The 144,179-nt window shown below is 36.6% G+C and overlaps 2 protein-coding genes and 2 long non-coding RNA genes across 8 annotated transcripts; 3 read left to right on the forward strand and 1 right to left on the reverse strand.

Annotated features, from left to right (window-relative positions):
* The first annotated feature begins 3,272 nt into the window (after positions 1-3,272).
* LOC149781681 (tRNA pseudouridine synthase-like 1) lies at positions 3,273-55,080 on the forward strand. 5 transcript variants are annotated; one of them, XM_089935767.1, is made up of 8 exons: positions 3,273-3,360; positions 10,257-10,320; positions 16,556-16,683; positions 24,396-24,479; positions 34,005-34,154; positions 36,453-36,687; positions 45,682-45,844; positions 51,391-51,718. In XM_089935767.1, exons 1-8 carry the CDS (start codon positions 3,317-3,319, stop codon positions 51,489-51,491), a joined length of 969 nt encoding a protein of 322 aa, XP_089791893.1. In that variant the 5' UTR covers positions 3,273-3,316; the 3' UTR covers positions 51,492-51,718. The 5 variants fall into 5 exon arrangements, with proteins under 5 accessions (XP_089791893.1, XP_089791897.1, XP_089791894.1 ...); XM_089935771.1 differs by lacking the exon at positions 34,005-34,154 and having other exon boundaries at positions 51,391-55,080; XM_089935768.1 differs by lacking the exon at positions 24,396-24,479 and having other exon boundaries at positions 51,391-51,741.
* A 147-nt stretch (positions 55,081-55,227) lies between these two features.
* On the reverse strand, positions 55,228-86,724 carry LOC149781682 (LIM domain-binding protein 3-like). The gene is made up of 4 exons (XM_089935772.1): positions 86,519-86,724; positions 79,165-79,316; positions 72,978-73,129; positions 55,228-57,302 (listed from the first exon to the last, which is right to left on the reverse strand). The coding sequence occupies exons 1-4, from the start codon at positions 86,621-86,623 to the stop codon at positions 57,199-57,201; spliced, it is 513 nt and encodes a 170-aa protein (XP_089791898.1). The 5' UTR covers positions 86,624-86,724; the 3' UTR covers positions 55,228-57,198.
* On the forward strand, positions 84,339-86,691 carry LOC149781683 (uncharacterized). Its single transcript, XR_016414763.1, has 2 exons — positions 84,339-84,587; positions 86,497-86,691. It is a non-coding gene; the product is annotated as an uncharacterized LOC149781683 (long non-coding RNA).
* Positions 86,725-94,918: 8,194 nt separating the features above from the next.
* Positions 94,919-96,099, forward strand: LOC149781684 (uncharacterized). The gene is made up of 2 exons (XR_016414519.1): positions 94,919-95,436; positions 95,793-96,099. It is a non-coding gene; the product is annotated as an uncharacterized LOC149781684 (long non-coding RNA).
* The last annotated feature ends 48,080 nt before the right edge of the window (positions 96,100-144,179 follow it).

The raw sequence follows: 144,179 nt of genomic DNA on the forward strand, positions 1-144,179 counted from the left end.
TATGGGTCATTTTAACCGTGAGAGCTGACGATCTCGACGTACCCTTGGCTGGAAAATACGATAAAAGGGATGGGTACATATCTGGAAATGTGCACGTGGCTGGCACGTTTTCCATAGCAAGTAAGGTCACGAGCCATCTGGTAATGGTGTGTCCGATTTCTGGAACCACGTCTCAAAATTGCAGACGCCTGGGGGTGTACAGAAGACTCAAAACAAGAGCGACCATGGTCCATCACTTTGGAACTTCGGAGCGTTCCCTCTGGATAGATAAAGAGGCGACTAGAAATTACTCTCCCATCACCGTTCTAATCTTAGAAGGATTTCGTGTCAATAAGTCGACTTACTACTCTTTGGTGGAGATCAATGATAGTCAAATTAGTCTGTTCAGAACGACGTCAGTACAAAACCAAAAGCTGTATGGACTTCCTGACACGTGATTGATAACGGATAACACTCAAGCAATTTCGTATTATCAGCTGTGCTTGTTTGGAAATACTAAATTATCCACGACGGGTGGAACACTCATGGGAACTATCACCGCGGCAGCGGAAACTAAAATGGCAGTGACGGATTATCCAACCACAGCCAACAACGAAGTAACTACAAAAATGTACGTGGACACGCGCCTCGTCAAAAACCATGTGGGATATGTTCCAATTTTCTCTGGAAACACGGATAATCGCTGAGTCATAGTCGTTCAGCGTCGTCCGAAAACTCGTTGTCGTTCAAGGCCTATTTGTTTTTTTCGACAGATCTTGTGCAAGCTTCTGAAACTGGAAACGAGTCGGAGACTAACGGAGTCACTTCTAATTTTTGGATGCAGATACAGCTTACCGAAGCAGTGGCGATATAGAAATTTAGGGTCCGAGGACGAAATTGTGTCAGCGAAAGAATTCTCACATGGAGACTAGACGGTGTCAAATCTGAAAATACCTCGGATGCCTTATGTACCCGTACAACCACGATAGGATCTAGAATGATCGCAATTTCTATTGAGGCCTCAAGAGCCTACATGACAGATTCCACTTTTAAGCTCACGGCACTCACAGCAGCTCCCCCCCCCCCCCCCCCCCGCCATCGAAGTTTGAGTTTTTTTCAGATTTTTACCCAGGAAGATCTTATCAAGATCATCTGCGATCTTATATAGATTATGACAGAAATCGTTCGCATAGCTACGAGGCTGCACCAGTTGATGTTTGACGATACTTATCGATAGTACGAGTCGTACGCTGATAACAGGCAGCATGTGCTTAAGCAAGCCACGGGAGTGCATGCGAGTTAAACGAGGTGACAAACCCAGGTAAAGCATCCTTGGAAGAGGCTCACTAGAGATGGAAACATCACGACGTGAAATTGTCTCATCTGTTTGTGGGAAACATGCGACAACAGCAACTCAGAAAGGCCATCCCTCAATACTGGGCGGTCTTTAAATTTTTCAAACGATCGAGAGTCAGCACGGTTAGTCAAAACCATCGAGGCGATCGTCCACGACATTATTCACGAATTACATCCAGACCTCGTGGATACCATCGTGATAACTGGCTAAGTTTAATGAAGACGGTTTGGTCTAAAGGAAGTCGACGAGGCACACCGAAAAGATCACGACTGTATGGACAATGTGGTGTTACGAAACCTATGTCATGGTAATCGAAGACTCCAAGATGCTATCGACAAGCGAAAAATTGCCAGGACGTCGGACTGTAGTACGAGGACGTGTACACGATCCTGGCAGTGATGGGTCTCGTCGAACGATCTGTCGGTGGAAGTAACGATGGGGTACTGGAACCTGCTAAGACCATAGAAGCCTTATGGTACGTGATCATGTACGGAGACCATGGAAATGTGGATCTTAATCTGGCTGTGAATGAGTACCAATAACTGGAGAGTTTTAAACGGACGAACTCGTGAGTGAGCTGGCCAACTTTCTTAAGGAGGGTGATGCACTCGTCAAGGGCCATTTGTGAATCCTCCTGTAGCCTCTCAGGAGGTAAACTCTTCCAAGTATGAAATTTTCCTGGATGTAGTGGATCTTTCTCGAGAAATAGTAGCTTTACGAAAACGTCAATAGAAACGTGGAGAAAATAGCAAAGCTTGTTATCATCTTTACATATATGACCATAATGATCCATACACTATCACGTTTCGTGTAGCAGTACAGGCTAGTTCTCATGATTACTTGGAGCATATCAATCTACAAGCAGATTCTGACAGGTTAGCGAATCGTGTGAAATTAAACCAAATGACCGACATCAAAAGGAATATGTCGTATTGGATAACGGTGAACCGTGGCATCATCAACGAGTTCGAAGATAGGATTTTCCAGGTGGATCAAACGCACATCACATTCCTCAAAACTTACCTGCCACAACTTGAAAGGCTCATCAAGAGTTTAGGAGCATGAAGTCCATCCTCGACTTCAATCACATCGTCGAAACCTTGTCAATGGAGCAGCGTCGCGAACTAGAATTTTATTAGCATACCTCTATTACAACCGGCGGGTATAAACATACATATCGAAATTACAAACGCATATTGAGAGTCATTTCGATGATACCTCTTGCCGTGACGGCCGGCGAATTGATTGCCTCTGGTGTACTAGCCAACCCGATGATGTTGATTTTGTCTGGGACTGGACTAGTCATGCAGACCATGATGAAATGCCTTGAGCTATGATTTGAGGCACACACACACACACACACACACAATTAACAGCAAGCAGGCTTTGCAGTTGTCTGTGATTCCTGTAACCAGAGACATGTATAACACGTTTTATATGTATCTGGTGTAATTTATGACAACACCTTTTGTGAATCGGGTTAAAATAAACTGCTGACACACGAATTTTGTTCATAATCACAGTTTTCGGCCAATGTGGGTATCTGAGAAAGCTTGCCAGTATCTTTTCGTACGTCGGTGGTTCTTCCCAGGGTTTTACCGGGTTCTTCCTCCCCCATTAATACTGGCCGCCATGCATAGCCTATCGTGTGCTGAAAAATGGCGTTAAACCCAACAAGAAAAACATAATCACAGTTAATTGATCTTTTGTTCAATGAGGAAGGGAGGGAAGGAAAATGTAGAAAAACTACTTTAAAACTTAATTAAAAATTATCCTTTGACCAATCATATTTATAACAATTTGCATTTATTTTATAAATTAATTGATTGTTTCGCTGATATAAAATGTGGACAAACCTAACAATGTACCGATTTCGTTGAACGTCCGTGGACCGATTTTGCTATTGCTATGTACTGTAGTCTCCAAGCAGGTTTTAGTGTGCGGTCCTTATTTCCGGTTGAAGTGATAGAGCAGACAACTATGCGTTATGTTCTCTTTTTCTCCTATGTTGGCACGAGATACAGGTCTTTATAAATAATGCTGTGTTATTATATGGAGTGATGTTTTTACATTTACATTAGCATAATCAGATTTGAAGAGTAATGCAGTATGTCGAAAGTTTAGGCTGCTTGCTTCCATATTTCGACAAGTTGATTTCTTAACTTTGACAGTTATGTATTATATTATTTGCTTACTACCCTGAGTATGTGTAAACACACACACACACCATTCTAAAAAGAAGAAGCATAAAGGATATTACAATATTCACAACACGAAATCTTGTCAATCAATTTATAAATATTTACCTAATTCTGTCTACTTTGGTATAGTTTGACTCTACATCCCCGTTTGTTTGTACCCCCCTACCGATTTCAAAATCGAGAACGTTTAATGTAATAAAAAGTGCACAGAACTAAGTCAATTGAATCATTGATTTATAATTTCTAACCTGACTGTGACCAGAATGGCACTAATGATGGCATCCTCTGTATCATTTCATGCTTAACGGACTTTCCATACTAACACGGCGCCATATTGCCTACACTATTGGCTAGTTTATTTCCATCAGACAACATAATGACATAGTTCATTCTGTTATGCAAATGCTAAATAATTGCATAAATTACATGACGTTGAGAGTTATGAATTATATCCCTCTTCATACATGGACATAGAAATTAAACTGCTTGTTAAATCCACATGAAAAGCGTAGTTGTCATTTTCCTTTGCTTGATTCGACATTGTAAATATTGCAAGCAGACGACTTATGTATGTACATATGTAGTCGTAATACACCCTTTTGCTGAAAATGGACTTGTCCAGAAACTGGAAATGGATCAGAGCATGTCCGTTTATTACACTGAAAACTTCCGTTAAGCATGAAACGCGCATAAGATGATGGTATTAGGGCCACTCTACTCACAGTCAGGTTAGAAACTATAAATCAGTGAATGAATTGACTAAGCTCCTTGCACTTTTTATCACATTAAAGGTTTTATTATCTAAATGTGGGGGGCGGTGTTCAAACAAACTGGTTTGTATTATCAGACTATAGATTTGAAAGCTAAACTTCTGGTATGTCACATGGTGAAAACATGTGAAACATGTTATGTACGTTCAAATCTTATTGGTGGTTCCTGCTTGTTCTGGTCAAGGTTAAATGATAATTAGCAATCATCAATCAGTGTAGCTTATTCCCTGCTTGACAGACAGGAAGTACTAGCAAAGCAACAGAGAAACATCGCTTTAAAGTCATTGATATATAAAGTACTTTAAAAGAGATGCAGTCAGGGTGTGTGATCGCATGAATTGTGCAAAATATGTATGAATTTTCACACTTGGAGAACAGTGATGCACGAGAACTCCCGCAAATTAGTTGAAAATTCCGCATATGAAAATATGCTTGGCGAAGTATACAATTTTTATCTAACCGTTCTTGTTGCAACATGTTTTTTTTTTGGTAGGAAACAGTTTACACACCTGGAGTCTTCAGGCATGACAAAAATGGTTGTTAAACTGAATTCGATTGGCACATTGTGCTCTAGGAATAAGATTTATGGCGTAGTCTGAACCCTCTGTAAAGGAAGTTTTACAAATGCGTGTATAAAATACAGGCCACTTAGAAAACTCAAAATGTCTGATTCCTGGCATGATTCATTATGTTTCCATTCGCCAGATGCTGGCTAGTGATAGATATGATGACAATAATTTTTAAAGTTTTGAAGTATATTGGATTATTGGAGCTGAGATATTGTTAATGGAGATACCAGTGAGTGATTTTGAGCCCCAAAATGATGTTAAATATGAGTCAGACATGCATATTGGATGGATGAAAATAGAGGGCTTGATGGTCAGTCTCCCTTTCAGCGGTATTTCAAAATTAAATGTAGAAAGGGCAGAATACTGAGCCTAATTAAGATACAGATAATTTAAAAGTAGAATGCAATTTTCATTTTTTTATCAGTCAGTTTAGCCCAGTGAATCATATGCTACAAGACCATATTTCCATATCACAGTTAAAATAAACTGAATAAATAAGAATGAAAAAATGAAATTAAGAAATAAAGATATTTATTTGAATACCTCTGTCTGCACAAGCAGGCTACTGAATTGATGGACTAAAAACCCTAAAACAGCATAATGGGACAGATAAGAAATCTGGCATAGTAGTCAGTAAACTACTCATTCAAGAAGTAAGTTTGTGTTAGTGAAAAATCCTGTTTTGGAGTAGATGTATTCAAATTCTGTGAGGTCTGCAAAAATCTAAATAACAGCTGCAAAGATCAGTTTCACAACATCTTCAAGCTGACAGTGCTAGCTATGTATATGTCTGTTCAGAAGGAAGCACAGAAAAATATTCATACACAGATAATTAATAGAGTATGCTCAGAAATAATTAACAGATTAATACCTACCGTATATACTCGCATATAAGCCTGTTCACATATAAGCCGACCCCCCCCCAAACTGAATTGGTAAAACTTATAAAGTGCATGACCCGTGTATAAGCTGACCCATAATTTCTAAACTACCAGTACATCACAAGATGCACAAAGTGAGTTCTGAATACGTTTATTTACGCAAATCACATTATTAAATAAAATGAAAGTAAGAAAGCTAATTTATATGTTGAAATAAAAACAATTCTAAAGTGTTATGTCTTAATGGAAATTTAATTAATCCTCATTCTAAAATCATGAATTATAAAAGTTCTATCACTTTTAGAATCCTTCAAAATCTGGCTCTGTATCAGACTCGCCAAACAGTTCACAAAACTCGGCTTCTGTTACGGGCGTGCTTTCATCATATACGTCATCATTGTCATCATGGTCATCCGATAGTATGTTGTTCTCCTTCTCGCTCTCCTCATCATTGTCGGATTGAAATATAGCATCATCCTCTGTTCCATCCATGGCATTGCTGATACAGCACTTTCTGAATGATTTTGCTTTTCCGCCATTCCCGTACTTGCTTCTCGTTCACAAAACAATTGCGTGCTCAGCACAGTTGTTATTTACTTCTGCATATTCGATAACTTTAAGTTTGAATGCTGCATCATAAGCAGAACGCTTTCTTTTACTTCCAACACTATTCATTTTATCTGATTTAATTGAATATAAACTTCTAGAGATTAAACTGAAATAATTTCTTATAGTGGTAGTATACTATTTATATACCTTATCCTGTAATTATTTCCATGTGTGGTTGGTTATCAGTTTGTATTTGATAATTATTTATCATTGTTGTTTATTTGTGTGGTTTTTTTTAACCACCGGTAGTGTGATTCAGTTGATCAAAATATGATTGGTTTCAGTGTGGACATTATTCAAGTATTGTGACAGTTTATAACTTTGAGCAGAAACCATGTCCACTACCATATCTCATTAAACAATACATCTGAGAGTTGGCATGTATTAGTAAAGTCATTGGCATTGTGCAACAAAACAAACCTATTAATCCCGAGCCATTTACCACAAATTAAGCATATGGTAGCTATTGTACAACAGTCTACCGCTAACAAACCACTTTGCTTTACAAACAACCAAACAACAGTAGTATATAAACTGTGGCTGCCGATTACTTCTAAAACACCTGTCAAAGAAATCTCACAAATTGTTTTACAATTATTCATGCTGACTCGTATATTGCCCTGTTATTTACCTTTCCTAAGCGTGCGTGCAACAAACCCCTATATAGCCTCTCGCTGTTGTTCCTTTAAGACTATTGTACATGTATTTCTACTCTCAATCAAAATGTTCGTCGTATATACCTTCATTATCGTAATTCTTTTATTTTTTTATGTAGATTCTTTTCATATTTACACTGAAATAAGCTAGCATGCATTTGTACAATACTGTAGAGTTTAATGATTACTGATTAGCTGAGGGTTAAATACTTGACTGGAGATTACTAATATGGCGGTTCTTTTGGAAAATACACGTACCACCGTGGCTCAAATAACATGTATGGCTGCATTTTCTGGTGGATGGACATCTGTCAAATAGATGTCAAGTACGTTAAAACATGTTTTTCATTCGTTATCCTACCACTTAAGTTAGAAAAAAAAATATTTGTTTCACTTCACAACAACACAAATCTTATGAGCCATGTGGCATCATTAGGTATGTGATCTCATCTTCGGCGATCGACATAAACAATAAATACTGGAAATCGAGGGAAAAAAGCCTTAAAAATTTCAGACTTGGACCGCAGATAAGCCAACCCCCCTTCTTCCAGGCCTTATTTTTTTCCTAAATTTTTCGGCTTATACGCGAGTATATACAGTATATAACTAGAAGTGACATCTTTTAAAGATTCTGATTTCATTAGAGCTCTAAAAAGGTGAAATATTGAAGTGTTAGGTAAATATTGAACATTGTTTCCTCCTCCTTTTTTTCTACTCTCCCATTCTTTAGGTACAAGGGGTGAAGTCCCCCTTAAGATAAAATCCTGGCAGCATCTCTCATTAAATTGTACACATTTGGAATTTCTCTCGTTATGGAGAGATATTTAACCAGCAAATGAAGGTGCTGCTGGAATAAATAAAATTACCATAGAATCAGCAAGGAGGCAGATTTCAAGTTGAAGTTTATCACCTTGTGTAAAATAATTTGTAAAAAATATAGAATAGGACTAGGTGTTGTCATTAGTTTTCCTTCTTCACAAACAAATACAAGTACCTTTGTCCACATTAGTCTTTTGCATCTACAGGAAGTACAATGTGATACATGTTGTTGGTATTCATCCTCATTCTTATGCCCAGATTTGTTCTAGGTGAGATTTTCTTTGCATGAGTAAACTGCTTTATTTGTTCTGTTTTGAAGATAACATCATTATGTCTTCCTGGTTTAACTTGGACATGAAATTGGTACTAGGATGTTTTCAAAGCATTCATACAGTGAAAACAAAGGACCTGGTGGCTAAAATGAGTTAAATGGAGCCACCATTAAATGGCCTAAAACGATGAATAAGACTCAGTGAAAACCAACAGGTAGTCTGTTTGAAAGTATTTTTGTTTTCTTGTCATCCAACATTTATGTCAATATACATAAAGAGGCACCACCTACCTTTCAAAGATGGAAAGACCATCAAGTGTGTTGATATGAATCATATTGCAGGCAGTGTATTGTGAATCATATCGATACATGGCACATGTCCATCATTTCACCCATACTCATTACACTTTCACAAGCAGATTGTTTAGAGTTGGTAAGATCACAAACTGGCTGACTTGATGTCGGCAAATCATGGACGGATACAAAATATTACCATTAAAATGTAACTCATAGGTTAAATTATAAATATTTGTAACTTATTTATCAGAACATTATCACATCTGTACAAGAAAATGTGACACTGGCCTTGACATCAGTTATGAGATGGAAATGATATATGATAGATGAAATAAACTGTGGCTAATCAGAAGAATGCAGTACATATAAATACTAAATAAAGGTGTTTGTATATGTACTATGGCAAGCTCACAGAACATAATTTGCAGAACATAAAGCATGATGAATGGAACACAGACCCTATCTCTCTCTCTCTCTCTCTTTCTCTCTGTAATCTAAAGTGCATTTATTTTACTTGTGTCTGTGATGCATTGAGGTGTATAGTGCATGCGATTTCAGTTTCTAAAATGACAATGTGTGTTCATTTTACATTTTTATTTGCCAGTTTGTAAAAAGTCACTAATTTCCTTATTATTAAAATTATCTAATGTAACATAAAGATTAGTATATTTAATTCTTACGACAGACCTCCCAAATGGTGGCAGTGGACAATGAAACAGTTGAGATCGAGTCACCTGCTATATTAAACAAAACTGACAGATTACTGATTTGACATTCTGGTCACCATTTAGAAGAAATCTGACTCGTAGCACACACCATTACTAACTGGCTGACTAATTTGTACCTTAATTAAACATCCATTTTTAATCCAGTTTCCAATATATAATGATATTATTAATCAGTGAAGATATCTATCTTCAATTTAGAAAAGCCATGTTTCTTTACCATATTAGATTATAGTAAAAGTTCACCAAGGATCTGTACTGTTCTAACATGGTTTAAATATAACACGCAAATCCAAAAGATGACACTGCTGGAAGAAATGTTGTTTGTCTGTGTTGCAAATTAAATTGGGGCTTTTTAATGCACTTGCCATCAGGCACATGCACAAATTTGCTTCTCCAAGGCATCAGTCAAGTGGATTTGTAAAGCCCTGTATCACATCAAAAATGATATATTTCCATGAGGAGTAATGAAACTTTATTTAACTTACTGTATTGATATATTGCTTTGGAAAATCTACAAAATAACAATGAGGTAGCATATTTGTATTTGTTTAATGTTTTATTAAGAAATAGCTGTACAGTTTGTTCAAATATTTATTGAATTTCTTATGATGTTAAAGTTCCTAACAAACGAACAATACATTTTTGTTTATAGACGTTCTTTATTTGTGACAGGGAAAATGAATCTTGAAGACATGAAGAAAGTGAATATTGTCAAAACTTTACTTAAATTTTCATTTTATTTGTACCATAAAGTTAAGGAATGTTTGGAGGAGGGAAACCCAAAATTAAATCTTACTGGTATTTTCTACTTAAAACTAAATATATTCACTTGATTATTATTGCATTTATGAGTAATAATCTCCATGTGACAACCTATTTCATCTGTTTGTTAGTTAAAGTTCATGAACCTTTGTTGCAAAAGTATGTTGCTCTGAGGCTAAGCATCTCTGCAAGAGGTGGGTGGGGTCATACTTGGCTACAACTTTGGGGTCCCTTGGAGAGGTCAGAAGTAAGATGTACACATAAGAGGAAGGGTCATGCTTGACTTCAGCTTTGGGGTCCCTCAGTTATTGTCAGATTTTTTTTAATTTGATTTTAGTTGAGTTTGTTTCCTTGCAGTGGCCTTCAGATTCAGAAAGGTGCCCAGGTGAAAAATGTTCAGACAATACAAGGTGTGCTAGAGGTATGTTTTTAACAAGATTTGATAATTGGCCATGACTTACCATTTCATCATTTCAGGATTAAAAACTACTACCATTTTAAATTTATGGAATAAAGATATTTCACCACAATGCCTAAAACCTCACCTAAATACAGTAGATGGCAATTCCCTTGCCCAGTTGACCCAGGCAACAAAATGTTATTGTTGGGAAAGTGAAACTTAATGTTTATGTTGGAAAAAGAACTACTATTCAAAATCAGACAATTTTCACTGCATTAAATTTGCCATGTCTTGGTCTGTTAAAAGCAGAACTTAAAATGTAATGACAGATTGATGAAGATATGTAGAAATGGACAAGGGTGACATAGTTTGCCCTAGCCACATTGGGCAGTTAAACCTTAATGTCATCTGGGATTAAAGCTTATCGCAAGTTAACATTACTTTCTGTGAATGACGCTTCAAAATAGAAAAATTGCTGACCATGTCTTTCTGCGACAGGCATACCATTTTTTTTTTATAAGGAGTTGTGGAAGGGAAATTATGACATATATATATAATATAATATACAGTAAGTCAGATCAAATTGCAAACTATATCGATCCATTTTTGCCATTGGATAAGGCACTGGCAGATTTGGGTCTTTACAATGACCCAGATGATTTGCTGGTGCATTGCATTATGCAGTGGTTGATCAGGTTCTGTGTTGTTCGCATATGAACCTGATTTTTATGAAAGTATACACAGTATATTTAATTTTCTAACAAAAAGTTGTTAATTTGTTAACTCAGAACCTTATTCATATATTCTTTGAAAGTAGATTTGGGAACAAACCAAAACCTGACAGGTTTAATCACATCCCATAACCTGACAAGTTTAATTTGAACATTTCCTTAACCTGACATAATGGGCAAGTGTAATTTCAGTCCTACAACTGCTTACTGAAACTAATTACAGGGCTTGTCTGAAACAAAGCAGTTTTTGTAAATGTGAATAAGTCAGACAAATGATGAGTTCTAAATTTGATTCACATAGAGCATGTTAAATAATTTATCGCAGTTTTAAATATGTTACTTTTATGACATAATTACATGCCAGTACTTTTAGTAGAAGCTGTCATTAGGCCTATCTGCTGTCAGGAACACTCAAAAGAACACCTGCCAATACCCTTATGGACAGTGTCACAAATTCTTGGCACCATGTTGTGTATTTCTGTGTCTTGACTTGTATATAGAAACAGACAATTCATTTGGCTTTGAGTATCACTTAGCCGCTAGTTTATTTGTACAAGTAAAATGCATCACTCTTTCTGAGAGAGTGTCAAGATTAACTCCTGATTGTAACGGTACTGCTGCAACTTCTAAAGTCCATAAGAAACTTGAAGTACTGTTGTATGTTAATGTATTAAAGGATGTTCTTTCCACTGTGACAGGCAATGGGCACACACAAACACACACACACACAGCGCTGTCCATTACAGATCATTGCCATTTCACCTCTGGCTGTGTGGGTTCGAGTCTAGGATTTGGCCAATGTGGGTAAGTGAGAAAGCTTGCCAGTAGCTTCTCGTGGGTCGGTGGTTCTTCCTGGGGTTTTCCCAGGTTCTTCCTCCACCATTAATACTGGCCGCCATGCATAGCCTATCGTGTGCTGAAAAATGGCATTAAACCACACAGCAACGACAGCAACAACAATAATTAATGCCACAGTATATTAAAATGACTATATGTATGGAATCAACAACTGTGGACAGGATTTTTCAGACATGAAATATAAATATATAAATTCCTAATATGCAGATGAGATAAGCCTGTGAGTTAATGCACATCTCTAGGGAATTAACCATGGGGTCATAATTTGAAAACTGTTGAGATTCCCATCCAATAATAACCTAGCAAACACATATTCAACTGACATTAATTATTTAATCCTTAGGTCCATCCAGAAGCAACATGTACTTAGTCCCTGGGTCATACATGATAAAGATTGAAAGTGGCCTATATTGGATATACACTGATGACATGGAGTTTGGTCATCAACCATTGTATTGATACCTTCATTGCATAATGCAGTACTCTTCACAGTGAATCTCCATTTCCTTGTATCTATGAAAGGAAAGTAGGCCAATATGAGAACCTCCTCACCACCATCAAAAAGAGAAAGCTGAAATGGTATGGCCATGTCACTAGAGCCAACAGTCTATCCACAACAGTCCTGCAGGGCAGCGTCCAGGGTGGCAGAAGGAGAGATAGACAGAGAAAAAAGTGGACTGACAACATCACAGAATGGACCAGGAAAAGTTTTACAGAGACACAGGCATTGGCACATGATCGAGACAAGTGGAGGGAAATGGTCAGATTTTCAGCACTAGGTCATGAGACTGATGAAGATGATGATGATGAAAGGAAAATCAGAGCTCAACAAAACAAAAAGCCTGCTGCTTCAGGCCCCTCAAAATCTAGAATTTTTCTGATCACACGTTTTGTTGGAGTTGCCGATTAGGTTTGTACAAAATAAAAGTGTCCCCAAATTTGCCTGAAAGAAGGGTACTCGTGAATTATTAATATATTGTCCTCTGCATGGGGCTCCATTTGTCAGACTCTCCACCTTATTAAGATCATCTTTTCAGTTGTAATAAAAGCTTGGTGTACATAGTGAAGCACAAGACCTATGACTGGAAAAACAACTCTTTCTGTTCTTTGTGTTTCATTGGTTGCTTGTAATTTATTCTCATTTGTCTTACATGAATATCAAGATGTCCATTCTCAAGCTGACTTGGTAATGCATCACTGGATTAATATATATTGGGGTACCAAGGGGATTCTTGAAAATAAAGCTAAGCTAGGGGATTAGAGAACCATAAAAGCCTCAAGTACAGTAATACATTCCATTTAGAGGGTTGATACTGCTTGTTCATATAAATAATATAGAGTTGTTTTTCCTACAATTGTGACACAATCACAGTACCATAACATGAAAATTATATCTGCTGTCTTTACTGATTGAGTTGAAATATAAAAACCATTGCCAGTCTGATTTCATTTCTGTTTTCAGCTTTGAGAATTATTGAAAATTTTGCACCATTTAGAAAACAAAGCTAATCCATTGATCCTGAATAATCATCAGATTGGGATGAAATATACTGCTTGTACATCGATCTGAAGGAATAATGGAATGTGTGCAGTCAGAAATTGCAAGAGCAGTGGTCTTTGAAAACAGTTATACATAAATTCCACACCTGAGCATGCATTAATTGTGCAGTGGTCTTTGACCCGATTATACATAAATTCCACACCTGAGTATGCATTAATTGTGCAATGGTCTTTGACACAGTTATACATAAATTCCACACCTGAGCATGCATTAATTGTACAGTGGTCTTTGACCTAATTATACATAAATTCCACACCTGAGCATGCACTAATTGTGAAATTGTAGGAAATCACAATTGTTGTGAGCCCTCTATTGCAGACTGTAAGCAAGGATTAAGTTGTAAACATTATTACAGGTACATGTATATAGGGCCAGCCATTTAATTAGTACAAGTACATGTATATAGGACCAGCCATTTAATTAGTACAAGTACATGTATATGGGACCAGCAATTTCATTATTAAAAGTATATGTTTATGGGACCAGCCATTTCATTATTACACATACATGTATAGGGGACCAGCCATTTCATTATTACAAGTACATGTATATGGGACCAGCCATTTCATTATTACAAGTCCATATATACGGGACCAGCCATTTAATTTTCTGAATGGAGTTGAGCATGTCAAAATAATAGTTAAAATATATCGCCATATGGATTTCAAGTCTGGGAAAGTGATTTATTTTTCAACCTGCTTGGTCTATGTCTAGCTAAAAAAGTTTTGTGAAGTGAAATTTGTATTAATATTTTTAGTTTTATCTTTTAATTAAATTTCATTGTAATCTTGTATGTGATGCCTTCTTGTATTCAGACAAGATGAGATGCACATACAGTGACAAAAATGTTCTGAGTATTACATAACACACCCTCACACATCTTTCTTCACACTGTTGATATCCATTCCATAATATTTCAGACGTCGCTCATTAACTCATGCTCTTGCTTATGCCACATTCTGTGTTGTTTTACTTTTGTGAGCATTTGTTTGAGGGTGCGGTATACATACAATATTGATCCCATGGTTGATTGGAACTCCACCCCATTATAGATGTTCTTGAATTACTATTTGGAAACTATCCTTTCCTATTGATGATATAATATCAAGCTGTAACCCAACCGCACTCGACTGGCATAGTGGTTAGAGCATCTGCCATGGATGTGAGATGTCGCAGGTTCAAACCCTGTCGAAGTCCTACCAAAGACTTTTAAAAATGGTATTGACAGTTGCCAAGTTAGGTGCTCAGCATTAAGAGGTTAGCATTAGGACTGGTTGGCCTGGTATCAGGATTGGGTGACTGTGTGGGGCTTAATGCTGCATGTCTGCAGGATGATGCCCCAGTGATATACATCACTGTAAACAGCCACACTGCAGACATCATAGCAATATGACTGAAAAATTGTTAAAGCTACATTATAAATCCAAAAACATACACACATGTCCTTGCATCACTATTTGGAAACTTTCAGGATCCCACCTATTAATGGTATAACATAAGGCTGATATAAAGGTTCCTGTGTACTACACCTCTATCGATAACTCTTGCACAGTGCGATCCATAAACACTGCATGTTATAATAAGCAAGGGTATGAGGTATTGAGAGACCTCAATAAATCAGAAAAGGAAGGCTATCCCTGCTGGACAGCAATAAAATTGGGTGGGGGTTCGAAATAGTGGTCCTGTTTAATGGCTAATAAATACTTATTTTTTATAATTACATTGGGAATAATTGTCAGTAATGAGTTTTTTCTAATTAAGTTCTTTGATTCTTTTCATAAAGTACCTTTATTTTCAAGATCAGTGACAGCACAGGTTTCAACAACCATCACGCATACACATATTTTTTTTTTATTACATCACTGCTTTTTGTTGTTGTTGATTCCCAACAGCCATCACGTATACACAAAAGAATCATGTAGTACATCACTGCTTTTTGTTGCTGTTGATTCCCAACAGCCATCATGCATACACACAAAAAGTCATGTATAACATCTCTGCTTTTTGTAGTTGTTGATTCACAACAAAACATGATTCGTCTTTTTCAAAAACTAGGGAGATTTATTTCATGAAACAACCATCAGTGTCAAAACTAAATTTTTATTTTATTAGCAAATTATTGATGTCATGATTTCACTGCAGATAATAGTAAAATTCTTATCATTGAGGAAATCTCAAGGGTGCCAATTCAGGAATTTTAAGTTCACTACAAACTCTAGAACTTGCCTCAGCATAATGAACCATATATGTGTATGTGCGTGTGTCATTTGGATTTTTAACATAGCTTTGACAATTTTTCAGTCATGTTGCTACGATGTCTACAGTGTGGTAGTTTATAGTGATGTATAGCACTGGTGCATCGTGCTGCAGACATCTTGCATGATATCCCACCCAGTCACATTATTCTGACACCAGGCCGACCAGTCCTAACACTAACCTCCTAATGCTGAGTCCCTAGCAAGGCAACTGTTAGTAATATTTCGAAGTCTTTGGTATGACTCGGCTGGGGTTCAAAATGATTACATTAAAACTAATTTAAAATACAAATCTTACTTGACAAAATTTTTATTTAATTGGTATTTATTCATTAAAGTGACAGTCATTGATCAAAATTTCATCGAATATTGTTATTTACAGTATACTGAGACTGTTGTTTGGAAAGAAAATTACAAAAACTGTATGACGTCTGAGAATTCAGATTACCTGGTACTAACCATTTTTTCGACAATAAAATAAGCGACTTATTAAGGTTTCATTTACCAACTTTGATTGTGAAAACTTCAACAAATATGGATAAATGTGAGATGGGTATTTTCTAGTTTCAAACATGGTATCCATGCCTGATCACATGTTATAAATGGTTTCGTTAGTTATCAGGATGAAGTTATCAAGAGAGTGGTCTGTAGAATTACTGGATGTAAGGATGTAGGAATGAACATGTGCAACTTATATTGAGCCCCCTTGAGGACTTAAGCATAATGGGGGTAATTATTGGTCAGAATTATGGTATAGATTTTGCAAATGTAACATAGTCTTTCAAAATAAATACTTTCTTTTGATACCAGCATTAATATAAAAGTTATTTTAATATTTCTTTGTTTTACAGTCATTTCTTCATCGACTGTTTTTCCCAAATAAAGTTGTCATGAAAACCTGTAGTAGAACTGACACTGGTGTACATGCATTGATGAACACTGCTAGCTTTGATCCTCAACCATTTGAACACAATAACAGGTAATTATATCAACCATTTGAACACAATAACAGGTAATTATATCAACCATTTGAACACAATAATGGGTATTTATATCAACCATTTGAACATGATGACAGGTAATTATATCAACCGTTTGAACATAATGGCAGGTAGTTATATCAACCATTTGAACACAATAACAGGTAATTATATCAACCATTTGAACACAGTAACAGGTAACCATATTCGGGCGGGGGGGTCTTCTCAAAGACCCTCTCTCAGTAAAAGGATGAGTTTCTTCTTGAGAAAACTAACTTATTTTTTAATTAGAATAACAGCAAACATTTTACAGTCAAGACCATTACCCAGATGCTTATTACTAGGATAACAGCAATTGTACAGTCAAGACCATTACACAGATGCCGATTACCAGGATAACAGCAAGTTAACAGTCAAAGCTATTACCCAGATGCCGATTATCAGGATAACAGCAATTGCACAGTCAAAGCCATTACCAGATGCCGATTATCAGGATAAAGCAATTGCACAGTTAAAACCATTACCCAGATGTTGATTATCAGGATTCACGTGGACATTCACTATGTTTTCTACTGAATACCATGCTAAATGTTTTTTAAATATAATATCAGGACAGAAAATTTTACCATCCTAACAGGTCTGTATAAGCCCAACACTTTTCCTTCAAATTTTAGCGACATGTAGCTGATTGATAATGATCACAATGACACAATTACTCATTATCAATCAAGAGAAAGCAGTGAAGTACTGAATGGGGGATTTTTAAGTTCATTGTGCACAAGTAACAATAATTATCATAGTGGACTCTCAAAAAGCTAATTACAGAAAAAAACTAGTTTCTGTAAAAGGACAGTATCTGATCGTGGTTCATTTAACAGAAATTTCTTGCGTACATTCAGTGTGAAGCTTTTAATTTGTGCACAGATTTCACACTGGAATTTATCAGAACAAAGCTGCAGTGTATGCTGATCGTTGACACTCTTGACAAATGTATGAGAATAAATCTTGTTGGTTTAGATATAAAAGACTTTGATCTGATGCCAGCAGTCAGTGGAGGGAAATGAAAACAGATATCTGTATTAGAAAAACCAGGAGTATTTTTGCCAAACTGATGAAGTTTGAGTGGATTTATTATTGCACCATTATGATTGATGACATGAATACTGTGTAAATATGTTTTGTTTAAAAAAAACAAGCTTGTGTGGAAATCCATATCAAATCATGGTACTGGGATAAACTTTTTATGTTATTAGCACCTGCAGAGGCATGTGGATAAATCAAAAAAGTTTTTTCTTTAAATATGTTACCCAGTCATGCTCTTTACATATAATGGAATGCTTATGCGGATAAACGTGACCCAAGTGTCACCTAGAGACACGTGCATAAGTGAGACACGGCTTAGTAAACCATGTAGGGAAATTTTACCTGCACTTGTCCGACCAGAGTTGAAACAATACAGAAATGTACACAGTTGTCTATATTACACACAAAAGACTTCACATAAAAGGACCTGAGGCACTATTATAGATACAGTGTGACCCCACTATAACACTTAACCTGACCGTGTTATAGACCAAACTATGTTATAACCAACCAAGTCAGTTAACTGATGCAAAATGATGCATTTTCCTAAATTATGGCGGACATGTTGGGTGGGTAGTAAAAGCAGGCACATAAAAATATGTGATTTTGATTAAATGAAGGCAAGCTAGTCTGAAAAACACTTATATATAGAAAATAACATTTGTGTAGTACAATCCATAATCCATTGAATACTGTACTGTCTTGTATTTAATAAATTGATGAATTCAAGTATAGATCACATGTTATAAACTTCATGTATGTCTCATGTCCCATTTGAAAACACAAGTAGCATATATATATATATATATATATATATATATATATATATATATATATATATATATATATATATTACAACAAATGGTAGTCCTCATCCTCATCTTGATCTATATCCAGTTGCCACTTAACAATTCACTACAGTTGTTGCAAGTAGCACATTACTATACTGTTTACATGCTACATGTACATGCACATAAATTGGTCTAGATTTTGGTCAGCTGGAGACAGAAACCTCTTGTCAAGGTTGCCCAGGGTTTGTGGCTGTGGATAGGGAATTGAAAACTTGAACAAATTAAAAAGTTTAACAAACACCTTTGCATGATACCACCCCATCTTCAGTTAACTAGACAACGTTTTATTCTGATGTTGGTAGCTACACTAAGCATACTTTTGTTTCCTGCAGAAATGAACCTTTCATGGTACTGTTATGTATATTTGATTTAATTTATATTTGATTTAATTTGTGTTTGATTTGATTGGTTGCTTGAGGGTTTTGGAATCCTTTTATTTTCTTTACATGTCAATGTAATGTAATTTTGTTTACTAGGAATTTGATATTTTCCAGAAAATTCAGTTTGACCTGACTCTATCCATCAATGCCTAATAATAGAAACACTGTTTCTATTGTTTACTTAGTTCCTGGCCTTAATTGAAGGTTAAGTAAACAACTTTTATTCTCGGAGTAAAATGATTGGTTCTTATCAAAGACGTACAGGGGCTATGTGATTTTTATATGTAAACATGGTCACATGATCATCTGTTTTGCAATTAGGCATATCCAAAATTAGGAAATACTTAGTTTTGGGGTTTTTAAGCACTTGAAGTCAAGTTGTTTTCTTCTGTTGTGACAAGTTTTGAGTTTTTGAGTTTGATTTTAATTTTTCAGATTCTTTAAGATTAATTCATTTCTCTGGAAATATTTTGTGCTCATACAGAATTTTTGAACAAGGATATTTCTTAAAATTTTTATTTGGATTTCCAAAACTGGAGGATTATTTATTGTGTTTCTACAAGTGACTGTAGACTTCAACAGAGTACAGGTTACAGCATACGTCATTGCCTTCCATCTTGGATTTTTCATTGGGACTCAAACTTTAATTCATTAGAACTTTTATTATTAGGACTTCTAAAATTTTATTCATGGATTATTCTTAGATTATTTTTGCATTTGATTCTGGAAGCTTGTTGTTTTCACTCTTTCTTGTGTTGCTGTTTATTCAAGTCTAAACATGTAACATACGAGTACAATAATCGTATTCCTGTCACTTTGGTATATGCAATATTCTATCAGATTCCATTGCATTTATTTAAATTTGGTGCCAACTTTCTTTTGATGAAAGGTTATTTGTTTTTATTGAAGAATGTAGTTGACTTTCTTTGACGAATATTGCATGTATTATTGAAGTTACTGGTAAAGGACAGATTTGGAGGACCAGACAGATGTCTGTTTTTCGTTGCGGCAACAACATCAACTAACTGTAGAACATTGATTGAGTCTGATTTTTTTGCTTCACATTTGCTTAGTATTTATACAGTAAGGGCGATGCTTCAAAGGTGTTCAGTTTCTATTTTTTCTGGGTACATTTTAAAAACAAAAGCAAAAGGAACTAGCTGTCGTTGGTTGGTAGTAGCAGTTACTTTTCCTGCTTTTAAATGTAAGCTGGTCAATTGTACCTAGTCCCAGTAGCAATGATAGACCAATTAGTAGATCTCCATTTTTTATTGGGTATTTTTTTTGTGGGGTTGTTTTGTGACATTTCTGGTCGCAGAATGATACTATCTTTCATGCATGCATCAGAATATTTTTTTTAAAATAAGGCCAACAGATGACAAGTGAAAAGAAGAAAAATTTTACTTACCATCCATACACAGAGGTCAGTCAGAATAAATATATTAATTACAAGCATGCAGCCTAATCCAATAGTATTTCATCCAAAAGATCCATTACGAGATAGTACCTCATCCGGTTGATCTCCACTAACAGAAATGTTTTAAAAAAAGGTAATGCCGAGATCTTACAGCATACAGTACTCAGGCCAGATGTCAGAATAAGCGGATTATGATATAACAATGCACTGTTGAGGTGGTTAGTCAATATGAACAATGTATTTGTTTATCTAACAATAAATAAAATCCAGTACATTTTATATCAAGTTTGCAGCTTCCTTTCATGGTGCCTCTGAATTTCTTCACTCCAAACCCAAGTTATATATACAAGTTTTAACAGCCAACAATTCCAGCGGTGGGGGGATTCGCCAGATGGTATATTTTGTCACCAGTTAGGGAAAGAAATCTCAATTTTTGACATTGGTAAAGCAAAGCATGATCCCCAAATAAACTTTACTCGTTATTTTTTATACTTTTATGAAGACAAACTGTTTTTGTGTATGAGATAAATGTTTAAAATTGCAGGAGTCATGGTATGCTCTTCTTATATTAGGATTCTTTCTTCCCTAGAAATGATAATAAACTTTTTAAATGTTACTTTTTGTACTTTTGAGAAAGAAAGAAAAAAATTTAGTGTATGAGAAAACTACATGTTTATGAAATTTCGGGAGCTATACCTCTACCATGTTATATCCGAATTCGTGTTATAATGGAGCATGCTATAATGGGGTCACACTGTACTTACAAAGTAGGTGCGACAATATCCAAAATGAGGCAATTAACTGTAATGAAATAAGCCCACAGACCTTACACAGTACAAGTAAGAACATGGAAGTTGGTGTCCAAATGCTACAAATGCCTTTGAATAGAAACTCTTCAATATGTACATGTTAGTAATGGCATTACACATATAGTAGGAATTTTTATAAGTGCTAGAAACGTGCACATACATAAAATAAATTTAGCCGGTACTTAATGTGAAAAAGTTGGAAATATAAATGGAGTATACTTTCCTTAGAAGTGAGAGAAAAAACTCCAACTTGTAATGGTATATCTTCCATGTGGATTCTGGCTTTTGTGAGGTCTCTTGTGACGAGAGCATGCTTCATGGCATGTGTGGAAATAGTAAATGATGTATTCTTAGGCTTTGCTGCCAAGTCTTATACCTAAGGAGAGATAACTCTGACTGCCACATATAGTTGGCAGACAACTTTTAGTTCCCCTTAGCTAAAAGTAGTATCTGGGAGGGCTGGATTTGTGAGGTCTCAGTTCTTCTTGGGTATTATGAATGGGTAATTTTTCCTGAAGAAACGTACATGTATTTTGCAAGGAAATTATTTGTTCTGTTTTTTTTTTTTTGTTTTTTTTTTGTTTAATAAAGAAATATTGCAAACAGCAAATCCATGTGTACCCATGAAGTCTTGTTGAACTTGACAACATTTAAGGATCTCTGACACTTGTTTTAGTGAAAACCCTCACAAGCAAAATTCCTTTGGACCAAAACTTTTTTCAGTTTTTTAAAGGTAATTGGTTCGTTGAGATTTTCTCAAATATGAGAAAATATGTAATTTTCAAAGCACTTATGCAATGAGAGAGAGAACATCATTGTCTGAGTTTGCAAGAGTGCACAAAATTAAGAAAACTACATGTATTAGTTTTTTTTTTTTTAGTATACATGTATGTATTGAAACCTTATCTGAACAACTTAATGTTCCTTCTGAAAATCACATGCAGTCATGTGAATAAATACGCTGTTGTTTCATGCCTAAAAACAATCATCTTTGAAAGAAACATTTGCGGTATGAAATGCTTTTATAACTTTACTACATGTTCATTACAATTATGAATGATACTCAGTAATGTTTGGGGGCCTTAGGTTGCTGAGTGGTCTAAAGCACTCACATTTACCAATCACTGCCATCTCACCTCTGTCTGTGTAGGTTCAAGTCTGGCTCGGTCAATGTGGATATGGGGAAAAGCTTGCTAGTAGCTTCTGTTTGTTTGGTGGTTCATATCGGGGGTATTCACAGGTTCTTCCTTTACCAAATAAACTGGCTGCCATGTATAGCCTGTCATGTGCTGAAAAATGACGTTAAAATCAAAACAACAGCATCCATACTGTTTAAATACTCTATATAACTTATAATGTTCATAGTGAAAGACCAATTGATTGAATCTGAATTTCTTTTATACTGCTTTGTCAGCAAAGCATCAAAAATGTGAGACCAAATGCCTGGTTGTTGTTCTAGGGTTTAACGCCATTTTTCAGCACAAGATAGGCTATACATGGCGGCCAGTATAACTGGTGGAGGAAGAACCCTGGAAAACCCAAGGAAGAACCACCGACCCACGAGAAGCTATTGGCAGGCTTTCCCACATACCCATGCTAGCTGAGCCAGAGACTCGAACTCACGCAGACAGAGGTGAGATGGCAGTGATCCGGAACGGTGAGTGCTTTAGACCACTCGGCCACTCGGGGCCCCCCAAATGCCTGGTTCATAAGGTCTGATATTCTATTTATAAAATATCAAAGATATAAATGAATAGCATCAGTCACAATCAGATACTAAATAGATAAACATAATCTTTCTGAAATTGAAAATTGATAAAGCTACACTAAAAATCCAAGTCACAGACACACACATCTTAAACTGCATACCTACAAGTATTTTGACATTAATAATTTACTTTAAAAGCTTGCTCTTTTGTACGGCACAAAGACTTCAGATTTGCCTATTGTCAGCCCCAATCAGTCGGCACATATGTCAAGTACTGTCATATGTCAGCCTCAAATGACCTTGGGACATTTTCCAGTCTTTGTCTCTCATATAAGCCCAACCACTCCAGTGGCCTAGTGGTTAGAGCATCTGCCTCAGATGCAGGAGGGGGTGGGTTCAATCCCTGGGCCAAGTCATACCAAAGACTTATAAAAATGGTACTAACAGCTGCCTCGCTTGGCGCTCAGCATCAAGAGGTTATTGTTAGGACTGGTTGGCCTGGTGTCAGGATGATGTGACTGGGTGGGACATCATGCTACATGTCTGCGACATGATGCCCCAGTGCTAGACATCATTATAAACTGACACACTGCAGACACCATAGCAATATGACTGACAAATTGTTAAAGCTACGATAAAAAGTCCAAATCACACATATGCACTCATAAAAGCCCACTGCAGTATTTGCTATCAGTAATAAATCTGTTCCAGTATGAGTCAGGAATTTAACAGTGAAAATACATCTCCAATTTTGAAAAGAGTTTCAGTTTTATTGGGAGTTTTTAAGTACAAAATTGAAATTTGGGATCAAAATTTGTTTTGGTACTCAGAGTTATGGGGTTTGGGTTTACTGGGGGAAAAAAATTACCATATTAGAGAAGGAAAAATTGGGGTCACAAAATTTAGACCTTGAGGGGATTCTGGTACAGTGGAACCTGTCTTGAAAGACCACCCCTTCTGCCAAAACATAATGGTCTCTCATGACAGGTGGTCTCTCATAACAGGTTATAACACTATATAATCTCTAAATCTGTACATGGAGAACCTGGTCTCTCAAGACAGGTGGTCTCTCATAGCAGTGGTCTCTCAAGACAGGTTTTGCTGTATACTGAAGGTTTGGTTTTGAGGAATATGACTGTGGTTTTGAGGAATATGACTGTATATACATGTATATGTATGTGTGTACTCATGTGAATTTCTAACCAGCATAAATTAACCATGGTCTGTTGGAAATGTTATGTGTTTCAGAAGAAGAAAGAATAACATTTAGCCATGAATTTTGTTACTGCTTAAAAGCTGTATATGCTGAAAAATTTCGCTTCAATAATCAAAATTTGACATAATTAAAAACTATACTGACCTTCTTCTGTTACAACTGAGTTGCAGTGTCTTTTATGGGACTTTTTTTGCAGTTACAATTACTGGCCCCTATTTTAATAGATACTTTCTATTTTCTTTTGCAGAACATATGAACCAAATCAAATCAAGACAGCCACTATTACCAAATCATTAAATTCACAGCTAGCAAAAGCAAATCATCAAATCAGGTACCTTTTTATCCTCCAGAAACTGATATTATTCAGAGTTGTATTTGAGTCAGGGTGAGGGCAAATAGTCCTAATTCCAGTGTAAATGGTACCAAATCCCAAGGTAAAATATTTTAATATAATAAAGATAATGCAGAATTTTCAGTTTCAACAAAATCTTTCTGAACATTTATGGTAAGCTCAACTTGATGGAAGTCCATCTTGCTGATCGTCCACCCACACCTAGATTAACATCACTCTGACATTGATCTGTGTCCACCCATTCTTCCATACCACAACCTAGATAAATATCACTTTTTTATTCTCATCATTGTCCACCGATCTTGTCATGGATCCATCCACACCCAGGATTAACATAACTTTCATGCCCATCTCTGATCATCTGTCTTTATATACATCTATCCTGTTCCATGATAAACTTCACTTTGATGTCCTTCCCTGTCCATACATCCTGACATCCATCCATCCACACCTAAATTAACTTCACTTTAATGTCCATCCGTGTCCATACATCCTGACATCCATCCATCCACACCTAAATTAACATTCTGATATATATTAATTCACACCTTTATTAATGTCACTCTCACATCCATATGAGTCTAGGCATTCTTACATACTTCCAACCACAACCTAGATAAATATCACTCGGATGATATAAGTGTCCATCCATCTTGACATGGTATCATTCAAAACCCTTGATTAACATCATTTTCATTTCCATATCTATCTTTACATACATCCATCCTCAACCATGATCAACATCACTGATGTCCATCTGTGTCCTTCAATCCTAACATGCATCCATCTTCAACCATGATCAACATCACTGATGTCCATCTGTGTCCTTCCATCCTGACATGCATCCATCGTCAACTATGATCAACATCACTATCTCCATCTGTGTCCTTCCATCCTGACATGCATCCATCCTCACCTTAGATTAACATCAGTGTAAAATATTTGTACTTCCCTTGTACTTCACTACCGTTTTATCCAGCACTTCTCACATTTGTTGTATAACTTAGGGGCATTAATAGTCTACTTTATGTCAAATATTGAAGATAATATAGATTTTGTGTCTTAATGTTTTCTTTTTTTTAACTATACTAGGGTATCACCACTTTTAGGATTCATAGAAACTGTACAAATTGGGTAGCCAAAAGCCCAGGACTAGTCAGTGTACTTTTGTATTACCTGTATCAGGGATTACTACCTGGAGATCCTGAATCCTGGAACTGGTCATTGTTCCCTTAGTTATATTAGGGCTGTAAAAATTATATAGACAATAGCCTGGGACTAATCAGTATTTTTGCCTTGTAGAAATTGGACAAACTAAAGCCTGGGACTATCTGATATTTTTTTAGATAAGTTCTTGATGACAAAAGTTGAGACCCAAGGCAGCTGTAGTATTCAGCAGTAATTTCAAGTGAGCTGATGATATGGCCCTGCATTAACAGTGGGTGGTTAATACTCAGAAGTTCAGTAAAGAGAAAGATTTGTGCATATTAATGAGGTGATCTTGCTTCTGATTGGGTGACCTTGTTACCATTCTGAAGGCCATAATTCTGATCCAAGTTTGATCTATATCGGCTATTTAGTGAGCAAGAGCAATGCATGCTAATAAGATAATCTTACCATATTACTATGTTAAAAGCCATATTTCTGATCATTTTTTTTATCAATATATGATTGTATTACCAAGATCTGTTAAATAATTGTATACTGAGCAAGATGCACACATATTAATGACGTGATTTTGCATCTGATTAAGGAGCTTGATGCCACTCAAGAATCCACCATTCTAATCCATAATTCTAATCCAGTTATGATCCGATGTGGTATATGGGCTAATATCTTCACAATTGTGGCTGAGTTCGATAATGAGCAAGATGAATGCACATTAATGAGGTCACGTCTTGCATTTAAGTGGCTGACCTTGTTATCACTCCAAATGCCATATTCTGACTTGATTGTGATCAAACTTTGAATGTATGCTCGTATTATTATGGTCTTGGGCAAGTTCAGTAATGAGTGAGATGTACACATGTTTATGTGGTGATCTTGCATCTGGTTGGCTAAACTTTTTATCATTCTGGGTGTCATAATTCTGATCAGAATTTTATCAAGCTTGCGATATGATCTTGTATCTTTAAAATCTTGGATGAGTTGAGTCATAAGCAAAACCTCTGCATATTATTGCAGTAACCTTGCATTTGATTGGCTGAGTTTGTTACCAACCTGGTAGCCCAAATTCATATCAGAGTTTGATCAAATTTAGAATATGTACTGATATCTCTTTAATAAATATGAACAGAGATTAATTGGTGATTTAGCATCTGATTGGCTGAGCTTGTTACAACTCTAGAAAATGTTCCCTATCCATTTTGATCAAACTTGGTAAATAGGCTTATATGATCAAGATGCATAATTTTTGTAATTATGGGCAAGATATATGCCTATTAATGATGTAATCTTGCATATGACTGGCAGACCTGATGGCCATTCTGAGACTGTATTTCTAACCTGATTTTAATCAGACTTGGTAAATTGGTCTGTACCATTGACATGTCTGAGGAGTTTCATTATTAGCAACACCATTGGTTATTTATGTGATGATTTTGCATCAGATTGAAGTTTTTTTTTACTACTCTAAGGACTCTTGTATTGACAGAATTTTGATCAAACTTTTAAAGAGGCCTATCGATTAAATCTTAATGAAGTATGATTATGTGTGAAATTCATTCATATTAATGAAACGACCTTACGTCCAATCGGCTGCACTAGTCAATGTTCTAACAGTTATATTTCTTATCAGATTTTAATAAAACTTGTTAAATAGTCTTATAAAATAATCAGATGAGATTGGTTATTAGTAATATGTTTGCATAATAATGAAGTAATCATTTATCTGATTCACAAAATTTGTTACCAGTCTGTAGACCAAATTCAAATCAGAATTTGATCTTGTTATGTATACTGATATTGTGTTTAATTTTTTTCCATGACTGTAGGTCATAATGATCATTTATAAGCATGATATTAAATAGCTAATTTTTGTCAGTGAAGGTATATTCTATTTTAAGATAATGTGCTAGATGCAGGTTGTGTATTTGGGTTTGAGGTCTAGAAAATAAACGTGTACAGTTTGTAGTAATTTCCAACTGGATGGTTGAAGTGTTGCAGCATATATCAGGTGGGGATGTACATGTGGCACATGGAGATGTATTGTGAAATAGATCACCTGGGATTAATTGTGAAATAGATCACCTGTGATCATATTTTCAGTTTGCAGAAGTATTTAATGTTATGTTTAGATTTAATTTGAGAGGAATCATTTAAATTATTTATTGGATTTGCAACGTGTTCATGTGACTGTTTGGCTAGGTACTGTTTTGGGATTATTGTGAATTCATTCAAAAGAGTTCTGAGCAATGCCATTGTGATGCATCAAGACTGTTGGCACTTAAGCACATTTAAAAGCTATTGGTATGTCAGCACATTCAAGGCATAAATTTCATTTGGAACAGTCTGTTCTTTTGGACTTGTGATAGAACTTTTAGAATTATTTTGGATTTAATACTTTAAGTTCCTCTCAAATTTTCATTGTATAAATTGGAGAACTAAATTATTTATTAAGTGTTACAAAATTTGATGGATTTATTCCTTTTGGCTACTTAGTTTAAGAACATTGAGTCATGACACTAGAGCTTAGGAAATAACCTGATAGTATTATTGTTATAATACAGGTTCTATGATAATTGAGATCTGCACATAATATACTGCTTCCTTATTAACTCATGCCCTGATAACTTGCAAACATGCTTTACCATTGTGTCCGGCATGGATCCCATTTTTAAAAAAGATAATATCAAAATTGGTCCCTATGTTTTATAAAGTTAATTTTTGAATGAACAATAAAACTAGAATTGACCCAAAGCAGTGACATAATACACAATATTTAACAGTACAAAAAGATATTTATTTACAAATGATTTCAGCATGATTATAAAATAGGTATTTAACTATGTATCCTGCCACACCCCTCTAATTTTGCCTCTCTCCATTGATTTACAACCCTTTATTAGTCTTTGATAGGTGCCTCATTAACTCACACCCTTTGCTTATAGTGTGATCAATGTTTTTGGATCCTGTTGTGCATGAGTTGTCAAGGGTGCAGTGTAATGAATACCTTACATCTGATGGGTTGAGCTTGTTACCTTCTTGGATCTAGAGTTTATATTTCTCATCAAGTTTTCTTTAAAACTTAAAAGTTATGAGGAATACAACTTTATAAATCTAACAAAACTAGGAACCAGACTCATCTTTTTCTCTATGTTTTGTGAGCCATAATCTTTGAAACAGTCAGCAGGTTCAACTCGGCATTCTTTGTTACAAGAACAATATAAAGGTTTGTAATTTTGATATCTTGCATTTATAATACATTCATTCACAGCAGCATTGAAACACATCCCCCCCCCCATTTGTAGTCACTGCATAATTTTGGCCATTAATGGCAAGTTGTCACTCATAGCAGAGGCAATCTCAAATAGAGATGTTACAAATTTAGTAATGACCTACTGGGTACCCATTAATCCTAATGATTAGTTACCTAGGTAACCATTAATCATAATGATCCAATACCTGGGTTTCATTAATCCTAATGATCAGCTACCTGGGTACTCATTAATCCTAATCAGTTACCTGGGTACCCATTAATCCTAATGATCCATTACCTGGGTACCCATTAATCCTAATGATCAGTTACCTGGGTACCCATTAATCCTGATGATCAGCTACCTGGGTACCCATTAATCTTTATCAGTTACCTGGGTACCCATTAATCCTATTGATCAGCTACCTGTGTATCCATTAATTATAATGATCATTTACCTGGGTACTCAGTCAAAGGGAAATTGTATTAAATTATTACATTCATGAAATTCTTTGTTGTCAGTTGATGCTATGAGATATAATAAAAGGACACATTCACAGATATATGATAGCTTGATTTAGGAAGATTAGAATCAGATGAATATATCACTTAAGTACAGTTACTGCAGGTAGCACTGTCTGTTGGTTATCAGTTGGTTCATTCCCAGTAGAAGGGAAACTCAAATCTAAAAATTTTAATATAATGACTGTTTTTCTTGCCCCCATTTGCTAACACATTAAAACCTATTCTTGCATTTCATCAAGGATGGTTTTGAGTTTTGTAATAATTAAAAGCCCCAAGATGGCATATGTCACTATGTACTTCTGATATTGTGCGTACAAAATATACACATTACAGAAACAGCAATGAAATTCAATGTAGACAACCCACATGTGAAACTAATTTAATTTAGAATTACTATGCCATTTGTGGAAAGACTGGCATAAGACATTAAAAGATAAGTTAACTTTTTATAGGTATAGGTATATTACATTACATTACATAAAGTAATCACGTGTGAATGTAAAGGCACATTACATTATGTAATCACATGTAAAAGTATAGGCATATAAATTATATATTAATCACATGAGAAAGTATAGGCATATTGCATTGCATTAGGTACTTACATACATGTAAAGGTATAGGCACATTACATTATAATACCTAAAGGAATCACATATACATGTAAAGGTATAGGCACATTGCATTATGATACCTAAAGTAATCACATACATGTAAAAGTATAGGCACTTTACATTGCATAATCACATACATGTAAAGCTACAGGAACTAAGTAATCACATACATGTACAAGTTTTTGTACATTATATTGCAGTACATAAAGTTATCACATAGATATAAAAGTATAGGCACATTAGAGTATATAATCACATGTAAAAGTATAGGCACATTACATTACAGTACATAAAGTAATCACATACATGTAAAAGCATATAGGCATATTTCAGCACATAAAGTAATCACATGTGAAGTCAGTGACACATTACAGCACATAAAGAATTGCATACATGTGAAGTTATAGACACATTACAGTACATAAAGTAATCACATACATGTGAAGTGATAGACACATTACAGTACATAAAGTAGACACATTACAGTACATAAAGTAATCACATACATGTAAAAGCATAGGCATATTTCAGCACATAAAGTAAATCACATATATGTGAAGTGATAGACACATTACAGTACATAAAGAAATCACATACAATTATTACATGTAAAAGCATAGGCATATTTCAACACATAAAGCAAATCACATATATGTGATAGACACATTACATTGCACAAAGAAATCACATACATGTTAAAGCATAGGCATATTTCAACACATGAAGTAATCACATGTGAAGTTATAGACACATTACAGTGCATAAAGAAATCACATACATGTAAAGGTATAGGCACATTACATTGCATAAAGTAATTATATGTAAAGATATAGGCACAAAGTTGTTGTTGTTGTTGTTGTTCTAGGGTTTAACGCCATTTTTTAGCACTAGATAGGCTATACATGGTGGCCAGTATAACCGGTGGAGGAAGAACCCTGGAAAACCCAGGAAAGAACCACCGACCCACGAGAAGCTACTGGCAGGCTTTCCCACGTACCCACGCTAGCCAAGCCTTTAGGCACAAAGTAATCACAAACATTTAAAAGTATAGGCACATTACATTACAATACATAAAGTAATCACATGTGAAAGTATAGGCACATTACATTTCTGTACATATTTGTTGTTATAGGGTTTAGCGCCATTTTTCAGCACACGATAGCCAGTGTTGGCGGCCAGTATTAATGGTGGAGGAAGAACCCAGGAAAACCACAGAAAGAACCTCTGACCCGTGAGAAGCTACTGGCAAGCTGTCTCACATACCCACATTAGACGAATCTGAGAATCAAACCCACACAGACAGAAGTGACATTTCTGTACATAAAGTAATGCCTAATAATTAAGATCACAATAGTCACACCCACATAATTATAACTGTTTCCCTTCTATATTCTAGTATAGACAGACAACAGAAAATGAATGCAAAATGAGACAAATATGATGTTCTTGGGACAAGTCACTTGTCTAATATCACTTGTCCTGAAAAAGTTGCTGAGTACAAAAATTCAATAAAACCCAGAATACAAGGGTACTTCATTATAAAGCCCATTTATATACTGCCACCCCTCATATACCAAGGCTATAGTCAGGGATCCCATTCAGTTTTATTTTGTCACTGCTACTTATTGTATTTCACTAATAAGTTCTTGATTCATCAGCATGCCATGTCATAATATGATTACACATCATCATTTTATTCTGTATTTTCTGTTATTATTTATTACACATTTATGATACTGAATGATATTACATTGTTGTGACACTGACTTATTTGAGCATCCTTCAGAATAAGGCTCCTTCACTTAAAACAGGTGACTTTTATGAACTTAAAATGCAAGGACTGATATGAACATGAAACACAGGGACTGATATGAACTTAAAACACAGGGACTGATATGAACTTAAAATACAGGGACTGATGTGATCTTAAAACACAGGGACTGATATGAACTTAAAACACAGGGACTGATATGAACTTACAACACAGGGACTGATAAACTTAAAACACAGGGACTGATATGAACTTAAAACACAGGGACTGATATGAACTTGAAACACAGGGACTGATATGAACTTAAAACACAGGGACTGATAAACTTAAAACACAGGGACTGATATGATCTTAAAACACAGGGACTGATATGAACTTACATCACAGGGACTGATATGAACTTGAAACACAGGGACTGATATGAACTTAAAATACAGGGACTGATATGATCTTAAAACACAGGGACTGATATGAACTTAAAACACAGGGACTGATATGAACTTAAAACACAGGGACTGATAAACTTAAAACACAGGGACTGATATGAACTTAAAACACAGGGACTGATATGAACTTAAAACACAGGGACTGATATGAACTTACAACACAGGGACTGATAAACTTAAAACACAGGGATTGATATGAACTTAAAACACATACTGATATGAACTTAAAACACAGGGACTGATATGATCTTAAAACACAGGGACTGATATGTACTTAAAACAAAGGGAATGATATAAACTTAAGAAACAGGGGCTATTTTGATTCCTATAGTTTCTTTTAAAGAGGTAACACTGTAACCACTTAAACATGAAGAGAGTTTTTATATCAACTTCTATAGAGAAATGACTATCACTTGACCTCTGTAGGGAATTGACTACCAGTTGACTTTTATGGGTGATTGATGATCTGTTGACTTCTGTAGGAATTGACTATCATTTGACTTCTATAGGAATTGGCTATCATTTGACTTCTATAGGAATTGACTATCATTTGACTTCCATAGGAATTGACTACCAGTTGACTTTTATGGGTGATTGATGATCTGTTGACTTCTGTAGGAATTGACTATCATTTGACTTCTATAGGAATTGGCTATCATTTGACTTCCATAGGAATTGACTACCAGTTGACTTTTATGGGTGATTGATGATCTGTTGACTTTTGTAGGAATTGACTATCATTTGACTTCTATAGGAATTGGCTATCATTTGACTTCTATAGGAATTGACTATCATTTGACTTCCATAGGAATTGACTATCATTTGACTTCTATAAGGAATTGACTATCATTTGACTTCTATAGGAATTGACTATCATTTGACTTCTATAGGAATTGGCTATCATTTGACTTCTATAAGGAATTGACTATCATTTGACTTCTATAGGAATTGACTATCATTTGACTTCTATAAGGAATTGACTATCATTTGACTTCTATAAGGAATTGACTATCATTTGACTTCTATAGGAATTGACTATCATTTGACTTCTATAGGAATTGACTATCATTTGACTTCTATAGGAATTGACTATCATTTGACTTCTATAAGGAATTGACTATCATTTGACTTCTATAGGAATTGACTATCATTTGACTTCTATAGGAATTGACTATCATTTGACTTCTATAGGAATTGGCTATCATTTGACTTCTATAAGGAATTGACTATCATTTGACTTCTATAGGAATTGACTATCATTTGACTTCTATAAGGAATTGACTATCATTTGACTTCTATAAGGAATTGACTATCATTTGACTTCTATAAGGAATTGACTATCATTTGACTTCTATAGGAATTGGCTATCATTTGACTTCTATAGGAATTGGCTATCATTTGACTTCTATAAGGAATTGACTATCATTTGACTTCTATAGGAATTGGCTATCATTTGACTTCTATAGGAATTGACTATCATTTGACTTCTATAGGAATTGGCTATCAGCTTACATGTGATAAAGCTGTATTGAACAGTCTTTTCCTGTTTTTAATATAGCTTACATACCAGACAGCTGTAGTGAACTGTCTTCTCTTATTTTTTGTATAGTGTACAGATTATGAAGCTGTAGTGAACTGTGTTTTCTTTTTTTTAATAGTCAGTTCTTTTGTTTTCATATCTTTTTTTTCACTGAATTGTGGTTTTATTTTATTTTGTGTAGCTTTCTTTCACAGAATTTGGAAAACCTGCCGAGTGACAGATGATTTTATTGCTAGAAAAAAGGTCGCATCCAGAAGTTACGTTTATCGTATTTGCCTTAAACATGGAAACCGATTGGTGGCAGGACCTTCACCCTTTGAGTTACAGCGAGTCCTTGTTATTATGTAAGTTTTTGTCTAACCCTCGTTAGTAGATTCATCATTTTGGGATTAATTCTTCCACCATTGCTGGCAGGAATGGTAGTAGTACGAATTAGAACCAGTATCATGTCATGATTTCAGGGAGGGAGGAGGGAATTCAGTAGCATGCATCTTAAGTGAGAAAAACTGTTGCATAACTCTAGCCACCATTAACCCAGACAAAACAATCAACAAGATAGTTCTTAACTATTTAACTTTTTTGGTGTCCATGTCTCGATCCAGTAAAAATACCTTGACCTTGTTTGTGCATAAGGCAGTCTTGCTGTATATTTTGAGTGGTTATTTTATTCAGAATATTTCAGATGATGAACTGTAAATAATTCATTTTTTAAAATGTTTATTTGTAATAGATAGAGAAATAAACATGTCTGGCCCTGAAGAACAAAGGTTTTTATTTTAAGATTTCAAGTTCAATGTCAGTATATTCAAGGTGGAGAAAATTGTCAAAATTCAGTCCTTCCAGCCTCTATCTGATTATTATTGGGGGTTTTTCGTTGCAAGATTTTCATGCAATGAGCTACATATACCTGTTTCATCCATCAGCTTTGTACCATCACCAGACATTAATGGCCTGTCTCATTAGCTACATGTAACAACCGTCTCATTTAGCTACATGTAACAACCATCTCATATAGCTACATGTAACAACCAAATATAAGCTAATAGTCTCATTTACCTACAATGTAATAATTATCTCAGCTACACTTAACAACTGTCTCATATAGCTGCATATAGAAAACAAATATTTCAGGATAGCTGCATCAGTAAAGTACCTTGTTTTAGCATATGTTTGAGCAGTTTACAGAGAATGTGACATGGGGAAAAGATATCTCAATGTAAGGACTTTGTCTGACACCACAAGAATCATTATATTTAATTTATCATTAATTTTGAAAATTGTATACATAAATTGCAAGCATGGTGAATTTACTGACATAGAAAATATAATCATGCTAAAATTCAAATGAGAAACCATAAATAGAAATCAAATTCACAAAAATAGAATTCCTGTATTGATATATGTATCATATATTCAGGGTCTTTGCATGCAGTGACATGTTTCTTTGTACTTCATTTGATGGATATGCCATCAAAGTATCATATTTCATGATCTTTCTGTACAGTGACATTTTTCTTTTCACTACAGTTGACTGGATATGCCATCAAAATATCATATTGTATGGTCTTTGATTACAGTGACATTTTTCTTTTTGTAATACTACCCCAGTGGCCTAATGGTTAGAGTGTCTGCCTGGGATGAAGAAGGCCATGAATATAAGGCCTGATCACTTCATCTTTCTCTCATACACCTCACATTGATAAGGCCTGAGTATTTTCATTTTTCAAAAGTATATGTTCATGATTGAATAACCATTCTTTTTACAGTAAATACAGACTGCTCCAGTGGCCTAGTGGTTATAGTGTCTACCTCAGATGCAGGAGGTCATGGTTTTGTACACCAGCCTTGTCATATTAAAGACTTATAAAAATGGTACTAACAGCCGCCTTGCTAGGCACTCAGCATTAAGAGGCTAGTGTTAGGACTGGTTGGCATGGTGTCAGGATAATGTTACCAGGTGAGACATCATGTCTGCGACATGATGCCCAAGTGCTAGACATCACTATAAACTGCCACACTGCAGAGATCTTTGCAATATGACCAAAAAAAATTGTTAAATATGCATTAAAAATCCAAATCATGCACACACTTTTTGTACTATATACCATCAAGGTAGTATATTTCAAGGCCATTTTATTTCTTGAAATAAACGTGATGTCAGACAGTCTTCCCTCAGTGGTTTGGCGAGTGCAGAATTGTCTGCTTTGGCTAATTAGTTAGACATGGCTGTGCAAGCTATATTTGCCATGATAACATTTTTATAGCATCCAAGATTGGTAGTCATTGTCATGCATGTCATAATGCCAAAACCAAATTTTTATAGCATCCATAATTTGGTAGTAATTGCCATGCATACCATGTTGCCATAACAACATTATTGTTGCATCAAGGATCTGGTATAATCATTGCCATGCATGTCATGTTGTCATAACAATATTATAGCATCCAAGATGTGGTACAGTCATTGCCGTACATGCCATGTTGCCATAGACAACGTTATTCTAACATCCAATATGCTGATCAAATTCAAGCCTTAAAAATGAATTTTAAGTTAGGAATATTTATTAGATGCTTTATTTTTGAAATAACATAATTGCTATTTATCCTTATACATGTATTGTTTATTTTTGTCTGCATTGAAGGCAACCCTTTGACTTTGACAAATTTCTGGAAACAGCAGAGCTGCTATCAGGGACACATGACTTTGCCAATTTTATGATGCAGAAAGGTTTGGAGCAAGCAATAAACACTGTGTTGACAGTGAGTATAAACATCAAGAGAGGATCATCAGTGATGGATGAATACCAGAATTTATCCATGAATCAGCTAGAATTCTGGGAAATTCATTTCAAAAGCAGAGGATTTTTATGGCGTCAGGTATTTACTTAATGTTCACAGTCATCTTCCTTTTCCCCATTCATCACTCCCTTGGTACTGTCAAAAATAAACTCATTTCTCCATTCATCACTCCCTTGTTATTGTCAAAGGTAAATTATTTTCTCCATTCATCACTCCCTTGTTATTGTCAAATATAAACTCTTTTCTCTTTCATCGCACCCTTGTTATTGTCACAGATAAACTCTTTTCTCTTTCATCACTCCCTTGTTATTGTCAAAGATCACTCTTCTCTATCATCACTCCTTTGTTATTTTCAAAGATAAATTCTTTTCTCCATTCATCACTCCCTTGTTATTATCAAAGATAAACTCTCTTCTCTTTCATCACTACCTTGTTATTGTCAAAGATAAATTCTTTTCTCCATTCATCACTCCCTTGTTATTGTCAAAGATAAGTTCTTTTTTTTCATTCATCACTCCTTTGTTATTGTATAAGATAAACTTTTTTCTTCATTCATCACTCTCTTGTTATGGTTAAAGATAAACTATTCTCTTTCATCACTCCTTTGGTACTGTCAACGAAGAACTCTTTTTTTCCTTCATCACAGCTGTGGTACAGTCTCTTTGAATTCATCTTTTGAACTCTTCAGCTGTGCATTCTTCTCCTCTTTTGTACAGTCAGCAATAAAATCATCATCTATCCATTCATCACTCTTCTCATAAGGTTAACAATAAACTTGTCTGTCCATTCATCACTTCCTTCATAAAGTTAGTGATAAATTCCTCATCTGTCCATTTATCACTCCCTTCATAAAGTTAGCGATAAGCTCCTCGTCTGTCCATTCATCACTCCCTTCATAAAGTTAGCGATAAACTCCTCGTCTGTCCATCACTCCCTTCATACATTTAGTGGTAAATTCATCTGCCCATTGATCTCTCCATGATATTTACCAGTCAATGATGAACTACTCAACTGTCCCTTGGATAAACTCCTCTGTCTATTCATCACTCTCTTTTTACTGTCAGTGATAAAATGTCAGGTTCATGAAGAATTCTTGAAATAATGCTAGTACTCCCTCTGTGATCATTAAAATTCCCTATGCGGGTACTCCCTCTGTGATTGTTCAAATTCCCTATGCTGGGATTCTGTGTGTGATCATTCTATGTGCTGATTTGTTACAGCTCTAAGGTTACAAACTAAGTAACAGAAAGAATGAATACCAATAAGTTTTGTAAAACTTAGCAAATAATTTAATTATCATAGTTATGAATAAAATTGTGAGAGGAACTTTCAGTATTATGAAATGAATCCAAAATAATCCTGATATAGTTCTGGATTCAGTGGGGTATTCACTCTGCATATTGAGAAATAACCCCAGCTCAATGAACTTCTTTTGCATTTCGGCTCACAAAGTTACAGCAGTTGCCATCAGTATAACATTTGACCAGAACTGTTCTCCAGCTAACATATTTTAAGCCATGTGATGGTGATCAGAGTCCACTTTCTCTAGTTTTATCTTTGAGATCTGTCATCTCAAAGGGCCCAATCTAGTTTTATCTTTGAGGTCTGTCATCTCAAAGGGCCCAATTCGATCTGGTGGTCGATTGAGAGCTTCTTAAGACATGACTTCATTACTTCCACTCGATTTGCAGGGGGGGTCCTATTCGAAGCCATACCCCAACAGATAGAATCCCCTCCTGTTGGATTACCTAGAAGTTGTCTCACATGCCATAAGGGACCAGATGTGATATCTCCAGGGTAAATGGATGTACCTCCTTCAACCTCTTACTAATTTTCCGAAGGTATTATGATTGGGTAATGTGTTTAAAGAAGGAACCAATTTTTTGTAGTAAATTAGGTTTCTTCAAGAATACTTACCCAATCATAATGCTCATAAACCCTCCCAGCCTCCCTGCAGTTAAATCCATAGAGAGCATGCCTTATGCTACAGTGATAGGGTGGTGCATTGTGCCAATAAATTTATACCAAAGGGGAGATCACTCTGCCTGACTACTGTCTTGGTTGGCAGACAACTTTTAGCTTCCTTTAGCTAAAAGTAGTACAGTGTGACCCCGCTATAGCATGCTCCGTTATAATGCAAATTTGGATATAATGTGGTCATGGTGTGGCTCCCGAAATTTCATATACATGTATTTTTCTTGTGCAAAAAAAAAATCTTAAAAAGTACGAAAAAATATAGAAAGCTGCTTATCATTTTGGAAAGAGATCGCATATGAATAATACAAGATGATTGTGGCTTGGCTCCTGAAATTTTATATGCATTTTTCTCGTACACAAAAAAAGTATTTTCGTCTTCTTAAAAGTAAGAAGAAGAAAAAAAAACACATAAAAAGTTTATTCTGGGATCGTGTAGGTCTTCGCCAATGTCGCAAACTTGGATTGTTTTTCCTTACTGGCTGCAAAACATACCATGTGGTTTTTTATTGGTTTGGAGTGCAGAAATTCAGAGGCCACAAACCACAAACTGGATATAAAATGCACTGAAATTTATCTATTGTTACATAAACAAATTCTTTGTCCATATTGACAAACCATTTAAACAGAGCATTGTTATATCATAATCTGCTTATCTTAACATCAAGCATGAGTTCTGTATGTTGTGAAATATCCGCTTTTTTGTTGTTGACATTTCTGGTAACAGAGATCAACCGGACGAGGCATTGTCTCATAATCTATCTTTCATCGGATTTTTGGCCGCTCGGTAGTAATTGATATATTTACAAAGACTGAAATTTTATTGTTGATAGTAAGTAAAATTCCTCTTCTTTTCACCCAGAATTAAATCCTTCAGAACACTCACATTTTCTGTAATAATTCCTGTCATCAAAACACCTGAGTCTCTATTGTCCATTGACCCTTTGTTAATTTTCAGATACATGCGTGGAAGGCAGCATCATGATGCTACCACAAATGTAAAAAAAAAAAAATACATCTTACTTATTGGTTTATTCAGTAGGGATGGAGGGACAGTAACTAGAATAGTCTAAATGACGGCCAATTCCTTTTTAAAAATGTACCCCGATAAAATAGTTTAATGAAATTTCAAAGAAAACAGATTACCTTTGAAGCATGGACTGTTATGAAAACGTACTCAGCAAATGGAAAAAATACCAGTCTCAATCATGCAATACAATTATTTGATGTTGCCGCCACAATAAGAAATGGGCATTCGTTTGGTTCTCCAAAGCTGTCCTTTAGTGGTGACTTCAATAGCGCATGCACCCTTCATCAAAGAAAGCTGACTACAATCTTTCAATAATAGCAAAGAACTTTTCTTCAAAGGAGGTCAGTACTAAACTTAAATAAAAGTGATGGAATCTGATGGATTTTTGCATTTTCCAATGTGACTAGTACACGTTAACTGTGCTGTGAAAGTTTCCTTTTTGTCGGGAAAAATTTATGATTACTAACGCTACCAGTGGCAGCTTAAAACGCAAACTAACTTTTACCGACTTGGAACGTACTTTAAAGTAAATGTGTTTCGTTACATGATTGTGCTATGTTTTTCCACTGAACTCAGACCAATATGACCTGTTACAAAATTACTGAATGTTTTAAAGCTGTGTGTGTGCATATTTTCGATGGAATCACTTGTATTGTGGCTTCAGTGATGAGGTTAGCAGGTGAGTACACGCTGTTGATACTCTATTCATTCTATACATTAGACATTTATACATAAACAGGATTCATGTATATGTGCCAATTCATGGTTCTCTAAATAAAGTCAACTATTATATTGTCTTCTCTGTTTTCACTACCTGTGTATTTCTCATTTAATATGCATCAATTTAAGATAGTAACTGTGCCGACGAAGCACGTATTTTACCGCCCACATTTATTACCCCATACATACAATCAGTTTTTAGGGGGGTACATTTTCTTCAGCTAACTGACTTGGTTGCATATAACACTGTTCGGTATATAATGCGGTCGGGTTTTATGGCTCTCAACTACGGTGTTATAGCAGGGTCACACTGTATCTGGGAGGGTTGGATTTGCAAGGTAGTAGCAGTTTTTCAAAGGTATTATGATTAGGTCAGTATTCTCGAAGATACATGTTTTTCGGGGGGAAAATAGGTTTCATAAACATACCCTGTGACAGATCTCACAAAATTTATTTTGAAATTTCCTATTCATATGACCTAGCCCAAATAATGCAAAATTACTTCTAGAAGCAAACCCCACTAGCCAATAAGAAATTACCCCAAAGTCATCAAGTCTTATTATTAAGATTATTATTAGTAATTGTCAATACCTACACAAGCATCTGTTTATAGATCCTATGTAATTTTAGGCATTTAATTTTCCTAAAACAGACTGTAGTCATATATGCAAAGTGTAAATACAGATTACTACAATGTACAGCCATGAATAAAATTACAAAATTTAGATAAAATCATGTACCAGTAGTTACAAAAAATGCAGATTTACATAACACTATCCTTAAACTAGGACTTTCTCTGTGATCAATCAAATTCCCTCTGCTAGGACTCAATGATCATTCAGTGTCATTACACTAGGACTAAGAATCTGTGTGTCCATTGCAAAACATTTACATGGCCTAATTTCAACAATGCTGCAGAAAATGGACTTTAAAGTGCCACTAATAAAATGTTATAAAATATAGGAAAATGACTACTTGGGATATGGGTTATATTATGCACCCCTTAAATGGTTCAAGTTAATTTTCATGTATTGCAATTTTGTTGTAATTTTAAGGTTTGGTATGAAGATCCAAATTTTTAATAAGTCATTATACATAATGGTATTTACTCTGGTGTTTACTGTGCCATATTTTACATTTAGGTCACTTAGGGCAATAACATAACAGTATTAGATTCCATTTTTAGTGTTTATTTTAATCTAGACTACCAGGTTTTTCTGTAACCACTTAAATACTTACATTGTCCAAATAAATACTTGGGCCCCAAGTGGCCGAGTGGTCTAAAGCGCTCTTCATTATGGATCACTGCCATCTCACCTCTGTCTGCGTCAGTAGCTTCCCGTGGGTTGGTGGTTCTTTCCGGGGTTTTCCCTGGTTCTTCCTTCACCATTAGTACTGGCCGCCATGTATAGCCTATCGTGTGCTGAAAAATGGCGTTAAACTCTACAACAACAACAACAACAACAACAACCAGATAAATTACTGTGATATATATCAAGATAAATTACCATGGTATTTTACCCAAATAAATTACTGTGATGTTTACCCACCAAGAATTAGTGGGATATTTACACAAATAAATTAATGTGATATCTACCCATATTAATTACCTTTTTTATCCAGATAAACTATGTGATATTTACACATGTGTTGGCTTGACTTCGCTTGCGAAGATTTAGGAAGTAGGATGTCCACGTCTATTGCACACACACTGGTAGCTGATGAGCTCAATACATGACAGGCACGTCTGTCCACAGAGGCTGCAAGGGAATGTCTTGGTTGTGATGGATGCTGCTGATGGTTCCTGATGTTTTCTTCACTATCATTTTTCCTCCAAGCTGGCCCATCTGTTTTGTTCAAAAATGGCAGTGCCCTGCTGAACTGTACGATGTCACTTTTACGGTCAGCAGCTTGTGATGCCCATGGCAGTTATCAGTGCCACAAGTGGTGAGGGTCTTTTTCAAGGAGTCTTTATATTTCTTTCATGGTGCCCCTCTATCACGGTGGCCAGTGGACAGCTCACCATACAGTGCAATCTTTGGCAGGCAATGATCCTCCATCCTGGACACATGCCCTGTGAGAGAGTTCGTGTGCAATTAAGGCAGAGTGTCATTCTGGTCTGTTGCTGTCAGTTGATTCTAGCATTGTTCTGATGCTCCAATAAGCCAGATTTTGTCTTTTCCCACGGTGTGAGGCAGGTGGGGCTTGCCTTGTTTTTTTCTGTTATGTTTCGACCACATTGGAAGATGCCCATTGGCTACGGCAGGCCAACTGGGTGGGGGTAAGGAGATGAGCTGTGGTTAGGCCACCTTTTCTAGGCCCCTCTCCATGCGGAGCAAGCATTGCTGTCCCTAGAAAAGGATGCTTGGTCACTCAGGCTGCTATCAGGTGATGGTGTCGTCTCCGAATCAACACCAATTGACCAAAGGCCTGAGTTGCCTACATGTAGGATTGGGATTGCAGCTTCCAGTGACATCTTTCACCTGCCGTTTTTGCCCCTTTCCCATCACTGCAGGGCTTGATAGAGTCGAATGTAAACAGTAGACAGTTCCTTCATGCCTGCACAATGGAGCTTTTAGGTGGAGTATAGCCTGCGCAAACTGGCCTCACCCTTTAAACCTTGGGTTCATTAACCATGGCCCAGCAAGCCAGGACGGGAATAGCAAGGTCTGCAGGCCTTAGGTTTTATATCAGAGCTTCCTCTCCTAGGCAGATGGCCAGCCATGGCTGAAAAGATCTGCCTTCCCAGCTATTTCGAACCATAACTGGTCAGCCACAGCTGCAATCCACTAAATACATATGGTGCACCCTGGTCCCGAACACATGGCCATTGATATGTAGAGACCTTCTGCCCCAGCTGGTGACTTCCCTGTAGAAGTTCATACGCCTAGTGATGCAGTGTTAACGTCACCCTTCAACACCATTTGGCCCAGCTGAAGCAGTGTATCTGGGTATGCCAGGAATGATTCCTTCTTGGAGGCAGTTGTGAGAGATTTGGGATATGGATGAGGAGCAATGCGTCCATTCACTCAGAGAATTCAGCTGCCAGACAACAAAGGTACTACCTCTATCCAGAGCCCCCTATACCCCATTTACACTAATTTACACTTATAAGTTACTGGGAATTCACTTATGTTTTTGATTATTAATTTTCATGGATTTGCCAGAAATGACAGGTATATTTATAAAAGGGTCTTATTATTTCCATGGAAAGATCTTTGTTGGTCAAATGGTCTTATTGTTTCTACAGAAAGATCATTGTTGATGGAGGGTCTTATTGCTTAATACACAGAATTATAATTGTTGGTGGAAAGGTCCTAATGTTTCCAAAGAAAGATAAATTGCTGATGTAAGGGTCCTAATGTTTCCAAAGAAAGATAAATTGTTGATGTAAGGGTCCTAATGTTTCCAGAAGAAAGATAAATTGTTGATGTAAGGATCCTAATGTTTCCACAAAAATATAATTGCTGATATAAGGGTCCTAATGTTTCCAAAGAGAGATAAATTGTTGATGTAAGGGTCCTAATGTTTCCAAAGAAAAATAAATTGCTGATGTAAGGGTCCTAATGTTTCCAAAAGAAAGATAAATTGTTGATGTAAGGGTCCTAATGTTTCCACAAAAATATAATTGCTGATGTAAGGGTCCTAATGTTTCCAAAGAAAGATAAATTGCTGATGTAAGGGTTCAAATGTTTCCAAAGAAAGATAAACTGTTGATGTAAGGGTCCTAATGTTTCCAAAGAAAAATAAATCGCTGATTTAAGGGTCCTATTGTTTCCAAAGAAAGATAAATTCCTGATGTAAGGGTCCTATTGTTTCCAAAGAAAGATAAATTGTTAATGTAAGGGTCCTAATGTTTCCAGAGAAAGATAAATTGTTGATGTAAGGGTCCTAATGTTTCCAGAGAAAGATAAATTGCTGATGTAAGGGTTCTAATGTTTCCAAAAGAAAGATAAATTGCTGATGTAAGGGTCCTAATGTTTCCACAAAAATATAATTGTTGGTAGAAGGGTCCCAATGTTTCCAAAGAAGGATCATTGTTGGTGGAAGTGTCTTATTGCTTCCACAGAATGATAATTGCTGGTAGAAGGCTCTGATTGCTTCAACAGAAAGAACGTTGTTGGTGGAAAGGATCTATTGTTTCCAAAGAAAGATAATTGTTTGTTGGGTCTTTAAATTCATTTTCTGTAGCAGCCATGAAATCCATTAAATGGGTAACCCTCCCCAATCCTCTTCCCAACCCCAACTCCACCCCCCCAAATTGGAACCACAAATATTGGCACCTACAAAAAGATCATGAATTAGTAGTATTTGAAAATATCTAATAGCTAGAGAGCATCTTAATAAGTTATGTCAAAAACAATTTTGCTTGCACCATGAGACGTTTCTAAAGCTGCCAGGTACTAGGAAATGTTTCTTCATTTTGATGAGATTTTTTCAAAATATATCAAATATATAAGGAAATTCTATGTCAGCATTAAGGAGATTTCTGTATTATCTCACCCTTTTTAGTCAAAATATTCAGTCTTGATTAGGCAGTCTCTCAGATGATCAGGAAGATGGCATTCCCCTGATGATCAGGCAGATGGCATTCCCCTGATGATCAGGAAGATGGCATTCCCCTGATGATCAGGAAGATGGCATTCCCCTGATGATCAGGAAGATGGCATTCCCCTGTGATCAGGAAGATGGCATTCCCCTGATGATCAGGAAGGTGGCATTCCCCTGTGATCAGGAAGATGGCATTCCCCTGATGATCAGGAAGATGGCATTCCCCTGATGATCAGGAAGATGGCATTCCCCTGTGATCAGGAAGATGGCATTCCCCTGATGATCAGGAAGATGGCATTTCCCTGTGATCAGGAAGATGGCATTCCCTGATGATCAGGAAGATGGTATTCCCCTGATGATCAGGAAGATGGCATTCCCCTGATGATCAAGAAGATGGCATTCCCCTGATGATCAAGAAGATGGCATTCCCCTGATGATCAGGAAGATGGCATTCCCCTGATGATCAGGAAGATGGCATTCCCCTGATGATCAAGAAGATGGCATTCCCATGATGATCAGGGATAGTAAGCAGGAGAAAAAAGACAACATTAGAAAAGAAATATGAATATAGAATCATTGTAAATGTTTTAACAGTAGGTTCAAAAACTCCTTTTGAAATATACAGTCAGATCAAACATGGAAATACTGTTAAGGATTCTGAATTGATAATTGATATCTGTACAGTTTGATAAATTGCTTTACTTTCCATTTAATGTTTTGACATTTAGATATACCATCAATAACAGCACTAAGATTATTCACAAGTGAATTGGCCAGTTTTTTTTTGTGTTTTGTAGATTCGAAGAATGGTTTCACTGATGATTGGTGTAGGAAAGGGGAAGTATGACCTAAATGTAGTGAAGGACATGTTGAACAAGAAGAATTATGCTTTATTTTCTCCATTCCTGACCAGTGCACCAGCCAGTGCCCTGTATCTCAAGCATGTGGAGTATGAAGCAGGTAAATTTAGACTTATACCAGCCAAAGCCCTGTATCTCAAGTATTTATAGTATGAAACAGGTAAATCTAGATTTATACCTGCCAGCGCCCTGTATCTCAAGCATGTAGAGTATGAAGTAGGTACTTTTAGATTTATACTTACCAATGCCCTGTATCTCAAGCAAGTGGAGTATGAAACAGGTAACTTCAGATTTATACTTGCCACTGCCCTGTATCTCAAGCAAGTGGAGTATGAAACAGGTAAATTTAGATTTATACCAGCCAGCGGCCTTTATTTAAAGCATTTGGAGTATGAAGCAGGTAAATTTATATTTTTACCAGCCAGTGGCTTTTTTCTCAATCATTTAGAGTATGAAGCAGGTATACTTTTGATTTATACCAGCCAGTGTCCTGTATTTCAAGTATGTACAGTATGTAGCAGGTAAAGTTAGATTTATACCACCCAATGCCCTGTATCTCAAGCATTTGGAGTATTAAGCAGGTAAATTTATATTTATACCACCCAATGCCCTGTATATCAAGTATGTACAGTATGAAGCAGGTACATTTATATTTATACCAGCCAGTGGTCTTTATCTCAGGCATTTGGAGGTTGAAGCAAGTAAAGTTATAGTTACGTATTTATGACATCACATAATAGGAAGCTGGGCTTTCCTGAAAATAGTCAGAGCCATGATGACTGAGTGGCTAGTGTCACAGACTATCAAAAGGAATTGGTTGCAGGCTTGAATAATGCTGAATCCAGCTATGTCAGATTGTGTAGTGTGTCTCCTTGTAAGGCAGGCTTGTATGAGTCCAGCCATGTCAGATTGTGTAGCATGTCTCCTTGTAAGGCAGGCTTGTATGAGTCCAGCCATGTCAGATTGTGTAGCATGTCTCCTTGTAAGGCAGGCTTGTATGAGTCCAGCCATGTCAGATTGTGTAGTGTGTCTCTTTGTAAGGCAGGCTTGTACGAGTCCAGCCATGTCATCAATAAATACTATTCATTACAAATAGTCATAAGTATTAAGTCTAAAAATAATAAACCTGCATTTTTTTACAAAAAATTTCAAATATACTCAAGTCTGGAAATAAGAAAGAAATATAACTTCTGTGTGATATTTTAATTTCCCTTCAGATCATTTTGAGCAGTTCCAGAAATGTACTAAGCTGGTCCTGATGACAAATAATTTCAGAAAAAAATGTTCTTATCTCTATGAGAGACAAGGACAGTATGGGTCGGAAGACATGATAAACTGATCTAAGATCAGACAGGTTTTAAAATCTGACAGTTCTTTACTTGTACCCACTGTACTATTGACTGAATACATATTTACATTGGACAAGAATGTTTATCAATTAGGCAATGTGGAATTGTCTGAGATTGCAGGTGTTATTCCCTATTATTATAGCCAGCAAATGATTCAAAAGCATGCAAATCATGATGGATTGTTCTTTCAATCCAATATCTCATAGCCCAGATTACCATAAGTGGTGGAGGTGTTTCCAGAATTTCTCCAGCAGTCATAACATATTTGTCATTAACATTAATTGAATGTATTATGATTATCCAATATACCAGAAAAGAGCTGGTCTATGGAATTTTCTGTTATGAATCTGACACTAAATCAGGCCCAGATGATTATCCAGTGTACCAGAAAAAAGCTAACTATGGAATTTTCTCTTCTGGATGTGACCCCATTTCAAGCATCTATGATTATCCAGTGTTCCATGAAATAATTGCTCTGTGGAATTTTCTGTCCTGGATGTGACCCTAAATCAGGCATTGATGATTATCCGGTGTATCAGAAAAGATCTGGCCAATGGAACTTTCTGTTCTGGATTTAATTCTCATTCAGGCATGTATAATTATACAGTGTACCAGAAAAGAGTTAGACTTTCTAATTTTCTGTTCTGGATCTAACTCTCATACAGATTTAGTCATTACCCATTATTAATTATTATTTATTTCAGGATTTTCATCTTTCTCAGTAAAGTTTCTTTTCAAAATGTAAAAAAAGATTCATTGCTAAATTATGTTTTTGTCTTCCATCAGTTGTCAAGAAAGTTAGTCCCTTGCCTCATTGATGCAATGTCAGAAATACACTACACTATTTGTTTTCACTAACATAAACTACACTATTGGATATCACCAAAAGCCAAAAATACAATACACTATTGGATATCACCAAACATAAGCTTATAAATGGTGAATTGGAACAGATGATTAAGACACATGTGCTCTGTAAGGGTTTTTTCATGATCTTGTTTTAGCAACCACTTTGATGCATAAAGTTTGCCATGATTTAGACTTGTTCTTTGTAAGGGCTTTTTCATGATCTTGTTTTAGCAACCACTTTGATGCATAAAGTATGCCATGATTTAGACATTGCTTTGTAAGGGCTTTTTCATGATCTTGTTTTAGCAACCACTTTGATGCATAAAGTATGCCAAGATTTAGACACGTGCTTTGTAACGGCTTTTTCATGATCTTGTTTTAGCAACCACTTTGATGCATAAAGTATGCCATGATTTAGGCATGTGCTTTGCAAGGGCTTTTTCATGATCTTGTTTTAGCAACCACTTTGATGCATAAAGTATGCCATGATTTAGACATGTGCTTTGTAAGGGCTTTTTCATGATCTTGTTTTAGCAACCACTTTGATGCATAAAGTATGCAAAGATTTAGACACATGCTTTGTAAGGGCTTTTCATGATCTTGTTTTAGCAACCACTTTGATGCATAAAGTATGCCATGATTTAGACACATGCTTTGTAAGGGCTTTTTCATGATCTTGTTTTAGCAACCACTTTGATGCATAAAGTATGCCATGATTTAGACACGTGCTTTATAGGGCTTTTTCATGATCTTGTTTTAGCAACCACTTTGATGCATAAAGTATGCCAAGATTTAGACATGTGCTTTGTAAGGGCTTTTTCATGATCTTGTTTTAGCAACCACTTTGATGCATGAAGTATGCCATGATTTAGACATGTGCTTTGTAAGGGCTTTTTCATGATCTTGTTTTAGCAACCACTTTGATGCATAAAGTATGCCTTTATTTAGACATGTGCTTTGTAAGGGCTTTTTCATGATCTTGTTTTAGCAACCACTTTGATGCATAAAGTATGCCAAGATTTAGACACGTGCTTTGTAAGGGCTTTTTCATGATCTTGTTTTAGCAACCACTTTGATGCATAAAGTATGCCATGATTTAGATATGTGCTTTGTAAGGGCTTTTTCATGATCTTGTTTTAGCAACCACTTTGATGCATAAAGTATGCCAAGATTTAGACACGTGCTTTGTAAGGGCTTTTTCATGATCTTGTTTTAGCAACCACTTTGATGCATAAAGTATGCCAAGATTTAGACACGTGCTTTGTAAGGGCTTTTTCATGATCTTGTTTTAGTAACCACTTTGATGCATAAAGTATGCCATGATTTAGACACGTGCTTTGTAAGGGCTTTTTCTATGACCTTCTTTAACAAAATGAGGGGTGTAAAGATGTTGAGGAATTGTATCAATTATGGCATGTTGTGGGGGGGGAGTAATGAATTGCTATCTGAAACCTTTTATCCCTTCTATTGATTTTGGCAATTGCTACTAGAAGACTATACTGTGAATAGTAATATTTTATAATTATTAAATTTGCATGAAATAATTCAATGAGTCATATTAGCAATTGTGGGTACAGTGTCTACTGCAAATCATAAAAGTTTATTATTTTTAAATTTGCATGTAATCAGTTGTTGTTGTTGTGGGGTTTAACGCCATTTTTCAGCACACAATATGCTATGTATGGTGGCCAGTATTAATGGTGGAGGAAGAACCCGGGAAAACCCCAGGAAGAACCACCAACCCACAAGAAGGTACTGGCAAGCTTTCTCACATACCTACATTGGCCAATCCTAGACTCAAACCCACAAACCAATCATTTTGACCATTGCTAGAAGAACCATATTTGATTGTGAATTGTAATATTCAACATCATTACATGTGTACATTATTGTTAAAAACGTCTTATTTGTCATTGCTGGTAAAACACATGTCTAGGTCATTACTGTTACAACACAGGTCTAGATAATTACTGAACAACACATATCTCTGTATTTACTGGTACAGCATAGGTTTATGTCATTACAGGTATAACACAGTTGTAGGTCATTACTGGTACAACACAGGTCTAGGTCATTACTGGTACAATATAGGTCTAGGTCATTACTGGTACAACATAAGTCTAGGTCATTGCTGGTACAACACAGCTCCAGGTCATTGCTGGTACAATATAAGTCTAGGTCATTGCTGGTACATCACAGGGCTAGGTCATTACTTGTACAACACAGGTCAAGGTCATTGTTGATACAACATAAGTCTAGGTCATTGCTGGTACAACAATGTTCTAGGTCATTAATGGTACAACACGAGTCTACTTTGAATTGCAATATTTTTTATCTTTACATTTACACACAAAAAGTAAATAATTTATACACTACCGGCAGTGGCTGGCAAAGCATAATTTGAATATGAACTTTAACAATTTTACCTTGTCATGCAAACTAAAGATTTGTGTAACAAATACTTGAATCTTCATCATGAAGATGATTTTAGTAAATTCAGTTTGTTACTAAATCTGCTAAAAGTTTATATTTATTTAAAAAAATATTATTTACAGTAATTCTACCCCAGTTCACTTTTCTCTTCCTATCCCTGTATGCATTTTTTTATCAATAGAAGTGTGCATATCAGATTTATGGCTGTCCATTCAGGTCAGTAGGAATGGTCAGTAACTGCATATCAGATTTATTGTCACCAAATTAAATCAGTAGGAATGGACAGTAAGTGTGCATATCAGATTTATGGTTGTCCATTCAGGTCATTAGGAATGGTCAGTGAATATTGCATATCAGATTTATGGTTGTCCATTCAGGTCATTAGGAATGGTCAGTAACTATGCATATCAGATTTATGGTTGTCCATGCAGGTCAGTAGAGAATGGTCAGTATGTAATTCTTTACTGAGAAAGGGGCATATACAATTGTTCGTCCTTTCATCCTTCTGTCCATCAGTATCCACAATACTTTTTTTTTTTTTTTAACTTTCCCTTTTAAGTCAGTTGCATTGTTGGGTGCATTATCATTCAGTTTTGTAGACCTATATTTCAAGCTCCAGTGACTTTGTTTTCTATTTATTAAGTTAGTTTCTGTGCACTGTTGCCTTCAAAGTCGTGCCAATTTATATCTAGATATATCATAGACAGTAGAATATTTTTATATGAAAAGTTTGTCACTTACATACTTTATGCATCACTAACTTTAGTATAGTATATTTCAAGTTTCTTTAAAATAATGAGTTGTAAGTCATTTATTTTCTTTGAACATAGTGCTAATTTCGGCTGTTTGAAATTAATGGAAAGGTAAGCAACTGAAATATGGAAAAGGAACCCAAAAATTATCTCCCCTCTTATCCAGTTAATCTAGTGGATGGCAGGAGAGGCAGAAATTTACTATGTTGTTGTATTTAGTGCAAAGATTTGTGCTGATATTCAGTTTATACATCTTTTTTCAGATGTCTCATTTTTGAATGATGAAGATGATTGTTTGGATAAGAATGATGTGGAAGACAATGCTTTGGACATTGATGAAGAACTGATGAAAATCCAGACATGATTTTCATAAGCTAAATAAAATATGAAACAAAGTTTTCTTCAGACATGCTTCACCTAATTAAGAAAGCATCCACAAATTAAAAGTTTCATTGGCCACAAGTTCATGCAGTGGTATAAATATTATATTTTTTTTATTCCTTATCTGAGCCATTTTGATTTGGTCCTGTCCATCATCATGTCCATCCATCCGTCCGTCCGTCCATCCATCCATCCATCCATCCATCCATCCATCCATCCATCCCAGAAAGCATATTATCAGTATGACAGAAAAACAAAAACACTCATGATAGGCAGGGAAAATTTGTTTGGCATATTCATGTCTCCTTATAGATGATTTGATTTTTATTTTGTTGCCTTTAAATTGATTTTGTTTTAATTTGTTGAACATTTGTGAACTTTTTGATTAAGCAAAAGGTACTTGATTAGATAGATTAAATTTGGTAGGCTTATAGATACCTGGATTTCAAACCATATCAGCAATTTTTCAATTTTGTTACACATTTTTTTAAACTTTTTGGTCTGTTGTGTAGATATTTTGGATGCAAATCATGCTCGCACACAAACATGCCTACCAGATTTGTATGTCTGCCTCATATACATATGCACACACTAAGGGTGAAACAATTCATGGATATATTGATGCATTGATACTATTGCTTTAACAATACACATATCAATACAAGAGATGGAGAATCGATACAAAAGGTTACTTACTGTAATGTAAACTATTTTAGTCTTCAGCATTATTAGTGGTTTGCCTTGTTATTCTTTAAGCATAGAATTCATCTGAAACAGCTTTTGAAGTTACAAGCACTCACCTTTTATTAGTAAAAATGACAAAGACTATTGAGAAGACTCACTTGCTGTCTGCAAATTAACACAAAATGGCATGGTTCACAATCTGCCCCTCCCCATGCTAATTATCTTAACCCAGCAGCATTGCTCAGCATATAGGATACATTCTAAACATGTTCTACCTGTATAATTTAGTACTTTTGCTCATCACTTAATAACAACTCTTTTACTTGAAGTTTCTATGTTAAATTGTATCTTGTCTAATTTGGTTGATTTGAAAGCTACCCTACCGGTTGGTCACACACTGAAATCTGTTACATTGAAATCTCATTGGTGGTTATTTCTTGTTCTGGTCCTGGTTAAATAATAGCTACCAATCAGAAATTAGCATAGCTTATTCCCTGCATGATGAACAGGAAGTACTGGCTAAGCAAAAGAGAAACTTCACGCAAAAGTCCTTATTTGATAATTAAAATACTTAAACAGAAATGCAGTCAAGGTGTGTGATTGCGTGAATCTTGCAAAATTTGTATGAATTATGAATTTGCAAACTTGGTGAACAGTGATGGCCAGAACTTCAGAAATTAGTTGAAAGTCCCATAATTATATGAAATCAGCTCGGCAAAGTATACAATTTTTATAACTGTTCTTGTCGCTACATCTGATTTTTGGATAAGAAACTGTTTACACATCTAGGTTCTTCAAAGCATGATGTGAATGATTGTGAAACTAAATTTGATTGGCACATTGTGCCATGGAATAAGCATTATGATGTAGTTTGAACCATCCATGAAAGAAGTTTTATAAATGCATGTTTAAAACATGGGCTACTGGGAAACCCAAGATGTCTGATTCCTGGCATGGTTCATCATGTTTTCATTTGGCAAATACTGGCTATGATTGTGATGATGACAATAATTTTTAAAGTTATGAAGATTTTGAACCAAAAAATGCTGTTAAATATGAGTCTAATGTACATGTTGGAATGACAAAAATAGTATGACGGTGAGTCTCCCTTTCAGAGGTTTTTTCATTATTTTATCAATCATTTTAGCCCTGTAGATCATATGCTACAAAACCATATATCCATATCAGGGTTAAGATAAACTGAATAAAGAGGGATACAAAAATGAAATTAAGAAGTAAAGATATTTATTTGAATACCTTTGTCTGTACAAGCAGACTTTGGCATTGAAAACCCTAATACAGCATTATGGAGCAGATAAGAAATCTGGCATGGTAACTAGTAAACTACTGATTCAAGAAAGTAAGTTTATGTTAGTGAAAAATCCTATTTCAGAGCAGATGTATCCAAAAGATAATATGTGTGAGCTCTGGAAAATTGTACATAACAGTCACAAAGATCAGTTCCCCAACATATTCAAGCTGACAAAGCTAGCTTGACATATGCCAATTTAGAAGGAAAGACAGAACAATAATCATACACAGTTACGGAACAGATTATGCTCAGAAATAATTGACTGATTTCAGTAGAGCTCTGAAAAAGTGGAGCAGGAAGAAAGAGAAACAGATATTGAAGCGTTAGGTAAATATTGAATTATGCCCATTTCCTCCTCCATCTCCTTCTTTTCTACTCTGCCCTTATTTTGGTGAAAAAGGGGGTGAATTCCCCCTTAAGATAAAATCCTGGCAGCATCTCCTCAAATTGTACATGGGGAACAAATTTTTTGGACGTAAGAGAAATTTAACCAGTGAATGAAGTTGGGAATGGAATAAATAAAATTAGCACAGAATCAGCATTGGGGCAGATTTCAAACCACTCGAGTTTATCTTCTTGTGTGAAGTTTAAAAAAGATATTATAGAATGGAATGGGCGTTGTCAATAGTTTTCCTTCACTAACAAATACAAATACCTGTAGCCGCAGCAGTCTTTTGCATCGGCATGTATATGAATCAGACATAAAATTAGGCATGATGTGTGCTTATGTATGTGACTTTAATAGATTTTCTTGTCAATGTAAGATTTTGTGAAACGTTTCAGAAATTTTTCACTTATTCAGACTTAAACTTGTTGGTCTGCAGTATAAATATATTTATCAAATACAAATCCAGTTTCATAATCACTGAAATGAAAACAAAAATAGTTTGCTTGTTGGTTAAATCTTCATGAAAAATTGAATTACTTCATAATATTATGTGTTGTGCTTTTGAAATAGCGGAAGAAAAAAATTGAAATTTGGTAAATTAGGTCAGCATTTTGTGAGAAATCTGCAAACGTGCCATTTCATCTGAAATTTCTAAATGTGTGGAAAATCTGCAAGTGCACTTGATTTTTATGCTGTTGCATTGTGAGGGGCTTTCTCTGAGTACAGTATTGTATGCTTTAATTTGCCCTACCTACTGTTAGGGAGATAGGATATTTAAATTGCCACAATCTGTGTACTATGTTGTTTGTGTTGGACAAGTTGCAAAAATAATGTTCATTGTGTGTAGCCAAATTATTCAGGTAAACACAGACTGCACAGAATAAAAGCTGTTAGTGAGTACTAAGAGAATAGCAAAGTATTAAAACTAAATTTTATGCCTTACTTTTAAAATATATTCCGAAGAAAGGCTATTTCCACTGAAAATCTGTATTAGCTAGAAGACTGAGGTAGTATAAAGTTAAAATGGTAAAACTTTGATTATGTAGATTTATTTTTTTAATTTAATATCTGATATTGTTTGTGCCATCCTATTAGTTACACATATTTTTGTGTGCCCTATTTTCTAGTTTAGATAATTCTATCCTATAACCAAAACTAACCTGTTTGAAAAGTTGTTGAGGCATTATTAAAAATAGAAAAGAAACTCAAATTTAAAAGAATGTTAGGCTGCAAATAAAATTAATTTTACTAGATATGTACATTTTATTGTTCCAAATATTATCTAAACGTTTGAAACTTATATCTTAATAGTGTAAATGTAACAAAAGCACCACATCAAAAATGTTAATTTATTGACAGAATTTTGCACATGAATAATAAATATATTCTTAATAAATAAACAATTTCACAACAGCTTCAAGATCATTAGACACATAATAAACAAAATTGTGGGTATCATCAGATGAGCCAACTTGGCACGGTTCAACTCGGTATGGGTCAACTCGGTATAGTCAAACTCGGCACAGTTAAACTCAGTATGGTTCAACTCGGTATTGTCCAACTTGGTATGGTTTTACTCAGTAAGGTTCAACTCGGTATGATTCAACTCAGCACGGTTTACCTCAGTATGGTTCAACTCAGCATGGTTCAACTCCGTATGGTTCAACAGTTTTTACTTAGAGTGACAAACAGTCACACTGAAATGGTTGCTACATGTTGTCCACCTGTTTCCAACTCTTTTTTATTAGTTGAGAAAAAACAAAAATGAAATATTTGGAATATTTTTCTTTCTAACCATTAAATGCAATCCAGAGAATTTAAATGCACAGTGTGTTGCATCTACTTGCAGTAACTGTAGCAGACCCTCAAAATGTAGGTTCATGATAGATGGATTCAACCAGCACATAAATGTTCATTATTCCCCGAATACTACTTGTGAAAATTCTGCTAATTTATATTTCACATGGACAGTTTTAAATATCATTGCAGTTAGATTGAAAATTTACGAGGACAATTTTAAATCTTACTTAAATATATTTGTCAGTCAAAAATAATTGATCATGTTTCCAGACTTAGCTGATAATAACGGTCCAAAAAGGAATTTGGAAACAAAATATTTGCAAGTTCAGAATTGTCCTCCCTTACACACATTTTATTTAAATTCGGATATTTTAAATAGCATGAATAAATGTGCGATTATGTCATTTGTATCTGACATAACCATTACACAAGTCTTGCTCATAAGTAATGGGGTACTTCTATTTTAAAATCTTCTTCCAGAAACCATGTGTGTGAGAGTAAAGATTAAGAGTTTTGCAGAAACATATCAAAAACTCAAGATTCAACACATTTATTTTCCAAAGTTGTATAAATATATATATGTATGTATGTATGTATGTATGTATGTACACAACATTGGAAAATAAAGAGTATACATATATAAATACATACTGTATTTGTGTTTATATTTTTCATTTGTATAGAACTTTAATCAAATCATTTGTAAGAGACTAATCAGTATCATTTTTTCAGGAAAATTCTCATTCATATTTGTCACATATTCAGTAATGATACAATTAATCTCCAGTAATTATAAATGTTCATCTGTAGTAATTACAAAGTTCATCAAAAGTCAGTTTGTAGTAATTAGGAAGTTGGTTTTCAGTACTTGCAGAGTTGATCTCCAATAATTACAAAGTTAATCTCCAGTATTACAAGCTTGATCTCCAGCATTTTGATTTGAGTTCATAACAGGCATGAGGGAACTGAGCCCTATATAGAACTTGCTGATTTCAGTTCCTACTCCTCAGAGATGCAAGTTAAATTTCACAGTCGTACTTGTATTATTGCCAGCACTCCTGTAATATCTCAGCATCTGAAAATAACCTGGGACAATTATATTTGGAAAAGATCTGTGGTATATAGTACTTCAAACAATAGTCAAATGTCCCTAGGACAGCACACATCTGAGTAAAACATATATGCACATGCTGAGTCAGCTGATTTGATGACTGATGACATTATTAATAAAGTGCAAACATTAATGCGGAATGGGTGTTTTTTGCTTAAAGATAGGTGTATTTGTTTTCTCGCAAGGTTCGGTGTATCACCATTGCAAAATGAAAGTATTTTGTTACATTCTTAGAGCAGATCTCATCATCATCATCATCATCATTTAAGATAATACCTGTTTTATAAAGAAACACTAACAATTTAGTCCAATACAACATATCACAAAATTCAAGACTCAAAAAAATCTCCAATATTTTGCCACTGGAGTGATGAGTACTCTATACAGGTAGTTGATTATTTTGTTGCTCCATATGCCTTCAGGTAACCAGATTTATCTGTCTTGGTGTATTCTGCACGCTTCTGTTTGTTCTTATCAAATATAGAGGCAGGTCTGGAACCTATAAGAAAACAGACAAAACTATTAAAGTTTACCTTAATTTTCATAGCACATCAATTATAATAACCACAAGAAAGTACTGTCAAATGATAAGCATAATGTGGAGTTGGAGTAAAGGTGAAAACCCATAAGAAACTACTGTACTGTATGTTATTTAGTACCTGTCTAATTATTACTTATTTAGTACCTCTCTAATTACCATTTATTTAGTACCTCTCTAATTGTTATTTATTTAGTACCTCTCTAATTATTATTTATTTAGTACCTCTATTTTTTTATACATTAAATTATAGCTTGTCTTTTTGTTTTTTTTTTAAATTCCTGAATTTATTTGGGCTAAATTCAGGTTTCTAAGAAAATGCCATAATTCTTGATTTCTTTAATTTTCTAACACTTGAAAAACACTAATGAAATTGTTATGAAATAAAAAAGAATAGGGTACCTAAATTTGATGGGTGACAGTTCACATTGCCCATCAGACACAGAATAAATACTTCTGTATTTGCTTGCATTTCTAGTTGTTAAGAAAACAAAATCAAGAATGTTGTTGTTCTTGTTGTTGTAGCCTAGGGTTTAATGCCATTTTTAAGCACAAGAAAGGCTATACATGACGGCTGGTATAAATGGTAGAGGAAGAATCTGGGAAAACCTCTGAAAGAACGACAAAGCCACAAGAAGCTACTGGCAGGCTTTCACCACTCTGACACTTGGTGCCCAAATCAAGAATGTATGCTGACACTGAATGGCAAGGCCTAAAATGACACACCTGAATTTTGTGTAAATTTTTTAATGTCTGTTGTTCTGCCATAATATTATCTGTGACAGTTACCTCCACAGAGAAAATAAAAACTTTACAAGTTATAAGCCATTGGAATTGGTCTTAATATAGATTTAGAGGGTTTGAAGCCACTGAAATTGGTCTTAACCTTTACCTCATAGAGCATAGTTACAAAGTGCAGCACACTATAAATAGAACACCTGTTACCTATACGACTCCATATGCATAGGCCTGCCTGTGAACTGTTAAGCAATGTAGTGTATGTTACGTTTAACAGCAATATTAACCATTTTACATTTTCTATTATATGTGGAAGAATTTAAGAGTAAAGTCCGATTGTTATAGCTGTGTAATTATTGTTCACGGAAAAAAAATTATGTGCGTTAAAATCTTGAGAGAACTCATTCACCGTCATGTCAGTGAGGCCGCATGACCAACCGTAGCTGCCATTTCTCATACTCGAAATTTACAAGTTTTTTTTCTGCGTCTACATCACTAAGTCATCTGAATTTGATAATTTATAAAAAAAAACTAATTGCTGCTTACATCAATATCAGAGCCTTTACCTAAGTTATTGAATCTTTCATAGTTGTGATCCTAATCATGAAAACTTCGTAAGTAGTGAATGAAATCTGTGACCGCCATTTTGGAGAGTGGAGATTATGACCCAGTTACTTTAAATAGCAGATATCGGCTAGTACATAAACAGTGACCACGTGATATGACGTAACTGTCATTTGCAGAAATTAATGTAGTATCTAACGGGGGTTTTTTCCCCAAAGGTGGTGCTATGAAAACCGGCTAAACATGGCTAATGTTTACAGCAGGCATCAAAAGGCACTTCCATGCAAATGGAGTAAAGGCTTAAAAGGCGTTTCCATGCGAATGTAGTAGAGGCATCCAAAGACACTTGCATGAGGTAAAGGGTTAATGTAGATTTTAGAGGATTCTAAATTATAAGCCTATGAAATTAGTCTATGGGTAATACGTTTTAAGCCATTGAAATTGGTCTTAACATAGACCTTTGAAGGTTATTAGCTATTGAAATTGGTCTTACAAAGACCTTTGAAGGTTATCGGCTATTGAAATTGGTCTTAACATAGACCTTTGAAGGATATCGGCTATTGAAATTGGTCTTAACATAGACATTTGAAGGTTATCAGCTATTGAAATTGGTCTTAACATAGACCTTTGAAGGTTATAAGCCATTAAAATTGGTCTTAACATAGACATTTGAAGGTTATCAGCTATTGAAATTGGTCTTAACATAGACATTTGAAGGTTATAAGCTATTGAAATTGGTCTTAACATAGACATTTGAAGGTTATCAGCTATTGAAATTGGTCTTAACAAAGACCTTTGAAAGTTATAAGCCACTGAAATTGGTCTTAACATAGGCCTTTGAAGGTTATAAGCCATTGAAATCGGACTTAATGTAGAGCTTTGACGGTTTTAGGCCATTGAAATTGGTGTTAATGTAGACCGTTGAAGGTTATAAGCCATTGAAATTGGCCTTAACAAAGACCTTTGAAAGTTATAAGCCACTGAAATTGGTCTTAACATAGACCTTTGAAGTTATAAGCCATTGAAATCGGTCTTAATGTAGAGCTTTGAAGGTTTTAGGCCATTGAAATTGGTGTTAATGTAGACCTTTGAAGGTTATAAGCCATTGAAATTGGTCTTAACATAGACCTTTGAAGATTATAAGCCATTGAAATTGGTCTTACAAAGTCCTTTGAAGGTTATAAGCAATTGAAATTGGTCTTACAATAGACCTTTGAAAGTTATCAGCTATTGAAATTGGTCTTAACGTAGACCTTTGAAGGTTAAAAGCCATTGAAACTGGTCTTACAATGACCTTTGAAGGTTATCACTATTGAATTGGTCTTAACAGAATCTTTGAAAGTTATAAGCAATTGAGATTGGTCTTAAAATAGACCTTTAAGGTTATCAGGTATTGAAATTGGTCTTAACGTAGACCTTTGAAGGTTATCAGCTGTTGAAATTGGTCTTAAAATAGACCTTTGAAGGTTATAAGCCATTGAAATTGGTCTTACAAAGACCTTTGAAGGTTATAAGCAATTGAAATTGGTCTTAAAATAGACCTTTGAAGGTTATCAGGTATTGAAATTGGTCTTAACATAGACCTTTGAAGGTTATCACCTATTGAAATTGGCCTTAACATAAACCTTTGAAAGTTATAAGCCACTGAAAAATTGGTCTTAACATAGACCTTTGAAGGTTATAAGCCATTGAAATTGGTCTTAAAAAGACCTTTGAAGGTTATAAGCAATTGAAATTGGTCTTAAAATAGACCTTTGAAGGTTATAAGCCATTGAAATTGGTCTTAACATAGAACTTTGACAGTTATAGGCTATTGAAATTGGTGTTAATGTAGACCTTTGAAGGTTATAAGCCATTTAAATTGTTCTTATCATAGACCTTTGAAGGTTATAAGCCATTTAAATTGGTCTTAAAATAGACCTTTGAAGGTTATAAGATATTGAAATCGGTCTTAACACAGATGTTTGAAAGTTATAAGCCATTGAAATCGGTCTTAACGTAGACCTTTGAAGGTTATAAGCCATTGAAATCGGTCTTAAAATAGACCTTTGAAGGTTATAAGACATTGAAATCAGTGTTAACACAGATGTTTGAAGGTTATAAGCCATTGAAATTGGTGTTAACTTAGACCTTTGAAGGTTATAAGCGATTGAAATTGGTCTTAATTTATATTTTAGAGGGTTGTAAGCCATTTAAGTTTTTTTAATATAGATCCAGAAGTTTATTAGCCATTGAAATTGGTCCTAGAGTATATTTAGAGTGTTATAAGCCCTTGAAATTGGAATTAGTATAGATGTAAAGGTTTATATATTTTAAGCCATTGAAATTGTCCTGGTGGAGTTTTAAAAGTTGACCTATCTGTCTTCAGGACAAGGATCTTGTACTGTACACATCAGTTAAATACTGTACACATCAGTTAAGTGTCCTGTTCAAATGAGACTACAGTAATCCCTTTCTTCTACAACCAGTGGCCTTTCCAGAGGGAGCCCATATGTGCTAGAACTACATGTATATGTATATAGCACGAAAGCTATATGTAACTTCAAAGCATCATTTAAAATTAACATGTATTATTACATGGTTCTTCTATTAAGAATAGACTTATTTCAAGAGAACATAATCTAATAGTTCTTGATTATTAAATGTGAAATGTGAGTGGTGTATTGTTAGCATGCATATTGCAAAAACATTCTAAAACATTTTCATTTAAATCTTGGTACAGACATTGCTTGGCATCAGAATCATTGTCTTTCCATTTATACCCAGTTATTTGAGTCTTTCCAACATCAGATTTCTTTGGCCAGAACTCTTCAACTCTCTCCCATTGTTGTTGATTTGAACAAGTTTTACTTTTCCTCTAAAGTAAGAATTTTTCATTTATGTGATGACATATTAAAGTTTTGTGAAGATTTATTCTTATGTTACTAGTTGTACAGTACTGCAATTTAATTATACGGATAAAACTGTTAAAGGGTAGATTAGACAAATTGCCTTATTTGGGGACCACTGTATTATATACTATTTTTACAGAGTTTCTTAACAGTGGTAATCAGCGTTTTAACACATTGGTATCATTCATAACAAGTTTTACTACAGCTGATTCCTGTATTAATGCTGCCAATTATTCACCAGGGACTTTGATTTTGGCTGTTTCTGAGCAGAGTTGTAGCCTTAATATACTTCCTCTGATAGAGTACTATTAGTGATGTAAAGTTGTCTCTCTTTAATATGGCCACTATGACTAATATAAAGTTCATTGCTTCATTGAATATACTATACTCAGCCATGAAAATGTACCGCCTATAATCAAGACAGCATGATGTACTCTATTCAGCCATGAAAACATACCTCTGATGTTTACACCATGATATACCATACTAAGGCATGAAAATGCATCTCCTATAATAAGGACACCTTGATATACCATACTAAGGCATGAAAATGCACCTCCTATAATCAGAACACCATGATATACAATATTCAGCCAGAAAATGTACCTCTATGATCACTATACACCATGATATACCATGCTCAGCCATGAATATGCACCTCCTATAATCAGGACACTATGGTATACCATATCCAGGTGTGAAAATGTACCTCCTGCAATCAAGACACCATGGGTCATCTTTTTGAGAGTTGGGCAGTGATCCAGTAGTTTATATTGAAATGTGGCAGTATTTTGTTTGTTTTATTTTGCTATTGGCTGTAAGTCTAAAAAAGGAAGACTTTGTAAATATATCATTACATCTGCATTAAATGTGTAACCCTACCATTTTTATATTTAAAGTATCCATGTGTGGTTGGTATGCACAATGAATTGAGACAGGCGTATTATTTTCTATGATATTTTAGGTATATGAATAGCCACTCTAAATGTCTTGCCTGGTTTGGTTTTGTGTTTTACAATACAGCAACACATGATGGTATTTAGTGCCAAGGCAATTGGAGTAAAGCATCATGGCCAAGAAAACTGCATAATGGCTGACCTGGTCTGATCAGAATGTCGGATTGAATCTGCACCCTTCTGGTCACAAGTTCAGCATGCTGATAACTGAATCAGCATGAATCCATTTGGAAAGAAAAATGTCTTGTAATTTTGTTACAGTGCACAAAGTAATCAAATCGACAAGCACAGTACTCTGTGTCAATGTTCATATACATTAAATTGTACATTAGTGTGCAAAATTCCATGATTTCAGCGGTCCTATCAGATAACTGTCCAGAATGAACTGAGTCTACAGCAGATGAATAGAGGCATCGCATGGTGTGGATTGAGACTGCAGCACATTAATGTGAAGTGTCTGGCATTGCATGGTGTGGATCCACCCTGCAGCACATGAATGTGAAGTATCTAGCATGACATGGCGTGGACTGAGTCTGCAGCACATGAATGTGATGTGTCTGGCCTTGCATGGTGTGGATCCACCCTGCAGCACATGAATATGAAGTTTTTGGCATGGCATTGTGTATATGGAGCCTGAATCACATGAATGTGAAGTGTCTTGCATGGCTTGGTGTAGATTGAGCCTGAATCACATGAATGTGATGTGTCTGGCATGTCATGGTGTAGATTGAGCCTGAATCACATGAATGTGATGTGTCTGGCCCTGCTTGGTGTAGATTGAGCCTGAATCACATGAATATGAAGTTTTTGGCATGGCATTGTGTAATTTGAGCCTGCAGCACATGACTGTGAAGTGTATGGCATGGCATGGTATAGACTGAACCTGAATCACATGACTGTGAAGTGTATGGCATGGCATGGTGTAGATTGAGCCTGAATCACATGAATGTGAAGTTTTTGGCATGGCATGGCATGGTATAGATTGAGCCTGAATCACATGACTGTGAAGTGTATGGCATGGCTTAGTGTAGATTGACCCTGCAGCACAAGAATGTGAAGTATCTGGCATGACATGGTGTAGATTGAGCCTGAATCACATGAATGTGAAGTGTATGGCATGGCTTGGTGTAGACTGACCCTGCAGCACAAGAATGTGAAGTATCTGCCTGAATGACATGAATGTGAAGTGTATGGCATGGCATGGTGTAGATGAGCCTGAATGACATGAATGTGAAGTGTATGGCATGGCATAGTGTAGATTGAGCCTGAATCACGTGAAGTGTATGGCATGGCTTGGTGTAGACTGACCCTGCAGCACAAGAATGTGAAGTATCTGGCATGTCATGGTGTAGATTGAGCCTGAATCACATGAATGTGAAGTATCTGGCATGGCATGGTGTAGATTGAGCCTGAATCACATGAATGTGAAGTTTCTGGCATGCATAAAACATTCCGTGCTATTTATGAGTAGACAAAAAATATACTATTGCCAGATTTTATTTTAGAACTTGGCAGAATGGCTCTTTGTTGTTTAGTTCTGAATCAAATTATGAAAATGTGTTCCACTGGATAAATGTGTGTTGATTTTTCTCTGTAAAGATCAGATTAAAAAAATACCGCAGGTTTTCAAAATGGACCGGTTATTCACAATCCCTGAAAATAACATTCTTGGGTTATCTCGCACAAGATTGAAGTTTCAAGGAACAAACCTTATTTGCGTTTTGTGAAAAGTATTTGCATCCATGAAAAATAAAATACCCAACTTCAGAATAATGTTATTTTAATTGAAATACCAAACTATTGAAGAATGTTTGAAATACTTCTAAATATGCTTTGATAGCTATACTGGATATGCCTCCAAACATAATTAGACAAATATTATTAAAAGTTAAAAAGAACTTGCTTAAATTGGTTTAGTGCAAAATAAAATAAAATCCAGTTTTTATAAAAATTCTTTGTATAAAACTAATTTCTAAGAAATATTTCATTTGCTTGGATGTATGTTGTGTTTTTTATAACTACATAATGGAGATCATTTTATTATTATAAATATTAGTAGTAAATACTGCTCATATTTGTTTATCATCACTATAGGTACATGTACATGATGTCATGATATTATTCAGACATTCCAATGGTGATGTCCACTTCCAATTCACCGCTCCGGTGGCCTAGTTGTTAGAGCGTACGCCTCAGGTGCACGAGGTCGTGGGTTCGATCCCCGGCCAAGTCATACCAAAGACTTACAAAAATGGTACTAACAGCTGCCTCGCTTGGCACTAAGCATTAAGAGGTTAGTGTTAGGACTGGTCAGTCTGGTGTCAGGATAATGTGACTGGGTAGGTCATCATGCTACATGTCTGCGGCATGATGCCTCAGTACATGACATCACTGTAAACTGCAATTCTGCAGACATTGCAGCGATATGACTAAAAAGTTGTTAAAGCTACATTAAAAATCCAAATCACACACTTCTAGGTCAATATAGAGTACATTCTCCCAATAGTGATAGCCTCATTTTGCTTTTTAGCACTCTGTGTCAGGAATGGCAACTCGTCTGAAACACTTACTGTGAAAGGTGTCCATTGGCAAGTAACAGAATTGTAATCAGATGTCTTCTATGGAAAGAATGTGGCTAAACTACACTAAACCTGAAGTTGCCAGCAATGAAGTCCATGACCATGTTATTTCATATTCATTATTTGATATGTCCAACAAAAAAGTTGTATCCACTGATTAGATAAATAAATTCTATTGAAAAGTCTCAGCTTGCTAAGATGCCATCATGGAAATCAATTTATCAGAACGACACAATAAATTTAATCATTCAAGATGGCTAACTTCATCATGGAAGAGATTCTGAATAACATTAATTAATCTGTTTCTCTTTTTGGTATGTCATTTTAAAATCTGTCTCTTTTTGGTGTGTCATTTTAAAATCTCTCTTTTTGGTGTGTCATTTTAAAATCTGTCTCTTTTTGGTGTGTCATTTTAAAATCTGTCTCTTTTTGGTGTGTCATTTTAAAATCTGTCTCTTTTTGGTGTGTCATTTCAAAATCTGTCTCTTTTTGGTATGTCATTTTAAAATCTGTCTCTTTGGTATGTCATTTTAAAATCTGTCTCTTTGGTATGTCATTTTAAAATCTGTCTCTTTGGCATGTCATTTTAAAATCTGTCTCTTTGGTATGTCATTTTAAAATCTGTCTCTATTTTGGTATGTCATTTTAAAATCTGTCTCTTTTTGGTGTGTCATTTTAAAATCTGTCTCTTTTTGGTGTGTCATTTTAAAATCTGTCTCATTTTGGTGTGTCATTTTAAAATCTGTCTCTTTTTGGTGTGTCATTTTAAAATCTCTTATTGGTATGTCATTTTAAAGTCTGTCTCTTTTTGGTGTGCCATTATAAAATCTGTCTTTTTGGTGTGTCATTTTAAAATCGGTCTCTTTTTGGTATGTCATTTTAAAATCTGTCTCTTTTTGGTGTGTCATTTTAAAATCTGTCTCTTTTTGGTATGTCATTTTAAAATCTGTCTCTTTTTGGTATGTCATTTTAAAATCTCTCTCTTTGGCATGTCTCTTTTTGGTGTGTCATTTTAAAATCTGTCTCATTTTGGTGTGTCACTTTAAAATCTGTCTCTTTTTGGTGTGTCATTTTAAAATCTCTTATTGGTATGTCATTTTAAAATCTGTCTCTTTTTGGTGTGCCATTATAAAATCTGTCTTTTTGGTGTGTCATTTTAAAATCGGTCTCTTTTTGCTGTGTCATTTTAAAATCTGTCTCATTTTGGTATGTCATTTTAAAATGTCTGGGGGCCCCGAGTGGCCGAGTGGTCTAAAGCACTCTCCGTTATGGATCACTGCCATCTCACCTCTGTCTGCGTAGGTTCGAGTCTCGGATTCAGCCAATGTAGGTATGTGAAAAAGCTTGCTAGTAGCTTCTCGTGGGTCGGTGGTTCTTTCCGGGGTTTTCCCAGGTTCTTCCTCCACCATTAATACTGGCCGCCATGTATAGTCTATCTTGTGCTGAAAAATGGCGTTAAACCCTACAACAACAAAAAATAAATTAAAATGTCTCTTTTTGGTGTGTCATTTTAAAATTGTCTCTTTTTGGTATGTCATTTTAAGATCTGTCTCTTTTTGGTGTGTCATTTTAAAATTTGTCTCTTTTTGGTACATCATTTTAAAATCTGTCTCTTTTTGGTATGTCATTTTAAAATCTGTCTCTTTTTGGTATGTCATTTTAAAATCTGTCTCTTTTTGGTATGTCATTTTAAAATCTGTGGACTCTGTTGCATGGTAGGCAGCTACTCCTAAAACTAGACTTGTGATGACAGTCATGGTGATGGACACAAATGCAGGAATAGCAAAGAAACCATCAAGCACAAATTCTCAATTGTTTTATCAGTAATTTCAGATTTTTTGTTTTCCTCAGAAATCGATTGAAAATTATTCCACTATCAAACCATTATGACATGTACCCCGCTGTCTATCTCCAAAAAAATAACCTGTCACATTTAAATAGAGTGGAGAATTATTTAACTCCTCCATGCCTTACAAATTTTAGATCAAAGTTAGGAGAGAGAGAGGGGACACACTGGTTACAGTTACTCTGTCCATATCATTTATTGTATGATGTATTGATTTGAATATAAGTGTAAGAATTACAAATGTTAGGTTTTAGGGATATATTTCTGAACGTTTAGGAATATTACAGAGATAGTTTCTTTACTTAGTTTTACTTCATCTTTCAGTAATAAATCTAAAGTTAGACAAGGAATGTGTTGAAAATAGAGTGATAGAGCTGAGACATATGGATATTAAATAAGGGGCAGTTGGTTGTTGTTGTTGTTGTAGTAGGGTTTAACGCCATTTTTCAGCACACGATAGGCTATACATGGCGGCCGGTATTAATGGTGGAGGAAGAACCCAGGAAAACCCCGGAAAGAACCACCGACCCACGAGAAACTACTGGCAAGCTTTCTCACATACCCACATTGGCTGAATCCAAGACTCGAACCCACGCAGACAGAAGGGGGCAGTTGGAAAAAAGCATTTATCAACATCTTTATTATCACAACTACATGGACACATAGGTGAATTAACTAAATAAATTCTCTCTGTAATGATTGGATTTGAGGGTAAGGTTTAGTATGTACTAGGATATTAGGTGATGTTTGCCATCTTCATAATATCATGGTGACATGTTAGTTGCATTAGATAAATGGCTTGGTTGGGTTTTTTTATATACAAGATTTAAAGATTAAAGTACTTTTGGATATCTTCAGGGAGAGAGTTCCAGAAATCAGTTGTGATAGGAAAAAAGACATAAGAAAAAGATGAAGTATGAATGGGATTAGTTTGATGATTAGTGAGTTACATGGATGATGATAACTTGTATCACCTTTGTAGATTATGGATTTGCATGTTTAATGCCATTTTTCAACATGTCATACATGGCAACCAGCATACCAGGTGGAGGAAGAACTCGGGAAAACCTAGGGAAAATTAAGTGACCCATGGGAAATTAATGGCAAGCTTTCTAATGTATCAGTGTTAGCTGAGTCTGACACTCAAACCCACACAGACAGATGACATGTCAGCAGTCTGTAAAGGCTAGCACCTAGGACCACTAGACCACTTGGAGCATCCACCTCTGTGGAGGAAGGTCCTTTAAATAAATACTTTTTATTTATAATTGAATATATTTTATCCATAACATTTCCTTTTTCTTCATTGTACAAGAGTTTCATAACTAGTTCTGCATAAAGGGATTCTCTAGATCAAGAAATAATAAATGGGTAGACCTTTAACAATTTGTGCAGCTACCAATTTAATTTTTTCAAGTTTTTCGATCTATTGTTGCAGACTTTTAAGCATATTCTAAAATTGGACACGAATGGTATGGTGTGATAAGTTTTATTTACTCCTAAATAACCAGCCAAAGGAGCTTCATGGACTTGACTAAGACTTTCCTGTCCATACAACTTAGGAACAACAATATGATAGCTACTGACAAATTGTCTCCAGCAGGTACCTTACTCAGGTGGTCTCCATTTTCTAGGGACACCATTTTTGACAAAATGGCAAACACTCACTTATATAACTTCAATTTCACTAATTGCCCTTTGAAATAAACAGGAGATCTTATGATCTTGGTCCTATTTGACAATAGAAGATTGTCATTTGTCACCCTGATTAGAATAAAGGGAATGATTAGTAAAAGGAGGATCACTATTATCAATACCTTTTGATTGATCCATACCTATAGCAACTGTGGCCTCATGAAACCCTGACCAATAAATGTGTTATCTAAAGGAGTAATTTACTGATGAACATCATTGTCAAGAGCTGTCTTCGCCATAGCTTTAATAACTGCACAAGCTGGGTATAAATCAGGGATTCATTTTCAATGGGATGACTTTCTGATTCAAACAAGGTTTGTCAGTTACAAGTGGATTAACCACAACCTTGTCTCCAGCTAGGTCATTGCTTAGTAATAAATGAAACCCTTCGATAGATAAAGACGTAACTGGTCCTTAGACAATGTCTGATGACAAATTTACACAATGGGGTGGAACATTAATACAGACACACTCTGCTCCCTGAATAAGAACACTTCCATTAGAAGAAGTCTTCTCAGATAAAGAAAAGATAAATAAAAGACTGAGAAGTTCCTGTGTCCCATAAAATTTTAATAAGGATAAGATTGGCAGAATCACTAATAAGTGATGCATAACCTTTAGATATGAATGGTTCATAAGTTTCCATCCTAAAATCAGACCGGGTTTGTTTGACCCAAAACATGCATTGATTTCAATACACGAACATTGATTTGACCCTTTAGAAATAGGAGATTTTGGAATATTCTGTTGCTTATTTTTCAGTCTGTAGCAGTTAAAAAATAACGTGTCCTTTCTTCTTGCATTATGTGTATGTTGGAAGGATTTCTGATCGATATATTAGAAACTTGATTCATAAAAGCTGTACCGGGGTAAGATTTAGAAGTGCATGTATTAGGCTGAAATAGTTTTTTACCAATAAACTGTTGAGTGGAAAGACATTAACAAAACAAACTTTAAGAGTCGATGTATAATCATCAGCCGTACTATCTGCATTTTCTAAAGTTTCGACAGTTTGCTCATCAAGGTAGGTTGAGTGTAATGTTGTAATAAAGAAAAGGTCAGAAAGCGGCGGGTATGTGCGAAAGCTTGCCAGTAGCTTCCAGTGGGTTGGTTGTTTTTCCAGGTCTTTCCCCGAGCTCTTCCCCCACCAAATATATTTGCTACAATGTATAGCCTATCAAATCTTGCTACCCAGCTGAAGTTAAGGCTACCATCCTAGGCATATAAATTTGGGTTTCCAATGTGAAGCCACGGATGACATGTAACAAGCTGCATATGCATGGTGGTAAAACTGAAACCATCCTGATCACCACGCAAAGACTTTATCATTCATGTCCTTCACCTCAGACAATAACTATCAGCAATGCCAGTATTAAATGTATACAGTGCGAAACCTAGGTGTCACTCTCGACAGTACGCTCTCATTACACCAACTTGTAATGAACGTATGCAGACTGCATATCTAGAGCTAAGACTAATCGGCTACATTCGCAATTTTCCTTCGGTTGATGCCGCTGCAACACTTGTGTGTTCCTTCAGGACTGTACTATTGTAATTCACTTCTATCTGGTCATCTTAGAATATGCTACAGAAACTCCATAACATGCCTGCCTGCTAGGATCGTCCTTAGAGCATGAAAAATTGAGGACATTTCTCCCTGCTCTGTAACCTTCACTGGCAACCTGTTCGATCCAGAATCAAACATTAAGTTAGTTCACTATGCTACAGAGCCATATATATATATATATATATATATATATATATATATATATATATATATATATGACATCGCCCATGTGTACACCGCGCCTAGAAACTTGCTCTTTTCTTCCGACAATCGCATTCTAAGTATTGCCACCGTTAAAATGAAGTCATACGCACAAAGTTATTTTGCTTACCAAGGCCCATCTACGTGGAACGAATTGCCCATTGATCTTAGACACAAGGGCACTTTATCCTCATTCAGTACACAAGGGCACTTTATCCTCATTCAATACTGCTCTTAAAATACCTATTTCGACTACAATCACGACCTAAATGACTTGATAATGTTTACTTCCTTAATTATTGCCATCATGTTTTTGTTTTGTAATTTCATGTTTGTTTTGTAATATCGTCGTTCTATATCTTTTTTATTTATTATCTAATATAGTATAGTGCTTAAAGCTTCTAAAGATATGGTGTTGTACTAAATCCACATTATTATTACTATTATTATTATTATTATTATTATTATCTAAACAATGGCGTTAAAACTCAAAACAAACAGAAAGTGCACCGAGTCATAACTAAAGTATCAATGTCTTGTTGTACCTTCTGTACTTGTTAAGGATATTGACCAAAAGAAAACTCCTCTTCAATAACTATACAGTTATTTTCCCTTTTGATTTGCAATAGTTGTGACGCAGAATCAAAAACTTTCTCGAAAAATTATTGTAAATCACGTTATGAAGCGAAGTTTGATAATATTTAGCTAAGTCATGGTATCATTGTCTTTTTTACAGTCCGCAATGGGAGTTAACTCTTCTTGGTATGATAACATCACTGCCACAAAGCGAAAGAATAAGAACCATACGGAACGTGTCTTTTCTTGCAGATATAAGCATGAAATTATCCTTAATAAAGTTTGCACCTTTCAAGAGATAAAAAAACAGAACCAAACTATAGACATTAAATATATATATTTAAGACATGACCGCATAAGTTTATCAAACTTAGCTTCATACTATGATAAAAAGTCATATATATATATATATATATATATATATATATATATATATATATATATATATATATATATTTCTCGGAAGAATCTGAAAGTTGTTTATATTCCTGTAGCTACAATAGTTTGCGGTTCGTCATGTAATAAATATATTTTTACATGTGTATCCATTTCCAATAATAAATGTAATCAGGTAGATTTTAGCTTTACCTGTACGGGGTTTTTTTTTTTCAACCAAAGTTTACTCGGTACTATGTAGTTAGGACTTTTCTAATGTAGGCCTACTATTTCTCTCTATGCCTAGATACATACTGCATATCTACACTCCACAACAATTTCCGTCTGTACTCGCTCTCACTCCTACAAGAACACGTGAGAAATAAAGCAAAATCTGTCATATATATGATTCGCAGTCCAAATACGATTTAATATATAAATTCGGTTGGAAAATAGTTGAAAATGTAATTGTGATTGCAGTAAATGTGTGTGACGTTTGACCCTCTCTGGGATTTCAGGGGCAGCAGCCACAAATGGCATTTCTCATGATGGTGCAAAGGCCAATGTGACTATAAATTTTGGTTAAATTTCACCAGCGGCTTAAGAGATTAAACGGACAGACGAACGGACAGATAGAGGGCTTTATAATTTCCCAATGTTTTTGTTTTTTACAAAAAAGTACATGGACAATTAACACCCATGTAAGAATGTAAGATCCCAAAGTTTGTTTTTTTTAAAATAAAAATTGCGTACACAAGTAACACCCATGTAAGATCTCACTCTCTCTCTCTCTCACACACACACACACACACAGACACTCTCTCTCTCTCTCCGTTCGGCCCTAAGCAATGTCTTCCTGGGGATCAATAAAGATCATTCATTTTACCTTTTAACTATTCTGGATTGTTGTGCTTCCAAAAATATAATTGTTTATTTTTCTTATTTTTGTTAATATTTCATTCTGTGTGTGTGTGTGTGTGTGTGTCATTGTTACCTGAAGTAGGCAATATTTTAGGTAGAAATAAAATGAAACTAAGATGGGGCTTTTTTGTATGTGTGGAGGGGAGGGATCCGCTCCGTTTTCCCACTTTGTGCTGTTATTTTCTATTCATAATTTATTTCTTCGAACTTCCTGGGAAGTGAGCTTCAGAGTCTTGGCATATATTTGTTTGCTAAATAATCATTACTTCAACATCAGCCAATTTCGTCGTATACTATTATCTACAAAAAATTATGACTAGTACCAAAATAGGTACCGATGTTTTAAATTACTCTTTTACATGACTGGGTACCATTTCGAAAACCTGTACAGCATTAGTCTGTCATACCTCAATCCAAATTCTATGATCTTACCCTAACGCCAATTCATACCACGAACACCCAAATTCATACCACGAACACCCCAATTCATACCACGAACACCTCTTCGAAGCATAATGATACAGTTAATCCCAACTCTAGCAAGCTTAAGAAACATTTGTAAAATAAAAAAGCTACCAAAAATGTAATTATCCCTAGCATTAAGTCACTGCGAAATGACGTCATCAATTACTATCTGCTTGCGCTTAGTGAATCTTAATGGTTAAAGTTTAGATGTTCACCCAATCAGGAAGCCCATAAGATATGCTAATATTTTGGCGACACTGACCCGTTGCCTGCGTTTCCGGCAGTTCCTTCTCTAGCATCTGGTACGTCTTGGGTTTGACGTCCATATAAGCCTCACTGCCACCGCTGACGCTGATCTGACTTTGAGCAGTTGGCGCTGTTTCATCTGTTTGCGGCACCACTGGTACTCCATCTCTGAAACAAGTAATACAAAAGCTAGAAGATATTTGATTATGACAGATTTATAAGAATCGTCAATACAGATAATGAACATATCGAAGATAAAGTTCAGGTCGATCTAGTTCTGGGATAAACGGTAGATGAATGATAACGGAGGCCAGTTTATATAAAATTTTGTTATTGCATCAACTTTTTTTTTTATTTTGTTTTATTCTCTTTTATTTTCAGTACCGGATGGAGTAAGTGGCTATGATGGTAATGCAAACATCCTTTTATTATCATAGGTACAGAGGAGAGCGATAGGGAACTATCCTGTTATCATATACTGTACATGCAAACAGACGTTTCAGGAAGCAGATGGAGTTACACCCGTTCTTACTGGCTAGAATTCTGATTCTGTTCTTATGGGTTTCACGCAGGGATGTCATTTAAACTGTTGTTTGTTTGTTTGTTTGTTTGTTGTGTTTTTTTTGGGGGGGGGGGTTGGGGGAGGGGGCAAAACTTGACGGGCTTGCTAATTTTCGTATATAGGTTACACCAATTTTACAGCACATGCATTTCTCACCAGACTCACTATTCGTAAGCAAATCTATGAAGTCGCTAAGAAGAATGTCACAAATATAGTCCATGCAGCGAAATCAACCCACTACACTACTAAGATCATGGAAAGTTCCAGCTGCAAAGAGCTCTTCGAGATTACTAACAAGCTAATGTCAAGGAACAAATCAACACCACTTCCAACTACCTTCTCTCCAGTCGACCTTCCGGACATATTTGCAAATTTCTTCCGTGACAAAGTACAAACCATTAGAGATAAGCTTGACAACACAATTTCAATTGACTCGTCGTCACCATACAGTTGGCATACAGAATTTGAGCGGCAACCATTAGCAGCATTTGAACCTGTCTATATGGATTTCATACGTACAATCGTGATGAAGAGTGCACCAAAGTCATGTGAACTTGATCCAATTCCAACATCACTGCTGCTTGAGTGCTTAGATCCAGTATTGCCTTCACTAACTGATGTTATTAATACCTCTCTCTCATCCAGGGAATTCCCATCATGTTTCAAAACTGCTATTGCAAAGCCTCTGATGAAGAAACCAACACTAGACCATAACGATTTAAAGAACTACAGCCCAGTTTATAATCTCGCATTCATATCAAAAATCTTAGAAAAGGTTGTTCTATCCCAGCTTGTATCTCATCTAAATTCAAACAGTCTTTTTAGCAATGTACAATCTGCATATCGCCCTTACCACAGTACTGAAACTATTCTTCTAAAAGTAGTTGATGACATTCTCTCTACGTTGGATAGCGGAAAGATAACAGTCCTCACCCTCCTTGCTTTGTCTGCAGCATTTTGACACAATAAACCATGATATATTAGTTCACCGTCTCCAGCATGTATTTGGCATTCATGATACAGCCTTACTGTGGTTCAAGTCCTACTTGGTCAATGGGACACAAATTGTATCTGCAAATGGAATACACTCCAGCCCAGTTGATGTATGTTGTGGTGTTCCACAGGGGTCTGTTCTTGGAGCTGTTCTGTTTATTCTGTGCACTCAGTCGCTTTCAAGTGTCACAGATCATCAACCAGTGTTTCATCAATTGTACGCTGATGACACCCAAATATACAAATCTAGCCACCCAACTGAAGTTGATGCTACCATCCAAGGTGTAGAGAGGTGCATTTCTGATGTGAAATCATGGATGACATGTAGCAAGCTGCAGATGAATGATGGTAAAACTGAGGCCATTCTGATCACAACACAAAGACTTTCTCATTCACATCCTTTACCTCAAGCAATAAAGATCTGCAACACCAACATTAAATTCACACAATCAGTACGAAACCTAGGTGTTACTCTGGACAGTACTCTCACATTGCTCTAACATGTCATGAACATATGCAAGGTTGCATATCTTGAGCTGAGACGCATCAGCTCAGTTCGCAAATATCTTTCAGTTGATGCCACTAAAACACTTGTATGTTCATTAGCACTTTCAAGACTGGAATATTGTAACTCAGTTCTGTCTGGTTCATCTCAATATCTACTCCAGAAACTTCAAAAAGTTCAAAGCACGGCTGTTCGGATCATACTTAGAGTACCACGATCAGAGCACACCTCCCCGCTGCTCTGTACCCTACACTGGCTATCCATTCGATCCAGAATCAAACACAAAATTTGTTTTCTGTGCTACATTTCACTGTCGGACTCTAGTCCAACATACCTTTCCGATCTCACCCATGTGTACACACCAGCAAGATACTTACGCTCCTCTTCTGACAATCGTATACTCATTAATCCCACTATGAAAACAAAGTCATATGGACAGCGTTCTTTTGCATACCAGGGCCCAGCAACGTGGAATGAATTGCCCACTGAACGTAGACACAAAGACACAGTGATCACATTCAAGAGGGCTCTCAAAACTCACTTATTTCGACTGCAAGAACAAACTTAAAGACCTAATAATGTTTCCTACTCGAAATATTCTCAGCATGTTTTCTTATTTTTTAATGTTTTTCTAACTTCATGGTGTTTGTTTTTGTAATAATATTATTATATATTTTTTATCTTATAGGTGTTGTCTAATGTTGTAAAGCGCTTAGAGCTTCTAAAGATTAGGCGCTATACAAAGTCCTCATTATTATTATTATTATTATTATTGTTGTTTCTGCCCCACCACCACCACCAAATGACGTTCCTGGTTTCACGCCATGTTTCAGCACGTTATAGGCACTAATTGGTTGATTACATCTGACGGAGGAACGTGGGAAAACACCAGAACAAACCACCGAAAGAAAACAAACTACTTGTAAGCTTAATCACCAATCAACATTGGCCGAGCCCGAGACGCGAGCCCATGCAGAGAGAGGTGAGATATCAGTGATCTGTAAATTGGAGTGTATTAAACCACTCGGTCACAGGAGGTCCCGCCAGAATTCAGATGTTTGGTAAATCCTGCCGGAAACCCCTCCCTTCGGAGACAACAGTATTTACATACTTCGTTCATGAACCGTGTGCAATAACATCAGAAGTCTGATATACCTCCCAGCTCAGCTTTTTAATATAAGAAGATAGGGAACTTTTAACGGAAGTTCAAAGGGAATGTTAACTACCTGACTTATTATCATTTTCTGAAAACAATTACATTGCCCTCAGGTTCCTTTCATCCATAGCCGTTCTACCCGACTTATCCTATTGTCATTAGTCGCCGGGTCAATTCATCCAATGATTTGTACCCAAATTTAGCCTATTGCAATCGGTCGCAGGGTCAATTCATCCAATGATTTGTACCCAAATTTAGCCTATTGCAATCGGTCGCAGGTTGCTTTCATCCGTAATAGTTTTACCCAGTTTAGTCTACCTTCACTTAAAATAAAGAACAAAATTTATTTTTGGGAAATGGAAGAGTGCGGACTATGAAAAGAATGAGGTAAACAATTCAAAAATAATTGTTTATGTTTGTAGATTTTTAGCGACTTCTTTAACACATTATTGACTAAATCATTCAGAAGAATAGTATTATGTGCCTTTCACGAGGACTCACCGAGCACCAAACACGTTCTTGCCTGGACAGTTATCGAACCTGCGAGTCTGAGACTCTTGGATTACGAGTCAAATGCTCTTCCAGCTGAGATAATGCGGGTTCTAAACTAAGGAGCATGATTTTTGCTTCATAATTTAAAGGCAGCGTTCGATGTTTTCTTTTGATTTGTTTGTTTGTGAAAGTGGAGTTGTAATCTGCAGATAACTTCAGGGCCATCGGGAATTCGTATTGCTCATACTCCCAATCACAATCAATGACAACGTCCGATAATATTTTCGGCTTGAGGGAAATCGTCGAAGAAATATACCAAGATCACAGTGTATCCCTATAACTGACAAAGATAATAATAATAATAATAATAATAATAATAATAATAATAATAATAATAATAATAATAACAATAATAATAATAATGAATTACAGGATATTTACTTGGATAAACAGTATAGCAAATACTGCGTACGTATAATTAACTGAGGCCTGTTTGTAGTATATATACTTGAAAAAGTGCATTAACTGTTTGTGAGAAATCGCTTTCCTGACCAAGTCTACGAATAAACAATAATAACATTTTATATATCAAAGTTTCTGAAAGTCACGAAAGGCTGGCTACATCAGGGTTCGGTTAACCGTCACGACATGATTACAAAGAAATACTATCCTCAGTCGTGACGCTATATTTCCTTTGTAAAACTGATTAATGATTATGCAGATCATTAAACTTAAAACACGCAATATATCTGGCATGACACCTTTGTATAGTCAGGCTATAGCTTATGACATGCACTTTATTTGGCATGATACCTTTGTATTTATAGGTTACTGCATTTGTATGGGAAAATATGAACGAGTTTTCGGATGGAATACTGCACGACCTTGGGAGTGCAGTATATCCTTCTGAAAAAACGAGTTCGTATTTTCCCAAACAAATGCAGTAACCTTTTTATTATATGCTCATTTTTTTTTAATTCTACCTAAGGTTTAATTATATAAACAAAATACACTACAAGAAACAACGTAAATGAATGAATGCCGTATTCCAAACTAAATACACAAGCGCAGACTTGTCATAACACAATAACATCATTATTAATGCACACATAACTCCGCCCAGATAAATTTGAACTTAGTCGCGCGCTCGACATAACTTTCCAAAGAAAATGGCGTGTCTAGTTAAAATTGAAATTTGCAGTCATATTGTGAATGAATGCACATTGCACCAACTTTTCCATTTGATCTGGAATGAATATATTTTGGTATTTTGTTTCAACTCGACGAAAGTTTGTGGTTTTGGACTGGATTCATCTGTGCAAATTATACATGAAATACATCGGATTGAAGTGGCTCGGGACAAGTGTGTTTACATCTGCAAATGTGTTTCTGTTTCTGTCATTGAATGTTTGAAATCATAATGTCGGGAAAATATGAAGTCTTTCAATTGCAGTTATCAAAAAGACGCTATGGAATTTAATGCTTATTTCATTTTGAGTGCAGTAAGGAGGATGCAATTGCAATTATCATCGAAATTACAGCACAATTTCGAAATGTGTAATCCAGACTGAAAACCTATGACATGGCTCATGTAATTCGGATTTGCAGAATTAGGAAAATACATTTTGAGGAAATTCAGGATGTAAAACTAAGTATATTTTATTTTGCCATTCTTATCACCAGCTAAAAAAAGAGAGCATATGACTTGTCACTTGCATGTTATTTGTAAGGACCTTATCTTCCGTCTGTTATATACTGTAGCTAGCCTAAATTCGTAGCATTGTATCAACGCGGAATGTGCCAAAATAGCTGGTATGTGGCAGTCCACGAAACATCAGTTTTAGTTCATTCAGAAACAAATTTAAACAACCACAACGTAAAGAGCCTCTTACGCGAGTGTACATGATTTGTGTACAAATCAAAAGTGCTGGCGTCTCCGTCCATTGTTTGTTTACAATAGAAAGTAGTTCTTTTATGCACTTGAATGCTATATGTGTATTGTCGCGCTAGTTCAGTATCGAGTAATACTGAACGATTCTGACAATGTAATATTAACGGGGGGAGGGGGGGAATGAGCATATAATAAAAGTCCGGTTACAGCTTATGACATGCGCTATATTTGGCATGATACCTTTGTATAGTCAGGTTACAGCTTATGACATGCGCTATATTTGGCATGATACCTTTGTATAGTCAGGTTACAGCTTATGACATGCAACATATTTGGCATGATACCTTTGTATAGTCGGATTACAGCTTATGACACGCAATATATTTGGCATGATACCTTTGTATAGTCGGGTTACAGCTTATGACACGCAATATATTTGGCATGATACCTTTGTATAGTTGGGTTACAGTTTATGACACGCAATATATTTGGCATGATACCTTTGTATAGTCGGGTTACAGCTTATGACACGCAATATATTTGGCATGATATATTTGTATAGTCGGGTTACAGCTTATGACACGCAATATATTTGGCATGATACCTTTGTATAGTCAGGTTAAAACTGTTGCCTGCTCGAATCATTTCTCCTCTAGCGTCGTCGTGTGTGAAGCTGCTGACGTCCACGTTATCAATCTTCAAGATGACGTCACCTATCTTCAGCCCAGCCCTTCCCGATATGCTTCCAGGAGATACCTGGAAAACAAGAGGAAAATGTCAAATAGGCTGCACTTTGCTTATAAGAAAATGTTAAAGTTATTGCAACCCATCAGTATATTTCGGAAAGGGGCAAAATTTGCTTTTATTAACCAGTGAAACGATGATGATGAATATGATGATCAAATCGGCGTGCTTGTTTGGAGAAACACGTCAATAAATAATGTTTCGATGTAAATTCCCCACGCCAAACGTCAGTATAAAAATTATGTTTGCTTTAGTTTCAAATGAAATACTTCTTTCAAATAAAGTACTTCTTTTTATATCCCCGCTGCTTTCAGTGAGGTAATTTTGTTTGTTCCGGTCGTCCTTACGTAAGCACATCCCAAAAACCCCGTTAACGAGATGACACAGAGAGCGTTTAGAGTGATCAAATGAAATTTGGCAGGCATAAATGTATTCACGTCGCGAGAGAGAGAGAGAGAGAGAGAGAGAGAGAGAGAGAGAGATGGTAGGCATATCTGTTACAAATCTATGGTCATAGACTAAGTAACAGAAAGAAGCAAAAGCAACAAGTTTTGTAAAACTTAACAATAATTTAATTTTCAAAATTCTTAGACAAAAATATTACAGGAACTTACGGCAACATGAATTGAATACAAAATAATCCCAAATAAAAGTTCTATTCAAGTCCAAAAGAATCAAATATTCCGAATGAATTTCAATTCCTCGAATGTGAAGATCTTCTAACAGTCTTGATATAGTAAAATGGCGTTGTCCAGAATTCCTCTGAATAATTCACAGCAGTCCCAGAATAATTGTTTAGTTCAATGATCACTTTGCAGTTCGAATGAATATTCTAAACAAATGTTTAATATTTAAACGCAAGATTAAATACGTCTGGAAAGTGATGGCAAAGAAAAACATAAGAAATAAGACTAAATACAATTGTCCTTCTCCACATGTTTATATACAAATATAAGAGGTGGAAATACTACCACACGACAATTCGCTAATATCCCCACATCATAAGAGGAACCACATAACATAACGCATCCAATGGGAACCCATCTGACCGACCTAATCATTGGGAGACAACCCCAAGCTTGTCGTCATGTTAACTGCTAACATTATTATCAATAATTTGATCATAGCTATTTGTAGATCATACGCATTTTTGTGTCAATCTTAATATCTTAATATAGAACATATACAAGTACACATAATTTAGCTATGTATAATCACTACAACTTACAGTCATTAATAAAATGTACAAAAACAGAAAGAAAAAAATACAGAGAACATTGTGACTTGATAGGCATACATTTATTTGTGTCTAGATCACATGAGAGAGAGAGAGAGAGAGGAAAAAAGCGTAGGAGGTATATACGTATTCATATCTAAATCATTTAATTGGTCTTTCAATCAACTAAAACATTTTTCTTTCTTTCTTTTTTCCTCACATTTTTGAACTGATGGGGCATGCCCCACTGAGACTCCTTGATAAGTTTCTCGAACTCGCGGAAAGAAGTGTGCGCGGTATCAAGTCCTGTCTAGATTAGACCAGATTGTCTGAGTTAGTATGTCTCTGTGCAAGAAACTTAACTTTATTCCAATTGCCTAGCATCACTTGAACTTGCAGGTGTAACTATATTAAAAAAATGTATTTTTATATTTTTCAAACGAAACTCTTCCAATCATTATAAAGTATACACGACTAAATATAAACGAATGAAATTTGGTAACCATGTTTGAATGCCCACAAAGAGGTCCAAAATAAGGACTTATTGGACTATTTGGACTTATTGGACTATTTGGACTCAAATGTTTATGTTTATATTCGCTGTACACGTGGTGTACCAATATAAATCTAATTTACGCTATCCTTAACAAAGAATGTCGTACACAACTATTTTCAACGTCTGGTTGTCATCATTCACAGGCGTAGGCAACAAATGAGTTAAACTTCGTGGAATTCATCTTCTATTAACGTATCTACTATATTATAGTTCTTGGATGTCGAGCTAAAATGAAGCAACCCTTGCTGTGGAAAGTCGACCTACTCAGTCCAATTATAAAATCACCAACCAGCGTTACTTTTTAGGTTGGTATTATAACCAACATTAGTTTTCAGGGTCCTATTATAACCAGCATTGGTTTTAGGTTTGTACTGTAACCAGAAATAGCTTTCAGGATTGCGTTATAACCAGCATTAGTTTTCAGGGTTGTATTTTAACCAGAATTAGTTTTCAGGGCTGTTTTATAACCAGCATTAGTTTCATGGCAGTATTATTAGCAACACAAGTTTTGGGGTTTTATTGCGTGATGATTTCTTCCAACAGTTATAGTGGTCCGTATGAAAATTTATTGGTACAGCTATGGTGGTCTGTATTGTATTTTCTTGATACAGTTATAGTGGCTTGTATGATAATTTCATGGTACAGCTAAGGTGGTCTATATGAGAATTTCCTGGTACATGTATGTATAGTGGTATATACGACAAATTATTGTTGCAGTTGTAGTGGTCTGCATAACAATTTCTTGGTGCAGTTATAGTGGTCTGTATGATAATTTCATAGTACAGTTATAGTGGTCTGCATAACAAATTATTGGTACAGTTATAGTGGTCTGCATAACAATTTATTGGCACGTTATGGTAATGGTAATTACTGTTATGGTAATTGTATGGTAGTGGTCTGTATGATAATTTCTTGGTACATAACAGTAATGTCATGATGCAGTCATAGTGGTCTGTACTACAATTTCTTGGTAGTGTTATAGTGCTCTATATGACATTTGCTTTGTACAGTTTTAGTCACTGTATAAATATTTTAGTGGTCAGTATGATACTCTATTGGTATATAACAGTAAGCTCATGGTGCAATCATAGTGGTCTGTATGACAATTTCTTGGTACAATTATAGTGGTCATTGTGATAATCTGTTGGTACATAACAGTCATCTCATGGTGCAATCATAGCGGTCTGAAATAAGCGAGTAAATAAATAACATTAAGATGAAATCGTCTCGTCATTTAAGAGATGTACGATATGAGAAGCATTCACCCGTCTCGTCATTTGAGAGCCGTACGATGAGAAGCAGACCATTCTTACAAATTCTTATCAAAAGTAATGTATGAAATGTTTAGAATACAGTATAACGATCAAGACAAGAAATTGAAGCAATTTTTGTCAACTCACATCAAGAAAATTGATATACAAATTGAAACGGAATAAGTTCTAACAAAAGATTATAGACTCATATCATGAATGAATTGTATGCGATTGGTGCAAATACCTTCTATCTTAGCAGAATCTATCTGTGTTTTTAAGGTTCCTTGTCTTTCAAACTTCCAGACACCCATATTGGATAACTTTTACCACAAAAGATACTTGTTATTTTTCTCTCATAGCTAAGAACCTTTTGTCTTCCCTGGAAACTTAGACTAATTTTTCGAGAGAGAATACTTAAAACATTGAATTTGGACTAGGAAACAAACACTCTTTATTTAGCCAATCATAATTCAATTTTCTAACCGCTGAAGATTAAATCCATCGGATTTAGACTAATTTTCCCTTACTAATAACCATTTCTGGAAAATTTCATTTTATAACACTTAATTTAAATGGCAATCGATTGTCTCCGCATCATCTCAACTCTGTCATTTTCCCGGTACCTAACCCCCTAACCCCCTCAACTTCACATTATCTTGTCCATCTGTCTGACTGTTATCACATACTCTAATTAAACGTCAATCACTCCTCAAACCATATTAAAACACTGCAGTCTAGCTATTTAATACGGTATCTAAACCCATTCGTCAGTTTTAATTGTCACGTGTCTCGCTGCTCCGGCTAATATATTACATGACATCTCCAAAACATGTCCACTGCTACAAATTGGTCATAATATAACCCAAGATTGTTTCTGGTCTGTATCGTACTTTATTGTCATTGTTACATTGACGAGAGAGAGAGAGAGAGAGAGAGAGAGAGAGAGAGAGATGGGAGATCTTTATGTGTTTATGAGATCATTTTACATCATTTAACAATATCTTAAAGACAATATAAATAGACTCGTAGGTTCCGCCTGAAAGGCGCTTGCAAAGAAAAGTATCATAAACTCAATAAACGTCCTAATATAGCTGTATTTTGTATTAACACGAATAAATCTGAATCGTATTATGAGTGAAACATATAAATTTGAGCTGCATTTTGAATTAATTTCATTTCCTAAATACTTATATAGCTAGCTGTATCAGCAAAATAACCGTAGTTTTAGTGATAATACATTGGTCCCCAATAACAATATCAGAACGCTGATAATGAATACTAGAGTGTACTACAGAACATTTCGACTTTTATGTATCATCTTCAACGCGTTTCAGCTTTATGCAGTAGTTAAACGTACACGTCTGACAAACCATCTTACGTGCAATTAATACTAAATATTACTCATTTCACCAAAATTATGTTTAAATACTTACAGATATTTGAATTGAACGTCCTTTAAAGTCCTTATTATCCCTGCTGAATATCAGCCTTTTTATAAATTTAATTCTAAAGTTCAAATACACCTGCCTGCTGACGTCACAAAGTTCTGGTTTTCAACATTTTTCAGTTTATACACATAGATAAGGAAATGTGCATGGCATTAGTCAGGATGCTGACTTGCCCATACAGTAACAGCTGTACGTGTACCTCCTCCTATATGGTGCATATGAGCATAAAAAATGAAGTAACTTCTCTTTGACCGACTAAAGCATGCGATATTTGAGCTCCACTAGTCATCTCGACACATTTTTGTGGCTTTGGTGGACACTGTGGTCAACATTTACTGGGGTAAGCATTAACATAGAACTGGATACATTGGCTTTTCTGGGGTCGACAACATCTTAACGAAAGATAACCGCTGATAGATGCACGTACATGAGCTTTGACTTCAACAACTTTGAAGGCCCTTATCGAATGTATCTAATAAATGTATACATTAAGTAGAAGACCCCTGAAGTTAACTTAGATTAGTGAGAATTTTACCAATCTTTTATTCCAAGTCAAGCGATCTAATCTTAAACTTCCGGCTTGAACAGTAATCCGTTTGAATGAAGGGTTCTATTAATACAAACTTCCTGCAGTTGGCACGGACAACATGGGCATGGCTAATGAAGGAAATGTTAGAGGATGTAGGTGCGAGGCTTTTAAAACTATTTTCATTTCGTTCCAACAGAGAATTGTATTATATTTTAAAGGACAATGCTGGATGGTACGTGTGAGATCTAGACATCTTCAAACTCAATTCTTCTGATGGTGAGGTTAGTGTAGAAGGAGTAGATGTCTTAAGTAACAGACAAATATGTGATATTTTTGTTTCTGGATATATATATATATATATATATATATATATATATATATATATATATATATATAGAGAGAGAGAGAGAGAGAGAGAGAGAGAGAGAGAGAGAGAATTATGATTATAACGATAGTCAATTAACAGTGAGTGTTGAGAGTACTAGAAGGGTTTTAGGTATGATAATTGTCGAGTGTATTGTAGATAATTACAATGATTTTTATTCTAGAACATTCCTATTCTAACTGAAATGCAGAGATTTTCGTATAAGTTATTTATTTTAAGCTTATTTAGCTTACAAACAGAAGAGCTAACTTCCATCACGGACTGAAAGTTACAAACGATATAATTTTGACTGACTGAAAGACTAACGAAATAAATTAAAATAAATTAATGAAATTGTTGGATTAATGAGTAATGATTTTATCACTGTACCTGGGGAGATGTGTTTAAAGAGGTACAGAAAATCATATTTATTGCTGTAAATCGTAACAAGGTAATGTCAAACTATATCGATGAAAAACTTATAGCGATATGGAGGTTTGAGAGTAAGATCGTGAAATTAAATCCAGTCAAATATTTTCATCTTATATATTAAAATCTTTCTAGATATGCAATTGCTAAAATATATCAAGCGAATATTTATAAACCGCATTTTGGACACAGGCACGAAATATGGTTCTTTCTATTTACTGTACTGAAGTATTACATTTTATTTATTTATTTATTTATTTATTATGAAAGAATCATTTTTGTATATCAGTAATATGTGCAACTGTCATTCGTCTCTCCTCGTTATGTATGCATGTACAAAAGTACATGCTTTATTAATCAGAGCACAGGATTTCGGGCATATATGCACGATGCCGTGACATAAATATGTCTGTATCTGAAACCACACGTATATGCCAATATCTCTTCCACAATAATGAATTTAGCTGCATGCATTCTTTTGTGATGCAGACGTGTTTGCATTTGAATTTCCTTTATTAGTCCTCTCTCTCTCTCTCTCTCTCTCTCTTCGTCGTAAGTACCGATCGGTGATGTACATGCCATATTAAGTTGTGGAATGCGATATGTTGATGCCATGGCAACTGCTGATAGGAAGTACACTGCAGTATATCTGTAAGATTTATAGCAAAGGTCTATGAACACGTGACTCCAATTGCTTCTTTGAAATTCCATTTTCTTATTATCCATTTATTTGCGATGATGTAATGAGATGACACTTGCAAATATATAACACTATAAATCTACTTATGAAATTACTAAAATGGAAAAGGGGAAAATTTAAAATATTTTTTCTTCGGATAAATTCAGTCATATGTGTAATATATGAATGAAACATGCAAAGTGAGTGTACATAGCTTGGTATTCTAATGTAAGCAAAAAACTACTTCTGAAGTGGCATATTTATCTCTTATACAATTTTACAGTGTTGATACATTCCTTGGATACTGTCGAAATCTGTTGTATAAGTCATAAATCCAGTACTTCGGATTAAGCAGGGTGTATGGTGGGGTTTGGGGATTTATGAGTAGAATGAATACAAATCTTTAATATTTAAAGTTCTTATATGTTAACAGATTTTGCTCTGTATAGATGAACTATTTGTACATGCAAACACTAGCATACTTAGTGTCAGCTACTCATGCAGAGACAGAGAGAGAGAGAGAGAGAGAGAGAAATTGCAAATTATTTACATATTCATTATTCTTCTTTTTAAAAACATAATAACTACTTTTTTGTTCGTTCCAGAGAGGGGGGAGGGGTCCAAGTTATTTTTACCAGAACCGACACTCTCACCCAACCCACTTTTCATCTTCTTTCGATTATACATTTTACATTTCTACCCTCTATATGTTTTATAGGTGATGAGATATATGTACGTACGTGCGCAACATGGAGTGGTTTGCCCACGTCGGACCCTCCTTGCAACTTGAACCCCCATGGTTGGCTTGTGTCGAGACGTTGGAGATGGATCGTTGCAGTCGCCATTTTGATCTTAAGCACAAATTGAGGCTTTCTTGTTTACTTGCTTAGTACTTACTAATCTGCCAGCAGGTTTGTTACTTGTGCCTCTATAGACACCTTGGCGGATGCATTATACGGCTCTACTACTATGGTTTTTCACAGTCAATTAGTAACAGATTCTGGCATGAATTGCATATTATAATATAGTCCATGAAAGACGACTTTATTAACTGGGGGGAGGCGTGGTTTAACGTGGTAGCTCGACTTAAATTAGAATTTACCTTTCATATGTTATTATGTTGTGATTTAAATCAAACTAATCATTTTATTTCCCATCAAGCAACAACTACAACCCTGACTCCAAGCCAAAACCATGCTCCGATTCGTCCACTGTCTTTGCTGTCCGTGGAAGGGGGAGGGGATGAAGCCAATTAATTAATCTCAAGGCTCCTTGTAGTGAATCAGTTTAAATACAGTGTAGTGTCGTTAATCGGACTTTCGTATATCCGATATATCCGACTATTATTAATATATTAGAAGATGCTAAAAACAATAAGTTAAAGGGGACAAGATAATTCATAATACTCGACGATAAATGGCTGGTATTTGATTCTACCATTTATACTCGAGTTTTACGAGTCGTGAAGTTTTTGAGTGGCAGGTTTTTAGGGATTCTGGCGACGAAATTACATTGACCATGGGAAAAGCAAATATTAGCAGATATATATATATATATATATATATATATATATATATATATATATATATATATATATATATATATATATATATATATATATATGTGTGTGTGTGTGTGTGTGTGTGTGTGTGTGTCTTTCTCTGTCTGTCTGTCTGTCTGTGTGTAATGCAGTAGATATCGGGGCAGAGAACATGCAATACAGTAGATATGGTAACAGTAATTCAGTTATTTTTCAATGAGACAAAACATGTAGGTAGTTTGGGATTATTTTGTATCACCTGACTGGTATGAATAGATGCATATACAAAGAAACGCACCAGTTTAAAACTAGTGTTAAACAAGCCCACGCGCTTTCGGAATCTACCGATTCCGTTTTCGCGGGCACGATGCCACAGACGAACTGATTGCATAAATGGCAACATAAAGCTGAGATGGTTGTATGTTAAAGATTGCACGAATTTATGTTCTAGAGCGAACTTGCATGTATGAGTTTGTAATCTTTAATAGTTTAATAAACGCGGTGTAATACGTTTATACAAATTTGATTGTATTCATTTGTACACAAAAATGATCGTTAAGACCATGTGTTTGAGAAAAAGCTTAAATGGCATGAAAATGTGATTTTTGTAACCTATAAGTTCCTTGTTACCTAGACATTGATAAATGGTCGTTTGGATTATTCCTGATTTAAGTGGATGGGTTGAGTGTACGTAGGTGGCGAATCAAATATGTTTATATGGATTTACTAATTTCTGTGCTTCATTGTAAGTATGGGCGATCCCAGTCTGGATTACGTCATTGAAAGTATAGTCTGGAGAAGAAACAAATTCCGCCACATGGTAAACCAATAAAATGGATAGGAGTCCAGTGGCGGAATATTTCTCTTCTCCAGGCGATATTTTCAATGATGTAGAAAGAAAATTAATCTCTTTTACATGTTCTACAATTGTTGTTTTGATGGAGAATACAATACTGTCTATTACGGGTTTATCCAAATATTTTGGCTGAGAGGACGGGGAACGTTCGATATTTTTCTTCTTCTCTTAACTTAATTATTTTCAACTAATGTAACTGGATATGTTATGTTCTTTTTCAGAAATTACAGCTATACTTTTTTTTAAACGTTTAAGAGCTATCTGAAATCTGGAAATGTATAATTTTGGTGTTAAAATATTCCAGCCCACACCCACCCACCCCCGAAAACTAAATGGTCGGTCCTGGAGTTTAATGAGAAAAAAGAGAAAAATATCAGAACCAAGTTGAACTTGCAGATTACTATATTCTTTTCTGTTATTTCAATCTAAGCCTAGTGAGCCATACTTAGTTCTTATGAAGTATATTTCGTTTACTCTATGATAATTCTCTTTAGTTTTGGAAAGGAGTCAAGGGTTCAAAACATTTCCGTCTATAATATCAAACCATTATGTTGGTGGTATATGGGATTTTCTTTGACAATCTCTATGTTGGCTGTATATGGGACTTACTTTGTCCATCAATATGTTGGCTGTGTATGGGATTTTCTTTGTCCATCTATATGTTGGCTGTATATGGGATTTACTTTTGTACATCTATATTTTGGCTATATATGGGATTACTTTGTCCATCTGTATGTTGGCTGTATATGGGATTTACTTTGTCCATCAATATGTTGGCTGTATATGGGATTTTCTTTGTCCATCTATGTGTTGGCTGTATATGGGATTTTCTTTGTCCATCTATATGTTGGCTGTATATGGGATTTACTTTGTCCATCAATATGTTGGCTGTATTTGGGATTTACTTTTGTACATCTATATGTTGGCTATATATGGGATTACTTTGTCCATCTGTATGTTGGCTGTATATGGAATTTACTTTGTCCATCAATATGTTGGCTGTATATGGGATTTTCTTTGTCCATCTATATGTTGGCTGTATATGGGATTTACTTTTGTACATATATATGTTGGCTGTATATGGGATTACTTTGTCCATCTGTATGTTGGCTGTATATGGGATTTACTTTGTCCATCAATATGTTGGCTGTATATGGGATTTTCTTTGTCCATCTGTATGTTGGCTGTATATGGGATTTACTTTGTACATCTGTATGTTGGCTGTATATGGGATTACTTTGTCCATCTGTATGTTGGCTGTATATGGGATTTACTTTGTCCATCTATGTGTTGGCTGTATATGGGATTTTCTTTGTCCATCTATATGTTGGTTGTATATGGGATTTTCTTTGTCCATCTATATGTTGGCTGTATATGGGATTTTCTTTGTCCATCTATATTTTGGCTGTATATGGGATTTACTTTGTCCATCTGTATGTTGGCTGTGTATGGGATTTACTTTGTCCATCTATATGTTGGCTGTATATGGGATTTTCTTTGTCCATCAATATGTTGGCTGTATATGGGATTTTCTTTGTCCATCTATGTGTTGACTGTATATGGGATTTCCATCTATGAATGTGCATCCCTCTAATTTACTTATTGATGACAAAATTCCTCTAAAGTTTCACTTATTATCATTAAATATTTTTGCTAATTTCGGCTGAGTATGTTTGTGTACCACATAAATAAACATATAGGGCTCATCCTTTTATTATTTGAATTTACGAGATAGATTGATTGAGAGAGAGAGAGAGAGAGAGAGAGAGAGAGAGAGAGATGTTACAACAGTAAACTTTAAATCGGTGACACGTTGAGATGACCACCATGTGACCCCATTACACACAGTGGCGTAGCTAGGTTATTTAGGCCCCTATGGGGGCCTATACAAAGCTTACCGATGGGGCCCTGCCTAATCTATAGTTGGCCCCTATGATTTGCATACTCTTGCTATATGGTAGCTGCGCCCCTTGTTACTCAACAAACTACTTGCTTTATCCACTGCTCTAGAATTGCATGTTAAAACGGATATTCCTAAAGAAGAACATATTGCCATGCATTAAAAATAAATTAATCCCATTACTGACACTAGTACATATTCTATGATTATCACATATATTATGTGAAAGCATCACCATCACTCCCACGTTCCGCTCCGGTGGCCTAGTGGTTAGAGCGTCCGCCTCGGATGCGAAAGGTCGTGGGTTCGATCCCCGGCCGAGTCATACCAGAGACTTACAAAAATGGTACTAACAGTTATTAAGATGTTACTGTTAGGACTGGTCGGCCTGGTGTCAGGATAATGTGACTGGGTGGGACATCATGCTACATGTCTGCGGCATGATGCCCCAGTGCTAGACATCACTATAAACTGTCACACTGCAGACATCGTAGCGATATGACTGAAAAACTTTTGAAGCTACGTTAAAAATCCAAATCACACACACACACACACACTCACTCACTCGCACGTTGTTTACGTCGTTGATTCCTATTATGATTTGGCATTTGGCATGTGATCATATTAGCGTAGTCAAGCTCTATTTTTAGACGAGGAAACCCCTAGGTATGTCGAAGTTTGGCGGTATTTACATGTGATATTCAGCTTAATCAGACCGAACAGTGTGTGATTTGGAATTTTAATGTAGCTTTAGCAATTTTTCAGTCATATTGCTACGATGTCTGCAGTGTGACAATTTATAGTGATGTCTAGCACTGGGGCATCATGCCGCAGACATGTAGCATGCTGTCCCACCCAGTCACATTATCCTGATACCAGGCCGACCAGTCCTAACACTGACATCTTAATGCTGAACGCCAAGCGAGGCAGCTGTTTGTATCAGTTTTGTAAATGATGTGATGTGATTTTTTATTTTTAACGTAGCTTCAAAAAAAATTCAGTCATATCGCTACGATGTCTGCAATATACCAGTTTATAGTGATGTCTAGCACTGGGGCATCATGCCGCAGACATGTAGCATGATGTCCCACCCAGTCACATTATCCTGACACCAGGCCGACCAGTCCTAACACTAACCTCTTAATGCTGAACACCAAGCGAGGCAGCTGTTAGTACCATTTTTGTAAGTCTCTGGTATGACTCGGCCGGGGATCGAACCCACGACCTTTCGCATCCGAGGCGGACGCTCTAATCACAAGGCCACCGGAGCAGTATTTTGTAAGTCTTTGGTATGACTCACCAGGGGATTGAACCCACGACATCTCGCATCCGAGGCGGACTGAACATTACTTATTTCAAATTGTTTCGACATTTCGAATCGACAGAAAAAAAATGGAAAAAAGTTAATTTTCGGAAAATTTATACTGAAACCCTTTGTCTGCTTTAAAAAAGGATTTTCTTTTTTTTTTTTAATAAATATTTATTGAAAATAGTCTTTTATAAGTATTCCAAAATATTGACAGGTTTATTGGATACATTCTATTGCACAAAATAAAAGAAATTACTGCAGGATGAATAGGTGGTCAGCCCCTCTCTAATAACCTTACATGGCTACCAAGGTGGTCAGACCCCCACCCCCACCCCCCGGCTCCCATTTACCTTACATAGCTACCACGGTGGGCATCCCCTTTCTAATAAACTTACATGACAACCAACGAGGACAACTACGGTTGCACTGTTTAATATTTGTATTTTCCACTCATGAACGACTCGGTTGCCATACGTAGTATTCTCATTGTCTACGTACTCGTTTAGCGCAAGTTTCAAGCAGAGTGTTTGTACATCTTGTTAACTCTTCATGTAGCAGCTGTTGTGATTTTAAGCATGCTTTCTGTTAGGTAAACCACTAACGTGTTAAGTATACTCAGTGTTAGGTAGACCCCTTGCATGTGAGGTATACTCACTGTTCGACAGGTAAACCCCTAACGGTGTGTTATACCGTTGCTAGGTTAGACAGGTAAAACCCTAACGGATAATGTTAATGATGTGGCAAAAAGATTTTCATTGATAGGAAATATAACATATATAAAAATATTGCTGATACTCTGAATGGCGCCATTTACAGGCGAATATATATATATATATATATATATATATATATATATATATATATATATATATATATATATATATATATATATATATGTGTGTGTGTGTGTGTGTGTGTGTGTGTGTGTGTGTGTGTGTGTGTAAAATATTGGTCCCGAGTACACGCAGCAAAGGATGCCCGAGCTTACAAAACAATTATTTTGTTTTATTTCATATTTTATGTATACATTAATTTATGAATGAAACCTGAGTAATAATAATAATAATAATGAGGACTTTGTATAGCACCTAATCTTTAGAAGCTCTAAGCGCTTTACAACATTAGACAACGCCTATAAGATAAAAACATATAATGATATGATTACAAAAACAAACACCATGAAATTAGAAAACATTAAAAAAAAAACATGCTGAGAATATTTAAGGTAGGAAACATTATTAGGTCTTTAAGGTTGTTCTTGCAGTCGAAATAACTGAGTTTTGAGAGCCCTCTTGAATGTAATCACTGTGTCTTTGTGTCTAAGTTCAGTGGGCAATTCATTCCACGCTGCTGGGCCCTGGTATGCAAAAGAACGCTGTCCATATGACTTTGTTTTCATAGTGGGGATAATGAGTATACGATTGTCAGAAGAGGGGCGTAAGTATCTTGCTGGTGTTTACACATGAGTGAGGTCGGACTAGAGTCCGACAGTGAAACGTAGCATAGAGAACAAATTTTGTGTTTGATTCTGGATCGAATGGATAGCCAGTGTAAGGTACAGAGCAGCGGGGAGGTGTGCTCTGATCGTGGTACTCTAAGTATGATCCGAGCAGCTGAGTTTGGAACTTTTTGAAGTTTCTAGAGCAGATATTGAGATGAACCATACATAATTGAGTTACAATAGTCCAGTCTTGAAAGTACTAAAGAACACACAAGTGTTTTAGTGGCATCAACTGAAAGATATTTGCGAATTGAGCTGATGCGTCTCAGCTCAAGATATACAGCCTTGCATATGTTCATGACATGTTCGTGCAATGTGAGAGTACTGTCCAGAGTAACACCTAATTTTCCTACTGACTGTGTGAATTCAATGTTGGTGTTGCTGATATTTATCATTTGAGGTAAAGGATGTGAATGAGAAAGTCTTTCTGTTCTGATCAGAATGGCTTCAGTTTTATCATCATTCATTCGCAGCTTGTTACATGTCATCCATGATTTCACATCAGAAATGCACCTCTCTACACTTTGGTTGGTAGCATCAACTTCAGTTGGGTGGCTAGATTTGTATATTTGGGTGTCATCAGCGTACAATTGGTGAGACACTGGATGATGATCTATGACACTTGAGAGCGACTGAGTGTATAGAATGAAGAGAGCAGGTCAAAGAACAGACCCCTGTGGAACACCACAACATAGATCAACTGGGCTGGAGTGTATTCCATTTGCAGATACAATTTGTATCCTGTTGACCACGTAGGACTTGAGCCACAGTAAGGCGCTATCATGAATGCCAAATACATGATTGTCGATTCTACTCAGAAGTCCCGCATTTGCACTAGCGACATTCCTCAAAGTCCCCAGGGTATTGTGTACCATCTGTTTTGGGTAATACCTTAAAAATGAATCGATAATCATTTTGAAGTCACTGTGTTTCACGGGATTCCAAGTACGGTATTATTATTATTTACTATCCCGTGCAGTGTGTGCTCAGCCATTTAACAGTGTCATAATCAGCAAGGTGCAGAGCCTGCAGTCCACCGGGGAACTTTGTAAGTCGACAGCGGTTCACAATATGTGATATGTTCTGAAGAGCTCCACAGCAACAGGAAGAGTCAGTGGCCTGGCCCCATCCGAGTAGTTTGACTGCACAACGACCCTGTCCTGTCTGAAAGCAGTTCAGGTTGGTCCACATGACGTGGAAGGTTACAAACAAGAGGGCAGACAGATGGCTTAGCTACGAGGAAGTGATTTACGGCTATTGAAGAGTACTCGACATTCCAAGATGAAATAACTGCCTTATCCTCCGGCAACGAATCTAACTAAATTGGGCACATCGAAGTCAAGCGGACTGCTGGATGTGAAGTGATGACCGTGTACAGTGGAAGTTTCTTACTGGCATGGACCTTAGCCAACACGTTTGTAGTTGCTTCCTGGCGACACACATGTGGAGGAGGAATGTTGCTGAGTACCAGCAGTCATGGTGAAGGAGTAGAATGTAGTGTTCCTGAGATTATGCGCATTGTTGTGTTGAGCTGGACATCAATTAACTTAGTGTGGGATGATCGACCCTGGACTTGGCTGTCGAATAAAAGAGGGCCAGTGCTGATGTCTTGATTGTCTGAGCACTAGCTCCCAGGTTGAGCCAGCGAGTTTGCTTAGCAGGTTTTTTCGAGTGCTAAGTTTTAATGCAGTTTTCTTCCGATGCTTGTAGATTGTCATTGGTCTGTCCAGAGTCACACCAAGGTATGTTGGTGTCGGGTCGTGTTTTATTTGCTGCCCATTGATGAGGACGCGATGCTCACGGTTCGCATTTGCATTGTTACGGTGGAAGACGCTGGCGACTGTCTTTGTTGCGCTTGGCTGTAGACGCCATTTCTTGAAGACGTCCGTCATATCCTATAAGTCCTTGTTCAGTACCCCCCTCAAGCTCAGTAAATGAGCGACTTTGGGTCCAGAGAGCAATGTCATCTGCACACACGAACTTGCGCGACTGTGTGACAGGTACGTCATTGCAGTGACGTCACTCGGGTTGGTGTCACCCAGTGCGGTAGCTCATGGTGTCACCCCCATGGTCCTCCTTCCGTAACAGACCATACATAATCCTTAGTAATGTCATTTTGGTCTCACCCCCTCTGATGGTGTCACCCGGTGCAGTCCGTACCCCCCGCATCCCCCTAGCGACGCCACTGCTGTGCCTGCTAGTCATGTATTTAACTATGATCGGTTATCCGCTTATGAAATCCGACTAGACCGAGCAGTGTGTGCTCTGTAAAATTTGCAATTTTTCATTTTGGTGTCACCCCTCTGAGATGGTGTCACCCGGTGCGGTCCGCATCCCCCGCACCCCCCTAGCGACGCCACTGCGTCATATAGACATTGAACAATCTTGGCGATAGAACAGACCCTCGCGTGAGTCCATTAGTCTGATGCCTCCACGAGCTGCATCTCTCTCTCTCTCTGATTTTACAACAGGGTAGTGCGGTATAAAAAAATGTTGCTCAGAGTGAAGCAAAACACGCTCATGCACCTGATAATTGATAAACTGTGTCAAAGGTTAGTACGACTTGCTCTCTCTCTCTCTCTCTCTCTCTCTCTCTCTCTTTGCGATTATAAGTTCTTGAATGCAGACAATGGTTTCTTTACTTGATATTGGTGGTGGCTACATTATATAGATGCTACTAATAGCTGGCTTTTTACTCAGTGTCAGAAATGTTTTCCCAACACCGACTCACCATAATCTATCAAATAATCAATCAAGTCCAACAACGATATCAACGGATACGTCAAGACAAAGAACACATAACCTAGATTATGATGTCACTTCATTCATACAATAAAGAAGAGGCAGATATCTGCACTGTAATAGGGCATACCACAAGGAATTTCTGTGTTTTCTTCATCTATTCCAGCACGCTGAAGAACTCGCCGGAACCTCACTTTTGCGCAGACATATGCCGAAGCATCAACATGCTGAGCCTGGCCTACACTGGATCCAACCAATATTACCAGAACTTAGCTGGAAATATACACAAATGAACCGTGTAATTCATGGACAATGAGCATCCTGCGTGTTTTTATACAATACCCTTTATGCAAGGAATCGCACGATAAGCAAACCCATGAATTAATCCATTCCCAACAAGAATAATCACACTTGGTTATAAAAAAAAAAAAAAACTTGAACCCTTCTCACCATTTACCAAAAAATTGTTGTATCCAATAAGACTAAAATACGACTATTACCTGAAGCAGACTATATTAAATTTATTAATAATAATGACGATAATAATAATAATAATAATAATAATAACATCCATTTTTCATGTGATACAAAATGGAGTTTGAATATGTTTCAGAAAAAAAGAGTCATATCCATTGGAAATTTTATGCAAGCAAGTAATTAACTATTATATGTTGTTTTTATATGTGTGAAATACAAATGTTTATTACACGGCAATCACACAGTATAAATTAAACAGAACCCTAACGCCTGCATGGAGTAAACCGATGTTTTGTGATATTGATCTAGTGTCTAGTGTAGCAGGACATGGCGATATATAGGCTTCTTTGATTTTTATAGTTTTGAGAGTAGACAATGCTAAATAAGAATTTGTCAGGTATCATTTTGTATAAAACACCTAAATATTTATAAATTTAGATTTTTATTTTCAAGGGGGTGAGGAGGGATATTTTCTTCACAATTCTCCATATAACGGCAAACGGTAATAAGAAAATGGAATTCATTTTCGATATTAGCATTACAGATGCTGAAATGTGTAACTGTAGTGGTCAACATATACATATATGAACAATATACTATACACGTTGATCAATATCTCAGATGAAACGTGTAACTAGTTAATAAATACTACTGTGTTCATACGACGCAGATGATAAAAAGAAAGGCAGACACCTTCAACTACTACGGGTGAAATACGGTAAATGAGACATCGTTCTTCCAAGGCATCAATGTAGTGGGACCATTCTGGATAGGTACAACTCTATCTATATTCTGTAACGGGGTGATAACCACAGACGAGAAACATACGGTAAATGAGCTCTTACGCACTCGAGTAAACCTAAACAGATACGTATGACCGTCAGATACAAAACAGGCACCATACGAAAAGATGCAATCGGCAACAAGAACAATGCTATATTTACATCACAAAGCAATACAACTACACAATTCATTGACAACTGGAATGCATATGTCTTTACACGTATTATGAGCTTGTAAACTTGCGACCCTCTTATCTGCCAATAACCAATATAGAACAATAAAAACGTCTTTAGTACACGGCTGAAATCGGTACATTAGTGTAATTCCAAACAAGTTGTGACCAGACGTTAGTAACGCGTCTAGGTTACATAAATAGAGAGTTCGTCTTCATACGGGATTCGTAACAAAGTCTGAAAGTAAAAACAGATACTTCATCTGTACAGGAGAAACAACAAAAGTTTCCAAAATAGATTTAGTGTACACGCGGGAAACAAGTATATATATATATATATATATATATATATATATATATATATATATATATATATATATATATATATATATATATGGGCAGTTTACCCGCGGACCTGGGTTCCAATCTCCGTAGTGTACGAATTAAAAATTCCCTAACCTGTGTGATAGTATTGTTTGTATTCAGTATTACTTCTGCCTACTATTATCAAGCAATCTTCTATAGATTTTGGGGACAGCCTTTTCCGTTCTGTCTGGTGTACATTTAAAATTCTATATAATTACTTAAATACCTTGATTCCTTTCATGGGAATCCGGAATGACTGTAGATAGATGAAAATTATTTACTAGGTTGTCATGCGAGTGTGTCTGCTACACACGAGTGCATATAACACAGATTAAGTTGCATCATTTTTGGTGATATGTACTTAGTCGTGATGGAATATGATGGGCTCGTGTGTGCAGGCAAGGCGATGGGTGCCGTTTACCCGCGGACTGAGTTATAATCTCCGTAGAGTACGAATGAAAAATTATCTAACCTGTGTGATACTATTATTTAAATTAAATATTAATTCTTCTAAAGAATTCAGGGATAGCACTTTACGTTCTGTCTGGTATATGTTTATAATTCTCTATCTCTCTCTCTCTCTCTCTCATATATATATATATATATATATATATATATATATATATATATATATATATATATATATATATATATAAACTTAGTAGGTTTCAGATCTCTTGAAAATTTTATTAGGTTATTTGGTGAAGCACAGTTCAGTTGCAAAATTATAACCTTTCTTGGATAATCAATGAATGAATTATTACACTTTGTGATTGTGTACATACATACATACATACATACATAAGTAGTGTAGTGGGCCACCATAGTGTCACTGGGACTTACCATGCAAAAAACGGTCCATGCACTCTGGCGACAAAGGGAATTTAACATGGGAAATTTTGACATGGATGGGACTGTATAGCGTCAAAGGGAATCGAACATGGATGGGCTTGTCTAGCGACAGTGGGAATTGAACATGGATGGAACTGTATAGCGTCAAGGGAAAATTAGCATGGGCATATATCGTGGGTCTTCTAGCGTCAAGGGAAAATTAACATGGGAATATATCGTGGGCCTGTATAGCGTCAAGGGAAAATGAACATGGGAGATGGATATAACACAGACAACAGACAAGAGACAAACACTGATACAAAATGAAAAATTTTGAGGCAAGAAAGTCATTTCTTTTCGAGGCCTATGTAGGGCCCTGAAAATGGTCTTTGGCTTTTTCTTCTTCTATTTCCTCCACTTCTTCAGCCATCTCCTGACATTTCCCACTATTCTTGTCTTCTTCTTCTTTTGGGACTCTGACATCCAGTCAAAGAGGCCCTTGGCTCTAAATTTGTTCTAGAATTTGATCCAGTTATGGTTCAGCCTCTCAAACTCTTCGTTTTTTATATTGGCTCTTTCTTTTCTCTCCTTTAATCAACTTTCCTTGATCTTCTTCACTTCTACATATATCAACTTTCTCATCTGTTCTTCCGCTTTCTTCAGTTGTTCACGACCCCTTTTGACAAAGGGCCACACAGACCATTTCTTTATCCCTTCCAAATAGCATCTTACTTCTATTACCTTATCCATAGCTTCTTTTATTGTGCCCATTCTGACATGGGGGGATTAATTAATCCTCTCAGCATCTTCACTTCTTCTATTATCCCCTCTATCATCTCACTCGCTAATTTCAGTTGGTTAACATAGTCAAGGCTCTTTGCTAACATCCATTCTCTTTCAATTCTTTGAACTACATGTTCACTATCTACCATTCAAAAGTAACTATTTCTTAAATCATTGAACAAAGCTGCCACTGTCATCCTAGAATGGCGCGAACGACGAACGCTTTGAGTTTTTATATCTAAAGCACGGACGTGAAGGAAAACATCCCCATTTTTTCTCTTCTCATATGTTTTACTATCCACACAGAGATGAGGAGACACATAACTAACCACAATCTGCTATCTACACACGCGAAGAACCCAAATCAAACCCCAAAATATACCGTCCACACACGGGAGAAGCTAAAAACATAACCACAATCTACTATCAAAACACGAGAAGAAGCCAAATCAAACCCCAAAATTACTATCCACACACGCTGAGAAGCAAAAACGTAACCATAATCTACTATCTATACACGAGAAGAAGCCAAATCAAACCCAAAATATACCATCCACACACGCCAAGAAGCAGAAACGAACCCACCATTTACTATCCACACACGCAGAGATGCCAAATCAACCCCCCCCCCCCACATCTACCATCCACACACAGGAGAAGCTAAAAACATAACCACAATCTACTATCCACACAGGGAGATGCAGAAACAACCATAATATACTATCCACACGGGAAGATTTAAAAAACCATATTCTCTACTATGTACACAAGTGTACTTCAGCGCTTACAAAACCCAATAATCTACCATACACACAAACGTACGAGAGCCCTTACAAACACATATATACACAAACACAATCACATCAGGAAAGGAGTAAGTGTTTATAATCACACTACTCCACACTTACACATTGACAAATTGAATAGTGTTTCTTTTTTAGATGTCTGGTTAGCCCTGAAAAGGGCTGTTTTTCTGGAACTCCAGATGCACCTGGCTAATGGTGGCACCTTCAGAGTGTGACACCACAGACACAACGTCGACTCCAATCATTGTTCCAATTCACTCGAGTGGTTGGGAGAGCAGACGGGGGTTGAGTGGCTTCACTATCCCACTCCTCCTTTTGTGCAATAGTGAACACTTGTTGTTCCTTCTGCCTTCTTTGTCTTCTATGCCACACTCGAGGATGAACTGGCCGCATTGCCTTCTGTGGGTCCTGTACTGGTTGTTGTTTTTGTTGTTCACGTTGTGGCTGTGGTGCAGGTACTGGCTGTGGTGCAGCCATTGCCTGTGGAGGTGCCCTTGCCATAGTCTTCACCTCACAACTTCGCCTCATAAACAGGTGAGGTCGGATCCCTCTCTTCTTTTCCTCCTCTTCTTCCATTTTTCTCTCTTCCTCCTCCTTCTCTATCCTGACTTCTTCAAAAATAGCCTCCGCTGCCAGCTCGTCGAGGAGTCGCCTGGCATACTCCAGGTGCATCTGAAGTTCCATTAACTTAGTCAGTCTGCTGCTCATTCTACTCATTCTGTACTGTAGATCAATCAACGACGGGTAGCAAGGCTTCTTCTTCTTCTTCATTTAAATTAAAGTGGTGTGCGTTCGTAAGAACATGTACCACTGTTTAGTTCACATAATGTGTGATTTTTAATTACTCCCGAGGGAAGGAATGGTGCCACATCCCCCAGGCTTTAATGTAATCAAAGAGTACTTTTTAATTATAGCCGTTAGGTTGTGGGTCTATTTAGTCCCCAACAACCTAAGTGTAACGCTTTTACATGAGTGGGAATAGTGAAAAAACACACTCATGATAGTTGGATTGAAATGCCCCAGGAGCCAACCCAAGCAGTATGTGACATCCGCTACAATTGGTCGGCAGCGATGACGTCACGTTAGGATACCTGGGTTTGTGGCAGGTGGAAATCGTTCCACATTCTGCCACGTGTACGAAGTCCGAGTGTGAAAATGGAGGAAAAGGTGCTCAGCAAGCCAGCCACGGACGTCAAGTACTCCCCGAAACGCCAGCCCGTACTTATTTCAAATCAAATCCAGTTTTGCTAATGGACATAAAATATACCAATAATGTGTTAGCCACCTGTGCAATTAGTTCGAATCTTTCAAGTCTATTAATTTTCCTAATTCCTAATGGTCTATCTGATACTAATACTTAGTGTACATAATTTTCCCTAATAACCCTATTTAACTACATGTCTAAGCGACATATGACAGTTGAGTCACTGTTAGTTCTTAAAAGTTTAAGAAATTTTTTGTGGTGTACCAATGGATCGAATTAGTGTAAATAGAGTTTTGTCATGGAGGGATACCAAGCCAAAATGGTTCCCTATATTTAAAAAGCAAATTTTGGAGCCCTAAAAAGTTTTTTGTTTTGTTTAGGCAAACGTTCCCCGTTTGTCCACTGTCTCCCCGCATAGCTGTGCTGTCCTTTCTTCTTTTATTGTATCAGGAAATGCGTAACCGTGGGGTGCTGCAATATATCTACCCGCTACAGTCAGATGGTGTAGTGAATATTCTGAGAAGGCTTCATAGTAGAATTGACTCAACATTCTAACTATGTAGTGCCATTGTGCCGGTCGAGGTTTCTGGGTATCCAGTGAGCGCCAGTTGAGGTATTGAACTGCACTGATATAGTGTCCCGCCTTTTTGATATGATCAATCGCAGATCCCAGTCCCATTTCCCGGTATTGTGAGTCTTTCTTGGTATTTCTCCGTTCTGTTTGTTCAGATTTCTCAGCTTCCTCGCCGCTAGATGATGATATCTCTAGGTCCGCTGCCAGCGTGGAGGTTTCGACTTCCTGGGGATCGTCTTCCAGCATTGCTTTAATTTGGCTGAGTATCGATGTAGCAATATCTTGTTTCGCTTGCTCGATTGTCTCAGCAAGATGTTGTTGAGTTACTGACGGTTCTTGGTTAGTAATTGTATGGGCAGCCTTTTCCTCAATCCTAGCTCCTTGTGTTGTAACAGTAGGAGAGGTAGACTGCTGTAGTTTGTTATTATGTTGAGTCGTAACGTTGGGGTCACGTGATAACTGGGTCTGCTTTCGCTCCACCGGTTTCCGTTGTCTCTTGTTACGACTGTTGGGCTCTTTATCTTCTTTTTCGTTTTCCCATACTAAGAGCTAAGTTGTGCGTTTAGCTTGAGCTCTTATACTCCAGCCTGAGACAACTTTAAGTCCAAGTCCTTTGAGTGCACTCAGCACTTGGGCTGGGATTATATCCGTCGCTAGCTCCATTTTCCTGTGTTACTGCTTCAGTGTTCGCTGCAGACTTGATGGCAAGACTTGTTGTTGTTATCTAGAATTAAAGTGGTGTGCGTCCAATTGGACATTTACCACTGGTTAATGCCACCACGAGTGGCTTTTTGCCGCTTCCCCCAGGCTTTAATGTGTTCACGGAACACTAATTAATTTGGCCGTCAGTTCGAGGTACCATTGAGTGCCTGTCGATCTGAGTGTAGGGCCAATTTGAGTGGGATTAGACCCAGCACGCACTCTGTTTTCAATTGCTATGGTATTGCGACTAGGGGGATTGGACCCAACCTACGGTCGCTTTGCTGCTTGTTGAGGCGTGCACTGCACGTATGGTATTGGTGTCTGTTCTTGGCAAAGGAGGTCAGGCTGAGGTTCGGGAGGCGGGCCTATGACACAGGTCGTTAGTGCTTTAGACATCAGGGTATCCGTGGTCTAAATTCATTTTTTTAAATTTTGAATAAATAACTCTGTGCTGTTGTTGTTAGAGAGCTGGTTAGAGTAGTAGTTTTTAGAGTCTAGGTTGACAGCTGTGGTTGTGAAGTTGCCACTTGATGTGGCGGGCCCTGTTGGTAATGGGTTTTTGTCCACTTTTTGCTTATAAAAGCGTAGTGGTTACTGTTAATTGTTTATTTGGGATCTTAATTCCTAATTCGGTTTAGTTTGCAGCTTTGTGCTGCCGGACCTGATAGTCTTTGGGTTTTTAGACTACCTTATATAATCTAGTCATAGGTCCTATCTTGTGTTGTGGGTGGCCCTGATGGTTTATGTTTTAGACCACCTAATAGGTATTAATTTGGGGTGTTGCAGGTATGACGATTATTTTTTTTATGGAGCTGTAACCTAGGTGATGGTGTTAGTTATTCGGCTGAGTTACGATTGTGGTTAGCTGGATGTTGTTTGAGAGTGTCATGATGATAGGATAGGAGGAGAGATTAATTTTTTATTTTTTTATATATATTTTATTTTTTAAAGCTGGTTCCCTATCTTTAAATCTGGGTAGCCTCTATCTGTTTATCCTGATTCCTAATCATGTTAATTATTAGTATGATGTTTATTTTTAGGTATTACTATATTTTTCTTTGTATCCCATTTGAGGTTAATTGGTCAGATTATTTTTAGTCCTAGATAGTTATCCTTGTCGATTACTCGAACCTTCTAAGAGGGTTCAAGGACATCTAATGTGGTTGGTCCCTATTGAGTTTTCCTTATTTTACTGTTTATTGATAAGTCGATGGTTAGTTATTATATTTTTTAAAATCTAAACCTGTTTTACGTAAGTAGGTTATTATATTTTTGTAGGTATTGTTCGGGTTAGAGTTGCATTTGTTTAGGGAAAGTAACTGGGGATCCTATTTTATTTTGTTCTGTTTTGAATATTTCCCTTTCTTTTTTAAATTTGAGGCATACATTGAAAATGTGTGGTAGGTCCTCAGGGACCCGGCAATAATAGCATTTAGGATTGTGTGGGAAGGGTCCTATGTGCTTACCATAACTGGTAGCCAGTTTGGTTTGACCTGTATATATTCTATTAATTATCTTTTGATCTTTACTTTGGAGTACGAGTGGTTTCCTGTTTATTTTGACTTCATTAATGATGTTGTAGAGTTTCCTACCTTGGGTACTGTCATTCCATTTTTCCTGCCATTGTTTTAGCGATTAGTAATGTTGTTAGGTTGTATATTTTGCTAACACTGTAGTCTAATTGGACGTGGCTAGGTTCATTGAGTTTTTGTTTAGCTATTGAATCTGCTAGGTCATTGTCTGGTATATTTATATGGGATGGAATCCACAGGAATTCTATGTGCTGTTTATTGTTGTTTAAGCTTGTTAGTGTTAAGTTGGTTTGTTTCAGGAAATTTTCTCCGTATTTGGTATTGTTGTTAAGTATTGAGGGATGACGCTGAGTTGCTTATAATTACTCTCATCGGAGTGTTGTTAATCTCGACCCTTTTAACTGCTTCTTTTATGGCCCAGAATTCTGCTGTATATACTAAGCAGTGGTCGGGTAGTCTATGTCCTACTTTGATGTTTAATTCAGGGATGACAAATGTGGCTGCCGTTTTGTCAGGCCCTTTTGTTTTTTATCCATCAGTGTATATTTCAAGGAAATTTTTGAGTAGTTGATGTTAATTTCTTCTATTGCGATGTTGTGTAATTGATGTTCTTGATCTTTTTTATTGCCATATTTGATGAGGGAGATATTAATTTTTGGCTCTTCGTTGGTCCAAGGTTCAGTTTCGAAGTGCTCGTTTGTTTCATGTTTGAGGTTTCTTATGTGGAGTTGTTCTATTAGATCGTGCACTAATTTCCCTGTAAGGGTTAGGTGTTGCCGTTTAGTGCTTAATGGTTTGTCACATTTGTCTATCGCTATTCTGGTGGGGTGGGAATTTGAGTGGGATGTTAATCTGGCTGCGTATTTTAGAATCTGTTCTTGTCGTCGGAGACAGAGCGGGAGTTCTCCGGTTAGTACTTGGAGTTCTGCTAGTGATGTTGATGGTAGCGCGCCAGTGATTGTAATGAGGGCTTTTCTTGATATATTATCCAGTTTTTTAAGATGCTGCTTAGGTGCTGAGTTGTATATTTGGCATCCGTAGTCTAGTTTGTATCTAATCAGTGCCCTGTATAGGGTTAGTAGTGTTTCTTGATTGGATCCCCAGTCGGTTCCTTTAAGGTTTTTGAAGAGGTTGAGGTCTTTATTATTACATCTTGTAATTAATTCATTGATGTGGTGTCCCCAGTTTAAGTGCTCATCGTAATACATTCCCAGGAATCGTGCAAATTGTTAGTACTTAATTTCATGATTTTGTATTGTCAGTGTAGGGAGATGCTTGTTTATTTTACGTTTTGGGGTAAATATTACGGCTATAGTTTTCTCGTGTGCTAATTTGAATCCCCATTTGTCAGCCCACTTTCCTATGTTATTTAAGCTATCCTGTAAGTCTTTAATTATTTTGTGGTTGGAGGGGTTTCCTGCTCTCCATATTCCACCATCGTCTGCAAATTGCGATATTTCCGTTAGGTTAGATGCCAAGTTCTTATCTAGGTCATTGATCATGAGGTTGAACAGAGTGGGACTGAGTACACTCCCTTATGGAGTCCCTTTTTTAAGGGATGTAACTCAGAGTGAGTGTCACCGACTCTGGTTATTATCTTGCGGTCCGTTAGGAAGTTTTCGATGAAGTTGTACATTCGGCCTGTTATGGGGTAGTGATTTAATTTGGCTAATAAGCCTTTAGTCCACACTAGGTCGAATGCCGTTTCAAAGTCTATGAATACCGCTATGAGGCTCCTGTCTGATTTCCTTTTGGAATTAAATGCCAATTTGATCGCAGTTTTGAGCCGTACTAGTTGATCCGTCGTGGATCTTTTGTTTCTGAATCCGCATTGGTTTTCGGATATTAGATTGTTTTGTTCGAGGTGAGTTTTTAGTCGATTAGTGATAATAGTTTCTATAATTTTGCATATGTTGTTTGTTAATGAGATCGGTCTATATGAGCTGACATTATTGGTGTCTTTGTTTGGTTTGAGTACAGGGATTACCACAGCATTTTTCCATTTATTGGGTAGTTTTCCTGTTTTCCATATTTGATATAGTAGTTTAATTGCAGTTTGTTTGATGTTAGTCGGTAAATTTTTGTACATGGAGTATCCTATTTGATCTTCCCCAGGTGGTGTCTCCGTTTTTTATCTTACCATTTGGTCCCATTCATATGTTGTGATATCTTTATTTAGGTTGGATTCTTTTGGTGCTAGGTCGCTAAATAGGTTTTTGTGTGTTTGTTCTACTTTGGATCTGTGCTGCTGAAATGAAGTAGTGTGATTTCTGTTCCTACTCATTTCTGAGAAATATTTTGCCAATTGATCCGCTTTTTCCTTATTGGTGATGGCTCCTGTGATTTTAGGGGTACAGTTAGTTGTTTTTCCTTTAATTTTTTTGATTTTGTCCCATACTTCCTTGGTGCTAGTTTTGATATTGATGTTAGTACAATACTCTCTCCAACTATTCTCTTTGGCTTGTTTGATTATGTTTTTAAGTTCCTTTTCTTTGTTTTTGTAGTTGTTAAAGTCTAAAGAGTTACCTGTATGTTTAAATTTATTGAGAGCTTTTTTATTTTCTTTATGGGCCTGTTTGCATTGATCACTCCACCATGGGACGGTTTGTTTATTTGTTTTGCCATTAGCTCTTGGAATACTTGTGGTTGCTGCTTGATTGATAATATTAATTAGGTTATCATAAGCAAGACTGACGAGTGTTTCTTATAAATACTTGAAGCACGGACGTGAAGGAAAACATCCCCTAAGACCCAAATCTTCTTCTTCTTCATTTGAATTATAGCGATTTTCGTTCATCTAGAACATGTATCACTGGTCTGTTCACGCACTGCGTGATTTTTAATTTCTCCTGGGGGAAGGAAAGAGAGCCTCATCCCCCAGGCTTTTATTTACTCACAGAGTACTTATTAATTTAGCCTTCAGATTGTGGGACTATTGAGTCCCTAACAATCTGACTGAATGGCTGTTACATGAGAGGGAATGGTACCACACAACTCATGTTACTGAAAAGTTCAATTGCATTGAAAAACCCCAGGTGTCTACCCAAGCAGTATGTGACGCCCGCTGCGATTGGTCGGCAGCGATGACGTCACATTAGGACACCTGGTCGTATGGCAGGTGGAAATCGCTCCACATACTGCCACGTGTATGTTGTCCGAGCACAGTGAAGGAGGAAAAGGCACTCGGCAAGCCAGCCATGGACGTTGTGTACTTCTCGAAACGCTAGCCCGTACATATTTCAAATTAAGTTCAGTTTTACTAATGTACAAAAAATACCAATAACGTGTAAGCCACCACCTTAGTCAAATTATCAGAGTTATAAATTTTGAAAAATATTTACTAACAAGTTTGAATTTCGTGTTCGTAGTGTACATAGAATATGAAATAAAAACCAATCAGTAAAGTCTAAACGACTTATTTCAGTTTGAGTCACGCATGGTTAAAAATTGAGTATAAGAATTTAGACGGCGGTACCAAAACAGGTCAAATTAGGTTAGTTATGAAATAGATATTATCAAATTGGTTCTCAAGCCAAAATGAGAACCCAACATTCAACCAGGCAATTTGTTCTTTTCCATTCTGTCGTGTTGTCCTTGTTAGCATAGGTTCGTCCCACCACGATGGCTCGGGCTAAACACATCTGGTCTTGAGGGTTGTTAATTCGGACGAGGCATGTTTTGGTGTTACGAAGGTCGTCCACCAATTAGACCTTTTTGCGTCCTGTCCCTTGAGGAAGAGAGACGTGGGTCATAAGAAGTGTCTCTTTTCCATCGGTGATTTGAAATTGGTCATTGGATTGTTGTACCTCTTGTATCTTGTCCATGACTTTGGAAGGTGTCATTTCTGCTGGGCTGCTAAACTCGATCCAAACAGGGGATTTCAAGCTGTCGTGATGTATGGAAAGTCTCAAGCGATCGTCTTCTTTAGCTTGACATTGTCGCTTCAGTGTGGTTAACAAAGAATCCCACACCTCTGTGGTGAATCCTTCTGCTTTCTCCAACGGTACGTCGGACTTGAAATCTTTAAACTTTACCCTGTAAGTATAAGCTGTGGTTCTAAATTTTCTAGAGGAGCGCTTTTCCGTCTCTCGAATGTGATAGTACTTTTCAGGGTTTACTGGTGAATTTTGGTTAGGTGCAGACTCTGCGCCTGGATTCTGGTTCACTCATGTCATTTTCAAAATCACTGGCATGCATTTGTGCCAAGACTTTAGCTATTGTACGAGGCGATAGATCACCTTTCTGCCTCTTACTTTATTCTCCTTTTTCACGAATGGATGCGATCGTTTCATCTTGACTGCAAAAAGTAAAATGACTACTTGTTAAACACCATGGGTCACTTTATATTCATGACAGCCCAGCGTATATAAAGGGTGCATGTCTTGCCCTTCCACTATTCATTTAACTCTTAAACCGAGAAGAACAATGGAAAAGCCTACCCAGATTGAACGTTTGATCAGAGCTTTGCGAGGGGTCATCATAAACTTTTCTTCAGACAAGCCAACGGACTACTCACCCTCCTTTCGAGATAAAATTCAAGATACTTGCTATATCTGTAAGAAGAAAGGACATTGGTCTTCAGAGTGTGCCGACCGTCAAAAAAGCAAAACAGGGGCTAGAAGAGACAAAAGTCAAGATACCTGTTAACATTGTCAAGAAAAAGGACATTGGTCTTCAGATTGCCCTAAAAACCAACTGAAGCAAAGAGAAACAGGAGAAGAAAAGAAGACATAGAGAAAGTGAGCAAGAAGTGGAGAAAACAAATGTGACAGAGAAGAAGTTTAAAAAACAGAGACAGTGAAGACAGACAAAGACGAAGATTAGGAACTTTTTAAAGTGATATGTTGTGAATTGGAATGTAAAATTTGGACCAGAATAGAACAGGCATAAAACGTAAGTGACTCTTAGTTTTGATTCTTAGAATAAGAACCTACACTCACACACTCATACATTCACACATACCATAAGGGTAACAAAAAGAGGGCCTTTTGAGTTTTAATTGATGTTGGAAATTGAAATACTATCTCTTTTCGAGAAAAATGGATGGCACTGAAAAGGGCCTTTGCGTCTTTGTTTGTTTAAATCAACTTTGACTGCCTTAAGCCTTTGGCACGGCCACGGCCTACTTCTGAACTGCCTCCTGTCGATGATGATTGGGTAGAAATCACTAAGGGTGGTACGACAGACATAGTCACAGGGTTGGGTTATTTAGCTCAGGAAGGTCTTATTCTCTTCGGTCGTAATAAAGAAGTCTGATACATTTGTTTCAGACTTCTTATTTCTGCTAAAATGTCTAAAAGTACCGCGACCGTTTGACTTTCACACCCTGGTTTCTTCGCTGCTTCTTCTTCCTGTCATTTCCTTCTTGCCTCTTCTTCTCGCTGTTGTTGAAGAAGAAAAGTTTGTTCTGCTTCCTTTTGCTGCTGTATACCTTTCTCCAATTCTTCTTTCTGTCTCTGTTTGAAATGATCAGTGAGTGGTAAAGAAGGAGACGGTACTGGTAAAGAGCCTGGTACCGGAACAAATTCTTGCGAGGTAAGAAAATCCACAAAATCCCAATTAAAAGTAGCCTCTTCTGGAAATAGGCTGGTGTTCACTTGGGTATTCGCTGCTATTTCATCGCTTCTCGTCTCCACGACCAGTGCACCCCCATTCATTGTCTTCTGAGTTTCCTTCATGATTGAAAACGGTGTCGCATGGACTGACTGCACACAAACGCTAGCGCCTCTATATAGGGGATGTGACGTTACAGACTGCTCTCTTCGGATTGGACATGTGGTGACTGAATTTTGTAACGCGTGTTTGGATTGGTCAACCAACTCAATCTGTTTCGATCCTCCCTTCCCCTATAAATAACCGTAGTTCACTGCATTCCTTCACCCGTTCTCGTCACCAACATGTGGACCAACGAATAATCCTCTATTCTCGTACGGACTTACCCATGTATGTCAGATCATCGTGGGTCATTGTCAGGAGGACGGATACAAGCATTTGGAAAAGAAGAATTTATGTGGAGAGACAAGGCTGTTTAAAGAGAATTATGATCTACGGACCAGACGTCAGACAAAGTTTGAGGAAAAGAAGAAGACCAATGTTATGTCCTCTATGTTAACCGAAGGATGTTAACATAAAGCCAAAAGCTCTTTTCAGGGCCCCTCATAGGCCTCGATAAGAAATGACTTTCTTGCCTGAAAAATTTTTCATGTTGTATCAGTGTTTGTCTCTTGTCTGTTGTCTGTGTTATATCCATCTCCCATGTTCAATTTCCCTTGACGCTATGCAAACCCAAGGTATATTCCCATGTTAATTTTCCCTTGACGCTATACAGTCCCATCCATTTTCAATTTCTATTGTCGCTAGACAAACCCATCCATGTTCAATTCTGTTCAATTCCCCTTGACCCTATACAGTCCCATCCATGTTAAAATTCCCCATGTTAAATTCCCATTCTCGCCAGAGTGCATGGACCGTTTTTTGCATGGTAAGTCCCACTGACGCTAGGGTGGCCCACTATACTACTTACATACATACATACATGGGGGGGGGGGTGGCTGGTGGGGTTGATTGGCGGATTTTACCTTCTTATAAGGTGTCCGATTTATTTGGTTATCGTTATCTAGAGGGTGATCGCCCTCGTTGTTGCCCGGATCGAGTAAATATTAATATAAAGTGTGAAACGTATAGAGGGAATAAATATAGATCTGAGCAGATATATAGAACAGAATGACACAAGCTCCCGTACATGAAATACGACAATTCAATCAATTACATAAGCAACTGTTATAATATGTCACATTAGGAAGATACACTTCTCTTTTAAAATAAATCATTCATCGAATTTCAAACACAAGCATACTGATATAAATAGCCGATCTGTTTAAAAAGATAGCACTGGTTCATCAAAGAATCGAGTAAATGACCGAAGTCATTACCTTGTATAACTTCATAACCTGCTTATTCCAGTCCACTCCAGTTGTTCCTCTAGGTCCTTTCGCTTTTTTCATCTCCAAACTCTTTATGGCCTCGCCTCTTTCGGCCCTCAAACTTCGTGTGGGTGGGTGGATACGTAAGTACATAGATAGGTAGACACTTGGATAAGTAGGTACATGCTTATGTCAGTTGAGAGTAGTATATGGGGTCACCATAGCGTCAATGGACTTTAACGTTAAAATAGGGGTTTGCACTTTGGCGTCAATGGGACTTTAACATGGGACTTTGACATGGAGATGTCACTTTGCACTTTGGCGTCAGTGGGAATTTAACATGGGAATGTCACCTGAATGTCAATGGGAATTGAACTTTGGGTGACGTCATGAGGTTTAATGGGTCAAAACATTTTATAGGGATTTTAATGTATTTGTAAGGACAAAGGATAGATAGGGACAAACATACAAATACACATTTAAACACACAGAAAAGACGACAGAAACGTTCTTAAAAAAAAACTCACAGAGAGAATAGAGGCTCAAAAAAGAAAAGTCTATTGTATGGGTTCAAAACATTTATTCAAGTTTATACATGGGCTCTCTGGCCTGTGCTTTGGTCTAAGCACTATCCATTTAATACATAAGCATTTCTACATCAAACAAACCTATTTACTAGTTATTTAGTTCTTGGCTCTAGTAAACCTGTTTACATTTAATGTTCATTTATAAGAAAAAGCTAACACAAAACAAGTAACATGCAATCAAATAGGACAAAGTTCATGTTTCTCTCTCTCTATTCGTCTCACACGTTGTTAAAAATCTGATCAGCTAGCACTTGTGTCCCAGCGTAGATGTTTCCCATCACTTAATCCGTTTCGTTCGTAAATCGGCTGTTATATCCATCGTGCTAGGTACACTTATCAGTAAGCAGATCAAGTGCAGTCATCGTCTTCTTCCCATGGAGATACAACGTATACCATATGAATGGTTACTTTTCCTTCGGTGATGTCAAATTTTCCTCTCATCGACTGCACGTCTTCAATAGCCCTCAAAAGTTTGGAAGAAGTTATTTCTGCAGGTGTGCTAAATCCGAGACATACAGGTGAGTTCAAACTGTCGTGATACATAGATAGGCTCAAACGACCTCGATCTTTGACTTGGCAATGACATTTGAGTTCCTCTAACAGTGAGTCAAGTAGGTCCGTAATGAAACCTGCTACTTCCTCGGCTGAAATATCAGACGCGAAGTCTCTAAATTTCGCCGTGTAGGTGTAAGTTGTCGTTCTAAATTTTCTTGAGGTCGCTGTCTGAGTCATTTGGATGCTAAAATACTCCTGTAGGTCTACTGAATCCTTTCCCTTTTTGGACGCACTTTGCTGTGACGGTATGGTAGTGAAAGAGGTCAGTGATGTTTGTTCCTTCTCTTTTTTAATCTGCGTAGAGTGATTCATCTTTCTCGTTGCTTGTCCTCGCAATGAAGTGCCGTTCTTGGAAGTCGTCCCTTTTTATACTGGGTGATATCAGTATGTCCATAAGGTAAAGTTTTGTGGTCTGGAACTTTCACTGGTTGCACATAGTTTGTCATGGCGTTAGTACATATATAATTAAGATGTGTTACTATATTGGTGATGTGATAGTGAGGCAAAGAATCACACCCGAGTTTCTCGTTGGACTTGAGTCTTACGCTCTATACTTGCTGTTTGAAGGGATTCATTTTTTCTCGATTGGTCTTAGTAGTGACAATGAGCTGTTGGTCTTGGACGTTGTCTTTTTTATATGTTGACCAATATTGATATGACCGTACGGCAAAGTAAAGTGGTTGGGAAGTTGCACTCGCTTCTGGTACACGATTTGATAGACTTTTTCCAAGGGTCGACTGACGATGTGGTGAGTGGGTAAACGTACAATCTTGTTCGGCTGGTAGGTGGTCACTTTAAAGGCTTCTTTCAATACGCCAAAGTTGACCACACGACTTGTACGACAATTCTGAGTCAATCCTTTCACTTTACACTCTGTGTGCACTTCTCCTTGTGGGTCCCGGTATTCGTAGCCGTAATTTTTAGGACTGCCACTCGCGAAACTTAGAATCTTGGCGTCAGGATGTTCGTCCGTCCAGGCTCCTAAACGGTCTCCTTCGATGTTAGGGTGTTGCTGACCCGGTCGATCGATGTAGATGCAACTGTCCGTGTCAAAGTACAGGACGCGATCCCCTAACAGTTCTAAAGCTTCGTAGAATTCTAAGCGAGCATGAGCTGTCACGTAAGCCGCAATGATGGCATTTCCAAATGCGTCGGCTTGTACAAAGTCCAGATCTTCTCGTAATTGACCAAGATCAAATCCTCGCGAACGACATCCACGTGTTTGATGAATTTGGTTTTGTCGTGAATCATCTGGAAGTAGCGGGAAGGTTCTATCAAATATTCCGTCTTGGGTAAACACGGTCGTTGTGCCATTTTTCCCCACAAGCAATTTAACATCACTTTGGCAAACGATCGCCTGCCTTCGTTTTTCTCGATGTGGTCTAAAGTGATGCCTTCTTGTTCCCGGTATTTCTCTTTGAATTTTATTTGATCTTCGGGAGTGTGACACCAGGAAGGATAGCTGCTGGCTTCTTGCTTCATTTTCAAACAGGCATCCACGTAGTCTGCGAAAATGCCTTTCTGAGTGGGGTCACCCTTGTGGTATTGTTCTGTCTTGGGAAAGTGGCAAAGTTCGTACACTTCTAACAGTTGGTATCCCATGTCCATAGCTTTGAACAATTCTACGCTGACCCAGGTTCCCGTCAAGGCCCGTTCTTCCTGGGTGTGCTGACAAGGCTGATCTTGGTTGCACGTTTCGGCACAAGTACGGCACAAAGGAAACATCAGTTTGCCTTGACAATGCTGAGGTAAGACGGAGTGGTATAGGTTCGTGGGAGGCAAAACTTTGCACTTGATCAAGCCTTTATATTGTCGAATGTTGACCAGGTCGATGTGTTCCGTCAGCAATCGCGGGTGCCCTGTAGGAAAGTGACAATATTTGCACACGTAAGGATACAGGGAACACACATCCAAGTATTTGATTTCTTCTCCTTTCTCTTCGTCGGCTTGGTACAGCAAACAGGTGGCATTGGTCCTTCCTCCGTACAAACTATCCCTCGGGTTCAAGGGGTCCATGAACTGGTAACTTTCCACGACATGTTTAAACTCGGGGTCGATTTTCAAACGGTGATCGTATTCGTGTTCCCACATTTCCACCACTTGGTATCCTTGCTGTTCTAACTTTAGGCGTCGCTGACAAGTGTCCTGGTACAGGTCTTCCATGGTCCGTTGTAAAAACTGATTTTTAGTGTCACGATCAAGGTAGCAGACGGGACATCCGTGAAATAAGCAACCGTTAAACTCGTACACGATCTTGGGGTTTTTTAAGTTGCAGCCATCGACCGAACACGTTCCGATGGTCTTTTCGCCTCCTCCTTTGCGGGCATGCTGAATCCATTTGTCTTCCTTGTCGCACAAGTAACGTAACCAGCGTAGGGCTTTGACCGAGTATTGACGTTTGACATAGTTGGTCGTTTGACTACTGATGACAGCCACGGTCTTTTGAGGCATGAATCGTTGGCGGTACACTAAGGAACACGCTTTGGCAATGGTGCAAGCTTCTTTCAAAGGATCGACCCCTCCGTGTTCCATGAACAGTTCTCGAAATTTTCCACAGCAACGTCGTAAAATGTCCACGTCGGAACGACAATACTTTAACATTTATTCCTGAAAGTCGAAGGGGTCGGAGGCATGAGCCTGGTACCAAGCGTAGAAATCTTCTCGTTGTTCGGTACGCATGTTGTCGGGGTCGTAATAGTGAGCCCAGGCAAATGGGGTAGAAAGGCATGTTGATTGGCTTCCGTATTGAAAAGTGAGGAAAATAACCTTTAGCCATTTCTATCATTCCAAACGTTTTAGGCATGCGACTCAAAGGCATGGCCAAGTAACTCATCGAATCTTTAAACTGTACTTGTCCCACTTGCATGAACATGATTTTGGCTCCGTTCAAAGTGACTTTAGGACGTTCGGTGCCATGTTCCGTATAGTACCTCAAAAGAATCTGTCCATCGTATCCGGAGAAATTGTGAGCCATCACTGTGGCATGGCGATGACAATCTCGGTAACGTTCGATGTCCTCTTTGCTCCATGTCTTGTCGATAGGGTCTAAGACCCATTTGGCAAAATCGTCTAGCGTCTTTGGTCCTCGAAAGATTTTTTCACGCCCTCCAGGAATTTGGCTGCAGTGAGGGCAATAACTGAAGATAGGTTCTTGAATACACTTCTCGTACGATCGATGAGCCAAGCAGAAATTAGGAATGTGAATGCCAGTCTCTTGCATGCATTCGAAATCGAAAAAGATGAAATTGCCTTTATTCTTCTTCTTGTGACCATCATCTTCCTCTTGTTGGGGTTGGTATTTTTGCATGTAACATTGATGTTCGAACTCCACGATGTGGTGACAAATGTGACATTTTTTCTTTCCTGAACATACGTGTGCCTTGGCACTATTGGTGCGTATGCCTTGTCCACACGCAGGGCACAATCTCAGCAGTTGACAAGCGCATTTCTTCTGTGAACCCTGTGTTTTCAAATGTTGCTGGTAACAGTTAGGACTGACAAACGTGCGCTGACAAGCTGGACAATGCGCTCGTCCTTCGTCCAGACAGGGTTGAGAGGCCAAACATCCTGAGCATTTCGATCCACAATGTTTGTGTTGTTCTCGATTTTTATAGCCATAGTCACATTTCTCACAGTAATAAACATATCCCAGGAATCCAGTGATACTGGTAATGGTATCGAAATGTTCATCGTGATGATAAAGGTGAATGTATTTTCCATCCTTAAAATCTTGGCCTCGAAACAACAGAGGCCCACGCACTTCTTGAGGGTGCACTTTCAAGGTGTAGCGTGGAGCTAGGACATCTTGCAAGTTTTGCATTTCAGGAATGCCACAGGGTGTGTCTTTGGACAGGCTAGCTTGTTGTTACAGGAGTTCTGCTTCGTTTCGTTGTTTGGCTCGGTCCGATTGTTGAATAGTTTTCCAGGCTCTTTTCCATTCTACCGTGTCGTTCTTGTTGGCATAGGTTCGTCCCACCACGTTGGCTCGGGCTAAGCACATCTGGTCTTGAGGGTTGTTAATTTGGACGAGACTCTTTTTGGTGCTACGAAGGTCGTTCACCAATAGGACCTTTTTGTGTCCTGTCCCTTGAGGAAGATAGACGTGAGCCATTTTCAGTGTGGCTTTACCATCGGTGATGTCAAACTTGTCATTGGATTGTTGCACCTGTTGTATCTTGTCCATGACTTTGGAAAGGGTCAGTTCTGCGGGTCTGCTAAACTCGATCCAAACAGGGGATTTCAAGCTGTCGTGTTGTATGGATAGTGTCAAGCGATCGTCTTCTTTGGGTTGACATTGTCGCTTGAGTGTGATGAGCAAAGAATCCCACATTTCGATGATGAACCCTTCTGCTTTCTCCAACGGTACGTCGGACTTGAAATCTTTAAACTTCACCGTGTAGTGTAAGCCGTGGTTCTAAATTTTCTAGAGGAGCGCTTTTCCGTCTCTCGAATGTGATAGTACTTTTCAGGGTTGACTGATGAACTTTGGTCTGGAGTAGACTCTCTCTGTCTGGTCGCAGACGTGAAAGGTGTTGGTTCAGGTTCGCTCATGTCTTCTATTTGAGCGAACACTTCTTTTCGTGTGTGAGGCGATACGTCACTTCGCTGCCTCTTACGTTCTTCTTCTCTCTAACTGAAATCGTACGATCGTTTCATCTCGATTGCTGATTCATAAATGATTTAACCAAGTTCATTCTTTCCATATATACCCTCTCTACCTCTTGTTGTGACAATGACTTGGTATATTTCACAAGCAAGTGAAAGCCAAGCATATAGGAACCCAACGACAGCGATGCGTCTTAAAGACCTCATGCATCTTGACGACACTTCGATTCAAACCCTACCACGAAAGAAAATAGTTGCAAGAAAAATAAAACAGACAGTTGGTGTCTTGAAGAGAGCTAGAGACGGCACTGTGTCGCTGGGACACGTACGTACTCCAGAAAACTACGCTACTCGACAACGTGAGTGTGCTTGTCTAAATATTTGAGTAAGATTAAACATGTTTGTCAGTTTCAAAACGCGAACCAGTACTGTGGCCGTTTAATATTTGATGTGGCAAGAAGAAATGGTACAATACGCAACAAAGGGTTTGTACGTTTACACTCCAATCTGTCTGTACTGTAATAGTAACAGCGCTCTTGCGTTGGCATCATTTTGCCACACTACCTTTAAAAAAAAACAATGCATCACTCATCATAAACGATTTCATTGGCAACAAAGGGTTTGTACGTTTACACTCCAATCTGTCTGCACTGCAATGGTAACAGCGCTCTTGCGTTGGTATTATTTTACCACACTACCTTATAAAAAATACAATGCATCACTCATCATAAACGATTTCATTGGCTATACTTATTTTCTTACCGTTTTCGCTTCGAAGTGACTTCAGTACCTTTTAGCACAGCGACAAGATCGGACGTGGTTTTTTTTAAATTTTGCGGCTGGTCGCTACACTACTGTCAACAAGCCCTGAATTTAGAACCAAACAATGTGTTACACATTGTAAGTGACTTCACTGGCTAACCGATATTTTACACTTCTGTCTCTATTGATGTGAGTGTGCTTGTAGATTAAAAATGTTTGTCAGTTTCAAAACGCGAACCAGTACTGTGGCCGTTTAATATTTGATGTGGCAAGAAGAATTGGCACAATAGGCAAAAAAGGGTTCGTACGTTTATACTCCAATCTGTCTGCTCTGCAATGGTAACAGCGCTCTTGCGTTGGTATTATTTTGCCACTACCTTAAAAAAAACAATGCATCACTCATCATAAACGATTTCATTGGCTATACTTATTTTCTTACCGTTTTCGCTTCGAAGTGACTTCAGTACCTTTTAGCACAGCGACAAGATCGGACGTGGTTTTTTATTCTGCGTCTGGTCGGTACACTACTTGCCCTGAATTTACAACCAAACAATGTGTAACACATTGTAAGTGACTTCACTGGCTAACCGATATTTTATACTTCTGTCTCTATTGATGTGAGTGTGCTTGTCAAAATGTTTGAGTAAGATTAAAAATGTTTGCCAGTTTCAAAACGCGAACCAGTACTGTGGCCGTTTAATATTTGATGTGCCAAGAAGAAATGGTACAATACGCAACAAAGGGTTTGTACGTTTACACTCCAATCTGTTCGCGCAGTGACAACATCGGACGTGTTTTTTTTTTGTATTCTGTGGCTGGTTCAGAAAACAATGTAACAATGTTCGTCCTATATTCTCTCAGTTTAGACTGAGGATAGGACGAACATTGTTACATTTTTTCCTGAACCCATGTTTTGACTTTAGAATTCAGAGTTAACCATAGGCAGGGTTATACAGTGCAATGTCACTTGCTTCATTGTTGAAAAAGCCGTGTGATTGTCTTTTTTTCTGAAAAACTGTAAATCTAACGTTGGAAGAAAAAAAATTCCGTGACATATTGCAGTTCCAAAATAGGATAAAGATAAGATACCAGAATTGTGCAAACTCAAGCTTTTATTTCATCCAAAGATTTATTGATGGAAGAAAAAATATCGTTCTACAATTTTTTAGAGTGTAAACTTCTGAAAAAAATAACATGACGAACAGTTCGCGTAATTATGGTGACTACTGATCACAATTTTGGAGAGGTATCTTCAAACGGGAACATATTCTATTAGGGTATAAATCAAAACTACAATGAGAGAGAGAGAGAGAGAGAGAGAGAGCATGTATTCCTACTTTAAAATTATCATGACACGTAATTTTGTTTTTATGGCATATTTTCCTTACGAAAGTTTCAAAGAAACACTCATTCCACTTACATAAGATAAGATAAGAATTCTTTATTTCAGACTACATAGTCTATACATCTAAATTAAAATATAGATATAAAGTAAAATCACTGAAAATATAAAAGAACATATAGAACATAACATAATCACATCCATAGAAGAAATACACCCTTTAAAAAAAATATCACATGAGTGAACTGAAGACGCATGTAATGAAAGAGTCACCACAGAAAAGTACATCCAAACAAGTCGTGCTATATTTCGTAACATGACTAACATAATTTCCATGAGCCGCTCATGGCGTGATCATTTGTGTCTTAGTTTTATTGTTTGTGAAGTGACTAATGGTCAGGTATAGAAAAATGTGTCTGATCATCTCACGGTGCGAATAACAAGTGAAACCAATTTGAAGCTAAGGCGGTGGAAAATATCGACTGACCAATGAAGTCACTTACAATGTGTAACACATTGTTTGGTTGTAAATTCAGGGCAAGTAGAGTAGCAACCAGCCGCAGAATACAAAAAAAAAAAAAAAAACGTCCGATGTTGTCACTGTGCGAAAAGGTACTGAAGTCAAAGAAGGAATATTTGATAGAACCTTCCCGCTACTTCCAGATGATTCACAACAAAACCAAATTCATCAAACACGTGGATGTCGTTCGCGAGGATTTGATCTTGGTCAATTACGAAGAAGATCTGGACTTTGTACAAGCCGACGCATTTGGAAATGTCATCATTGCGGCTTACGTGACAGCTCATGCTCGCTTAGAATTCTACGAAGCTTTAGAACTGTTAGGGGATCGCGTCCTGTACTTTGACACGGACAGTTGCATCTACATCGATCGACCGGGTCAGCAACACCCTAACATCGAAGGAGACCGTTTAGGAGCCTGGACGGACGAACATCCTGACGCCAAGATTCTAAGTTTCGCGAGTGGCGGTCCTAAAAATTACGGCTACGAATACCGGGACCCACAAGGAGAAGTGCACACAGAGTGTAAAGTGAAAGGATTGACTCTGAATTGTCGTACAAGTCGTGTGGTCAACTTTGGCGTATTGAAAGAAGCCTTGCAGTCTGGAGAGGATGAAAACTTTAAAGTGACCACCTACCAGCCGAACAAGATTGTACGTTTACCCACTCACCACATCGTCAGTCGACCCTTGGAAAAAGTCTATCAAATCGTGTACCAGAAGCGAATGCAACTTCCCAACCACTTTACTTTGCCGTACGGTCACATCAGTATTGGTCAACATATAAAAAAAGACAACGTCCAAGACCAACAGCTCATTGTCACTACTAAGACCAATAGAGAAGAAATGAATCCCTTCAAACAGCAAGTACAGAGCGTAAGACTCAAGTCCAACGAGGAACTCGGGTGTGATTCTTTGCCTCACTATCACATCACCAATATAGTAACACATCTTAATTATTTATGTACTAACGCCATGACAAACTACGTGCAACCAGTGAAAGTTCCAGACCACAAAACTTTACCTTATGGACATACTGATATCACCCAGTATAAAAAGGGACGACTTCCAAGAACGACACTTCATTGCGAGGACAAGCAACGAGAAAGATGCATCACTCTACGCAGATGAAAAAAGAGAAGGAATAAACATCACTGACCTCTTTCACTACCATACCGTCACAGCAAAGTGCGTCCAAAAAGGGAAGGGTTTCAGTAGACCTACAGGAGTATTTTAGCATCCAAATGACTCAGACAGCGACCTCAAGAAAATTTAGAACGACAACTTACACCTACACGGCGAAATTTAGAGACTTCGCGTCTGATATTTCAGCCGAGGAAGTAGCAGGTTTCATTACGGACCTACTTGACTCACTGTTAGAGGAACTCAAATGTCATTGCCAAGTCAAAGATCGAGGTCGTTTGAGCCTATCTATGTATCACGACAGTTTGAACTCACCTGTATGTCTCGGATTTAGCACACCTGCAGAAATAACTTCTTCCAAACTTTTGAGGGCTATTGAAGACGTGCAGTCGATGAGAGGAAAATTTGACATCACCGAAGGAAAAGTAACCATTCATATGGTATACGTTGTATCTCCATGGGAAGAAGACGATGACTGCACTTGATCTGCTTACTGATAAGTGTACCTAGCACGATGGATATAACAGCCGATTTACGAACGAAACGGATTAAGTGATGGGAAACATCTACGCTGGGACACAAGTGCTAGCTGACCAGATGTTTAACAACGTGTGAGACGACGAATAGAGAGAGAGAAACATGAACTTTGTCCTATTTGATTGCATATTACTTGTTTTGTGTTAGCTTTTTCTTATAAATGAACATTAATTTGTAAACAGGTTTACTAGAGCCAAGAACTAAATAACTAGTAAATAGGTTTGTTTGATGTAGAAATGCTTATGTATTAAATGGATAGTGCTTAGACCAAAGCACAGGCCAGAGAGCCCATGTACAAACTTGAATAAATGTTTTGAACCCATACAATAGACTTTTCTTTTTTGAGTCTCTATTCTCTCTGTGAGTTTTTTTTATAGAACATTTCTGTCGTCTTTTCTGTGTGTTTAAATGTGTATTTGTATGTTTGTCCCTATCTATCCTTTGTCCTTACAAATACATTAAAATCCCTATAAAATGTTTTGACCCATTAAACCTCATGACGTCACCCAAAGTTCAATTCCCATTGACATCCAGGTGACATTCCCATGTTAAATTCCCACTGACGCCAAAGTGCAAAGTGACATTCCCATGTTAAAGTCCCACTGACGCCAAAGTGCAAACCCCTATTTTAACGTTAAAGTCCATTGACGCTAAGGGTAACCCCATATACTACTGTTGAGCTATTTCCCCTTTCAAAATAAACAGAGAAGCAATCTATATCTTCTGTGAGATACTCTACTGGGAATAGATCATTACTCCCCTCACGTTATGCCAGATATCGTCCTATCGGAATTCAAACAGATACCAAAGGCTATCTGGTCAAGCCAAACACGGCAGGCCATAAACAGACCTAGTTCATAAGATTAGAATATTTTCTCTACGGCTATTTCATCACTGGCTCGCATTAACATCACATGAGACATAACAGTTCTGTTCTCGTCTCAATTACATAAATGAATGAATGAAATTCATTATATGCTTAACTACGTTATTTTGAGCGAAAACATTCATTAAAGTCTTTAGCATACATGAAATCTCACTTCATGGGTTAACAACGTTAATTTCAGTGAATACGAACTCAAGTCTTTATCATACGTGAAATCATCTAAGATCGGAGAATTCACACGGATACTCGTAACTCATATCAACTAAAGTAATGCACGACATTCTTAGAATACCTGATTCCTTAAAACATCTAAGTAAGCTGTTTTAAAAATGCACATTATATTTTGTCAACATAGCAGCCCGTGTTATACTGAAAGCCAGGAACGTGAAACTAGCCATAATTATTCCAGAGATGTCAACAATACACTTTCAAGTTTGAAAAGGGATGGAACAGATTAGGTTCATAAAGGTCAAATGGCAACAGATTTGTCTATTCTTTAATATGGAAGAAGCTAATTTGCTTTATTAGCATATATATTTTTATATTCATTTCAAATAAATAAAAAGAAACATTTTCATTTTATATTTCGTTTACTTAATGCAACAGTTTTAAAATTTAAGTTTACTTTATTGCTATATATTAAGACTTCTAATTTCCCCATAATTAAGGTTACTACTCACACAAACATGTAAGCAAGAGCAAAATGAGCCCAATTAGCTTACTTTCATGATTAACATCAATAGTAATGTACCGTTTTTATTCAGAACTACAAACATAATGATGATAAGAAAAGTAATTGCATAAATTATTATATTTGTTTTTAGGTGGCTCACTACAGTTTCGTATTGTGCATAGGGTTATAATTTTAAAGAAAAATAATTTCCCCGGCTTTCCTCACTGGTTATACTGGCTATTAAAAAAGACCTTGGATGTCTTAGGTATAGTTCAAAGAACCTTTACTTCCCTTTATGTTGGTGTGCATTTGATAGGTGTAATATGGGTTATAGAGCATACAGTTTGGTCTTACTCCGGATGTGTACCTTTCAAAAACGTGCTAGCTCCATTAGGTCATTTTCACTTCCTGAATTTCAGAGGTAAATTGTATAAAAAAGGGACGATAACTTTCTTGGCATTTTATATTTGGCAATTCATTCACTGAACTTTCAGAAGTTGGAATTGCTTAGTCTGGCAAAATTCGATATCCGTATTTTAATGTTGCTATGTATAGTGTACTTTAGACTAATTCAGGATGGGCGTTTTTGTACATGGGAGCAGTCATTTTAGTTAGTTGTGTGCTTAGATCATGTACAATTTCCAAAAGTACAATATCCAAAGCAATGTCAACCACATTACATTAAAGTAGCATTGAGGCATGCCAACATTTTATCCACTGTGCATATTTTAAAGGCAAACACCTTCACCTTACATATGTCACTCTCTCAAAAGTACATAATAACTGGTGAGAGTCCCCTTTATCGATCGTCAGTGAAAATAACATTTCCCGGCCAATGGACGCTCCATTGTGGATTTGAATAATAAACATTCCACCCAGATAACCTACGTGGACACACTGGGTAGCACTAACTTATGGAGTCCACATTGATTTTAAGATTCGTTTTCATCTCTAGGAGACTAACCTCTGCGTCAAAACGTGGAAACACTAAGATTCTCTCCCTTTATAATTATAGGGAGTTTCATCACCTAAAAAGGACAAGTTACTTATAAAACAATCATTAGCTGGCTATAGACTTGCTAGTATGTCATAACCCCTTCACCTTCCGATATAAAGGTTGGTCATATGAAAAGGACCAGTTACTTATATAACAACCATGTGCCGTCTATATAATTGTTAGTGTGTCATAACCCTTTCACCTTACCATATGCAGTTCGGTCATATGAAAGGCCAAGCTACCCACGCAGGGAGAAACCGGGAAGGAGTGGATCTAGCGAGGACGCATATCATAATCACGTGTATATCATGTCTACTTACAATGTAAGTTAATGACCATTACATCTCTGAAACGCTAGACGACACCATAAGACAATGGTATTGTTCCTCAACGATTACGATGAAAGCAAATTTCTTCAACAAATACTTACAAGTGACATCGCTCGTCAGCATCATATGATTACTGCATGAATTGTATTGACATAGAGGAGTGATGTACGAATTTATCAACACATAGGATCAACAAGTATGATGGTACATAAATGCGTCGCGCATATGATGGCGCTGAACATTAGGTTTGCTGAAGGATCCCTCATGAACCTCACATCGGCTGGTTCGGAACACGTGGTCTCTCGCAATAATGACTTGACCATTGTTGTTCATCGAACCAACGTCACCGTTGATCACTTTATCCGGATTAAACCATCCCAGGAAGTTCAAAGGTTCACCATAACAACTAGAGTTACAATTACTGTACCCTGTAGTATGCGAGACACATTTCAGTGCGTGTACAGCCATATACATTATGTGTACGTGCACATGAAACATTGTTCCAAATTAAATCTTTCTTTAATAATAAATACTGTACGTCATCATTATTATAATAAGGAAAAAGAATAATCGCACTGGATTATACAAACTCGAATGTTTCACATACTTTAATGCCTAAAACAAATAATTTAGTCGAACATGTCCGTTCAGCTATAAAATGTATAATCTGAAACAGACTACTTACTATCTAAAAACATGGTCTTATGCGACACACGTCTGACGTCTTGAAAGTTAAAATAAATTCAGAAACCATTCAGTATCTTAAACAATTTCGTCAAATAGAACCAAGAGCAAGAAAAATTAACGTTTTACATTTTGTTATATCTTTAAGATGAGAGTTTTATGAAAAGGTCCTAGTGCATTGTTGGCGCTCATTGTTAGCTCCTTTCTTTTTAGATAAGGGGTAAGCTGCATGCTTTTTAGTCCTGACTTAGAGCTTCTGATTTAGTTTTTCAATTTAAATTTTGACAAATTGAATTTTTCAAATATTAAAATGATTTTTTTTATAATTCTACTAAATCTGACTTTTCTTCACTGACTTTGCTTACTCGTGTCTGATGTTATTTGTTGCATATTTTGTCTTGTTAATCGTACTTTATGTGATGCCTCGTTAGTTGTATGTAAAGTCGGTATAACGCTCATTAGAGATTATCTTATCTTATTTTATCTTATCTTATCATATCTCATCTCATCTCACCTTATCGTTTCTTATCTTATCTTATCTTATCTTATCTTATCTTATCTTATCTTATCTTATCTTATCTTATCTTATCTTGTCTTGTCTTGTCTTGTCTTGTCTTGTCTTGTCTTCATCTCATCTCATCTCATCTCACCTTGTCTTGTCTTGTGCGACTGAGAAATATACCTTTTTGCTAATCTTACCTTTCCTATCTCAGTATGGTTATCTCTGTCAGGTGGTCTCAGTCATGACGTCCATGCGCTAGGATCTTGGTTAATCCACTTGTAACTGACAAGCTTTATATGGATCAAAGAGTTGATCCTATTGAAATTGAATTAGCCGCTTAATACCCAGCCTGTGCAGTTAATACAATTCCGGCAAAGAAAGTTCTTGAGAAAGATGTTGATGAAGAAATTACTCCTTTAGCTTTCACATTGATTGGTCAGGCTTGTAATGAGGTCACGTTTGCTTCTAGAATGGACCAATCGAGAGGTCTTGATCAAAATTATACTCTTGTGGCTAATGAATCTCTTAATTCTAATCCTGATGATAAACGTCAATCTATATCTGTCTCACAGGAACAAATTCCTGAGATCTCCTGTTTGTTTCAGAAGGCTATTATTGACACTGAAGCCACACAAGTACCAACTTGTTATTTTATGAAAAAGGGACCATTCTGAGGAAATGGAGGTCACCGGAGGTATTCTTTTGATAAGAGGTCAGCAAGCTATTAAATTGTTGTTTCAAAGTAAACCGACATGACATTCTTAGTCTAGGCCATACAACCTGTTGACTGGTACTTTAAGAGTCAGTAAGACTGATCACATGATCTTAAACAATATTTATTGGCCCAAAATTAAAAGGGAATTTTTAATAAGGTAGATCTTGTCATATTCGTCAAACGGTAGTCAAACCAAACCAGAAGTTACTCAAGGCTCCTATGTACTATGTTACTGCATTTTGCAAACCATGTAGTAGAATAATGGTTGATTGTGTCGGTCCATTACGTACGACCAAGTCAGGCAACCAATACTGGCTGACGATTATGTGTGCGTCCACACAGTTTCTAGAACCTAGTCCATTGATGCATCTAAAAACTAAGACTATAGCAAAAGCTTTGGTAAAGTACGTCACACATTTTGGCCTTCACAGAAGTTCAGAAAAGGGCTGGGACCGTTGAGGCCTGTGTTGCTTTAGGTTAGGGAATCAGTTCATGATCCCATGGTCCTTATGAAGTTAGAAAAGAAAATAAGTGATTTAAATAACATCTCTGTTACTCCTGGGTTGCAATACATATTTTTTTTTCATGTTTGTGTATTAAGCGAGTATGTTGAGAGAGAAAGCCCTTTTAATAATTTGATCATTTAAGTAGTACTTGTTCCATACCCTAATGATTTAAACGAATATTATGAAATTGGGATGTGGTGACTCCGATATGACCAATCTTCGCAATCCGGAAATATTGGATAATCTGGATAATCCGGATAGTCTGGATAATCTGGATATGAAAATCTCGCATCTGCTGCCACAAGATAAGAGAGAATTAACACAGCTATTAAGAGAATATGAATATTTTCCAGACATCCCATCACGAATGAATAAAATCTACCAATGACGTTTTAACTGCATATTTTACACCTGTGAAACAAGTTCTTTACATGACGAATCATCGCAAATAATACTGTTTAAAGAAAGAAGTTCGGTAGTTGGTGGAGACGGACTTAATTAAACTAAGTAAAATTATTTGGAGTTCACAGTGTATTCGAGTGCCGCAACCAGATAATTTTTTCCGTATATGTACTCATGGTGTGGCGGATTGTTATGCCGCGACTGTGGCATGTGTGTTATGGTTGGGGTGGGGTGCTCCTAATATTCTATTTAAATTAATTTAGAAGTCCCACCCAGGCTCAATTTTGGTTGGAAGTTAAATTAGTGAAATATAGAGTAAAGCTCCGATCCCCCAGTCAGCAATGCGACGGTTCAATGATTGAATATACAAAAAATTGAAATGCAATGAATAACAATTTAATGACAATTCAATAGTCAAATGATTAAAATTCCCCATGTACTCTCCTTCCGCTCGACCCTGTGATAGCCTATCGCATCATTTGATTAGTAGTGTGAGATAGCTTTCGACATGTCCTTGTATTCTACTCATGTGTGTATTTTTCTCTCCTTCTCATCCAAATCCTTCTCCTCTTCCTCCCGACTTTCTCCAAATTTCCTCTCTTCCTCGACTTCTTTATTCTCCTCCTCCTTATCTACTTTCTCCTCCTCGACTCCTTTTCCTCCTACTCCTCGACTCTCTCCACCGACTAGACTTGTCGACTCTGACTGCTCTGCTAGTCTCACTTCCGTCTGCCTTCTTAGAGACTCAGGACTCAACTAAACCGGAAGTTCTGCCACCCAAAAAGCTTCCTTGAGAACACAAGTACGGTACAATATTTTCCTTAGCCCTCTCATCTCACACTACACACAGCCTATCATCAGATAAGGGCTATTAAATTTCTTCGGTCACTCATTCATTAACATCGAAATACTCATACGTTCTTGTACTGTAAAACAACGTCGTAATAAAAGCACTGTATTAATTACGTCTCATACATATATCAATAAATTGTGTCACATCAGAACATATTCCTAATGCCATTATATTAAATAATATCACAACAATCAGACGCAATTCTCTACATTACGACTCATACAAATTACACAAATATTCAAATATCCATGCTCTGATATATCCATACATCCGTACTAACTAATCTTACACACTTCAACTATTTTTCAAGTTCACAATTCAAGCATGTGTAAACTCTAACATATTACATAAATAAATGCACTAGTTTACTACGAAGTAAACTATTAGCGAAATACAAAATTAATTCTGACCACAAGCTAACAATCTACATAATTCTTTACATAATACTTAAACTCGTTTATCAAATACGCATGTAAAATAAATACTACAAATGTAATGCTACTTACTAAACGATCCTAGTAATTAAGTATACATACTACACTTAATTACAATCACAATGCCGTAATATTCTGCAAAAATCGAGCAATAACTTATTGGCCTTTACGAAGCTTTGTCTTTCCTCAGAATTCCTTCTAAGTTTTACTGCCAACTTACTAGTGGCTTCCTCCGAGTAACCCTATATTGCTCAGCAATCTTCCTAGGCGAGACTAAAATTTCGCTTGCTAGTTAGAAGTTATAATTCAGATCGAACTTGTTATCACACCCACTATCTCAATTCCTATTGGGTGTCGCTTTGTTCAATCAAACTTAGAAGACAATGTCCTTCTCGCTGTCTGTCCACATCCGGACGGATTTAGAACACGTCCCTTTCCCTCGCGGTTTACTCTGATCTTAGGACTAAGCAGTAACACACAGTGCCGATCCATCATGCCGGGTTTTCTCTCTGGTCACTGTAACCTTGCGTAAGAGATGAACTCTAGTCTAGGAAGTATTAATTAGTATCAGATTAACAAAATAAATGTTCCATCAACGATGAAGGAAGTATATATTATTATAGTAATTTGGATAGTTCCGTCATCATAGATACAAGTATCAGAATGATAAAATAAATGTTCTATCAACGATGAAGGAAGTATTAATTAGTATCAGATCAACAAAATAAATGTTCTATCGACGATAAAGGAACTAATATCATGCCTCTGCATCAAAGGTTTTAAACCATCTGTTAACGCTCCATACATGAAATTTTAATATTTCAGAGTGTTTATCGGTTATCGAGATATCTTTACCACCGCCACTATCGAAGTATTCAACGAATGAATTTCTCCATATTTCATCCTCGATAAAATCCGATTTAGGCCTGATAAGATAACATAGTATAAAGTCACTTCGACCAGAGTTTTTTTCACCGCTTGATGTTAATGTCTCACCGAAATCCTTCTAAATCAATTTTATTTTTTCTATGATACTTCTTATCGTTAATTTTACTGATTGAACTTTTATTTCAGGAAATTAACCGTGCCAGTTTTTCATCAGATTGTTATATTTGGCAAGTTGATCTTTATCCGCGGTCGTATTCTTGATACTCATTTTAAGATTCTCACGCGATACACTAACGGTAAGATCTTTATCCTGGACAATATCGGGTAAGTTTAACATCGTTTGGAACTACCTGATCAGATCAATCTTTTCGCGAGGACTAATTTTATCAGATCGAAATATTTTGTTATTTATCGCAGTACCGTTGTTAAATTTATCAACGATGACCCGCTGAGTTAATATGAGATGTTTTGATCTTTTGTACAATGTTTCAATCTCAATCGGTGATAATTTTTCAATATTACACTGAAATAAATTATTCGGATATTTCTTCTTCGCTACGTATGGTTTCAAAGTCTCATTAGGATCGTATTTGTAATATTTTATCGTTGTTTCGGTTGGATTATCCTCGACGGTATCGACGGTATCGACTGGATCGGTTGGATCCTCGACTATATGAACTAAATTATCCTCGACGGTATCGACTGGATCGGTTGGATCATTATCGGTGTTATCGGATAACGCGTACTTTATTCGTTCTCCATCGTTGTTTTCAAAATCTTATCATTATTATTATTGTGATTTATACTCGTAGTTTTCTTTGAAAACCATGCATCATAATCATCTGGTGGTTGTTGTATTATCGAATAACCAGTATCTTTCACTGATGCGATTAATCGTTGTGTGAAAAATTTCCTCGAATTATTTTCTTCAACAATATCAGTCATGTACACGAGTCCGCACTGTGTTGATAGTTCATCAGAGTTTGGAGCTCTGTGTGGTTTTATTTCATCAGTGAGGAATTTTTCGCGATTGATTATCAATCTTCGCACATCAGCACAAGTAAGTGGACGATTACCACGATATGATCTTGATACAGATAAATAATGAATTTCATCAATGCAGCGAAATCTATGTAGAGCTTGTTTCGTTGCTTCGATAGATCCAAGTTCATGTGAAAATACAAACATACACGTGAATCTCAGATCAGTTATACTAATACCTGCTTCGACGGTGAGATTACAAATAACAACGTTGATGTTATTGCACGTGTTGCTGATGTCGGAGAAATCCTTCTTCTTCTGCGCGAGGTCGGTATCAGCATGATAATATCTCATTCGGTATCCACGTGACTGTGATATTTTTGCAAGACCTTCTACGGAATGATCCGTATTAGATTTATAACGACTAAACACTACTATTTTTTCGGATTTTATCCGGTCTAATAATAACATTAAATTGTCCTTGTGCGAGTTTTCAACGATAAATTTCTTATCATGATCGGGTTTATAATCGTTAATGATAAATTTTATATTGGGCCTGGATAACTTAAATATTTTTAAATCATCATCGTTCGCATCAGCGTCAAGGACGATCACACGCCCTGATGTGTTTACTAACGATAAAAACTTATTCCAATGTTTCTTATATGATGATACATTTTTAAAGATCTGTCTCCGAATACCGTGCCATTCATCGACAATTAACACATCAGGAACTTCCACAGTCCTATGTAAAGATTAACTCTCCGTGCATCACCCGGTTTGAAAACTGTATCACAGATAATATCAGAATATGATTCTACGTTATAATCATACTTCGTCTTTTACGTAAATGTTTTTCTATACGATACACACAACACTGATTGATGCGATTTTATTGATCTCCAGGCTGCTTCAGATTATCCCATTCCACATGCTGATCCGTCGATGTAATCATCGTAGATAATTTTACATCCAGTACCGTGTTCATGAACAGGCGCTGATGTATACATGTAATTAGGTATCTTCGAAATAAATAGTCCTGGATTCGTTTGTTTATGTCGCGATAAATATTTGACATAATCAGGATGTTGTTGTGGGGCTGATCCTCGATCAAGTACTATACGAGGGCCATCCATTGAACTCGGACATATAGCAACATAATTATTCTGATTGACCATTAAGATGCAATTATTACATTTACTCATGACATGTCCTGATGCAGTAACACCGTGTTGTCGTTGACAAATATTGCACCAATGACCGGGTCTGCGTCGAACATTATACGCGTTAATACTGCATGATACAATACCTAGTAGTTCATCTGGTTGTCCCGTTAATTCTGTTGAAATCAGTTCAAAATCTGTATCGGGTATATCGGGTATATCGGGTATATCATAATCATGTTTACGGTCATCTTCGATGGTATATTTTATTTCATCGTGCTGAATAGTCGTTGGACAGGCTAATAGTTCACGCGGTAAAACGTTTTCGTGTGAAATCAGTTTTTTACATCGAGTTTTCATACCAGGCTTGTGCGGTCTAGTATTAAATAGTTTTATACTGTGTATTCCAGCTTGTGTATCCACGCGCCATTCCTTATTATCCTGACTAGCCTTCGCTGTTAGTTCAATCTGTCGTTGAAATGATACAGGAGTGAATTTAACATGGATGTGATAACCCGAACTAGTTTCGAAAAGATAAATTTGATCACGTGGACAATCGCATAGTTTTCCAAAGTAATCAATAATATCATCGGGATTTATATTTTCGTCAGTCTTTGTAAATGTACCTTGTTTATCCTTGTAACTTTCATGAACAATCTGGTATTTGTAAAATGAATCAATATCGATGATTGGATATCTCAATCTGAATTTCGGTATTATCTCAGTAACTGACGATTTATTATTAAATTTATCAACAACTCGTTCAAAATCATCATCAGACGCGAACAAATGAAACCTATCGAAGTGTTGTATTATTATTCCTTTAAGGATATAATCGTAATGACTATTGCTACGTAGTGCTTTTATCGCATCTGCTTTACTCGTAACAAAAACAGATTTATCCAGCGACGATACGTCAAATATTGAATAATAATCCCGAAGGATGAAATAATTAAACCCAGAAATAAAATTCCTCCAACGATAGAGGAGTTTTTAAAACGCAAGAGTATTGGATAACGATGTTATCGAGTTTATGAAGCACCGTACGTAGATGATTTAGACGGATTTATTCATAATTTGGTTGTATATGATGATGTCATGCTGGACAAACAATCAAATCCGGCTAGGATTTTTTTTTCCGTTGACATAAAAACACTGATGTGATTTATGTTACTCAACGATATGTACAAATTCCGAAAGTGATCAGAGATAACTGTAATATTTTAGTTGTGTTTAATGGAGTCGAAACTCATACGTTGCGAAATATTCATCAAACTTGGTGTGGCGGTGACATGGATATAATTAAATTTAAAAACTTCTTTTCACAAGCGCAAGCTACTCCACACGGATTTATAACAATAAATTTACACGATCCTAGAACAAGACATCGTATAGGTCTTGATAAAATATTCGGTTAAATTTATAGCAGCAGAGAGGGCGCGACTCCAACTTGGCACCCAGTCACCGCGATCCCCTTTTCTTGCGATTTTCAGGAAGACATTTTTCTTACAATTCAGGGTAAGTCAATTAAAATCTGTTCGCCCTCTTTTAATAGCAGCAAAGAGGGCGCCTCCAACTTGGCACCCAGTCACCGCGATCTCCTTTTTTTTTTACAATTCCAGGATATGTCAATTAGAGTCTGTTCGCCCTCTCTGCTGCTGGTGTAATTCAGCTGATTTATTTACGCAATACTAAGAATGATTAATTCAAATTCTTGTATTGCAAAGCTGCTGTTGAATTTTATCTTTCAACGAATTATTGAGTGAAATTATGCATTCTTTTTAGTACTATTGGTCTTGGAAGTTATTCCGAGAGGATTGCGTCGTTTACTTAATCAATAGTTGGAATTGCAGCGTTCTGACATTTAGTCATTCAAAGATATTTTGATATATAATAGCTCTACAGAATTGCTGTGAATTCATTCCAAAGGCATTTAGATATATACCTGTATTTGGATTACAGTAAATTCATTTTCAGTTTTCATTCTTCCTATCTTTTGAATGTATACTGCATTTGTCTGCTCATTTTTAATTTGATATGTTCGTGACAATATTTGTATGCAATTGTGTTACCAAATTACGATACTTGCCGATGTCATCTGGTATCTCTTCCTTGTATTTATTATATTTGATTTAGTACTTAACGGTCAGGACCACTGTGAAATATATTTATATTTAAATTGCAATATTGTTAATTAGTCTTAATTTATATACTATTTTTTTCATTATACAGGTATTTTGTCTTTCTTACAGGACATCCGTGGGTATGTTGTTTGCATATTTGGCGTTACCTTAGTTTCACAATATATTTTAGAACGTTTATGGTGATAAGTACAAACGTTTAATGCCCGGTGAGCAAAGGCAATTTGTCTATGCCAACATAATACAAGTATTTGTTATTGTATACTTTATTTTGCCATATCGTTTCCATGGATCAATGACAATCAACTATCCTATATTACCTATAGGTGTTCAATATATGCCCCCAGTTTACATTGTAGAAAAAGAACATTAAGTGTCGGCCATGAACAAATCACTATAAAGAATTTTGATTGAAAACTAAAACAAAATTTCAGACGACCATTTAAACATGGCTCCGAAGTCTAGAACAACTTAGGGACTGAAAAGGCAGAAAACTTAATGCTCGTTGGGACTTTTGCTAATTTGTTTTATTTATTATACTTTTAGGACTTAAAATCCTCCCTGTGGAGTAGGGCCTTTGATTTAAAGTTAAAAGAGGTTTGGCTATGATTTGGTTAGAAAAAAGTTCCGGTCCACAAAATATCTAGATAATAACAGAATAAATTCAACCTATCATATTAGTTAAGAAAGAAAAAACTGTTAAAATGAAAGAAAATTCCTAGACTCTCGCCCCCCCCCCCCCGAAAATAAATAATACGATTGGATGACGGCATCACACTCAGTTTTGATTGCATTTACTGAGATCTACATAAACTGTAATGAGCGCGAGGGTTCAGTCAGTACAATTTACAGAGACATTTTGTGTCGTGATGCTAAAAAGACCATCGCAAAGCCTCCGTGTCGTTGAGCTGAACAGAGTATTTTGCTGTCGAGGGCGACAAAACTTCTCTTGCGCTGAATAGAGACACTCAAAGCTCAGTTCCGTAGATGAATTGTTTTTAACGATTGAGATGGATCTTTGCAATCGCCATTTTCATCTCCTGCTCGATTTGAGGCGCTTTTCTCATTTACTTACTCGTGTAAAATACTATTCCTCCATGACTTGCCTCTCTATAAAACATTCATTCAGCTCTTCTACCGTGTTTAGGTTTTTCAATTTTAATTAGTTGCAGGTTCTGGCATGAATTACACATAATGATAAAGTTCTAAAGCGGCGACCTAATGAATAGGCCGGAGGGCGAGTGAGGTTGGGGCTATGGTAACAATTCCCCTCCCCCCATTAATTAATATTAATTTAGTATATACCATTTTGCTGTGAAGGCCCTCTTATAGCATTATTTACAAAAATTTGCTTTCATTTACTGTATCATTAATTTATTACATGATGTGCAAACGAACAGTTTAATGGCTGCCAGAAAACTTATGAAACCAAGCGATTAAGGTATACTGTTTAATTATTAATGTCATTTTATCCCGGACTAGAGCTCATCAGACTTTCTTAAAGAGTTCTTTTTAACGGATTCACTCGAAAATAATGGAGAGAAATACATATCAATACCAATAATACTATCATTAAGGCTAGATAATTGTTAATTCGTACTCTACACAGATTCGAACCCAGGTCCGCCGGTAAACGGTACCCATTGCCTTGCCTGCACACACGAACCCATATTCCCTCACGACTAAGCACACATCACCTAAAGATGCTGTTATTCAATCGGTGTTATATGTACTCGTGTGTAGCAGACACACTCGCATGACCACCTAGTAATTAATTCTCATGTATCTACACAGTCATTCTGGATTCCTATGAAAGAAATCAAAGTATACAGAATTAATTATAGAGAATTATAAATATACACCAGACAGAATAGAAAATGCTATCCATGGATTCCTAATAATAGTATTCAGAATTAATATTTTAATACTAATAATAATATCATACGGGTTAGAGATTTTTTAATTCGTACTCTACGGAGATCCGAACCCAGGTCAGCAGGTAAACGGCACCCATTGCCTTGCCTGCACACACGAGCCCATATTTCCTTACGACTTTAGGTGATATGTGCTTAATCGTGATGTTTTGTTCATGTATCAATATTTTATGGTGTGTGAAACCAACATAAAATTACATAGACCTCTTCTTTACAGGTTAACCCTATGAAGACAAATAGAGAGAAATAGGTATCCGTACACAGAGTAATGGCCGCTTATACTGTTTGCGCTGATTATAATTGATTATTTCCAATTGTTAACAATCTGCTGTTAATGAATTTCATGAACGATGTCCATTTAGTGCATAGTTTGATTATTTTACCTGTCGTTCTTTCGATCAGTCAATTAATCTCTCAGCCGGACAATCAGTGAGTCACTTAGTCGTCATTTCATTTATTCAGTCAGTTTTCTTTTATTCATTATTTTAATCATGTAGTCTGTATAGTGTCTATCAATCAGTTAATCAACCACACATGAATTACATTGAATAATAGCTAATTCATTCAGTCATTCTGTGAATTAACCCAGCATTTAATAGAGGAAACCCATGTTCCGCGAACAATAGTGCCTCCAGTGAAGAACGGTCGACCCGTAAAGAATAAGAATGGTTTTCCTCATCAGTGACCTTGGGTAAAGAAGATATTTTACCAAGCAATATTTGCACGGGTAAGAGAAAGGATGGCTTGGCATTGAGTGGGGGGCTTCAGCTATAGCGAATACAAAGTTGCATAACGGGAACATCCATGTGCTATGCTTGTATTTACGAGGCTTCTACATGCCACTTCGATGTGCTATGTATGTATTTATTAGGCTTCTACATGACACTTCGATGTGCTATGTATGTATTTACGAGGCTTCTACATGCCACTTCGATGTGCTATGTGTGTATTTACGAGGCTTCTACAGGACTTCGATGTGCTATGTATGTATTTACGATGCTTCTACATGACACTTCTATGTGCTATGTATGTATTTACGAGGCTTCTGCAGGACACATCGATGTGCTATGTATGTATTTACGAGGCTTCTACAGGACATTTCTATGTGCTATGTATGTATTTACGATGCTTCTACATGACACTTCGATGTGCTATGTATGTGTTTACGAGGCTTCTACATGACACTTCGATGTGCTATGTATGTGTTTACGAGGCTCTTACATGACACTTCGATATGCTATGTATGTGTTTACGAGGCTTCTACATGACACTTCGATGTGCTATGTATGTGTTTACGAGGCTTCTACATGACACTTCGATGTGCTATGTAAGTATTTACGTGGCTCCGAGGCAATATGTATATACTATTTCCAGATCCAGTTCTATACTGAGCAACTTGTAATTCCACGTGGAAAACATCAACCACTTGGCCTGTGTCCGCTCCGGTGGCCTAGTGGTTAGAGGGTCCGCCTCGGATGCGGGAGGTCGTGGATTCGATCCCTGTCCAAGTCATACCAAAGACTTAAAAAAATGGTACGAACAGCTGCCTCGCTTGGCGCTCAGCATTAGGAGGTTAGTGTTAGGACTAGTCGGCCTGGTGTCAGGATAATGTGACTGGCTGGGATATCATACTACGTGTCTGCGGCATGATTCCCCAGTGCTAGACATCATTATAAACAGCCACATTGCAGACATCGTAGCAATATGACTGAAAAATTGTTAAAACTATGTTAAAAATCCAAATCACACAACACATGCCCTGTGTCCATTTTGAATTTCCTGTATGTGTCTAAACTGTATGCAGTTGTGATCCGGAAAAATTAGCATGCAGCAAAATTGCACATTTTAATGAACAGGTGACATCGGATCAACATATCGTCCATGAGTACTAATACTAATTATCTGATGTTTGTGTATATTTATCGGGCTATATTTGATCCCGTGCAGAATTTCTTAAGAGTAATTGTAACTACAATTAAGGACAGCTATTTATGACCCACTCAACAGATGAAAATATTTATGACCCACTCAACAGATGACAAATTTTTTGACCCACTAAATAGATTACAATATTTATGACCCACTCAACAAATGACAATATTTATTACCCACTAAACAGATCACAATATTTATGACCCACTCAACAGATAACAATATTTATGACCCACTAAATAGATTACAATATTTATGACCCACTCAACAGATGACAATATTTATGACCCACTAAATAGATTACAATATTTATGACCCACTCAACAGATGGTGAGATGCTTTGAAGACTGACACAGATAATAATGAAATCTCTGGAAAGCTCAAACACCTCGAAATCATAGTTGAAATAGCTACATGTTATCAGAAGAAATGCATAGCTTCACAACTGTACTATCCAAACATACATATACTAACATCCAATACACACAATCCAAAAACGCCCTGTTTAATCTCTTAAATTCAACACCTATTATCAGAAGAAAAGGTATATTTAAAGAAAGGACATGAAATTGCACAAATGTAGTATCCAAATATACATATACCATCCAACACCACATAATTTTAACTTACATTTTCGGTAACTTCCCGTTGAGTAAATACAGAAGCGGCCCATAACAATTACAAAGTTACCATTACATTTGTTCTTGTCTCCATAAACCCTTTTGCCCCATAAATCCTTCTGACCCCATTAACCTTTCTGCCCCATAAACCCGTTTGACCTATAAACCATTCTGTCCCATAAACCCATTCCCCTGTTAAACATATGAACCTACATTTTCCACACGTGCGCCTATTGAGGTCAAATGCAACATTGTTACTATGTCATCACAGTTGAGGTTAGCAGTTAAAGCACTGTTACGGTTTGAGGCTATAGAACCATTCCCTTATTAAACATATGGACCACTTTAGCATAGAATTTTCTGTATTACCCCAAGTGCCCCATCTGCTCCCAAGTGTCCTTCATTACTACTCATGCTCATGCGTCATTTTTTTTTTTTATAAGAGCCGTTGTTCACATTTTAGTGAGTAAGTTATAGGTCAAAATTCTTATGATTAATATTTTATTTTATAAACTTGTTCACTTATTAATCAGTAAATTATAGGTTACATTCATATAATTAATATTTCATTTTTCATTTCTACATACTTTGTTACCTAAACCATTCAGCTCAAGTCTCCTCAGTTTAAAGCCAGTCAGCCCTTCCCATCACTTGTGTGTTTGTTAAAAACAAGTTTAGGAAGATATGGACAACTGAAAAATAATATTACTGGCAAATGCTTACGCATCACGTGACTTACAGGCACATTGGCAACTTGACGGACTTTCAGACCTAACATTCATCATTAATCCGATTACAGCAAAGTATCATATACAAATAATAATTAATCGTTTTTCAGCTTTTTCACGTGAACTGTTAAGTATGCACTAAAACATAGCATTGATTCAAACAGGCGATGGGTTAGCATAAGTAAATAATGTGATTTTACAATCATGACGTGTTATATTGAAGATCACGTGGTTATGGCGATTGGTCAAATGTCTCGGTCAATAGGATCAGCTGTACCTATTGTCTATTTCACTAATACCAGTGATTGCGGTCAGTACCTTGTAAGCTTAGTGCGTAAAGTGTGACGTTATTGCCGTGTAAAATAGTATATAAATAACAACAATCATGAACACGTTTTGCAGTCAGTTCAGTATAAATTCAAGTTTTTCGAAGTTTTATGACATATCTTCACAGAACTGCAAGGCTACCATTTACTTCACACTAGATTTTCTTCACTTGTAAATAAGTATTTACATTATCTAGAGCGTTAACATTCAACCATTGAATTAAAATACTTTTGGACACAAATCAGGGTGAGTGGTAGTAACGACAGTGATTGTAATCAGTAATGGATAGAACTTATTAATTGCACTATGTTCTTCTTGCACACCATGGGGGTAAAACGTATCCTACGTAATTTTAAACGTTTGACGTCAAGTAGTATTCGAAGTTATTCAGTCAATGTTAGAGGCAAATAGTTTAGCTGTTTTTACTCAGATTCTTATATATATATATATATATATATATATATATATATATATATATATATATATATATATATATATATATATAGCGGTACCATATGAGATTTTTCTTCTCTCAGATTCAACAAGATCCATAATGACGAAAAGCCTGATAAATATTCACTGCTGATTGTTTCAAACAGAAAATATTTCATGGTGGTAAGTGAAATAAAAGGAGCTGTTTCTATGGATACCATAAATTCACTATAACTACGATGTTATCCGCAGACGATGGAGCCGGAAACGTTACTCAAAGCCCAAGTTACCATGACAGCGCTACGATTGAAAAAGTGTCTTCCGCAATTAATCTTTATGTACCTCCTTTACTCATTACTGTCGGATTAATCTGCAATATATTAATTATTACCATCATGCGCACAAGGTATTTCAGGTCAATATCATATTCTGTTTACCTGACATCCGCTGCAGTGAACGATCTGGTAGGTCTTCTAGTCGCATTGATGCCACATTGGCTGTACGTAAACTTTCCTTACATTTATTTAAGGACATATTCTTCTAATGGTATGTGCAAATTTTTTAATTTTTACGACTGGGGAAACACAGATTTTGGGATTGTAATCACGACTGCGATGATAGCAGAGAGAGCTACCGCCATTGTCTTTCCGCTAAAATCTGCCAGCATATGCACTAAAAAAAGGGCCAGGAATATTGTGGGAGTTATCATCGTAAGCGTGGTTATCAAAGATTTCCATTTCTTCCTCTCATCTGATATCGTACAAAAAGAACGGACGGAGAGATTGTGTGATGTTTTTGTGTTAGACGAAGCATACCGGACGTTTTGGATTGACGTATGGCCCTGGATTCATTTATTTTGTGTTTCTGTGTGTTTCATCATCATTTTAGCAAGTAATTCAGTTATAATTCTCCAAGTGAGAAACTCACTTGCCGAAAATACAACAGGTGTACGAAGATTGCGCAAAATGGCGCCCATGTTAATTACAGAATCTGTGATATTAATATTGCTCACGTTTCCATTTACCATACATTCAACATGTGTCGCATTACAGTTAAGATACAGCCCAGATGTTTACATGGACTCTAACATTATAGCATATGAAAACTTATTGTTTTCTGTTACGTTTTATATGCTGTATTCTTGTAAGTGTGCAAATTTCTTTATATATTATACCACTGGATCCAGTTTCCGGAAAGGACTATCTCTCGTGATTTCCATGTGTTTTTCCAGGAAAACATTATGTACAGGTTCCCTCAGAAGCACTATCTATATAACTCCTGTATCTATCAGTAACACAAGACAAGTGACTTACCAGACATGTGTTTAAATTTCTATAAATATTATTAAGATAAAATATTGTTTATTATATTTTGCTTGCTCAAGTTTAATTGATAGTTTTCAAAATATCACAAGAGTGTGGTAGGGGTCATATCCTATATAGGGGGACATACGGGGGTTCCACGATGTTGAGTGCTGATGGTGGTGAAGAACGGAGGATTACACAAGTGGACTGGAAGGCTACGTAAAGAGAACCACTAGCCTTGCACTTGATGATATTGATGTCGACTCTAACTGTATGCTAGCTAGTACATAGCACGTGCTGCGTACAATGTACCAGTTTATTCCTTACATAATTCTCTTTTTTAAATTGAAATTTTGTGGTATATCCATAACTCAGATCTCATGAAAATGCATTATGGTTATTTGATGAGGCAAAAATTCAATAACCAGTTGTTAACCATTCCTGTGTAGGCAGTGAAATATAAGTACATAGCATGAGCTGGTAACAATTTACCACTTTATTCTTTACATAGTTCATTTATTTAAAAATTATTTAAGTCTTTTGGCGTTTCCTTTGGTCAGATCTCTAAGTTTGTATTAGGTTATCTGGTGAAGCAAACATTCGATAGTTAAATGTTAACCCTTCCTGCATAAGCAATGAAATATAATGACACTTTTGTAATTACATACATACATACATACATACATACACTCTCAGAACACTTGTTTAATATGTTCCAATATTCTCCTAAATGATGTTTGGAAAACCGATTACGATACACAGAAATGCCATTTTAGCAGTTCCAATGTACCGATTACAATACCCAGAAATGCCATTTTAAAAATTCCAATGTACCAATTACGATACTCAGAAATGCCATTCTTGCTTATTCAATATCCTTAACCATATATATTTGAAGTCAGATACACTGTTAAGATGATTAAGTTCGAATCTTCATCTGAATGAAATTTCTCATTTACTAACTTCCGTGTTGCACCGACAGCATGTCCATCATTAGGTTAAAGCATTAAACCCAAAAATTAGTGAATTGATTCCCTAACAGCAATCAACAGTAAATTAGCACCCTAATCCCAGTCTTTTCCTTTTCATAGCTCGTCAAAGTTTGATAAAATCTTTCCAAAGCCCCCTTGACTTCCAAGGTGATAGGCAGAAGATTTAAACTGTTAGATCCCTAATTCATTTATAATTTGTTCGAAAATTCCAAAAATAAAATCTCATCAATGAACATATTTGGGACAAGTGTAAAAATATGCAGAGCTTCCGGTATGGTTTTAATTTTATTATTCATTGAATGAATTACCTCTGGAAATCTTGTGGACGAACACATTATGGTCGGCAAGTATTTGGCTTCCTGACGTGGTCTTAGGTAACACACCGCCACAGTCTACCTTTATTTTGCAGTAGTAGGTCTTATGCATCTTCTGATTGAGTTTTCCTACCTTTCAACAAGTATGACAAGATCTACAGTATATAGAAACATTCCTTTTAATTTTCGGATATTAAAATTTATTCAAAATCTTGTGAAAAGTCTTACGGATTCCTAAATGAACAGCCAAGTTAATTTCATTGGGTGATTAAGATTTTCCTGTCTATCCGACGTCATAAGAACTAGCTGATAGTTTGCTGACCACTCACTGATAGCGGGTATATTAAATAATCTCCAAGTTCAACAACATACCTATGAAACTAACAGGAGCTTTCGGGATATTGTAACTGATCGATAACGAGTGTTTGTCTTTTGTTACCCTGGTAAGAATAGATACAGTGGGTAACAAAAGAGGATCACCGTGATCAAGATCTATTGTCTGTTCAATATTAGAAGCAATGGTGACCTCTTAAAAAATATCCGCTAAAGGAATATTTTCTCCTGATCGAAATTATCTCTTGAACTCATTTTTCCACAGCTCTAGTAACTGCACAATCATGATTTTGGTGTGGGATTTCATTCTCAAACTGATCAACCTCATGATCCAAAACCAGGCTTGTCAGTTGCAAGTGGTCATTGCATAGTACGAAACGAAAACCCTCAATAGATCAAGAATTCACTGCTCCGACAGTCACTGGTTCTAGTGCCTAATTCACACAATGGAGATGAATATTAATAAAGCTCTACTCCCTACATTGGAATATGTATTTATCTTATCATTCTCTCTCTCTCTCTCTCTCTCTCTCTCTCTCTCTCTTTATTGCATCTGCATGACATTTTCTTCTTCCAGAATTTACATTTCATCTTTTCTTTCTTAGGCTGAGGCTTTCTTAATTCCAATTCCATCTGTGGATTTTCAACTGTAATTCCTTTAATCTCAGATTAAAATCAAAGACGGTTTTACTAATCAGACCCGAAACAATATCGCCAAGCATTTTCTTTCCCATCAAACACTGAATCAAAATATTCTTTATTTCTTGGTTTGATAAAGAAACTTTCAATATTGTGGGTCTATATGTGGGTCAATATGTGGGTCAATATTGTGGATCTATATGTGGGTCAATATTGTTGGTCAGTATTGTGGGTCAATATAAGATTACGAGTTTATATGATTCTATGCCTATGCATGAAAATTCAGCATGGATTAGTCATTGTGGGGTGGCATGAAAACAGTTGGATCACGACGGAGAAGTATGCAAATTTCACTGGATCAAGTTTCCGAAAAGGATTGTGTCTCGTGATTTCCATATGTTTTTCCAGGAAAACATTATGTACAGGTTCCTTCAGAAGCACTGTCTATATAACTCCTGTATCTATCAGTAACACAAGACAAGTGACTTACCAGACATACGTTTAAATTCTATAAATATTATTAAGATAAAATATTGTTTATTGTATTTTGCTTGCTCATTGATATTTTTCAAAATATCACAAGAGTGTGGTAGGGGTCATATCCTATATAGGGGGACATACGGGGGTTCGACGATGTTGAGTGCTGATGGTGGTGAAGAACAGAGGATTACACAAGTGGACTGGACGGCTACGTAAAGAGAACAACTAGCCTTGCACTTGATGATCGAAATCATTCTCTTGAACTCATTTTTCCACAGCTCTAGTAACTGCACAATCATGATTTTGGTGTGGGATTTCATTCTCAAACTGATCAACCTCATGATCCAAACCAGGCTTGTCAGTTGCAAATGGTCATTGTGCAATACGAAACGAAAACCCTCAATAGATCAAGAATTCACTGCTACGACAGTCACTGGTTCTAGTGCCTAATTCACACAATGGAGATGAATATTAATAAAGCTCTACTCCCTACATTGGTATATGTATTTCTCTTATCATTCTCTCTCTCTCTCTCTCTCTCTCTCTCTCTCTCTATTTATTGTATCTGCATGACATTTTCTTCTTCCAGAATTTACATTTCATCTTTTCGTTCTTAGGCTGAGGCTTTCTTAATTCCAATTCCATCTGTGGATTTTCAACTGTAATTCCTTTAATCTCAGATTAAAATCAAAGACGGTTTTACTAATCAGACCCGAAACAATATCGCCAAGCATTTTCTTTGCGATCAAATACTGAATCAAAATATTCTTTATTACTTGGTTTAATAAAGAAACTTTCAATATTTTGGTCTATATGTGGGTCAATATGTGGGTCAATATTGTGGATCTATATGTGGGTCAATATTGTTGGTCAGTATTGTGGGTCAATATAAGATTACGAGTTTATATGATTCTATGCCTATGCATGAAAATTCAGCATGGATTAGTCATTGTGGGGTGGCATGGAAACAGTTTGATCACGATGGAGAAATATGCAAATTTCATAAGGGGGATGTCACTATTGCGCCTTATCGAAACTGAACATTACTGACGACACAGTTGGGTCCTATGAAACTTAAGTCTGATTGGTCTGTATTGAGTCTTATCTAAATTTAGCAAGGAAATGGAACATATTGATACACAGACAAGCCATGACTAATTA

This window comes from Sinohyriopsis cumingii, chromosome 15, assembly GCF_028554795.1.
Source record: "Sinohyriopsis cumingii isolate HCF-2022 chromosome 15, ASM2855479v2, whole genome shotgun sequence".
NCBI lineage: Eukaryota > Metazoa > Mollusca > Bivalvia > Unionida > Unionidae > Sinohyriopsis > Sinohyriopsis cumingii.

Excerpts from the sequence above, each read along its gene's own strand:
- LOC149781681 (XM_089935767.1), top strand. The coding sequence starts at position 3,317 with ATGCGTTATGTTCTCTTTTTCTCCTATGTTGGCACGAGATACAG. Across the intron at positions 3,361-10,256 it reads TATGTTGGCACGAGATACAG|TGGCCTTCAGATTCAGAAAG; the intron begins GTCTTTATAAAT and ends GTTTCCTTGCAG. Across the intron at positions 45,845-51,390 it reads GCATGTGGAGTATGAAGCAG|ATGTCTCATTTTTGAATGAT; the intron begins GTAAATTTAGAC and ends ATCTTTTTTCAG.
- LOC149781682 (XM_089935772.1), bottom strand. The coding sequence starts at position 86,623 with ATGGCGACTGCAACGATCCATCTCCAACGTCTCGACACAAGCCAACCA. Across the intron at positions 79,317-86,518 it reads AACCACTCCATGTTGCGCAC|GTATCTCCTGGAAGCATATC; the intron begins GTACGTACATAT and ends CTTGTTTTCCAG. Across the intron at positions 57,303-72,977 it reads GCCGGAAACGCAGGCAACGG|GTTCCAGACCTGCCTCTATA; the intron begins GTCAGTGTCGCC and ends GTTTTCTTATAG.